The 127,266-nt window shown below is 37.9% G+C and overlaps 2 protein-coding genes and 2 pseudogenes across 3 annotated transcripts; 2 read left to right on the forward strand and 2 right to left on the reverse strand.

Moving 5' to 3' along the window:
* Positions 1 to 2,044: 2,044 nt before the first annotated feature.
* GPATCH11 (G-patch domain containing 11) lies at positions 2,045 to 13,389 on the reverse strand. 2 transcript variants are annotated; one of them, XM_007082421.3, is made up of 9 exons: positions 13,253 to 13,389; positions 8,979 to 9,050; positions 8,195 to 8,421; positions 7,354 to 7,395; positions 6,386 to 6,506; positions 6,167 to 6,257; positions 4,969 to 5,085; positions 3,976 to 4,057; positions 2,045 to 3,260 (listed from the first exon to the last, which is right to left on the reverse strand). In XM_007082421.3, the coding sequence occupies exons 2-9, from the start codon at positions 9,035 to 9,037 to the stop codon at positions 3,205 to 3,207; spliced, it is 795 nt and encodes a 264-aa protein (XP_007082483.1). In that variant the 5' UTR covers positions 9,038 to 9,050; positions 13,253 to 13,389; the 3' UTR covers positions 2,045 to 3,204. The 2 variants fall into 2 exon arrangements, with proteins under 2 accessions (XP_007082483.1, XP_007082484.1); XM_007082422.3 differs by having other exon boundaries at positions 13,316 to 13,381.
* Positions 13,390 to 13,480: 91 nt separating this feature from the next.
* Positions 13,481 to 111,835, forward strand: HEATR5B (HEAT repeat containing 5B). Its single transcript, XM_007082423.3, has 36 exons — positions 13,481 to 13,555; positions 14,527 to 14,674; positions 17,574 to 17,785; positions 20,159 to 20,267; positions 21,821 to 21,970; positions 27,139 to 27,310; positions 28,936 to 29,093; positions 30,018 to 30,267; positions 33,762 to 33,917; positions 34,411 to 34,661; positions 36,246 to 36,357; positions 37,500 to 37,652; positions 38,825 to 38,924; positions 39,237 to 39,346; positions 41,280 to 41,443; positions 41,964 to 42,139; positions 45,294 to 45,399; positions 48,191 to 48,381; positions 52,832 to 52,991; positions 54,648 to 54,837; positions 57,138 to 57,307; positions 64,401 to 64,545; positions 69,859 to 70,098; positions 70,607 to 70,858; positions 76,002 to 76,183; positions 78,675 to 78,743; positions 84,592 to 84,771; positions 89,420 to 89,657; positions 90,879 to 91,133; positions 93,041 to 93,168; positions 96,357 to 96,501; positions 97,677 to 97,943; positions 99,093 to 99,317; positions 105,276 to 105,427; positions 106,656 to 106,869; positions 111,059 to 111,835. Exons 2-36 carry the CDS (start codon positions 14,549 to 14,551, stop codon positions 111,361 to 111,363), a joined length of 6,213 nt encoding a protein of 2,070 aa, XP_007082485.1. The 5' UTR covers positions 13,481 to 13,555; positions 14,527 to 14,548; the 3' UTR covers positions 111,364 to 111,835.
* Positions 32,004 to 32,405, forward strand: LOC102952716 (annotated as a pseudogene).
* LOC107179652 lies at positions 49,938 to 50,646 on the reverse strand (annotated as a pseudogene).
* Positions 111,836 to 127,266: the final 15,431 nt, after the last annotated feature.

Here is a 127,266-nt window from a genome sequence, read left to right on the forward strand (position 1 = left end):
TATTGAAATGACACTCAGAATCAAATTCAGTGTGACTTCATCATGTTCCACTGTCCCCCACCCAGAATGGAACTGTTTCCTAGTTCTGCTCTTGTCCAGTGCCTCAGTATTATGCTTACCAATTTGCCTTGGGAGCTCAGTTTTTCTTGTGTGGCTCTTTCGATGAATTTAAAGCAGGGACAGGCTCTCTCATTTTTGTTTACCCCAAGGCAGTGAGCCTACTGACCTGCATAAAGCAGGAACTCTGTAAGTGCTTTTGAATCGGTGGGAAATAAAAGTATTAAGGATTTCATACGCTTGATCCTACAAAATGTGTCTAATACTAAATAATAATGTTCACTTTCAAATTTCAACAGTTAAATGGCAAATAACACTAAAAAAAGGTATTTAAGGGAAACAAATTTTGTATATTAAAGTCTATTCATTTTGAATTGTAGAAGCTCCAGTATTTTGGATTTATATTTTAGGAAAATGAAAGACTTTAGAAATTATAGATTGGACTTTGAAAATAAACAAAGCACTCAAAAAAAAAAAAAAAGGAAACAAAGCACAATATAAATAAAAGTAAATGACAACACGACATATTATGTTTCAAATTTTACATAAATTTCACTGAAGCAAATTCAAATTCCCTAAAGCAAATTTAAAAATTCTAATGTTTTGCTTATCTTGGTTTTCATTATTGTCTAGTTTTGAAATCAGTAAAGGCTTATGTTAATAAAAATAATTTTTTACTCATATTGGAAGCCTGTATTTTTTTTTAAGTTTATTATGTATTTTTGAGAGGAAAAGAAAGTACAAGCAGGGGAGGAACAGAGAGAGAGGGAGAGAGAATCCCAAGCAGGCTCTGTGATGTCAGTGCAGAGCCAGATGCAGGGCTCCATTTCATGATGACCTGAGCCAAAATCAATAGTTGGACGCTTAACTGACTGAGCCACGCAGGCGCCCTGGAAGCCTGTATTTTTAATTGTCAATGGATAAGAATAAGGAATGTTTCCCACTCTCCAAGGTAAGCCTAGTTTTAAGCCTTGACCTGGAAATGTGAACCACAAATCTGGTGGAGTCATGGATTCTATCAAAGTTATTCCCGTATTCTGAGCATGAACGTATTAAAAATATTCTTGGCCATTAGGCAGGTGGATGGTTGTCCCCACAGTAGTAGAAAAGGAAGCTGGTGACTAACTCCATTCCATCTGAAACAACCCACATGGCTTTGGGAATGACTGCATGGATGTCAGTATACTGGCTGAAATGACGGGAGAGTATCTGACTGTAATTCCCAGGAAAGATGAACTCCTTTGTTTCAGCTACTAATACAATTTTATTGTTAAGTGAAAAAGTAAATATTTAATACTATTATACAACAGTATAAGCTCTAGTATTTTATATGTGTGTTTATATTCATAAAAATAATGCTTCATTTTCTGGATGAAATGAAGAAGAACTGAGGCCCACCCAGAAGTTAACTAGTGTAGTGATTCTCAAGTTTTGCTGCATCTCAGAGTCAAAGGTGGTCACGCTCAGGCCACAGTGACCAATTACATCAGAACCTCTGCCGATGGGAAACTGTCATCGCAGAGCCTGATGTGGGGCTTCAACTCACGAAATTGTGATGATGAAGAGTCACTTAACCGACTGAGCCACCCAGGCACCCCTTGTATTATCATTTTTAAAGCTCCCCAAGCTAAACTTGACAACAAATGAATTAGGTTATATTAGGGCAAAGGCTGATACAAGTTGTGCTATTGATTATCTTAACTTAATGCAAATACAGGTTATGCTTTTGCTCTGTTCTTGTGTATACTGTTTCTAATAAAAGAGGCTGATCTCTTGCTCAGTGGTACTGAGAGAGAGGTTAGCTATAAAACTGGATCCCCAAGAATGTAACAGTGCTCTGTATTTAACCTGTAGCACTAGTCCTAACACACAGGTGCTTATCAGATGTATTCTTAGCACTTTATACAAATACAGATATCTAGAAACTACCCTAGACTAGCCGAATCAAAATCACTAGGGGTGGTACCTGAGCTTGTGAACTTTAAAAAAAGTTCATGATTTTTGATGCCCAATTTTGTCTGAAGATATCTAGAGGTGTGCTACATGGTATGTCCTTAGCTATATGTGGTGACATTATAGAGAAGCAGATTTTAGAAAAATAACTTTAAAAATCACTTATAGCTACCCAGCAATGGAACAATCCATTTTAAGGCAGTGAGCTCTCTGTGGCTGGAGAAATAAAGGCAGAGGTTAGATTGCAAACTGCTGGGAATGTTGTCCAAGGGCTCCCAAATTTAGGAAGTACTTGGATAACCTGATAGTTAAGATTACTTCCAATTCTAAAGTTTCTTTAGCTAAAATTTGCAATCTTCACTTATAGTGGATATACACACTGTCATGAAAACTCATGATTTTCCCACAAGTATCATAATTATTTTGTTTCTGAAATTGGCTAGAATGAAGTAGTGTTAATGGAACATTGCCTGACATCAGTCGTATTGAGGGGAATGCTTTTCCTTCCTCCTATCTGCATGGAGGGAAGGGACTTTTTCTTGCGCCTTGGGAGAGAGAAGTATGGGAGCAAGCTCTGTGAACCGTCGTTCATTCCCTCTCAACAGAGAAGTGTCTTATCTGAGATGTGATTTTGGGAGAAGGAACTTAGCATGTGTGGCCCCGCCCCTGGTGGGTCCTCTCTCCTTGAAAGCTAAATGCTCTCAGAAGGCAAAGGTAGGCTCCATCCCCGGCAAGGCAGAGGTCTGTAGTTGTGTCCAGTCAGGGAGATATTTTAGGGAGCCTAATAGGAGAACAAGTCAACCTTGCTCTCTATCTCAACGTCACTGATAATAAAGCTGACATGTTAATCTCTCTCTGACTCCCATGTCTTACTTCTCACTTTGTTCCAAAGTGAAGAGAGGAATGAGGGAGTTACCTGTTGGTGTCCTTGAGCCCCACAGCATCACAACAGAGTCACAAATTGTGTTTGCCCATGTCTATAACACTTGCGTTCTGAAACAGCATTGTTATTTTTTTTTTTTAAATCAATGAACAACTATAAAGTACAAAGTGCTTCTAAAATCACAAAAAGAACAAAACATATAAAAAGGCCCTCTTTCTTTAACTGGCATAATTTGGGAATTCTAACTGCTCAATTGTTTATTTTTAGAAAACAGTAACATTTTCCAAGTTTCTACTTTATTGAGAATAATCTTAGTCATGATCTGCAGAAGTTGGTCCTGGGCAATTTGAAGAGAGGTCTTCTTTATCTGTAATTTATGTGAGGAAAATAAAAGATTAATACTAGTATAGTAAACTACTCTAGAAAATTAGTTCAACATAACATGTTTTGTAGCTGTGTTTGCTACTTACTGAGCTAAACTGGGAAAAGATACAACCATAACCAACAATTCTTTACTGCCAAGTGTAAAGTCCTTAAATTCAAGTTAACAGGGCCAACTTGGGGAGAATGTGTTAGAAGGGAAAGTGCTTGACCCTATAAGGTATCTGGCAAATTTTAAACCCATTTCTTTCCTTATAATAAAAAAAAAAAAAAATGGAGTGGATTTCAGTATTCTGAAACAATATTCTATCTACATAAAAGCTAATTCTAAAAATCTGAAATATCTTGCAAGTTAATGCAGCTGAAGAAAGAATCTTTAAAAATAAAGCATGAAAAAAAATTCATCCTCAAGTAACTAAAAAATTCTTCCTTTTGAAATAGAGAACTGAAAAATTCCCTTCTGCACATTTAGTTTCTGAAAAGGCCTTGATTATTTCTATATGTACCACTGCTTTAAGACATTGACCCCACACTGCCATTTGGATGGAATAAGAAATTTCCATTGTCTATGGGAGATGTGACTTACACACATGTACACACGCCACACACACACACACACACACACACACACAAAATCAAAGTTAAAAAATCAAAGAGCATTTGTATTCAATATTTTTAAAAAGTGCAAAGTATCCTCTTACCTTCATAGGCTGTTCCACACCAAATGCAATACAGATGTTCTCCTCTTAAATAACCAGTCAATATTTGTAATTTTTCCAGTACCTACATGTAGGACACAGGCACATTAATAGTTCAAATTGAACATAATCTTGGTATTCTGGTCTCTTGGATCCTGCCAAATTAGCCCAAGGCTATAAATCTTCTGCTACTCTCTTAACCATGTAGGATAGGTATCAAGGGAAGAATATATTAGAACATGTCCCAGTTTACCAGCCACCCTGATATTTTCACATGTTTGACAGACACAAAGAGACCACTTGTTAACATTTGGAAAATACATTTGGGCTGGCTCTTATTTTAATCAGGATCCTTTAAAAACCTCCCTCTACTTCAAAGAACCTACCTCCCCAGATGGAATGAGAGTGAACACTGCCTCCCTTTGTCATTAAAGTTCTCATCAATGGTCTCCCAGTTAAGTGGAACACTGCTTTTTCAAATTGCAAATGCTTCCTATAAAATTCTTATACACAAAAAAACACAGAAATGGGATTCCTTTCTTGAATAATTTCCACTTCCTTTGAGCTGTGTTTTTTTGCTTTGTTTATGGGTGCAGGAGAGGGGTATTCATTAGAATCACTTCCTGAGGTTTAACAGGCAACAAAGTAGAAATTAAGATAATTTATATTTGTGGCTCATCTGTCATCCAAACTGAAGCTGAGAGTGTACACCGAAGCTAAAGGAAGAAATTATATAACGGTTTGGGGTCAATAAAATAACCCTATGATATAGTAGTTCTCAACTAGAGGTGATTTTTCCCCTCGGGGAAATTTAGCAATGTCTGGAGATATTTTTGGTTGTCACAAGGGGGAAGTGCAACAGGCACCTGGTGGGTGGAGGCCAGGGATGCTGTTAGAACAGTGTGCCCCAACAAATAATTAGCCGGCTCAAAATGTGAATGGTACCAAGGCATACACTTAAGACACCTTGCTCGAGGAACTGGTACCGAAACATACACTCAAGTCTTCACTCTTATATTCATCTTCATCGTGTTCTTTTTCTTCCTCTTCCTCTTCCTCGGTTTCCTCTTCAAGCCCCAACCAGTACCATGGTTCCCTAGGAACCTGAATATTCTGAAAATAAAGAATTATTCCCAATTAAACGCAGCTAACCAGAAGACTATCACAAGTACGTTCATATCGACATGGATTCTTTCTTTCAATGAAATATTTACTGATTGCTGCTTCAAGAGTAAAGCCCTGGGCTGTATGAACCATAGGGATGAAGACTCAGTTCAAGTATTGTCCCCCAGTGGCTGCCAGTCTATTAGGGAAATAAGCCATGGGTATACATATCTTAATGGGAATAAAATAACACACATAAGAGGGATGTAGGTGAGGGGATGGGCATGAAGGAGGGCACTTGTTGGGATGAGCACTGGGTGTCATATGTAAGAGATGAATCATTGGGTTCTACTCCTGAAGCCAAGACTACACTGTATGTTAATTAACTTGAATTAAAAAAAAAAAAAATCTCATGAGATTTGGTTTTAGATCTCGCGAGATTTACTTGTAGAGCACACACACACACACACAAAGTACACATCAGCTAGGAAAGTGTCATGACAGACGCAAAATAAAGTGCTATGGGAATACAGAAAAGTGAGAGATTGCTTCCAGAGATCTATTTACATACAAGGGAAATGTTTTAGAGACTTTAATTGAAGTCATTTTATTCTAATGGAAAGATCAAAATAAAAAAATTGAAAATGAAATAAAAATAAAACCAAAAACAGAATTTTAAAAACAGCCAAAATATATAGTAATCTACCATGACTTTGCTAGTTAGGGACACAAGAGGTACTGAAGATGGACTAAAAATAGGCTATTCATCAAATATTCTGGTGGACAGAATTTCCACACACACTAGCTCTGAGTCTCCAATATCCAAATAAGCAGAGAAAGATTAAATATAAAAATGTTATTTGAGCCTTATTGGGTGATTCAGACTACTCCGGTTCCTGCAGCGACCAAGTCATCGTCATGAGTGTCAACCATCAAAGATCAGCCCTGCATGTTAAATGAAAGCTTTAACAGGTAGCGGGCTAGATACCACAGGCCTGGAGTTTCTTTTCTTTCTTTTTTCCTAATTACATGGCAAATCACACTGGGCACCGAAAAACCTCTCCAAACGGAACACAGGTGAAAGGCTTGCCTTCTGAGTATCCAACTGCTGGCAGGCTCGCTGGCTTCTTCTAAGGTCCCCTTCCAGCTTCACTTCATCCTGCTTATGTTTCAATCGCAGTCTAATCGAAAGAAAACAATAGTCTACCGAGAGTCTGCCCTCCCTTTATCCATTTAAATGCCCAACTACCAGAAAACATCACAATAAACACGGGGTAAAACCCAAAATAGCTCAAATACCAAGTGTTACCGAAACTGCTCTGCGGCTTTTTCTTCGGCTTGGGTTTTCACGTGGATCTTTCTTCTATAGTTTTCTAGTTTTTCCTCTGCTTTCCGCTTCAGTAATGCCTCATGACCGATGCCACTTTTCCCTGTTCAAACAGCAAACTGCTTTAGAACCTGATGACTTCACACTTCAAAACATGACCTCTAACCAGGTGCAAATTACACACAATTCTGATTTGAGTACAATCACTCGAAATCATTTGACATGAAAACACTGGAGATTTTTTTTTTCCTAAACCCAAACACACAATTTGAGTTTTACAAAGATCATTAGTCTGATTTAATGAAATAGTCACACAATACAAAATTCCTTAAATTGGGAAAACAGTATCAACTATCATACTTCCATATAAATATAATAACCAAATAAAATATGTATTTTTCTCCTTAATTCATCCAAAGTCTTAAGAAAAACATTGAATGGATAAGTCTGTCTCAGAATACTTTCAGTACATTCCTTTTTTTTTTTTTTAAATGTTTATTTATTTAGAGACATAGCACAAGCAGGGAAGAGAGGGAGAGAGAAAGAATCCTAGGCAGACTCTGCACTGTTAGTGGGAAGCCTGACATGGGGCTCAAACTCACAACCTGTGAGATCATGACCTGAGTCGAAATCAAGACTCAAACGCTAAACTGACTGAGCCACCAAGGCACCCCTTAGCACATTTCAATGGGCAAAAAATAGCTTTGCATTTTTAATGGTTATGATTTCCCCCCATATTTTTAGGATTTAAATTTTATTTTATACTCAAACTGTTACTTTTAGTTTAAAATATTGAGAAGTTTAACTAAGAAATATTTTACTGGGGGCTTCCTAGGATAAGAACTGTAACAGTGCTACCACAAAAAAACCCATTTAGTATGCAAGTTTATGTGCTAGATCTAAGCATAAGTTATTATTACTGGTAAATATGCTCAGAAATAATTATATACCTGTTTTGACGTTGAGAGGAATTGGTTCAACAATACCACCTCCTAAGAAAAGAGAACAAAACACACACATGACTTTAGAACTTCTTCTTCAAACTACAGGTGAGCGTAGTACACAGCTTTGCAATGTTCTATACATATCCCTTCCAGTTTCGATGCCACTTGAAATTGAAATCTGAACATGAATACTCTATAATCAACCACCTCCCTTGCCTTCAAATATCTACTCCTCAGTAAGACTGACCCACAGCCTCCTATGCCATCTGAAGTTAGGGTTTCAGGAAGGGAAAACACTGATATATGTCCAAGAAAGTGGCAGCTTCCAGAGAAAGCAAAGCCTTGCTCAGTGAAGATCAAAGCAATTATAATAAGGAAGACAAGAAAAATGGCTTACAGAATCCACTATGAATATATGGCCTCTACAACTTCCTAAATAGGGAGGCGAGAATGGAGCTTCTCCAACCACGCGCTCACTGGGGTACCTGGCACAGGTACAGAGCGAGCAGGGCGGTGTCCTGCCATCATCCTCAATGTTGCTTCACTGTCCTTTGGCTGTTGTACTTCTCAACCCTTCTCTTATCACCATTGTTAGCTGCTGCCTCCGTTGTAAGCCTCGTCCATCCCCGCTGTTGGTGCCTTGAAGGCGAAGTGGGGCTGGTAAGTAGCTCTTGATGACACTTGTCTAAAGTGGTGTAGGAAGACACCGTTCTCTATATGCTTGTTTCACCTAGTAGCTATGTTGCTTTACTTTCTGTGTAGATGGATAAGGAGTCCTCTCTGGTACTCATCAATAGAGCACCATTTGGTGGTTAGGAACACCTGCTTATGTCCAGATGGAACTTACCACTTTTGCCAAGGGCCTGACCACTTTTATATCCCATCTTTTGGAGCAAAGCAAACCCTTTGTTTTCACAGCCTAGTGCATTCTTCAATCCAATGTCACGTCTTTCTTGTTCTTCTTCTTTTAAACTCTTCTGTCTGTTTTTCAAATTAGCTTCCTGTTGCTTTTCTTCTTTTCGACGAGCTTCTCGGATTTGCCTCAGCATTGGCAATCCTGGTCTGATGTCTTGTCTGAAGAATAATGGAGAAGGTTATTTTAGACGAGGACATGCAGTTTTCTCGTAACTTTGCTACTTACTTACCTGACGCTACTTAATATTTCAGCACCACCACGATGACCACCTTTGTTTTCATTGATCTTAGAACATAATCAGTGACCTCTGAGAGTGGCTATTTTAGTAAAAATAATGAAAGCTGGTGCCAGATTGTAGGAAGCTGAAGAAAATAGAGAGTTGAAGAAACAGTAATTTTAGACTAATTTTTCTAGGAGGTTGGAAATAATAAAGAGCAAAGCTGAATACGAGCTAGAAGAGACAGTAAGATGAAATAAAGCAAAAGTGTAAACTTGTTTGGAAGAGGAAAATAACAAGAATCAAGGGCAGAAGTCAAATGTTTAGCATTAAAAGGGAAGAAAAGGCTCCTGGTATCTTTGTACAGAAATGTAGGAGGTGTTTCCACAAAGCAACAAAACTGACTTTTCAACTCACATTTAAAATCAATGTCATCACTTACGAGTCTACATTAATGTCTTATATATATCACTACATGAGGTGTGCAAATTTACTTACTGGACATTAATGAAGGAATCAGACATATAGTCCTCTTCTTCCGCCATGTTCAACTTCATATGGCAAAAGTATCTACAAATCAAAGAGGATAAAGTAACAGCACCTTTTTTTGTTGTTGTTTGGTCGACAATGGAAATAAACCTTTCTCTGGAGCTCTACCACACATTCAAGTGCCTTCTGACATCTTTCTGTGGGAAGCTCTCCAACGACTCGTTCTCTTCCATTCCAAACCTCCATTATCCCCTAATTTTTTCAAATAAATGTCGCTACAATCTCCCCATTCCTGACCTCGTATAGCCCTCTGCCAATTCTTCCTCTACAATATCCTTCAAAAGCTTTTTTCCTATAGTTGTGACCATTGCTTCAGTTCAGGCATTTCTTTCTCACCCGAACTATTACAACAACTTCCTAATTAGTTTCATTGTGTGTGGCCTCTCCTCTTCCAGTGCATCCCCTACACCCTCTGCAGTGTTTTTTTGTTTTTTTTTTTTTTTTTTTTTTTTTTTTTTTTTAAGTTTATTTGGGGCTCCTGGGTGGCTCAGTTGGTTACTCATCCAATTTTGGCTCAGGTCATGATCTCATGGTTCCTGAGTTCTCCTTCAGATCCTCTGTCTCCCTCTCTCTGCCCCTCCCCAACTTGCGCGCTCTCTCTCTCTCTCAAAAATAAAATAAACATTAAAAAAAGTTTAAAGTTTATTTTTTTTTAGTAATCTTTACACCCAAAGTGGGGCTCAAACTCACAACCCTGAGATCAAGTGTTGCATGCTCTTCCTGTTGAGCCAGCCTCTCCAGAGTGGTTTTATAAAAAACATAAGTCAGGTCATTTAATCTGTCTATTTCAATCCCTCAATAAACTTTACTCTGCAGGCCCTGGAGGACTAGTCACTCTAGCACTGTAGCAGGAGGATCCTTCAAAATCTCACCCCTGACGCTCCTTTAGGGTTCCATATTCAAGTCACATGGGCTTCTCATTGTTCTCTGAACATACACAGACATTTCCTTCCTCCTTGGCCTAAGCTCCCCTCCTTCACGAAACCCATCCTAACCATTCCAGGCCTCTCTCTACAGCACTCCATGTTCAAGCTGTCCACTTGGAACTTGGTATACTTAACATCTCACTTATATGGAGACATTTTTGAGGAGAGTTTCCATCCAAAATAGTTAAAATCATGTAATTATTTTCTCTTACAGGGATAAAATAGTTATCCAAAAAAGCACACCTCAAACTTTATTATGTATATGAATTGCTTCAGGATCTTCTTAAAATCCAGCGTCTGATTCTGAGCTAGAGCTTGAAGTTTTGTATTTCTAATAGGCTCCCAGATGATATCAATGCTTCTGGTCCAGAAGCCAGTTACAGAGGGCAGTCATTTGCTGCAGTACACACAGGCTGTTTTGGCCCACCCACCATCCTTTTCTTTGGGAACCCAACCCTCCGCCCTCCACTGGGTTCTAGTGGAGGGTGGCAAGCTCTGTCTTCTATACTTCCCTGGGCACAAGATGGCCAATTATAGTTTACTATGTCCCAGCAACAGAGGAGGTGATGACTTAACCAGGTCAGATAAGCATGTCTTATGGGGGAAAAGAGATCTCTTCACTGGGGTTTCTGAACAGAGAGTATGTGAAGGTGGGCTCCAAAGGGCCATCTTCCTGGCCATATGAAGAGATCCCACTTGCAGAATGAAGCCAGATAGAAAAAATGGGCAAAGATAGGCCTGACACCTTGCTTAGCCACACCCCCACAGGACACAGCAGCGATAAAAATTAAGCCATGAATGAAAGTTCAGCTAAGCCATATTAAATTAGGGTTGGTAAATTTCATGCCAGCCACTGCGGTCATACAATTAACACGAATTAATAGACCCACAGCATAAAGCGTGTTATAGAGGAACCCCTCCCCACCCTGCGCTAAAGTTAAATTTTAACTCAGCTGTAAAAAGCTACAGTTAACATAAAAATATGGCACAAAAGTAACTTAACACCTCTGACCACACGATAGCTAAGACCCAAACTGGGATTAGATACCCCACTACGCTTAACCCTAAACTTAGATAGCTAACTAAACAAATCTGTCTGCCAGAGAACTAGCGACAGCTTAAAACTCAAAGGACTTTGCAGTGCTTTATTTTATATCCCTCTAGAGGAGCCTGTTCTATAATCGATGAATCCCAATATACCTCACCACCCCTTGCTAATCCAATACCGCCATCTTCAGCAAACCCTAAAAAGGAAGAAAAGTAAGCACAAGTATCTTAACATAAAAAAGTTAGGTCAAGCTGTAACCTATGAGGTGGGAAGTAATGGGCTACATTTTCTATCCTCGAACACTTTTCCACGAAAAGTCCTTATGAAATTAAGAACCAAAGGAGGATTTAGTAGTAAATTGAGAAGAGAGAGCTCAATTGAATTGGGCCACGAAGCACGCACACACTACCTGTCACCCTCCTCAAGTGACAAAACCCAAAGACAATCTATTCAAACTATAAAAAACACAAGAGGAGACAAGTCATAACAAGGTAAGCATACTGGAAAGTGTGCTTGGATAAAACGAGATGCAGCTTAAACAAAGCATCTGGCTTACACCCAGAAGATTTCATATCAAACTGGCCATCTTGAGCCAAAACTAGCCCAAATAACCATAAATTCAACTAACGTAAAACAATAAATCAAAACATTTAGTTAATTCTTAGAAGTATAGGACCACATAGCCCTAATTATTGTCGCAGTTCTTATCCAAACACCATGAAGCTATTTAGGAGCAACAGCCCTAATAATTGCCCACCGATTAACATCATCAATACTATTCTGTCTTGCAAACTCAAACTATGAACGAGTACAGAGCCAAACAATAATCCTAGCATGAGGTCTGCAAACACTCTTCCCCTTAATAGCCACCTGATGACTACTAGCCAGCCTTGCAAATCTAGCCCTACCCCCTACAATTAACCTAGTTGGAGAACTATCTGTAGTAATAGCCTCATTCTCATGATCCAATATTACTATTATCCTCGTAGGCACACACATTATTATTACAGCCCTATATTCCCTTTATATACTAATCACAACCCAACGGGGCAAATACACACACCATATCAGAAGCACTAAACCATCATTTACGTGAGAAAATGCCCTAATAACTCTCCACCTACTCCCGCTCCTACTTCTATCACTAAATTCCAAAATCGTTCTAGGTCCTATTTACTGTAAATATAGTTTAATAAAAACATTAGATTGTTAATCTAATAATAGAAGTTTGAATCTTCCTATTTACTGAAAAGGTATGCAAGAACTGCTAATTCATGTCTCCATGCATAAAAGCATGGCTTTTTCAACTTTTATAGGACAGAAGTAATCCATTGGTCTTAGGAATGGGGCGGGGGTGGGGGGTGCCTAAGGGGTTCCAGGTTCTTTTTAAAACCCCCCCTTTGTGGGTACGATACACTTCAGCATCATCCATTCGCATCAAGCATAAGGATAAACTTTGTAAAGCCACCATGACGGTGGCTTGGACCACCAGTGGAAGTGGACCACCGGCAGTAGAAGTGGTGAGAAGCGGTCGGATTCTGCGTATATTAAAAATTTTTTTTTAAGTTTGTTCATTTTCGAGAGAAAGAGACAGGCAAAGAGAGAGCAGGGCAGGGGCAGAGAGAGAGGGAGACACAGAATCTGAAGCAGGCTCCAGGCTTTGAGCTGTCAGCACAGAGCCCGACATGGGGCTCGAACCCACGAACCACGAGATCATGATCTGAGCTGAAGTCGGACGTTTAACCAACTGAGCCACCCAGGCGCCCCTGAGCGTATTTTAAAGGTAGAGCTAAGGAGACTGGCTGATGGATGGGAAGCGGTGTGTGAAAGAGCGATGTCAACGATTATGTTAAGGCTTTTGGCCTGAAAACCTGGAAGAATGGAGTTACCAGTTGAGAGTGGTTAGACTGTAGTAGGTTTGGTTCGGGTGACGTCTTTTGCTTGTTTTTTTTTTTGACATAGAGCAGGCAGAGGCAGTGGCAACAAGAACGCTGCTTCAGACACACGGAGAATCCCATTATACATCCAAGTGGAGAGAAGGGCTAATTAGCTGGACATACAGTAGAAAGGTAACCAAAAAGCTTCAGTCCCCAAACCCCCCCTTAGGGACGGCTGATTTCTCCCTTCTCGTGTCCCGCCCAGCTGCAAGCGTCACAGGCAGGAATGTGGGTGATGGTGTGATAGGTCAGTCACGACCAGCGCACAGACCACCGCCCTTTACATTCTATCAGGTGTCCCCATCCCCTTACCTGGTAGCTCTACTCTCCCCGGGTCGGCTTGTGAGAGCGCGCGCTGCGCATGCGCCCACCCACCTGCACAGGACTTCTGAGCCTCAGCTCCCACCCGAGCTTCTTAGCGAGCAATCGATTGGAAACCTGCGGCGGGAGGAGCCAGGAGGATGTAGTTAGTGCGCTTGCGCAACACGAGCCTTCCGCGCACGCGCTCTCCTCTCGTTTCCTGCTGGCAGGCGTGCGGGAGGCGGGGCATCCGGGTCGCTTGGCAGCTGCTTCTGGCCCCGGAACTCAGCTGTTCAGCCCCTGCCAGACTAGCAGGTGAGGCCATCCCCGTTGCGGCCAAAGCACGCACGGTGACACGCACACACACCCCTGTCCCCCCGTATGTTTTCAGAGGACTGGGGAGGAAAATCGAATTCGTAGGGAACATTTTTCTTTCTCAGGCTCCGGGCTTGGTTCCGAGTCACCGCCTCCTGTAGTTGACAGCCCTAAGTGGCTCCTGCGAGGCCTGCGGCGGCCTCTTAACATTTCCCCCCAGGCCGGGCGCTGCGCTACGGCGGTCCTCGGAGTAGCCGGGCTAACCCAGACCCGCAGCGCGCGCAGCCTTTGTGGGCTGCATTTCCCCGACCGCCCGGGGTTGTCACTAAATCTTCGGCCACGGGGATCTGGCCTTCCCCATCCCGTCACCGTAGGAAGACTCTTGTTGGAGACTTCCAGTGTGAGATCTTTATTCTGGGAGTTTTGACGTCGTCCTGGGCCAGGGGAGGGTAAGGGTGCTGTGCACTGAGCCGTGGGCGAGAAAAGAGGAGGGTGGATTGTCAGGCCCAACCGGTGTATGATCTTGGTGCCGTGGTTTTCCCATTCGTGGAATGGGTTAATGACATATGTTTTGCTAGGCATATTTCTTTTGGAATAACGTCTTCTTTGCAATATTTTTTTTAAAAAGCTATCTCTATGCCCAACGTGGCGTTCAAACCCAGGACCCCGAGTTCAACAGTCGCATGCTGTACTGGCTGAGCCAGGCAGACGCCCTGTTATTTGCAGTATTGATTTAAATTTTCCTTTTTTCATTCTTCTTCACCAAGCATGACTCATTTATGTTTGTTTTTGTTTTACCCTTGTTCTTTAGAATTAGGTTCTTGGGTTTTGCCTCAAAGAAGTAATGTAAATTTCCCGCAAATGAAATGAGAAGTAAAACCACACTTTACAATTCTTAGTGGTTGCATTCACTAAGCTTTGACTTTTAACATTAAAAAAAAATCCTTACAAGTATTTCTTGATTTGTTAAGGTGTGACTTTTAAACTTCAGTAATGGAGCTGGCCCACAGTTTATTGCTAAATGAAGAAGCTTTGGCTCAAATCACTGAAGCAAAGAGACCAGTTTTTATCTTTGAATGGTTGAGATTTCTTGATAAAGTATTGGTCGCTGCCAACAAGGTATAGTATTGCTTTTTTTCCCAGGTGGGTTTACATAATGAAGAGTATTATATGTTCATGCTTTGTAAGGGAGCACGCATTATGTTTTGGAAAGGTTGTGGGTCACTTATGGAATTGAGAATATAACACAGTAATAGAAATTTTTGTCTGGTCTTTTTCTATTTTGTGGCAAAACCAGAATCTCATTTGAACCTAGCTCTTTGCCTACTTCATGTCTCTACCCGAACAACTGAATGTGACTGGAGAAAAATATGGTTATATGACTTTTAAATTCACTCATCTCCACCTTGCAAATGGTCCCTCCACGCTGTCTAGCAATCCCAATATCTTCACTTATCTCTCTGAGGAGTTATAATGGGGTGGCTTTTTTTCTGTTTTCTTCTTCCTACGTAGTCTGTTTTAGCCTTCTTGCTTTTCATTATGTGTTTTGTTTTCTGTCTTTAAAATTAGATACTTTCCTCAAATATCTGATAATGTTTGGCTGTCTGCTCAAATTTAAGAATGAGTAGTACGTTTCCTGGGCAGGGTGAAGTTTGTTAACTGTGCTTCACTGTAGGCCAGTCCTGTGGTTTGAAGAACCCCTGGCATTGGCATCATAGATTTCCCTTGGCTAGTCATTCCCAGGAAGAGACTTTTCTACTCTAGTGTCCTAGGGCATATCACTAGCTGCCTAGATTCTAGGAATTTGGGGAGAAGGCTCCAGGCTTCAACATCCAGTATGAAAACTTCCGTTTAATCCCCTGTTTTCAGTACAGTTTTTCCAGCCCACAGCTGTGCTGGAGCTTCCTAAGTCCCGAATGGAGGAGAGAGGTATGAGAGTCTTACAACTTCTAGACTCTCAACCATTTCCTCCAGTTCCAGGCATAATTCACTCCCTCCTCCATAAGCACCTGGAGCTTCAAACAACAACAGCAAAACAGACATGAGCTTCATGGGATTCTGTGTTGTAAGTTGCGTCTCTTCTCAGCTTTGCCCATTGGGGGTACCTGGCTTCTGTATATTCTGTTGATTTTTTTCCTGTTTTCTTTGCTCTTGTGGATTTGTGCATTTGTGTGTGTGTGTGTGTGTGTGTGTGGTTGCCCTTTAATATAGTTTTACTAGTATTTCTGGAAAGACAAAGTTAATGCATGGATTCACTTATGGCCCTTAGCTAGAAGTCTCTATTTTCTCTTAAACCCCTTCCAACTGAGTATTTGCTGCATCCATTTCACTGAAATGGCTCTTGTCCAGTCATCAGTGATCTCACATTGTTCCAGCCAATGGTCAGTATTCCATCTTAGTTGACCATCAGCAGCTTTTGACATAGTTGATCTTCTCTCTTGAAACACTTAATAGGTATTTTATTTTGTTGTGAAGAGTATATACAAATATTTATTCCCGCAATGATATCATCTAATTTCATGATTTTTGCTACCATCTATACAGTAATGACTTGCAGATCTCCAACTACCTCTTTCTCTTTTAAATAGCATCCCAAAATTAACATATACGAAGTTAAATTCTTGATTTCTCCGTTCCAAACCTGTCCTTTCCTCAGTGGTCACCATCTCAGGAAACAACCATGTCTTCCTTCCAGTTGCTCAGGTCATAAACCTTAGAGTCATTCTTCTTTCTTTTGGAAATTTCGCATCATATTTATCAGCAAATCCTAAGGGTTCTATCCACTAAACGTGTCCAGAATTGAATTATTTGTTATCATTTCCATTGTTCCCACCCTCCTCTCTCATCTGGATCATTGCAACACCTTCTTAAATGCTCACTGTGCTTCTGACCATGGACCTTGTGGAGTATTTTTCACTCAGTAGTCAGAATGTGCCTGTTAAAACATTTTGATCATGTACCTCTTATGCTTCAGATTCTCAGGATGAAATAGAAAATTCTTACAATGGTGTATAAGGGGCTATACAATCTGGTCCTTTCTATTCTTCTGACTTCATCTCTCATTACTTCCTCTCTCTGACTCTCTGCCAGCCAGACTGGCCTTCTTGCTGTCCTCGCCCAAGCAAGTTCCCACCTCAAGGCCTTTGCCCTTGTTTCTCCTGCTTGGAATATTTTTCTCTCAATATCTGCATAGCTCACACCTTCGCTTCTTTTTAGAGAGGCCTTTTCTTACTAATCTGAACAAAACAGTAAGAACTCACACTATTCATTTGTTTATTCGGTAAACTTTGCCTCTCCCCACTAGAATATAAACTCACAAGGGCAGAGACTTTGTTGTGTTCACTGTTTCATCCCAGTGCCTAGAATAGTGCTTGGCATATAATAAGTGCACAATAAGCATTTCTTGAATGAATGAATGAATGAATGAACTCTCAGTATTGACTATGAGTCTATTTGAATATCTTTTTTTACTGCCTAGGGCTCCTAGAGTTTCTTTTGGTTTCCTTCGCGGACCTGTGTCTTATGAACTGCTGACTTGGCTTTTACAGGGCAGCCTAGCTAGGTTCTAAGATGTCAGTTGTCCACGTACCCAATATTTTACATCCTTTGACTGTTGGTTTCTTAGTAAGTTGGTGTGGAAACTTTTTCATCTAGAGCAGTCACTTGTATTAGCAGCTAAATTTTTGGTATTGGAGGGGAACGAAGGATAACATTTAGGAAAGAATGGTTCATTTATTCTTTTTAAGACTTTATTTTTAAGTAATGTCTATACCCAGTGTGGGGCTTGAACTTACAACCCCAAGATCAAGGGTTGCATGCCCAACGGACTAAGCCAGCCAGGTGCCCCAAGAATGGTTCATTTCTTACCAAACTTTTCCTTATCTTGAACATTTTCATTTATGGTTTTATGCCTAATGTAATATAGATTTTAACTTTTGAGTATTTTTTATTTTGATTGAAAGGTAATGAAAGCACACATAAGAAAAAAGCTGATAATGTTCTTTATTTTTTATAACAGACTGACGTAAAGGAAAAACAGAAAAAACTTGTTGAACAATTAACTGGATTAATAAGTAGTTCACCTGGACCACCTACACGAAAATTGTTAGCTAAAAATCTGGCAGCCCTTTATAGCATTGGGGATACTTTTACTGTTTTTCAAACACTTGATAAATGTAATGATATTATCAGAAATAAAGATGACACTGCAGCCTACTTACCAACAAAACTGTAAGTACTTAATTTGACGTTTTGGTTTTTTTAGAGTAACTTATCTTAATAAGGGACTACTGATCATAAAGACCCCAAGGTCAATGGAACCTGAGGCATGCTGCTTGACAATGAAAGCTCTAAGTAGGTCTGGGGAAGGGTTTCTTTTTCAATATGTGTTTCATCGCCCCTGGGACTTTTCAGTAAACTACAGAGAATTGGTGTGGTGTCCGCAATTTGCACAGAGATCTCTTGGTAAATTTGGATGGAGAGAATATTCTTGACTGAGATAGAAAAGTCAAGAATTTCTAAGTGATGGGATTAAGGCAGGAATGGGCAAACTAGCCCACAGGCCGAATCCAGCCTGCTGCCTATTTTGTAAATAAAGTTTTATTGGAATACAGACATATTCATTCGGGTGGTAGCTGCTCTCATGTTATAATGGCAGAATTGAGTAGCTGAGACAGAGACCATTTTGCCTGCAAATATGATGACCTCTAAATTAAGGGCTTACCCAACTCGTGGCTCGAACTTGTGGTTTGGGTCAAAGACAGACATTTTCAGAGCAAGACTTAAGAATAATGGCAATGGGGTACATCCTATGAAAGGGTCAAATAAGAAAATCAGCAGTTAGAGTACAGTGAGGAGTGTTGTCCAGGGTGGGGTGGGGAGGGGAAATGACACCTAAATAAGCTTAGCTGTGGTGTGAGCGGAGAGCAGTGTCAGGAAGGCTTCTCAACAAAGCATCGGCCAAAGAAGATCAACAACAGGGAAGGACACATGGAAATAGTCAAGTAAGTGGTTAGATGGGAAGAAGGGAAGGTGGATGTGATAGGCCAGGGATTGACAGACTTCATGAAAAAGAGCCAGGTAATAACTATTTTTGGCTTATAGGACCATATATACATTTCTGTTGCAACTACTCGCCTCTGCCCAAGACTGTATGTAAATAAATGAACATAGCTGTGTTCCATTGAAACTTTATTTACAAAACCAGGTGGCAGGCTGGATAATGGGTCAGATTCGGCCTGCAGGCAGTAGTTTGCCAACCTGTTTTCTAGGCAAAGGAAACCTCTCATTGGAAACAGAAGTAGGTTCTTTATACTTTACAGAGCTTTTCAGAAAGATGCAAAGTAGAGGAGGGAACAAGTCATGAGGGGAAGATGAGAAGTTCAGTTCTGGGTGTGCTGACTTGCAGGACAGGAGGCAATATCCAAGGGACAGTGTGTATAGTCGGTAGTTGGAAGTCGTGGTCTGGATATCAGAGCCCTGAGTTGAGAACGTAGCTTTTGGCAAGTAGAACTCTTTGGTATGGATAGTTACCTAGAAAGAGTTACTGTTTGAGAACACAGACTGGCCAGAGATACATCTCTAGAACACCATGCAAGGGGCCTGGGCCAGTTTAATAGCTTACAGAGGAAACGGGGACATTATTCTGAACCTGGACACTGATTTTTAAGTCTGTTTTCAACTGCATAGGTATGTTGTGATTAGATTCTGTGTTGTTTAGGATAGATGTAGATCTCAAAAGTTTTGGAAGAGATTAGAGAGCACCAGTGCTTTCCAGTTTAATTTGGAATTTGAAACTAAACTTTGATGGTTTAGTTCTCCACCACTTAGCAAATTCACACATGGTTTTCTAGTTCTGCTTAAGTAGAATTTATTACATATTGCATATTATTCGTATGTATTTCCAGTGGATTCATGGATTCTGTGTAGGAATTCCCTGAATATTCTGGCATGTGACCTCAGTCATTTTTAGTTTTGTTATCAGCCTGGAGAGTATTGAAAAATGCACAGGATTTAGAGTCAAACAGATGAAGGTTGATTCCATGATTCTGTTATTTATTACATATATAATAGTGAAGTGAGCATATTTAATGTTTCTGCCTCAGTAACTTGCTCAGGACCCATAGCTATTAGGTGGCGGGTCCTAGGATTTAGACATAGATCTGCCAGACTTCAAAGCTTATGCTTGTCACATAAATGGTCAAGTCACAACACAGTAAATAACATAATTTTGTGAAAATGAATAGTTGACATGGAGTGTTATATATAATGAGAGAAGAGAAGGAATCGTTGTGGATTGACATAATTTGGGAAGTTTTCATGAAAGGAAAACTTCGGTTTTTTTTCCAAAGGATGGGTAGGATTTCTTACATAAATATATTTCTTCTCTTGTATTCCTAACAGTACAGTTCGATTAATGGTAGTATTTGTTGTGATCGTAATGAATAGGTAGGTAAACAAGGTGTTTTTGAAAGCTGAAAATTAAGGATTTGTAGCCAAAAGTGTCCTGCACAAATACAAATTGATTTCTGAAAATGAGAAAGGTATCATGAAAATTGTTTTATTAACCTGAACAGTGACCAGTGAAAGCATCACTTCTTACAGGGCTGCAGTGGCTTGTGTTGGAGCATTTTATGAAAAAATGGGGAGAATGTTAGGAAGTGCATTTCCAGAAACAGTGAATAATCTTTTGAAATCTCTGAAAAGTGCAGAGGTAAGTTTTACAACGAATATTATTTAAATGTTTTGCTTTTGGCAGGAGTTAGATGTCAGTTAAAAATATGTTTGCCTTTTTTTCCTGTCACTGTGGTACTCCTAGTACTTAGCAAGAAGGTAATTTAAGATTATTACTTGCAAAAAAATACATCGCTTGCCCCTTCTTTAATGTATATTACCTTATATTTCAGTGCGAAGGAAAAGAATGCTTTTCCTTGGCACCTGGGCAAAAATAGGTTTACTTATTATTTTTTATTTAGCCCTATGGATATTTTTGCATTGCCATTTTATTTGTCATAATTAATGTATTAGGCTCCAAGAGTTGCCCAGGGTAATGAATGACCATGGGGACTTAAAACAACAGAAATTTGTTGTCTCACAGTTCTGGAAGCTAAGATCCCAAATCAATGTGTTTGGCAAGGCCATGCTTCTTCTGAAGACTTGTGAAGAATCCTTGCTTGCTTTCTTCCAGTGGTTGCTGGCAGTCCCTTGTTGTTCCTTGGTATTCCTTGATTTATAGACACATTTCTAATTTCTACTTCTGTTGTCACATAGTGTTCTCCCTCCGTACCTGTGTTCTGCATCCATATTCTTCTTTTCTTATGAGGATGCCAATTATTGGAGTAGGGCCACTTCAATAGAGTATGACCTTGTTTTTATTTCATCCGCAAAGTCCTTATTTCCACATCAAGTCGTCTGCACAGGTAATGGGGCTTAACACTTGAACTAATCTTTTCAGAGGACACTATTCAACCCACAGCAGCTGCTATTTAGTAAAAATAGTTCTATTTTGTGATGTCAATTTCGTGTTACTTCTGAAAGTTCCTTATCAACTTGGTGTTGACTAAAACTGGACCAAGCCCTGGACTCTCACAGTCTAATTCCTTCATCTCGGAAAAGTAAAGGTTTCTTGGACAACCCTTCTTCTGGGAATCATTTGTCCATTCATTTATTAAACAATGATTGAGGACATACTGTCAGGTAGTAAGCACATAAAGATGAACAAGATGTGGTCCCTGACGTCATCAAGTCTAGTGGAAGAGATCTGTGTTTGAATAAGTGTAAGAGTATGAAAACAGGAACAACAAAAAGGTGAAGGTTTAGCATATCTCTGTGACACATTTTTTAAATGTGTTGGATGGTTCTTCTCTTAGAATGCCTATATTACTTAACTACTGTTTTGCTTAACCATTCACATTCTGAGGTTTTGGATCCTTGAGATACACTTATAGTGAAGTTTTTGAATTTGTTTTCATGTTCTCATTAAGCTGCACTTCAACATATTGTGGAAACATTAGAATATGTTTTCTAGTTGTAACCTAATTTCTCAGAAAGGTATTACTTAATTGAAATTAATAACTACTCTTACCTTTCAGATACTTTCTAGGATACTTTATTTTATTTTGCTTTTCATTACTTACTGTTTACAATTTAAAGGTAAGACTATGAGACCAGGAAGCCCAGAAAACTGTTGTGTTTTGGTATGTTCTTGTTTAAACATGGAATTTGTTTTGCAACAAAGTTTTCAGTTTGATTTATGTTCACTTCTAGTCTCAAGGGCGAAGTGAAATCCTAATGAGTCTACAGAAAGTTCTGAACGGACTGGGAGGTGCGGCAGCTTCCTCTCATCGTGATATTTACAAGAATGCCAGATCCCTCTTGACTGACCGGTCAATGGCTGTTCGGTGTGCAGTTGCCAAGGTTAGTGCTTGGCCACTTTGTAATGCTGTTCCTTCTCCTGCTTGCTCTTTTTTTTTTTTTTTTTTTAAGTTTTAAAATATGATAGTATGCTTATTGTCCCCATGGGTTAGTTTCATTTTATAAAATTATGTATAAATGGAATCATGTGGTATGTGCGCTCTCTCTCTCTCTCTCTCTCTCTCTCTCTCTCTCTTTTTTTGGGGGGAGGGGTCTGCCTTCTTTCACTCAATGTAATTATTTTAAGATTCATCTATATTGTTACACATGTGTCAATAGTTCATTTTCTTTTCATTGCTGAGTAGTATTTCATTGTGTGGATGTACTACAGTTGGTTTATTCCTTTACCGGTTAGGGACATTTGAGTTGCTTCCAGTGTAGACTATTACAAAAAAAGCTATGAACATCTGTGTACAAATTTTTGTGTGGACATATGCATTCATTTTACCTGGGTAAATACCCAGGAGTAGAATAACTGGATCCTATGATAGATTTGTGTTTCATTTTTTAAAAAATTGCCAAACGATTTTCCAAAGTAATCATACCATTTTACATTTCCACCAGCAATGTATGAGATTTCTAATTCCTCCACATCCTCACCAACATTTGGTTAGTCATGCTTGTTCATTTTAGCCATTCTTGTATATATGTACACACATCTCATTGTGGCTTTAATTTCTATTTCCCTAATGACTAATGATGAGCATATTTTTTTATCATTTATTTATTTATTTATTTATTTTTACATGAAATTTATTGTCAAATTGGTTTCCATACAACACCCAGTGCTCATCCCAACAAGTGCCCTCCTCAACGCCCATCACCCACTTTCCCCTCTCTCCCACCCCCCCTCAACCCTCAGTTTATTCTCAGTTTTCAAGAGTCTCTTACGGTTTGGCTCCCTCCTCTCTAACTTTTTTTTTTCCTTCCCCTCCGCCATGGTCTTCTGTTAAGTTTCTCAGGATCCACATAAGAGTGAAAACATATGGTATCTGTCTTTCTCTGTATGACTTATTTCACTTAGCATAACACTCTCCAGTTCCATCCACGTTGCTACAAAAGGCCATATTTCATTCTTTCTCATTGCCAAGTAGCATTCCATTGTGTATGTAAACCACAATTTCTTTATCCATTCATCAGTTGATGGACATTTAGGCTTTTTCCATAATTTGGCTATTGTTGAGAGTGCTGCTATAAACATTGGAGTACAAGTGCCCCTATGCATCAGCACTCTTGCATCCCTTGGGTAAATTTCCTTTCCCCCTGAGATCAGGAACACGACAGGGATGGCCACTCTCACTGCTGTTGTTTAACATAGTGTTGGAAGTTCTAGCATCAGCAATCAGACAACAAGAGAAAAACAAAGGCATCAAAATTGGCAAAGATGAAGTCAAGCTTTCACTTTTTGCAGATGACATGATACCATACATGGAAGACCTGATAGACTTCACCAAAAGTCTGCTAGAACTGATACATGAATTCAGCAAAGTTGCAGGATACAAAATCAATGTACAGAAATCAGTTGCATTCTTATACACTAATAATGAAGCAACAGAAAGACAAATAAAGAAACTGATCCCATTCACAATTTCACCAAGAATCATAAAATACCTAGGAATAAACCTAACCAAAGATGTAAAAGATCTGTATGCTGAAAACTATAGAAAGCTTATGAAGGAAATTGAAGAAGATACAAAGAAATGGAAAAGCAATCCGTGCTCATGGATTGGAAGAAATATTGTTAAAATATCAATACTACCCAAAGCAATCTACACATTCAGTGCAATCCCAATCAAAATTGCACCAGCATTCTTCTCAAAGCTAGATCAAGCAATCCTAAAATTTGTATGGAACCACAAAAGACCCCGAATAGCCAAAGTAATATTGAAGAAGAAGACCAAAGTGGGAGGCATCACAATCCCAGACTTTAGCCTCTACTACAAAGCTGTAATCATCAAGACAGCATGGTATTGGCACAAAAACAGACACATATTTTGATGTGCTTATTGCCATCCATACCTTCTTTGGTGAAGAATCTCTTCAAATCCTTTGCCCATTGTTTTATGGAGTTTTCTTATTATTGAGTTTTGATAGTACTTTATCGTTTTTTTATGTATTCCTTTATCAGATACATGATTTGTAAATATTTTTTTCTCAGCTGTGGACTGTCTTTTCATTCTCTAAATAGTGCTTTTCTAAGAAGAGAAGTTTTGAATTTCGTCCAAGTCCAATTTACCAATTTTTCTTATATAGACCATACTGCTGGTTTTGTATCTTAAGAAAATTTCCTAACTGAAAGTTTCTCTTATGTTTCCTTCTAGAAGTTTAGTAGTTTTATACTTAGATATACACTCCATTTTGAGTTAATTTTTTAATATAGTGGAAGGTATGAATCGAAGTTCTTTCTTTTATGATCCATTTTGAGTTATTTTTTTAATATGGTACAAGGTATGAATCAAAGTTCTTTTTTTCATTTTTTTCTTTTTTGCACACGTATATTCACTTGTTCCACTACCATGTTGAAAACACTATGCTTTCTTCACCTAACTTGCATTTGAACCTTTGTTGAAAGTTGATTGTCCATATATGTATGGGTCTATTTTTGGGCTCTTATGTTCTATTGATCTATTTTGATGTCAATAACACTATCGTAATTACTGTACCTTCATAAGTCTTGAAACTAGGTAGTATTAACCTTCCAACTGTGTTCTTTTTCAAAATAGTATTCTAGGCTCTTTGCATTTCCATATGAATTTTAGAATTTATCAGTTTGTAGAAAAATAACATGCTAGGATTCTGATTCATGCTGGTATTTTGCAATGAATCTATAGATCAATTTAGGAAGAGTTGATATCTTTTTTCCTTTTTTTTTTTCGTTTTCACATTTTTATTTAAATTCTGGTTAGTTAACATATAGTGTAATATTGGTTTCAGGAGTAGAATTTAGTGATTCATCACTTATATATAACACCCAGTGCTCATCACAAGTACCCTCCTTAATACCCATTAGCCATTTAGTCCATTCCCCCCCCCACCTCCCTCCATCAACCCTGTTTGTTCTCTATCACTGAGTCTCTTATGGTTTGCTTCCCTCTCTCTCCCCCCCTTCCCCTTTGTTCATATGTTTTGTTTCTTAAATTCCACATATGAGTAAAATAATATGGTATTTGTCTTTCTTTGACTTATTTCACTTAGCATAATATGCTCTAGCTCTATCCATGTGATTGCAAATGACAAGATTTCATTTTTTTTGGCTGAGTAATATTCCACATATATATGTATATATGTATATGTATATGTATATGTATATGTATATATACACATATATATACATATGTGTATATAACCACATCTTCTTTATCCATGGAAGAGTTGACATCTTAACAATATTAAATCTTCTAACCCTTGAATATGATATATTTCTCCATTTATTTAGGTCTTTGTTTTCTCTTAACAACACTTTGTGGAGTCTAGGTGTAGGTCGTGTACATCTTTTGTCAGATTTATTCTTAAGCATTTTATATTTTTGATGCTATTTTAAATGGTATTAATTTTTAAAATTTTAATTTCTAATTGTTCATTGCTAACACAGAAATACAATTGGTTTTTGTATATTGACCTTGTATCTGTCAGTGTTGCTAAGTGACTTATAAGTTCTGTCAGCTCTTTTAATGGATTCTGTCAGATATTCTACATAGACAATCATGTTGTCTAAGAATAAAGGCAGTTTTATTTGTTTTCCAACATGGGTGTCTCTTGCTCTGGCTAGATCCTTCAGTACAATGTTGAATTAAAAACATGAGAGCAAAGGGGCGCCTGGATGGCTCAGTTGGTTAAGTGTCTGACTTTGGCTCGGGTCGTGATCTCATGGTTCGTGAGTTTGAGCCCCACGTTGGTCTCCGTGCTGACAGCTCAGAGCCTGGAGCCTGCTTAGGATTCTGTGTCTCCCTCAATCTCTGCCCCTCCCCTGCTCGCTCGCTCTCTCTCTCTCTCTCTGTCTCAAAAATAAATAAAACATTAAAAACAAAAACAAAAACATGAGAGCAAAGATCCATGTCTTATTCCAGATCCTTAAGGAGAAAATATTCAGTACTTTGCCATTTAGTGTTAAGTGTTGGTTTTTCTTGATGACTTTTACCAAATTGAGGAAGTGCCCCCATATTCCTAGCTTGCTAAGAGGTTTTAGCAGGAATGGATGTTGGATTTTGTCAAATGCCTTTTGTTTTATACTTGATTTCTTGTGTTGTTTTTGTTGTTGCTGTTTTTGAGTTAAACTTCTTACTTTAAGATAATTGTAGATTTACATGCAATTATAAGAAGTAATATAGAGAAGTCTTTATAAACTTTTAACCAGTTCCCTCCAATGGTAATATCTTGCAAAAATATAGTACAATATTACAACTAGTTTAATACAGTGTTGACATTGACACAATCCATTGATCTTGTTTAGTTTTCCCAGTTTTACTTGTATACAAATTCAATTTTAAAAACCAATATTGGGCTATTTAGGTTATATATTTCTTCTTCAGTGAGTTATCTATCTCATTTAAGTTGTCAAATTTATTGGCATCAAGTTGTTTATAATATTCTATTTGTTCTTTTAATATATATTGAATCTGTAATGATGTGACCTTTTTCATTCCTGATTCTGGTGATTTGTGTCTTCTCCCTTTTTCCTTCATTTGTCTGGCTAGAGATTTGTCAAATTGATTGGTCATCACAAATAAGCAGCTTTTGGTTTTATTTCTGTTTTTCTTTTCGGTTTTCTACTTTGGCTCCTTTATCTTTATTATTCTCTTTTTTTCCCTGCTTACTTTGTGCTAAATTTGCTCTGCATCATCTAGTTTCTTAAGGGGAAGCTGAGGCTATTGATTTAAGACTTTTCTTCTTTCTAATATAAGAGTTACTGTTAAATATGTTCTCCAAAGTACTGAAAACTCAAGGCAGTAAGCTGGGACAATTACAGGGTTAACTTTATTTTCCGTCTCCTAAGGCTCACTGTGCTTCATTGCCTGATGTCCAGTGTCTTGAAAACTATTGTTTCATATATTTTAATTTAATTTTTTTAGTTATTTCAGGAGAAAGAGTAAATCTGATTCTTATTATATTTATGGAAGTGGAAGTTCTAGGATGTACTTTATTTTTTTTTTCTCTTTTTTTTTTAATTCCAGTGTCTACTAGAACTACAGAATGAAGCTGTGTTCATGTGGACTGCTGAACTGGAAAATATTGCCACTCTCTGCTTTAAGGCTTTGGAAAACTCAAATTATGGGGTTCGAGTGGCAGTGTCTAAACTCTTAGGAACAGTCATGGCTACAGCATTGATGCCAAAACAGGCAACAGGTATTGTTTGCCAGCCCCTAATGTACATTATAACAGATACTTGAAGGTATATGGAATTCATCTGAGAGAGTTCTTTCTTAGGGGCAAGCCACTTTAAAGTTTTAAATTGTTGAGTATCTTTGTCTACTACCCAAATGGAATTTTTCTTAATATAGGCATTTTTTATGGTTTTAACATACAAGATAATATATATCAAGTATACTGGATATATAAGCAAGTAAGATTTATGAAATGGTATTGTGTAATCATCAAGGGACCAGAGTCTGGCACTTTATATGCTTTCTTTCAATCTCTGTGAGTAGACCCTTCTTATAGTACAGTATTTGGTTTTTTTTTTGTTTGTTTTTTTTGTTTTTGATGACTATTTTAAGCAGAATCAGAGGCATCATTGATTTGTCATGTGATTTGTGCTGTGCCTCACAGTTCCGCAGAGATGCCTCAGTGAGGGAGGGTTGTGAGTAGATGCTCTGAACCACCGTTTGCTACTGTCCCCACCCCTACTTCACCTCTATATAGTAGAAGGAGAATCAGATGTCATAGATTCAAGTCCAGGCTCTTATGTTAATTAGCCGTGAAGCCCTCTGAGCTGTAGTCTCTTTATCTTCAGTTATTTCAATCTGTGCAATTAGATGATGATGACAGGTAACATTTACCAAGCTCTCTGTGCCAGGCACTGAATTAAGCGTATAACAAAATTGTTTTATTTAATCCTCACAAAAGCTCTGTGAATTATAAGTACTATTATTTATTTATTTACTTTTAAATGTTTATTTTTGAGAGAGAGGGTGTGCGCACATGCGGGCACATGGGAGGGGTAGGGGAGGGGGACAGAGGATATGAAACGGTCTCTGTGCTGACAGCAGAGAGCCCGATGCGGAGCTCCAACTCATGAACCTTGAACTCATGAATTGTGAGATCATGACCTGAGCCAAAACCAAAGTCGGATGCAACCAACTGGGCCACCTAGGCAGCCCTATAAGTACTGTTATTTTATAAACAAGGAAGTCGAGCGATTGTATTAATTTATATTCTGTTAAGTGTCAGAACTGAAATTCAAACCCAGGCAGCCAAATTCCAAAGTTAACATACTTAATCATGAGCTTTATACCTCTCCTACAGACTTTTTGTGAGGATTATGTTTGTAGCTGTTTGTGAAAGGACTTTGTAAAATAAGAAGCTCTGTATAAGGGAGGGCAAGTCAGCGGCAGTCCAGTGACATTTTAATTTATTGCTAACCATTGTGTAAAGAGCATGTACTTGACAAAGTTCCTTTGAGTCCACCTCAGCTGGGAATGAGGGCTGTGATCAATGAGGGCTGTGGGTGTGCTTTGTCCTCGTGTTACATATATCAAGGTTAACAGTATTATTAAGCTATTTTTGACATCAATTTATTGAATTACCTTTAATATCTAGCTCATTCCGTTTCCTAGCATTTAGCTTCAAAGTTGAATTTATTTTTACAAGTACATTGTAAATGTAAAGACTGTAAGAGAACAAAAGGACCCTATCTCCTTTGTAGTAAAGAATCCTTGAAAATAATTCCTTGAATTTTAAGCTAGATTTGTAAGTGTTACTCAACTAATAGCAAGATATATTGCTTATGAATTTATTTTTCTTCCTGAAAGTAATGCGGCAGAATGTGAAGCGAGCGACATTTGATGAAGTCTTAGAACTCATGGCCACAGGATTTCTACGTGGAGGGTCAGGTTTTCTAAAGAGTGGTGGAGAAATGTTAAAAGTCGGAGGGTCTGTTAATCGTGAAGTGAGAGTTGGAGTCACACAGGTTTGTAATGTATACATATAAAAGAATTCTGTTTGCATCGCTTATGAAATCTCATGGAACATTCTTACTAAGTAACAGTACACCCAAGTTTTTAACCTTGTCTGGTTTCTTTCAAAACATTTATTTTACCAAATGAATGAATTACATTCAGATTCCAAATTACACACTTATATGGAAAGATAGATTCTTAATGATGTGTAAATAAGCCTTTGTCTACTATATTTATATAAGTATCCAATAACATTTTCCCAAATTTTACTTGGCAGAAAATCAGATGTAAAATAATTTAGTTTTATTTGAAATTATATTCAAATAGCTTTAGGCATTTAGATGTTAATGTACTCCAGCTACCCTGTAGCCAACCATATTGGTTAATACTTTGATTGGATTATCATTAATGATTAATCACCAGTGTAATTATGAAATGAATCCTGACTTGGAATTATAATTTCAAAATAATAATTAACCAAATAAGGTATTATGGGTAATGATCCAAGAATAATTAATACATTATAAGATAAAATGTTTCTTTGTGATCTTAGTCAAAATCACTCCAGCTATACATTGTTCCTAAAACAAGTGTAAAATAATAGTAAGCCATTTTTATCTTACTATCATAAGCAACTATTTTCCAGGTCCATGTTTGTTTAGGATGTGCAAGTTTTCTTAGTCCTATAACCTTTTACCTTCCTCAGTATTAGGGTGAATTCAGCTTTCCCTCCCCATTCTCTTTTTGTGTTTTTTCATGAAGCTATTATCTTAAGGACAGTTTTTAATCCACCAGGTCTCAAGTTTTCAATTTTCTCAACTTTCATCTCAAATATAAGTTATTTTGCGTGCTGTCATCATGTATTTCTGTGTTTGCTTTATCTGTAATTTCGGTTCATTTATATAATTTATCTGAAGTTGTATCTTTATTTATAGGCATATGTCGTTTTTGTGACTACGTTGGGTGGTCAGTGGTTGGAGCGTAGCTTTGCTACATTCTTGTCTCACGTACTTGATCTGGTCTCCCATCCTCGGGCAACACAAACTCACGTAGAGGCTGTGTACTCAAGACGATGTGTCTCCTTTATCCTAAGAGCTACCGTGGGCAGTTTGCTAGGTGAAAAAGCCCAGATTGCAGCTGCCAAAGAAATATGCCAAGCTATTGGGAAACAGATGAAAGCAGTAGGTAAGAATTGATATCTTGATGTGTCTGGTTGATTAGTCATTTAGTTTTGTATTATTATTCTTGATAAATATAATAGATCTGATTCATTTGTGTCACTTTCTGGACTGTGTTTAATAGTTTTATTGAGGACTCTTATTTTGTTATTCAAACAACATCATTACAGTGAAATAGAATTTTTACAGATTTTGGTAGCGTGTTTGAAAGGTTAGGTTTTCTGTTTTATTTCCAGTACCTATACTGGTGTTAGAACTCTCCTGGTAAGCTCTATTGTGCTTTGCTGTCTTTTTTTTTTTTTTTTTTTTTTTTTTTAAACATTTATTTATTTTTGAGACAGAGAGAGACAGAGCATGAATGGGGGAGGGGCAGAGAGAGAGGGAGACACAGAATCGGAAGCAGGCTCCAGGCTCTGAGCCATCAGCCCAGAGCCTGACGCGGGGCTCGAACTCACAGACCACGAGATCGTGACCTGAGCTGAAGTCGGACGCTCAACCGACTGAGCCACCCAGGTGCCCCTGTGCTTTGCTGTCTTTAAGGAACAGTCTATTGTAATTTTTCTGCTTGGACCCTTTTTTTTTTATAAACACAAGTTTGTTTGTTTGTTTTCCCTCCATTACTAGGCTTACTGTGAAGATGTGGTTATTAGCCCACCAGAGGATACACTGTGAAACCTCAGTAATTCATAATTAAAAGAAATCCTTTTCAAAGAAATGTCCATTTATAAAATTTTCAGTTAACAAATATTGAGTATCTGAGATTTGCAAAGCAGTAATTCAGGGTTTGAATAATGAGTGACATAAAAGTTTCTTGCAATCCAGTTGGCTTGCAATCCAGTTAGGGAACTATGTAAGGTAAAACATAAATTCTGGACAGTTCAGTTTTATTAATTCTAATCATGCAAATTATATTGCCTACTAGTGCTCTTTAGAAATAAGAATTTCATGAATAGAGAATACTCGGTAACTTACATTTAGAGAATATATATTAAACATTTTCTAAAATCCATAAAAGTAAATTCACAAATAGTTATAGTTTTGATTGTTTTTTTCTTTAAGTTTTTAAAAATATTTATTTTTTTAGGAAAAGAAAGAGACAGAGCATGAGTGAGGGAGGGGGAGAGAGAGAGAGGGAGAGAGAGAATCTGAAGCAGGCTTCAGGCTCTGAGCTGTCACCACAGAGCCCAATATGGGGCTCGAACTCACAGTCCCTGAGATCATGACACGAGCCGAAGTCGGACGCTTAACCAAATGAGCCACCCAGGCGCCCCTAGCTTTCATTGTTTATAATAGCTTACTTAGCAAACCATTTTTAAATGTATAGGGTTAACTAAAAGTTATGAATTGTGAATTAAAGGGTGTTTAAATGAATGAGGCATCATTCTTTAGTTATCTTAAAATAGTAGTCCTAGTTTCACAACTTGACAAATACTTGTACATTGATGTGTGGAAGAAATGTTTGAGTGCCAGAAACACTGCCAGGTTGTGGGAATAAAATAGCGAACCAGATATAGATAGTACCTGGTCAAGGGGCTTATGGTTTAGTAATCAAAAGGTGGAGTTAATGCATTTCCAAGTCCAGAAATAGGTAAAAATAAAGAGGTCCGTAATGAAAATTACAGTCTGTAGTGTATTAATCTATTCTCTTCCATAATTAGGTATTATATATTTTTATAGTCTGTCAATACACAATGAATGCAATAAAGGTAAGGAAGTTTTACAGTCACATAAGGGTCTTAATCTTAAGGCAACAGACTAGCCATTTGATTTTTTAAAAAATCTTACAAGGCGTGCAGATGGCGTCACTTGGAGCTTCAGTTGCTGCACAGGGTTATCGAAGACAATGGCCCAGAGCAAACTAAGAGGGCAAAGGTCCAGGAATGGATTTCATATAGCCAGCCAAAAAATTTTAAGACTAAAAACAAAGCAAAACCAGTTACCACTAATCTTAAGAAGATAAACATTGTGAATGATGGAAAAGTTAACAGAGTGAATAAAGCTTTTGTAGATATACAAAAGGAACTTGCATGTTTCTCCAAAGGACTTTCCCTTGAACCTCTGCAGAAATAGTTGATTCCTCAGCAGTGTCATGAAAACGAGCCAGTTAATGTTGATGAAGCGACAAGATTAGTGGCTCAGTTGTAAGACACTGGTGATACATCAAATACCCCAAAAAGACCAATAAATTAAATGTTTTATATACAGTTTTAGTTTAAAAATAAGTAAATAATAAATAAATAAATAAAAATTTAAACAATCTTAAAAGCAGAATTGAATGTAATGCTATATGTCTGGGATTTATGGGCCAGAATATATTCTCAATTAATTTGACAAAGAATCTTCAGTTGTCTTTATGTTAAATACATTTTAATTCTTTTTTTTTTTTTTTTTTTTTTTTAATTTATTTTTGGGACAGAGAGAGACAGAGCATGAACGGGGGAGGGGCAGAGAGAGAGGGAGACACAGAATCGGAAACAGGCTCCAGGCTCCGAGCCATCAGCCCAGAGCCTGACGCGGGGCTCGAACTCACAGACCGCGAGATCGTGACCTGGCTGAAGTCGGACGCTTAACCGACTGCGCCACCCAGGCGCCCCAATACATTTTAATTCTAATGAAGGGTCAGGGAAGGGGGCACCAAAGCTAAAGGAGCTTCGAGGAACATCTCAGTAAGAAGTTCTAAAGCCAGTTTCCTTATAGATCTACTTCCTTTCTAGTCAGAAATTTGACAGTGTTGCAGCACCTGAGATAGCAATAATAATAAAGTGACAGTAATGGCTGCTGACATTTGCTGAACATGTATTGCGGGCAGCATTGTGCTGTCTTCTTTAATCACCACAGTACCCGTTGAGATAGGCCCTTAACCCTCTCAGCAGATGAGGAATTTAAAACTCGGGTCAGCGGAGTATCTTGCCCAGAGTCACATAGCTGACGTGACTGGTGGAGATGGGACAGGAACCCAGGTTTCCTTTCTCCAGAGCCAGTGCTTTGTACAGTGTGATTTGCTACTGCTTACTAGAGCTAGGTGTATTCCTGAAAGCAGACAAGATATCCCAGTATGTATTGAAGTACTGTCATGATGTCATTAATCAGTGTTTTTAAGTCACTTCATCATTTAATTACACAAGTGTTCTGCTAAGAAATAATTACATACAGAGTTTTTAGCATGCAGACATCAACTGGCATAAATGTTGATATAAAAATACCAATTGTAGGGGGCGCCTGGGTGGCTCAGTCGGTTAAGCATCCGACTCTTGGTTTCGGCTCAGGTCACGATCTCAGAACTTCATGGGTTCAAGCCCCGCCTGGGCTCTGTGCTGGCAGTGCAGAACCCGCTTGGGATTCTCACTCTCTCCCTCTCTCTCTGCCCCTTCCCCACTCGCCCTATCTCTGTCTCTCTCAAAATAAATAAATAAACTTAAAATAAGTATCAGTTGTATAAATCAAAAACATTATGTCACAATTTAACTCACCCACATCAAACACGTGATTGTGTGTTTCCAGAAGCAGTCGTGAATGATACTAGTGCTGAAAACAAATCTGGAGCGGCAGACATTGCAGCAAGCCAGCATGTGATGGTCTGTGCCCTCCAGGAGCTCGGGAGCCTGGTGCAGAGCCTGAATGCTACCGCCTCTCCTCTTATTCAGGAAGCATCTATAGGTATGAGAATTCATTTACTTGCTGGGATTCTTTTCACTATTTAAAAAAGAAAGTCAGAAGTGTGACTGATACTTAACTCCTCATTAGTTGCTTGTCATCATAATTAGCAGTTTTTAGATCATTTAGATCAGTTGGGTTTTATTTAAGTTAAGATTCACTGTAATTGTAAATGTTGAATAAATAGTGAAAGAAAGTTTGGGGAGACAAAGACGTCATGGTAGTTTGCAATAATTGGCTAACGTTTGTTAAATATTCATTTAATTTTTACATCATTTGTATTTTATTAGATGTAATTATACTCTCTTTTGTAGAAAATGTCTCTTTGAAGTTCTCTGCTGTTTCTGAGATGATACGTGTTTTGTGGCAAAGTTCTGAATGTATGTGACTAAAACCATAATGATTATGATTTTAATCATTGTGTTACACGTAGTCTTCTAGTTCATGGAATCATTGGACTTCGTTAAAGAGTAATATTTTGAGTATTTCTTTTTAGGACTTTTGGAGACTGTGACTTCCGTGCTTCTTCATCCGAGTATGGCTGCTCGGCTTGCTGCCGCATGGTGTTTGCGCTGTGTGGCTGTGGCATTACCTTTCCAGTTGACACCCTTTCTAGACAGGTGTGCAGAACGGCTCAACAACTTGAAAACGTCACCGGAAGCCGTTAGTGGATACAGCTTTGCAATGGCTGCTCTGTTAGGTGGAGTTCATCAGTGTCCATTGGGCATTCCTCATGCCAAGGGAAAGGTACGACGGAATTATGAGTGCTGTCACGTGGGCTTTAGTCTTTATTGGAACACCTCCTATGTTTAATGCTGAGCTGGGTGATCAAACAATTTTACTGTAATAGTATAAAATATAGTGTTATGCTAATAGGGAGTTGACAGACCCTAATTCATATTTGATATTTAATTCTTTACTTCTGCTGTCTGGGTGTAGTATCATTTTATTTTAGAGAAAAAAAAAAAAAAAACCCAAACCCTTAACAGTTATTATGTAGAAATCAGAGCTATTCTTTCAGCTTTTAGAGATAAAAATTCACGTTGCTCTATTCAAAGATATCAGGAGAATATGCTATTGCATTTAGCATTTTGGTAATGATAATCAGTGGTTATTATGAGTCAGTTTTTTTCTTTTTCTTTCCACTATACCTACTAATACTATTATGGGTTTTTTTCTCAAGAATATTAAACATTTATGTAAATACTGTCTGCAACTTTACATATGTAGATTGGGGCTAGGTTTTTAACTTCTTACTCTTTCTGGGACATTAGGCCCAGATCCATTCACTCTTACGAGCTCCATAGCTACCACTCGAGTGTTGGCTTCCATCTCCCTTTGTCCTTCAACTGCCTCCTCTCTGATTATCCTGCCTGCAGTCTTTCTCCCGTCTCCCCACACCACTTGCATTTTTCACATTAGCTCCGAGACCCTTAGGGACTACCCAGTGCTCAGAGAGTAAATAGAATCCCCTCGGTCTGGTAAACCGGCACCTCCACAATTTGCTGTCATTCTACCCATTCATTCTGCGTTCCCACTGCTCTACTTAGACTAGTCGTCTTGCTCTCTTTCCATGCCTTTTGCAGCCTTCATGCCTGTGTTCACACAATAGCATCTCATCCCCCTTCTTGGTCACATGAACCAAACGTATCTGTTTGTTTAGAGGCCCAATTCAAGTTCCATCTCTTTTATGAAATTTCTTCAGAGCTACTCTGTCTGCGATAACCTTTGCCCTTGTGGACCACTACTACATCTGCTTACTCTTTTGTCATTCATGTGCTGCTTGTTACTTCCCATTTCCCTGTGACTTCTTGAAGACTGTAAGTGCTGTAAGATTATTTTAATGGCAGAAACATGTTAGGAGTTCAACAAATCATTTAATATAGGATAATGGTGCTACCAATAATAGCATTTATTAAGTGGTTTCATGGACCAGCAACTGTTCTGAGTGCTTTGCTGTATTAACTTATTTAATCCTTGCTGGAGTGAGGTTGGCATTCCTATTATTCCTATTTCCCCAGTGAGGGAACTGAGGCAGGGAGGTTAAGGTGTCCCAGATCAGAAAGCCGGGAAATGACAAAGCTGGGCTGTGAACCCAGGCAGTCTGGCTCTAGAGCTCTCTCTCAACCACTGTGCTGTTCAGAGTCTCCTCACAGACGACAGTGTGATCGAGATGAAGTAGGTCTTGATGTTGGATCTTTTAAAACATGTTAACAGGAACAACAAAAAAGAACAACTTCCTTTTTTAATAAGGCGCACTAGCTATGTATTTTCTTACTTGGTTTTTTTAACTTGTTTCAGTTAAAATCCAATTCTGAACTTCTCTTGCAGATGGTAGTTAGTATCGCTGAAGATCTCTTACGAACCGCTGCTCAAAATAGCAGGCTGTCTTTACAGCGCACCCAAGCTGGATGGCTTTTACTTGGAGCACTTATGACTTTAGGTATAGTTATATCTGAGTAGGATGTCGTCTTACTCTGTAAGTGTCAGTAGATTATAAATAAAGTGTAATTTAAAAGTATTAAACTTCACATTCTAGACTTTGAATGACATGGTAAAATGGTGAAGGTGTTTTTCCTCTCATTTGGGAGTAGATTTCTATTTCTGGTAACTTCTGCTTAAGTACATTTAAGGAGAAAATGGTTAACAAAGTTTCACCTTAAAAAATAACAAAGTGTCACCAGAATAGCCCTGGTCTAACTAACTGGCTTAGTGTTAACCAAATGAGATAAGAGTATGGGGCCCATTCCATCCCCAAAGTGACATGAGTGACATGATTTTAGTGGGGTGATAAAGTCACATTCCAGTGGTCTTGTTGGTGCGGCTTTTCTGGAGTTACCCTTCTCCCCTTCACTTTCCCAAGTGCTATGACAAACCTGACATGCAGGCAAAGTCTAGCACTGTACATAGAACAGAACTGTTGTCATGGTGATGGCGTGTGTCTTCTTTTTAGTTCACATGTCCAACTTCCAACTTTAGTAGTAGATATGTGTTTTACTTACTGAATAAGAAGCACTTTGAGTTAGGGAGGAAGTGGGGGAAGGTGATCAAAAAGTAGAGACTTGCAGTTCTGAGATGAGTAAATACCAGAGATGCGATGTCCAGCATGCAGATATACTGCTGTGTGACAGACAGGAAAGCTGTCAAGAGAGTAGTAAATCCTGAGGCTTCCCATCACAGGGAGAACATTTTTTTAATCTCTTTTTCTTTCCTTTTCTTTCCTTTCCTTTTCTTTTCTTTTCTTTTCTTTTCTTTTCTCTTCTCTTTTCTCTCTCTCTCTCTCTCTCTCTCTCTCTCTCTCTCTCTCTTTCATTTTATTGTATCTATATGAGATGATGAATGTTGGCCAGACCTGCTGTAGTGCTCATTTCACACTATTTGTAACCCAAACCTTCACCTGATACAGTGACATATGCCACTTATTTCTCAATCACACTGGAAAATAAAAGAAACATTTTGAAACTATTACTGTCACAGATGAAGGTAGAGTGAAATGATATTAAAGCTTGTGTGGGGCTCTTTGACTTTTGTTAGTAATGTTTGTTTTATGTATGTATGGTTTCGTGTTCTCCTTTTCTCCATTAGGACCATCTGTAGTTCGATACCATCTGCCCAAGATGTTGTTATTGTGGCGAAATGTTTTCCCTCGTTCTCTAAAAGAATTGGAGGCTGAGAAGGCCCGAGGCGATTCTTTTACCTGGCAGGTAACATTGGAAGGTCGTGCCGGAGCTTTATGTGGTAAGAACTGAAAGGGGTGTGCTCCCAGAATATAATTTTATTACGAAAATATTTGTGAGGTTAAGGAGAATCACTATTTCAGATTTTTGTGTTAATGTGTAGTGATGAACTCATAGACTTGTAGATTTAGAAAGAAACTTTGTAAACTAATTTATTTATTTTGGGGCGTGGGGAGAGAGAAAGAGAGCCTGCGTGCACGTGTGCATGAGTAGGGGAGGGACAGACAGAGAGGGAGGGAGAGAATCCTAAGAAGCCTCTGCCTGTCAGCACTGAGCTCAAACTCACAAACCGTGAGATTATGACCTGAGCCAAAACCAAGAGTCTGACGCTTAACTGACCGAGCCACCCAGGCATCCCATAAATAACCTAATTTTGAGATGGAAATGAAGCAGTGACTTGAAAGAGGAGGTTAGCATCAGTGGTCAGACAAGACTTAGAACCCAGGCCTCTTGAGTCCAGTTATTGCAGTCTTCTACCTGTCAAAGAGGCACTGTCACCACATAGAAAACCCAGTAGGTATTTAAAGGAAGAAGACACTCAGGATCTCCCAGGTCACTGAGTTGACAGTGAGTCTTTTCATGATGGACAAACAGCTGTTCCCTCCAGCGTTATCAAATCTGCAAATGTTGAGATGCATTTTTTTAGACATCCACGTTACAAAAATTATGAATAAAATTGTTTTTGTTTAGAAGTCAGCAACTTACAGGAAAGGCTCCAGTTTTGTTTCAACTGGGAACTAGAATTACCCTGGGTGACTCTGTTCTTTTTTGGTTGGAAAGTGCTTCTTTTTCCAAACCGTGGGAAACAGATATATGCTTAAAGCATAAGGGTGGCAGGGCAAGGTGTCAGTTTTGTTCCCAAACATCTGAGAGCTCTTTTTGTCTTAGTTCTATTGCTAAAGAGGCAACAAAGATATTCCTTCTCACTGAGCCACTTTGTCCACCCTTGGTTCTGTCTTGCTTTCTTTGAGGTTATCTGAATTCAGTGATGTTAACAGACCTTTGAATTCCCACTCACAGAAATCTCCCTAACAGATATCTTCCCTCCCTCCACCTTTCTTCTAGCCTTTTCTAATGATGTTTCTCTGTAGTTGCAGTTAGTTCTTCATTTGATTTGACCTGATTTCAGAACCTTATATTTCATAATAATTAAGAATTAAAAATTTTATCTAGCAATGAGGAGTTTTGTCGCACATTGCCCTGAGCTCCTGACTGAAGATGTGATTAGAAAATTGATGACCCCAATTGAATGTGCCATGACCATGATGTCACAGTAAGTAAGCGATTATAACAAGTTAATGTTCAGTTTTACATATTTATAAATAATCATGTTTTGCACTCCCCTCTAATGTTATACAGGAAACATGTAAAACTTTACTTTTTTAAAATGAACTTAAAAACTATAGTCATGGAATGAATTGAAATAAAATTGTATTTTATACTGTTCCAATAAAGGTCACAGTACAAACTAAGGTGAAAATATTATACTTGCCAATGTATTTTGACAATACATCGATACATTGCTGACGATGTCTATAACACTTATTCTACTAAGCTGACACCAACTGTACTTTTGATATTTTAGCATTCCGTCTGTAATTAAAGCCCATGGAGCTCATCTGAAAGCTAGTGCGGCAATGGTCCGTTTAAGACTTTATGATATCTTGGCTTTGTTACCTCCAAAGACTTATGAAGGTAAATGAAATTTGCATTATCTAATAAAAATTCTTCAGTGTATCTTTCTAGTTCTTCACAACATTACAGAGTTCTGACCAAGGCTGTCCCCTGACCGTACAAAGGAAGACAACCATTTTACTTTTATTCATGTAGAGTAGCTAACTCTCGTTGAGCACTTGCTGTGTTCCAGGTTTGTGCTAATCCCTTTACGTGTATTATCTCCTTGGACTCTAACCACAACTTTATGAGGTAATTCACCTATATTTTATAGATGAAGAACCTCCGGTACAGAGAGGTGATGTAACTTACCTAAGTCTGAGATCTAGTAAGTGGCAGAGCTTGGATTCAGACCCAGCTGGTTCAACTTCATAGTCTCTGCTTTGAGTGGCTAAAATGAACAAATCAGGAGACTACAGATGCTGGAGAGGATGTGGAGAAACGGGAACCCTCTTGCACTGTTGGTGGGAATGCAAACTGGTGTAGCCAACTCTGGAAAACAGTGTGGAGGTTCCTCAAAAATTTAAAAATAGACCTACCCTATGACCCAGCAATAGCACTGCTAGGAATTTACCCAAGGGATACAGGAGTGCTGATGCATAGGGGCACTTGTACTCCAATGTTTATAGCAGCACTTTCAACAATAGCCAAATTATGGAAAGAGCCTAAATGTCCATCAACTGAAGAATGGATAAAGAAATTGTGGTTTATATATACAACGGAATACTACTTGGCAATGAGAAAGAATGAAATATGGCCTTTTGTAGCAACATGAATGGAAGTGGAGAGTGTGATGCTAAGTGAAATAAGTCATACAGAGAAAGAACAGATACCATATGTTTTCACTCTTATGTGGATCCTGAGAAACTTAACAGAAGGCCACGGGGGAGGGGAAGGGGAAAAAAAAAGTTAGAGAGGAGGGAGCCAAACCATAAGAGACTCTTGAAAACTGAGAATAAACTGAGGGTTGATGGGGGGTGGGAGAGAGGGGAAAGTGGGTGATGGGCATTGAGGAGGGCACCTGTTGGGATGAGCACTGGGTGTTGTATGGAAACCAATTTGACAATAAATTTCATAGTAAAAAAAAAACAACAGAGGCGCCTGGGTGGCTCAGTCGGTTAAGCGTCCGACTTCGGCTCAGGTCATGATCTCACGGTTCGTGCATTCGAGCCCCGCGTCGGGCTCTGTGCTGACAGCTCGGAGCCCGGAGCCCGGAGCCCGCTTCAGATTCTGTGTCTCCCTCTCTCTCTGCTCCTCCCCCGCTCACGCTCTGTCTCTCTCTCTCAAGAATAAATAAACACTAAAAAACAACAACAACAACAAAGTCTCTGCTTTTAATTACTGTCTGAAACTGCTTCATATATATTATAATATAGCCAATAATTTAGGAATCTTGAAAGAGAATAATAATGTACTCTATAGATATCAAATATTATGTAAAATGTTAATATTAAAATAAGCCATTGATTTGTCTTCACTTCAGCCATGTCCAAGAATTCTGATGTGCTCGGCTTCAGTGTCTGCACATCACTGGGTAATTAATAATAAGTAATCGTGTCATATTTAGTATATTTAAATAAATATTTAAAGCATGAAAAATTTTAATATATTTAAATGTTTTCAATTTAAATAGGAAATGTAATAGTTATTGTAAATATTTTCTCTAAGTTTTTTGTTCCTTTAAATAACTTGGGCTAAAACGCATAATACAATAATAAAAAAGAAAGTACCATTATTGTATTTTAAAACAGCATTAAAGTATTTGATACAGATTTTTTAAAAAAGAGAACAGGGGGTACTTAATTATTTCACTTGATCTTAGCCAAGAGGCTGAGAAGCGATGGGACTTAATTATTTTATCCCTGTTGAACATGGTGCTTCTTTTTGTGGGCAATGATTGCAGTTTTCATAAAAGCTATTCTTTCATGTCTGATCTGAAGTTCTGTTTTTTTAGGATCTTTCAACGCACTTCTTAGAGAACTGGTAGCAGAATTCACTTTGACTGACAATTCAGCCAACACAACCACTTCCCTCCTCAGATCCCTCTGCCATTATGATGACAGTGTTCTTCTTGGTTCCTGGCTTCAAGAAACTGATCATAAATCAATTGAAGACCAGGTAGCAAACTACACAGGGAATGAAATACTACGTCATCAAAAGCAATGGGGCTATTACAGATTGTTATTTAAAAAGGAAATATTTCAGACTAAAGTTTAATTTTATTTTAGCTTTCTTAGACATTTAAAGATCGCTTCCTGGTGGTAGAAAAAAATAGTGAAAAATGGTGAATTTCTTACGTTCTTTTAAAAAAAGACTTACTAATGCCTCTTTTAGTGAGTTTTCGTGAGTTGAAGTTATTCCTGATATTGTTTTGCTTACACATTGTAAGGTGGTCAATATACAAATGTTAAAATGAATAAGTATTTTCTTAAAATTATACAAGGTGTTACTGATGGCTTTTTTTAGTGGCCAAATAATATTTTTATCTATTTAAAATTTTTCAGATTCAATCATTTTTGTTTTTTTCTTTTTTTTCAAATTCAATCATTCTTGGTTTTTCTGTTTTTCATGCCTAACTAATAATTAGTGAGTTTCTTAAAGTAGATTTTGAATGATTTTTATGTCCTTCTTTTTGTAGCTCCAGCCAAACAGTGCATCTGGAAGTGGGGCTCTGGAGCACGACCCATCCTCCATTTACTTACGAATCCCTGCTGGAGAAGCTGTGCCTGGTCCTCTCCCTCTTGGGGTTTCAGTCATTGATGCTTCCGTGGCTCTTTTTGGCGTAGTGTTTCCTCATGTTTCTTACAAACACCGGTTAGTATAAAATCAATCAAATAATTTTAGTTTAATATAAACTATACCAGAGAGGAGGTGGGTGGGGGGATGGTTTAAGTGGGTGATGGAGATTAAGGAGGGCTTTTATTGTGAGGAGCCCTGGGTATTGTATGGAAGTGTTGAATAACTATATTGCACACCTGAAACTAACGATTACACTATGGTAGCTAGCTGCAATTTAAATGAAAACTTTTTAAAAATAAAAATAAAAAAATAAAATAAAAAATAACACTTTTTAAGTATTTAACATAATAAAGCTGTCAGGAAAAACATATATATAAATTATATTTAAGCAATAGATTTTCCCATCTCAGTTACCTGCAATAAGGTAAACTACTACTTAAATAATAGGCTTATAAATTTAATAATGTAAGTGACACATACATGATGAAAAAAATTGCTTGAAAATTCCACATAATTGAAACGTTTTAAGATTTGGCTCTGTGAACTGGCCTCTGACATCCATTGTCTTGTGGACTGTCTTAAAACAGCAAGATTTTCATTTCAATAATTCGTTTGCGAGTTTTTAAGTAGGTTTTCCATATCTTTAATTAGAGACATCACTTTGCTAACTCTTTTTTTTTATTACTGAAGAAGTTAATGAATGTGAAGTCCATTCTCTAATAGTGTTTGTCTGTCATATGGTTTAGTCTGGGACTTAGGAAACTAAAGTAACAGGTTGTTTTTCTAATAGGAGCATTTTGGTTTGCTGTATTCTGTGTGCACAGACACTATCCCTAATTTTTGTAGGCATTTTATCTATTTATGGTGGTTTTCTCAAGAGGAAGAGTGAAAATGAATTAGTGTAAGACACTCATAGGTAACTTGTTTAACAAAATATGCTTTTAGGGGTGCCTGACTGGTTCATTCGGTGGAGCATGTGACTCTTGATCTCGGGCTTGTGAGTTCAAGCTCCACGTTGGATATAGAGACTACTTAAAAATAAAAAATCTTTTTAAACAATGCTTTTGAAACATTGTTAGGTTTGTGTATAAAGGTAACATAAATATAAAAAATAATGTAAATATTATCTTTAAAAAATGCATATGTTACTTGGTTAATTGCTTTTTAATTTGAGGAGAAAAATTTCCATGTAAAATTTCACTTTACCCAGGTATCTTTAAGAACATTTGGTTGTCACATAAGTGAAGAATATGAAAGGGGAAAGAATCTCATAAAGCATCTACTTTAATATCCTTGTTTTAAATCAGGAAATCCAGGTCTAAGAGTTTGTGGTTTGCCCAAAGTTACACAGCTAGTTATGAGAGCTGTAAGTAGAGTCCAGGGTTATTTTGACTATATTAACTCACTTTTGTAGAACAATTAAATAAATTACATTAACAATTAATAACTTAAATATCCAGTGATAGAGGAATGAGTCAATCAATTATGGAAGGTCAATAGGTTAGAATGTTTTTACATGGATAATGTTTTGATATGCTCCTTATACAATGTTAAATGATAAAAGTAAAATAAAAGGCAAGAAGTGATCCCAGTCCTGTATTTTAAAGAAAAGACCTGAGAGGAGCCTGGGTGGCTCAGTCGGGTAGGAGTCCGACTTTGGCTCAGGTTGTGATCTCACAGTTTGTGAGTTCGAGCCCTGCATTGGGCTCTCTGCTGTCAGCAAAGAGCCCACTTCAGATCCTCTGCCTCCTTCTCCCTCTGCCCCTCCCCCCCTCAAAAATAAATAAACATTAAAAATAATGATAAAAAAAAGACCTGAAAGAAAATGTATCTGAGGGTAAGAGTAGCTATTTCTGGATGTAATTTTTTGTTACTAATCTTCAAATTAAGTGAAACAAATATTTTATAAAAAAGAAAAAACATTTTTTAAAGTAAGGTTTTTAAAAAGGTTATGTATTTGAGATCAGTCATAGGTAAATCATGCTTCCGGTAGTGTCGGAGACCCTGTGTGTCTTCTTATGTGTATGCTTGAAAGCAATGCCCAGTTTCCTCATCCTTAGAAGATGTGGATCTATGTCAGAGCAAGTACTAAGTAGTCAATCTTAGCCCCCAGTAACTCTCAGTGGAGTTTTACTGAAGGATTAGATGATTTCTTCCTATGTGATATTTGAAGAATACTTTGACCTGAGACCTATGGCCTATTGTAAATTGAGCTTAAATCCTTATAGTGACCTTAGGGAGATCCTGATTTCCTACTTTAGATCGTAGTTATTTTGGTACTGAATCCAACATCCCGGGTTCCTTTGCCCATCTGATTTATTTTTAGAAGAATCTGAAATGATCTCATTCTCTTTTATCGGAATAGTCTCAAATGGCTGTGATTTTTTTTTTTTTTTTTTTTTTTTTTGCTGACTGTCTCATTTAAAAAATTTGAAATAAAAAAAAATTCACTTCTGATTTTTTACATTAAAAGAAAAAAATGACCAAAGCTAAATCCCTTCAAAAAACCTCCCAGTTGGGGCGCCTGGGTGGCTCAGTCGGTTGAGCGTCCGGCTTCATCTCAGGTCATGATCTCACGGTTCGTGAGTTCAAGCCCCGTGTCGGGCTCTGCGCTGACAGCTCAGAGCCTGGAGCCTGGAGCCTGTTTCAGATTCTGTCTCCCTCTCGCTCTGCCCTGACCCTGCTTTGCTCTGTCTCTCTGTCTCTAAAATAAACATTAAAAAAAAATTTTTTTTTAATAAAAATAAAAAAATAAAATAAAAACCTCCCAGTTAGCTTCTGAGAATAGGACATGAGGTACAGTTTTCTTCCATGTGAGTGTATTTTGAAAAGAAGAAAAAAATTATGCCTCATTTAAAAATTTCCAACTGAATCTTCTACACAGATGCAAAATTAATGATTGCTAATTCTGTTCAAGAAACCTTGAGCACCTACTGTATACCAGGCACTTTGTTAGATTCTGGCGTTAATGTTAACACTGAAATTATTACCTTTTTTTGTTCATTGAAACTTAATATTTAGTCTCTTGCCTTGTTCCACTTAAAAACCGCATGCCCCTATATCAATTCAGGAGGAGCTCGGGTTTGAACCAGCTGCAGGAATGAAATAAAAATGAGACAGCGTGGGGCATTATTTGTTACCAATTAGCTTATACTCTTTTTATGTATCTTTTTTGAGCCATATTTGAATAAAAAGTATTGCTAATGTGATCTTTATTCTATTATCATAGATTACAAATGTTGGACCACTTTGCTGAATGCGTTAAACAAGCCAAAGGCGTCCGTCAGCAGGCTGTGCAGCTTAATATTTTTACTGCTGTTCTTAGTGCACTAAAGGTATTTACTTCTAAAACATAAGTATTCTGGGGGCACCTGGGTGGCTCATTTGGCTGAGCATCTCTTAATTTTGGCTCAGGTCATGATCCCACCATTGTGGGAATAGCTCCGAGACGGGCTCTACACTGCATGTGGAGGCTGCTTAAGATTCACTCTCTTTCTGTCTCTGTCTCTCTGTCTCTCTCTCCCCACCCCCCCCTTCCCCCTCTCTTTCCCTCTCCCTTTCACCCTCTCTCTCCCTCTCCCTTTCACCCTCTCTCTCTCTCTCCCTTCGTTGGCCCCTCTCCCTCACTTGAGCACGTGTGTATGTTCTCTCTTTCAAATAAAATAAATAAAAATTTAAAAAAAAACATAAGTATTCTGAACTAAGATTTTAATTAATACCTTTAATAAGGCAGGTATATCTAGACCATTATGATGATTATATGTATATCACTTGAAAACTGTGTTTTTATATTAGTTTAACTAAATTATTAGAAACTATTTATTAGACTCATTGCAATTAAATAAGTGTTTTATAGTTTAATAATGTTAAAGTTCATTTTTTGATCTGATCTTTCAGATTTTATAAGTTCTAGTAAGTTCTCTTGGAATTTTCAAAGATGTCTGACTAATAAAATCTTGTATTCTACTTGAGGTTAACTAGATAAAGTTTGAGTTCCATTTGTGGTTTAGACCATAAATCAGGAGAGACTATGTTGTACAGCTGAAAAAAGGCTACATTTAGAGACTGTGTTCTGGTTTAGATCTCATAGGTTTGTCTTAGGCAGTTCCTTAACCTTTTGAACCTCGGTTTCTGTATGTTTGAAGTGAAATAACCAATATTTTGCCTATCTCTCAGAGTTCATGCACTGTTCTATGCAGCCTCTAGCCTCTCATGACATATTTGAAAACTTTTTTATATTATTCAGCACTAAGCTTGTTATAAGGTTTACCGTTAAAATGGCAGCAAATACAAGTGTTTAAATGGGCGTGAATTAAATTGTGTTTTGTAAACATCAGGGCAAAGGGACATAGGCATTGAATACAGAAATAGAAGTTTGTATCATTTATATAACTATTAGTATATGCCCTATTTAGAGACCATCAGCTAATACGAACATCTGAGTTTTTTAAAAAAGAATTGAGTAGTCAGTCTTCCTTAGTGGTTGGAAGGTGAATGAACCAACTGTAATATTGCTCTACAGTATACTTTTCTTCATAGATTTGCTTGCTAATGCCCCTGCTATGGCTAACATTTTCTCCAGGCACCATGAGTTGGATTTTTGGTCTCATGTGAGCTAAGTTCCATGTTCTAGGTGTACCTAGAACAGAGATACTAACATTTAATATGATGAACAAAGTGTATCGATATTCAGTTACTGATTATTTTTACCTTATTTTATCTTTTTATATATATTGAATGTACTCTTGATGACATAATTATCTTCTCTGGAATTTTTATAGAAACATGTCAAATTTTCATACTCCTCAGCCTTTTTCCTTACCTAAAGTTCTAATGGTAAATGTCAATTAGTTGAATACCAGTTGACTTAATAGTATAGCATCCTTTATACATAAAAGCAATACTTTTATATAAAAAGCATTAGTCTTTGGATAAAGACACGTCCAGGGATTGTTCATCTTAGGGCTGATTGACTATGACCTTGTTATATATCATGTTGTGAATCATGTTTAGGAAAGTGATTAGTTTAATGGGTATTGATTCTAGGCATAATATATGCATATGAAAGATGGCTGAAGAAGGGGAGCAGGTAGGTGAATGGGTAACATAGGTGAAGGGGACTAAGAGGTACAAACTTTCAGTTACAATTAGGTCATAGGAATACAGCATGGGAAATATAGTTAATAATATTGTAATAATATTGTACATTGACCGATGGTGACTACACTTATCATGATGAGCATAGCTTAATGCGTAGAATTGTCTAATCATGATGTTGTACAACTAAAACTAGGTTTGTACAGTATGTCAACTGTACTTCAATTAAAACAAAAAGATGGTTGATACATAATACCCCTATTTTATAGCAGCATTATTTACAATAGCCAAGATGGAAGCAGCCCAGGTGCCCATCAACTGGTGAATGGATAAAGAAGATGTGGTATATATACACAATGGAATGTTACTCAGCCATCAAAAATAATGAAGTCTTGTCATTTGCAGTGACATAGATGGAGCTAGAGAGTATAATGCTAAGTAAAATAAGTCAGAGAAAGACAAATACCATATGATTTCACTCATGTGGAATTTAAGAAACAAAACAAGCAAAGGGAAAAAGAGAGAGAGAAACTACTCTTAACTATAGAGAGCAAACTGGTTACCAGAGGGGAGGTGGGTGGGTGGATGGGTGAAATAGGTGATGGGGATTAAGGAGTGCACTTGTCATGGTGAGCACTGGGTGATTAAAGTAAAAACTTTAGGGGCGCCTGGGTGGCTCAGTCGGTTAAGCGTCCGACTTCGGCTCAGGTTATGATCTCACGGTCCGTGAGTTCGAGCCCCGCGTCGGGCTCTGTGCTGACAGCTCAGAGCCTGGAGCCTGTTTCAGTCTGTGTCTCCCTCTCTCTCTGACCCTCCCCCGTTCATGCTCTGTCTCTCCCTGTCTCAAAAATAAAATAAAATGTTAAAATAAAAACTTTAAAAAATTAAAAAATAAAAGATGGTTGAAAAAAAGTGGGTGGAAATACATGTATATTTACAAAGATTGCAGCACATCTTTTTCTTTTATGTACTGTGAATTTTGAATTTGCCCCCTTCCCCCACCTCCTTTTTTGTTTTTAACAACCATAGGGCCTGGCTGAAAACAAAAGTACTTTAGGACCTGAGGAAGTTCGTAAATCTGCTCTGACTCTGGTTATGGGCGCTCTTGACAACCCAAACCCCATCTTAAGATGTGCAGCAGGGGAAGCTCTTGGAAGAATGGCTCAGGTGGTTGGGGAAGCAACCTTCATTGCTAGAATGGCCCAGTATAGCTTTGACAAGTAAGTGGGTCTTTTTACTGACAAGTAAGTTTCTCATAGAGACAAAGATGTCTTTTTAGTAGTCAATAATTATATTAACTGGGTGATATGCTTTCCACATGGTATAGCATATGACAAAATTTTGTGTGTTTTTTTATAATGATTTTAATTTTCAATGCAGTAATTGTTTAAACTCCAGAACCTGGGAAAGTTGTAATATTATAGATACTTTTAAGGTGGTCAGGTTTCAGCCTTTGAATATTACATAATGGAATCAAGCAGATTGTTAATACGGCCTCTCTTAGTTAGTTATATGTACTCTGCTCTGAAGACGTGTTCTGGAAGTCCCTTTCTCTTATCTCTGCTCCTTACATTACTCTTTTTGTTAATTATTCATTTTTTGGAATAAGCCATTCTTTTTATAACTGCCAGCAAGTTTATCATCTTTTAAATTATCCCTGAAACGGGAAAAGTTGGTGTTAGGTTTTAAGGATTTCTTTTTATATTAATTAAAAAGAGTGATCTCAGAGTTCCAAATAAGTATGATTAAGATGATGCCCTTATTAGTGACTCTTGGTTGGTTGTTAATCAGGTACTTAAAGTAGACAAGTTGAAAATCAAGTGTGGTCAAGAACTGATACTTGAGTTATGTAAATTAACCACTGTATATTTTGAGTACTAATTATACCAAACTAGGCCATAATCTTTAACGAGAGAGGTGGGGGGGAAGCAATGGTTGTGAAGCAGTAGTTCTGAATAAAAAGTATTTTCTGAATTCTTGGTTATATGAGAATGGCTTTTCCCTGTCTTCAGACATGAGCAACAATTTGATTATAGGGTAATGCCCCAGTGTGTTGTTTGAATCACTAAGGATAATATGAGCAAGCAGAAGATAAAATAGTCCCTGACACTTGATCTTCTGTAGGATGACTTTTACCATTTTCTAACAATAGATCAGTTTTGCTTTTCCAAGTATGTCATTGATTCTGAAATCCAACTTCCACTAAAGATTTTTTAAAATATACAACCAGTCTTACCTGTTTAATGATTTATGCTCTGTTAATAATAGGTAAAATAGGAGTTTTACACATCCAATAACCTCAACAAACCCGAGGTGGAATAAAGACAAAAGAAAAGCATAGCATAATCAAATTTCATAAAGGCAATGATAAAGAGAATGTCATAAAAGCAGCCATTTGGGGGAAGACATCACGCAGAGGAACAAAGATAACAATTTCAGCAGGCTTCTGATTATAAACTATGCAAGCAAAAGGCAGTAGAGTGACCTAGAACTTTATAGCCAGTGAAAATACCTTTTTAAAACTGAAGTTTTAATAAAGACTTTCAGACTGTGAAAAGTTGGAAAATTCATTGCTTACACAGTGTACCATAAGACGTGTTAAAAGAAGCTTTTTGGAAAAAAAAAAAAAAAGATGATAGTAGATGAAACTTTGAATGTAACATACAGAAATGAAGAGGGCCAAGAGTGGTAGGTATGTAGATAAATATAAAGACTTACTCTTTATATGTCTGTTTTAAAATGACCTATTATTTTATTCTCATTTACTTTTTATTATATTTTACTTTTGGTTATCGTTTAGTTTTTATTTCATAATCATAAATTTAACTCTGCAATCCAGCTAAACTTGGAGGGGAATAAGGAAATTATGGAACCCACAGAACTGCAGCGAGATACAAAGATTACAGCGAGAGCAGACAAGGGCAAAGCAGTGCTCTCTTGAGCTACAGCAGGAGTGGTCTGGTAGTTAAGATAAAACACAAGTCAAATTTAATAGATTTGTCCACAGTCAGCAATGGTGATCTTCTTTCTAGTCTTGCCATTCCTGGACCCAAAGCGCTCTGTGGCTTCCACAATATTCATGTCCTCTTTCACTTGCCAGAGACCACATACTTGCCATCCAACCACTTACTCTTGGCAATGCGGATGAAAAAACTGTGAACTGTTGTGTTGGGTCCAGCATTTGCCATGGACAAGATTCCAGGACCCCTATGCTTCAGGATAAAATACTCATCATCAAATTTCTCCCCATTGATGGACTTGCCACCAGTGCCATTATGGTATGCCAAGTCACTGCCCTGACACATAAATCCCAGAATAATCCCATGAAAGCAGGAACTTGTATAACCAAATCTTTTCTCCCCAGTGCTCAGAGCATAAAAATTTTCTACTGTTTTTCAAACTTTGTCTGCAGACAGCTCCAAGATGACATAGGCCAGGGGCTTACCATCCATGGCGATGCTGAAGAACATGGTGGAGTTGACCATGGCTGAGTGGCACAGGCAGCTCCTGGGCAACAGAGTTCGCAAGCTATTTTTAGTCGCATTTTTTAAATGCCTTGGGAAGATAATTGACCCTTTCATGCAAAAATGATAATGTGTGGTAGGATTTTAATAGAGAGAGAAGTAAAAATACATGACAGCAGTGCAAAGAATGGGAAGAGGAAATGGTGGCATACTCTGTGTACAATATACATGAAAAAATATAATATTCTTTGAAGGTATATCATAATGGGTTAGAAATGTATAATGTAAACTCCAGAGATCCTACTAAAAAACAAAAATGTATAACTAATAAACCAATAGTGGAGATAAAATGGAATCATAAAAAATACTAAATCCAAAAGAAGATGGAAAGAAGGAAAAAGAAACAAACTGATGTGACAGAGCACGAATAGCAATATGGGAGACTTAAACCCAACCTGCTGATAATTACATTAAATATAAATGGTCTAAACATTACAAGTAAAAGTTAAAATTTGTCATATTGGATAAAAAGCAAAATCTAACTGAATGCTATCTACAAGAAACCCCTTTAACTCTAAAGAAAGAAATAGGTTAAAAGTAAAAGGATAGGGATAATATACCAGGAAAACACTAACTCAAAGGAAGCTAGAGTGGCTCTGTTATTATCAGAAAAAGTAGATTTTGTAACAAAAATTGTTACCAGAATAAATGAGTGCTTTCATAATGATAAGAGGACCAATTTCCCCCAAGAATACATAGCAATTCTCAATGTATATGTATCTTATGATATAGTTTTAAAATACATGGAACAAAACCTAATAGAAGTGAAAGTAAAATAGACAAGTCTAAAATTATATTTGGTGATCTCAGCATTCCTGTCTCAGTAACTAATAGAACAGACACTCCGATTATTAAAAATGTAGATTTTACCAACGCTGTCATCTAGCTTGGCCTACTGACATTTGTAGAATACTTTACAAAAGAAGCAATATACATTCTGCCTTTCTCTCTCTCTCTCTCTCTCTCTCTCTCTCTCTCTCTCTCTCCTTATTCTCCTTATTCTCATAATTCTTTTTAAAAAAATCAGGTTTGTATTTCATTGAGTTTTTCTATTGTCTTTCCATTTTCTCTTCCACTGATTTCTGCTTTATTTTTATAACTTGCTTCATTATGCTTACCTTCAGTTCAGTTTACTTTTCTCTTTCTAGATTCTGAAGGTGGAGGTTTAGATAATTCATTTAAAACCTTTCTTCTTTTCTAATACAAGGATTTTGATGCTATAAATTCACCTTGATACACACTTTAGCTGCATACCATAAATTCTGATACGTTTTATTTCCTTATTGGCTCAATTAATTATCTATCTTGGTAAATGTTCTATGGATACTTGAAAAGAATTACCATTGGTGAATTTTATTTTATATAAATATATCCCAATAAAGCTTATTTTTTAAGTAATCTGCAATATCTTCTTTTTATATTTTTTAATTCATTAGATATATTTCACAAAGAAAAAGACTGATGCATGTTAAAGAGGTTCAGATCGGGGCGCCTGGGTGGCTCAGTCGGTTAAGCGTCCAACTTCAGCTCAGGTCACGATCTCGCGGTCCATGAGTTCGAGCCCCGCGTCGGGCTCTGGGCTGATGGCTCAGAGCCTGGAGCCTGCTTCTGATTCTGTGTCTCCCTCTCTCTCTGCTCCTCCCCCGTTCATGCTCTGTCTCTCTCTGTCTCAAAAATAAATAAGCGTTAAAAAAAAAATTAAAAAAAAAAAAAAAAAAAAGAGGTTCAGATCATAATTATAGAGAATTTCTTCAGTTAACATTTTCTGTAATTTTGTAATTTCTGTAATCTAAATTTTTAGATTTTTAAAGCCAGTTATAAAAGCAATTCGTGTTTATTTAAAACACCAATAATAAAAATATGTTTCAAATGATTCTTAACTTTTCAAGGAATAATAAATGTTAAAAACTGAGAAGTGGTGATTCTTCTTTCAGATTTTCTCTAAAATTAAAATGAAATATGTGACTTTAGCCAACCATTTTAAATTAATCTCTGACTCTTGGTAGGGAGTGGAGAAAGAAGTAATCATGATTGTAGTCTTTTCTGATTTCCACAATAAATCCCGTTTATGGTGTGACTCATAAGCTTGTTATTGTCATAGGGAAATAGAAAGGCCAGTCCCTGAAGCATATAATTATTTTCCCAGGTTGAAATCAGCCCGAGATGTTGTATCCAGAACTGGGCACTCATTGGCTCTGGGTTGCTTGCATCGTTATGTTGGTGGTATCGGCTCAGGACAACATCTGAAAACCAGTGTCAGCATTTTATTGGCTTTAGCACAAGATGGAACATCCTCGGAAGTCCAGGTATAATGCTGATTTTGTTTTTATTTATGACATTTTTATGACATTTTTAAATAATATTTTTAGGACTGTCATTTGTTTTATAAAATAGTAATGATTCTTATAATTTGTTTGGAAAAATGTTACTAGGGTCTTTGTTTTATGAGTTCAATTTGTAAAACTGTAGAACAGGAATTTGTATTTTAACCTAGTCTTAAATCTGTCTTATTCTGGGAATTTAACCCATTCACATATATTTCTCAAAATATAGTTTCTTTTTATTAATTTACTATCTTTTGAACTTGTTTCCTCTTTTTTTGCATTTCCTTACATTTGCTAAGTTTTTGTTGTTGTTGTTGTTGTTGTTGTTGTTGTTGTTGTTGTTGTTGTTTTTGAGAGAGAGCAAGAGCAGGGGAAGGGCAGGGAGAGAGGGAGACACAGAATCCAAAGCAGGCTCCAGGCTCCAAGCTGTCAGCACAGAGCCCAACGCAGGGCTCGAACCCACAAACTGAGATCATGACCTGAAGTCAGACGCTTAACCAAATGAGCCACCCAGGCACTCCACATTTGCTGAGTTGATCAAGTTTGTTTTAATGGCTATCCTGTCTCTCTTCCCACTCAGACACCAGTCCAAGTCTGGGTTTTTTGGTTGAATTTTCAAGTGTTCTCCTGGAATTTTTGTTTGTTTATGCTCGAACATTTTATATACGAATAAATACAACCACAACGAAAAGCAAGAGCTTCACATGTCTGAAAACATACTACACTAAGGATTTGCCACCATGCACTGATGCACCTAAAAATATTAAGAGTATATGACTATAGTAGCATTCAGCTTGCCAGCTTCATACTGGGACTGTAAGTTGGGAGAAGAAACAATTCAGTTGCCATTACTACATACCATTAGTTTGTTGATAAATTAGTTCCTTCACAGTTAGACAAGAAGCAGTAAATTCAGCAGAGGCTTCCAGTCTACAGGCTTAGTTTGCCTTTGACTTCTTGGTAAAAGTTTCCAGCTGTGTAAAGCCCAAAATTCCCAAAAAGTTTAGAAACAAAAGTTAAGTAAGCTTATTACTTGTTAGGCGCTACACTTTTTTTTAAAAAAAAATTCTGTTTTCACAGTAGACTGCGAGATGAACTGCGAGATCATGACCTGAGCTGAAATCAAGAGGTGGAGGCTTAACCAGCTGAGCCATCCAGGCACCCCTACATGATTCTTTTTATATGAGAGGACATTTTACTATAATTTGTATCAATTGCATTCCCTCAGCACTACTGTATGTCTGCACAAGAAGACTACAGTAGATATTCTTAAGTTTTCCCTAATTTGTCTTCTGTTTTAAGAATCCTAACTCAAGGAGCATCTGCGTAGTTCAGTCAGTTAAATGTCCCAACTTTTGATTTTAGCTCAGGTCATAATCTTACAGTTCACAGGATTGAGCCCTGTGTTGGCCTCTGCACTGCACGGATCCTGCTTGAGACTCTCTCTCTCTCTCTCTCTCTCTCTCTCTCTCTCTCTCTCTCTGCCCCTACCCCATTTGCATGTGCACGCTCTCAAAACAAATAAATAAACTTTTAAAAAAGTAAGATGTTAGTAGTTACTAAAATTTAAGTTAAAAAAATCAGCTCAGTATACTGTAATTATTCCTTACAACTAAATGAAATTATATTTCATTCCAGACATGGTCTCTTCATTCACTTGCTCTTATAGTGGATTCTAGTGGCCCAATGTATCGTGGATACGTGGAGCCAACATTATCTCTAGTTCTTACCTTGCTGTTGACTGTTCCACCTTCACATACAGAAGTTCATCAATGTTTGGGTAGATGTTTGGGTGCCATAATAACTACGGTTGGCCCTGAGCTACAAGGTGAGTGAATTCATCTTAAATGAAAGGAACTGCACTTTGCTGTCTTTCAGTTTCCTGCATGTCACTATCATGTTGCTAAATGAAAACTTATAATAATAATAATAATAATTACTATGTACTGAATGCTTGTTATTTACCAAAGACCTATGACTCTTCTTTTTACATATGGTATTTAATCTAATGCGTACACCATACCTATAACTGACTGTTATTTGAAGTTTTGAGCAGAGACAGCCTTTCCAAATTATATTTTACCTGGATCCCCATGAAGACAAGATGAAAGTGGAGTCCCTGTGTCCCGGAGTGCCATCCACTTGTCTTCATGGACTTTTGCTTCACTGTTTTCTTTGAACTCTAAAGCTCAGGATCAAAGTTTGAAAACCCACTGCAATAAAGGGGATAATATTATGTAATTTCTCTGTGAGGAAGCAAACTCAGAGAAGATAGGTATGATCCTAAGGCCCGCATTCTAACCACACAATTCCACCGACATAACTTTACTAAAGGTTGAATGAAACATACAAGGCAGAAAATTACTGTGAATTTATCCTGAATGTACCAGCCATTTTCAAAATTTTCACTTTTTTCCCATCATTCAGTAAATGCTTTAAGTGGGTGAAGATGTTTATACACATTATCTCATTTAACTTTGACAACATCCTGAGATAGGTATATCACTCCATTCTATAGATGGAACTCTAAGGCTGGGAGAGGTTAAGAACTTTTCCAAGTTTTGTATAGCCAGCAAGTGGTTGGAGCCAGAGGTGAAGCCCAGATCAGTTTCCTTTGCATGCATTCTTAACCACTCTGCTGTCTGTGTTGCCTCCATCCAGACAGATATTTTAAAAAAAGAAGCCGTGGGGCGCCTGGGTGGCTCAGTCGGTTAAGCGGCCGACTTCGGCTCAGGTCATGATCTCGCGGTCCGTTGAGCCCCGCGTCGGGCTCTGTGCTGACGGCTCAGAGCCTGGAGCCTGTTTCAGATACTGTGTCTCCCTCTCTCTGACCCTCCCTCGTTCATGCCTTGTCTCTCTCTGTCTCAAAAATAAATAAACGTTAAAAAAAAAAAATAAAAAAAAAAATAAAAAAAAAAAAAAAAGAAGCCGAAATAAAAAGATCTTCATGAAGAATGCTAGAAAGTGGAAAATACGTGATTTAAACATGTCTTTTTTCTTGGACTCAGTGTCCTCTTTGAGAAAGTTGATAATTCTTTCTTTCAGTGTTATCATAAGGATATACACAGGATAAATATACAACTTTGATTAAACATAGGTGTTTACCAAATGCTTTCTAATGCAGTGATAAGGAGGCAATGTGTATTTCAAATTAGAAGTGACCCTATGATTTCCTTATGTCTATAAAATTATTTTTTATTTTACATTGGCAAAAGTTTGAAATCACTTATATTAGGCAATTAAGCCATTTTTTTTAAGGTTTATTCATTTTTTTTTTTTTTTTAAGAGACAGAGACAGAGATGGGGCGCCTGGGTGGCTCAGTCGGTTGGGCGTCCAACTTCGGCTCAGGTCATGATCTCGAGGTCCGTGAGTTCAAGCCCCACGTCGGGCCCTGGGCTGATGGCTCAGAGCCTGGAGCCTGCTTCCGATTCTGTGTCTCCCTCTCTCTCTGCCCCTCCCCCGTTCATGCTCTGTCTCTCTCTGTCTCAAAATAAATAAAACGTTAAAAAAAAAAAGAGAGACAGAGCACGAGTGGGGGAGGGGTAGAGAGAGAGGGAGACACAGAATCCGAAACAGGCTCCAGGTTCTGAGCTGTCAGCACAGAGCCCGATGTGGGGCTTGAACCATGAACTGTGAGATCATGACCTGAGCTGAAGTTGGACGCTCAACCAGCTGAGCCACCCAGGCGCCCCGGCAATTAAGCCATTTTTATACAGATAGTATATAATACTACAATTATTTTTCCTATCTCTGTAAAAATTTCCATTAATCTTCTTAGGAAAATACAATTTAAAGTTATTAAATACTGTCGTGATAATAATGGTTGAACAGAGAAACAGAATGAGGAATTTTCTGTCTCTTTCAAATAAAACAATGATGGATTTAAAAGACAACATAGTTTCCTAGGGAGTATATGTAAACCTAGCTAAACCTGGAGGGATATATTGTTGTCATCGATAGACAATCATGTTTTGAAATCATTTCTATGGACTTCGTAGACTTTTTGTCTTCAAAACTGTCTGTACAGTAATCAGAAAGAGAGGTTATTTAGAAGACAGTTATTTTCTAGGAATATTTTTGGTAATACTAATAATTGTGTTTTGCATTTTCTTGTATTTTTCGATTAGGGAACGGAGCAACAATTTCCACCATTCGTTCTTCTTGTTTGGTGGGTTGTGCCATAACCCAGGACCATTCAGATTCCCTTGTTCAGGCTGCTGCCATTTCTTGCCTTCAGCAGCTTCACATGTTTGCACCACGACATGTCAACCTATCTAGTCTTGTTCCTAGCCTGTGTGTAAGTATAAAGCTGCTTCGTTTATATATTTATTTATTTAATATTTTCAAAGTTTATTTATTTTGAGAGGGACAGAGACAGCACAAGCGGCTGGTGGGGGGAGGGGGTGCGGTTGGCAGAGAGAGAGAGAGACAGAGAGACAGAGAGAATCCCAAGCAGGCTGTCAGCACCAAGCCAAACGTGGAGCTCGAAATCCCAAACCGTGAGATCATGACCTGAGCCGAAACCAAGAGTCAGATGCTCAACTGAATGAGCCACCCAGGCACCCCTCATTCATGGATTTATTTAGAGAGCCCCAGATTTGTTTCCCAAAAGATTAAACTAGACCCAAAACAAAAAATGGAAGTTTCCTAGATTGTGAATCTTAGAGATTCAGCTTCAGTAGTCATTTTATGACTGTTCGTTTTATTTACTGGTTTCCTTTTTCACCTTTTAAGAAATATTTTGATGAGCTGTTTATGTCTTGGCTAAGGATGTATCATATTTTTAGCTTTTCCCATTCAGAATTTTGTCTCCTGAAGTTTGATTGATAACTTCTGAGGGGCAATTGCTGTCATCACAGTCATTAATCTGTTCACTTAATAAATACTTATTGAGAAACTGCCATATGTCATGTACTATGCAAAGTACTGGGAATACATTTTATAGATGAGACAAGATGAAGTTTCTGTCATATAAAATTTATGGTTTACAAGGGAACATGGCCAATAATAATTTACCAATATGACAATTGCTAGAAAGGGCTATAGGAAAACATGTAACAGGGAGCCTGTCAGAATCCAGGCATTCAGAAAAGATTTCCCTGAAAAAATGATATTCAAGGTGTGATAAATAAGAGTTAGTTTGAGAGAAAGCATGGTATTGGTATAGACAGCATTTATTTTTAGGGAGAGAGAAAAATGTGAAAGGCCCCAAGATGGGAAGGAGTGTGATACATTCAAGAAACTGTTTAGTCAGTGTGGTTAGGCTGAGAGAGAAGGGGTGGATAGGGCCCAGGCACAGGATGAAGCTGGACAGTTAGCCAGGTGAGAGATCATGCAGACTTTCTAGATGTAGTAAAACTTTGGACTTTTTTGGCTTTGAGAATTACGGTGGGGCGCCTGGTGGCTCAGTTGGTTAAGCGTCCAACTTCAGCTCCAGTCATGATCTCATGGTCCATGAGTTCCAGCCCCATGTCAAGCTCCGTGCTGATAGCTCGGAGCCTGGAGCCTGCTCTGAATTCTGTGTCTCCCTCTCTGTCTGCCACTTCCCCACTCACACTCTGTCCCCCTTTCAAAAATAAGTAAACGTTAAAAAAATTTTTTTTAAAAAGAGAGAGAAATACGGTGGTCTAGGAGAGAGATGGTAATGACTTGCTCCCTATTAGTAGCAATGAGAATGCAGAAAAATAAATGGATTTGAGTGATGTTTAAGAGAAAGAATCAGTGCAGTTCGTTGATTAATGGGCTGTAAGGAAAAAGGAGAAGGATATAATCCAAGTTCCTGACTCGCACATAGTAATGTAATTTTCTGAGATTGGTAACACCAGAATAGGAGAAGGTTGGGAAAGGTGGATGTATGAATTCAGTTTTAGACATTTAGTTAGTTTCATGAGCTAGAGCTCAGAAAAGAGAAGTCTGGTTGGAAAGGTAAATTTGGGAGGCATAAGCATTTAGATGGGCATTAAATACAGAAGTAGATAAGATCACCAGGGAGAGTGCTGCATGAGGAACCCAGCATATAACATTTAGGGAAAGAAAAAGAATCAGGAAAAATATGAAGCAATCTGAGTGGTTAAAGGAAAAATAGAGTTTGTAGTGTTCACGGAAGCCAAGTGGATTAGAGGAGTGGGCTGCTATAACATATTGTTTAGAGATAAGAATGAGAGCTATAATGTGTCCTTTGACTTTTGTCACATGATGGCTTTAGCAAGAGCTCATCTTGCAGAGTGGTACCAGTGGAAGCCCAAATACATTGGGCTAATGGTGGGATATGAATAGAAACTTCTTTCCAGAAGTTCACTTTGTAGGAGAGGACTGAGGACAGTAGGTCAAGGGGGAGATGGACTTTTTCTCCTATGGTAGTGAGATGTGAGGGTTTAAATGCTGAGGGGATGGAACCAGTAGGGTGGGAGAGTTTAAGGTGTGGGACGGAGAGTGGAGAGATAATTAATCACCCAAGGTTTCTAATGGGATAAACTTCTCAGGGCACAAGGAAGAGAATCTCTCTCCCGGTACAGCATGAAGAAAGGGGGAGAGGATGAGTGTACATACAGATGAGTTTATGGATTTGGTGGCTTGAAGTTGGGGGGTTATCATCCAATGACTTTTACTTTCACGTAAAAGGGAAGATAAGTTTTATGAACAAAAGAGCAAAGAAGAGGGCCAGAAATTTGACAGGAGTGGGATGTGGGAGATTGAACTAACTGGAGACATAGGAGTTTCTGTGGTAGGACTAAGGCTTCAGCGGAGAATAGTGACCCTTTTGGCTCCAGTGTGTGATTTGTAATGGTAGCAGTTCAGCTTGTAGGATTTTTCTCCAAAACCTGTAATCAACTGAGCGCAGGCACTGAGCAGCCAGATAGATGCTTTGGTACGTTCATGGTTGGACTTTGGCCAAGTAGGTTCAGTTAAATGACAGCAGGATGAAAGAAATAAGGATACTAACAAGATAGTGCTGAGATTATGAGCTCTCATTTCAGTAAAGGAGGAAGGAAAAGACAGTATGAGGCTGATATACAAGGAGAAAGAAAGGCGCTACAGATGTAACCGTGGGAGGATATTGCTGAGAAAAAGGGAGGAGGTTACCCAGAATGAGGTGAAGGGACTGAAAGGCCAACATATTAGTTGTTAGATCTGATGTGGTATATTTAACGGACGCAATAAGGTTTGCTCTTGTTTCACCATAGACCAGGGGAATGTGAACCCGTCCTAGACCATCCCAGAATCTGAGAGTGCTGCAGGGCAGAAACCAGATGCACATGAAATGTGTACAAAAAACATCCGCAAAGAAAATAGTCGATTAATAGTTCATGTCTGATTGCATTCTGCAACAAGATACGTAGCATCCTGCCAAAAACCATGGTTTAATGCCTAAGCTCCGAGGGCATTGATGGCATCTCTTGAGCAAGGTGACTCTGTTACGTGATACAGCTTAGGTTACTGACAAACGTAGGTTACTGACAAAACACAGACATGTATTCTTTAGGTTGTCTGATTCCTCTCTCCATTTTTTTCTCCTTAAATATAATTATACTATGGCATTGACCTTATGAAATAGAGCACATTTAAGAGGATCTGGTAAAGTAATAACATGAGTTTCTTTATCTCAGTGGAGGTTATCAATAAGCCACAGGCTGTGCAATGAGCCTCAAAACTGATTCCCTTGGCAGAACACCAAGGGTTTTATTACAAGGTGTGTTGGAGCACTTTCCTGAACCTCTTCCAAGAGGCTAAGTAGTGAGATTTCAGGTAGTTGGTTGGAAGGAGGTGGCTTGGCAGGTAGCGATGAGAAAAGGGGCCATGCAAGGGGTTGTCTTGTTTCCACATTGCCAAAAGCCCCTGTGCTGTCTCCATACCAGGTCTTTCAACACTGAAAATTAGTCCACACGTGGGTTCATCCAAATTAGTGAAATCGGTTCAGATTTTTACAAATTTCGTGTTTATTCCTACTCAATCATTGCCATCAGAAATGGCAATATTATGTGATACCATGTGTAATACCTCACACAAATGAAATGTGATTTATTTTTTCAGCAAATGTATTGAGAGGTGAGTTTCACCATAGTAATCTTTAAGTGACATAAAAGTGTTAAAATTTGTGTGATGTTAGAACTATTCAAAATGTGTCTTTGAAAGAACAACCACCTCTCTGAAGCATTGTTATTTCCCTCTTGGCAAGCAACTGCTTTTCTACCAGGCGACCACAGTTACTCATTCTCCCGTCCTGACAGAAGTATTCCACACATAGGCATTGATGTCATCTGGGGTAGTTGTAGGAAATGTCAGTGAGAAAAAGACTTGAACTGAATGCCCAAGGTCATCAGTGTCAGAGCAGGGACGTCCAGTTGTCCAGGATGTATATGCGGTGGGTGCAACAAGAGATAGCAAGATGATGTAAAGTATAAAATAACAGGCATTTTTATAGAAAGGTGGAGGTCTACTGTAGGAGTAAGCAACACAATGTTCCTGAAGTTTGTGAAATATAAGACAAAAAAGTTTCTTTGGAAAACAATTAGGCATAATCTAAACTAGTTTAATATATGCATATGCTATGACCCAGAAACTTCACTCTTTTTTTTATAGGCTTTTTTTTTTTTTTTTTTTTTTTTTACATTTATTTATTTTGAGAGAAAGAGAGTGTGTGAGCGGGAAGGGGCAGAGAGAGAGGGGGAGAGAGTATACCAAGCAGACTCTGTGCTGTCTACGCAGAGCCTGATGCGGTCTCAATCTCAGGAACTGTGAGATCATGACCTGAGCTAAAATCAAGAGTAGGCCGCTTGGGGCACCTGGGTGGCTCAGTCAGTTGAGTGTCTGACTTCAGCTCAGGTCATGATCTCACGGTTCTTGAGTTCTAGCCCCATATTGGGCTTGCTGCTGTCAACACAGAGCCTGCTTCAGATCCTCTGTCCCTCTCTCTGCCCCTGCTCCACTCATGCATGCGTGTGCGCCCTCTTGCTCTGTCTCTCTCTCAAAAATAAACATTAAAAAAAAAAAAGAGTAGACACTTAACCAACTGAGCCATCCAGGTGCCCCCAGCAACTTCAGTCTTAAGTAAATAGCTGAAAGAAGTACATGCAGATGTGTGCCAAAATACATGTGCAGGAATGTTCATTGATTGGTTATTCAAAATAGCCCAAACCCAGAAATGACCTATATGTCTACCAGTGAGCAGTGGATAAATAGTGATATAATATTCAACAGAACACTACACAGCAATAAAAACAAACTGAAATGTAGTTACTTGGATGAATCTCACAGATAAATTTCTGAGAAGTCAGACATAAGAGCACATTACATGGTTCCATTTATATAAAGTTCAAGAGCAGGCTAAATGAAACTATAATGATGGAAGTCACTATAGATTCTCATTATCTCTAAGGAGCTAGGGAGGGACATTAGGAAGCCACATATTTTTAGCAAATATTTATTCAAACAAATATGTCTTTATTTTACCTGATTTACAGTGACTGTAAGACACCATCGATTGTAATTTGCATCTCTAATACTAGAGATGTTAAAATGGAAAAAAATATATATGCCTCAGAATCACTAAAATGGAGTATTAAAAGTACTTTGAAAACAAAAGTGTTCTATTTTTTTCTCTTCAGCTCTCCCAATCAACATTTGTTGAATGTATTTTCTTAGCTACAATTCTTTTTTTTTTAATATTAAAAAAAATTTTTTTACGTAAACTCTGTGCCCAACATGGGGCTTGAACTCACGACCCCAAGATAAAGAGTTGCATGGTGTATAGACTGAGCCAGCAAGGCACCCCTCTTAGCTACAATTCTATTTAGTTGCAACTAAATTAAATTTTTATGATGTTTTGTTTATATATATTTAATCATATGATTCTTACCACAATCATGTAAGATAGGGTGGGTATTGTCCCCAATGTACACATGAAAAGGCAGAAACTCTGAGAGACTAAGTGACTTGTTCTTCGCATCTCATGTGACCATGCTTAAGCTTTCTAATTAGAGGATATTTGAAAGTTCCAAAATGTCTTAATTTTAAGGAAATGGAGTGAATAAAACATTTTATTGAAAAAAATCTGTCAGGTTTTCTCTCCTCAGTTATATATATATATGTATATATATATATATATATTTTAAATACTTGGTATAAGTTTCACGGGCTATGAATTTTATGCAAATATATCTGGAATTAAAAATGCTATATTGGTAGTATAAAAATATACTATCTAGCATTGTGAAGGGGTGGTGTATTCCATATAATTATTCCCCCTTTCGCTATTTCTGGATGAGATTTTTTTTTCTAACATATATTACTTACATTTCTTATCTCCTTGCTTAAGAAGTAGCTCATGGGACCTAATTTAATATTTTCTTGGTGAATCAGCTTTATAGTAATAATAACTAATCTGTATTGAGTAAGTATGTCAATCATTGTTCTAAGCAAAATACTTGCATTAACTTATTTTATTTTCACTATATTCCTGCAAAGAATTACTCTCCACATTTTGCATATGGACAAACAAGGCACAGAGAGGTTAAGTAACTAGTCGAAGGTCACACACAAGTAAATGACAACCAAGATTCAAACCCAATCTAGCAATCAGAGCACAAGCAATCAGAGCACAAGCTCTTAATCATCATGTTATGCTGTGTCTTATACTTCATGTATTAAAGTGTGCTGCATTGATTCTTTCAATGTCTTTCAGGATCTTTTGAGATGAAAAACAATTCTTTTCCAAAAGGACCCATTTTGGAATTTTTTCCAGGTGTAAATATTGGCTTGATTTTTTTAATTTTAATAAACAACCCTTCTTTGCTTTCATTCCTTGCTAACTTTTCATTGACTGCATATAATCTTTATGCACTTAACAATTTTTAAATTTTTTTATGTTTATTTATTTTTGAGACAGAGGGAGACAGAGCGTGAGTGGGGGAGGGGCATAGAGAGAGGGAGACTCAGAATCTGAAACAGGCTCTGGGCTCTGAGCTGTCAGCACAGAGCCCAATGCGGGGCTCGAACCCACGAGCCATGAGATCATGACCTGAGCCGAAGTCGGATGCTTAACCGACTGAGCTACTCAGGCACCCCTGCAGTTAAAAATTTTGGATGACAACATTTAGTAGGACCATGTGTAAAACAAGATGTGCAAGAGATCCATCTGGATTTTTATGTAAGTATATTGTATGGTCTTTAGTGATCAGGTCTTGGGACAGTTATTTTGGCCACTAAAATATTCCTTATGTGCTTTATTGGTATTATTATTTTTCCAAAAGGCCATTTATTTGGCTATATATTTAACAACTGATGTTGTTCAATGAAGAGCCTCTTCCCAAGTAAAGTGTTAATATATATTCATTAGGTAAATGAGATCACAGTGTTTTTAAAAAAATTGTCTAATATGTCATGGTTTACAGGTTCACTTATGTAGTTCCCATTTGCTGCTTCGACGCGCAGCCGTGGCTTGTCTCCGGCAGCTCGCCCAAAGAGAAGCTGCGGAAGTCTGTGAATATGCCATGAGCCTAGCCAAAAATGCAGGCGACAAGGAGAACAGTGGTACTAGTAAGTTACTTTATCGGTCATTATTCTTTTTGTTTAAATACTTAACCATTTCACAGGAGTATTGCTCTTTAAGTAACATTTTTGCTTTCAAGGATAGTCATTCTTCCTGTCCTTTTAAATAAAATAAAACCATTGTCACTTAGAAAACACCTCCAGTGTAGTTTTTAGAAAGATTTTTTTAATGCTTATTTATTTATTTATAATTTTTTAATGTTTTTATTTATTTTTTAGAGAGAGAGAGCAAGTGGGAGAGGGGCAGAGAGAGAGAGAGGGAGACATAGAATCTGAAGCAGGCTCCAGGCTCCGAGCTGTCAGCGCAGAGGCTGATGCAGGGCTCGAACCCATAAGCCGTGAGATCATGACCTGAGCCAAAGTCAGACGCTCAACTGACTGAGCCACCCAGGCGCCCCATAAATGTTTATTGATTTTTTTGAGAGAGAGAGAGAGAGAAAGAGAGAGAGAGAGAGAGAGAGACAGCATGAGCAGGGGAGGGGCAGAGAGAGAAGAGAGAGAATCCCAAGCAGGCTCCACGCTCAGCACTGAGCCTGACATGGGGCTTGATCCCACAACTCTGAGATCATGACCGAGCTGAAATCAAGAATCAGATGCTTAACTGACAGAGCCACCCACACGCCCCAAAAAATTCCAGTATGGTTTTCTTGGTAATTTTACACTTTTACCTTTTTTAAGGTTTGGAGCTGAACAGCATTTAATATCAAGATACTTGTGCCATGCCTTGAGGATGATTTAGCTATATATAAAGGATAACTAACTCTAAGGATGATGCTCAGTATCACTGATAGACTTCTGGAAAGAGCAGTGATCTATTTGGGGGGTACCTGAAAGCTTTGGTCCCTTTGGAAAAGTGATGCAACTTTTCCTCAAGAAGGTAAAGCTAGAACGACCAATAAAACAAGAAATGTCAGTACATGTTTGGGTAGCAAAGGTAGATCTTTGCTTTCTTCAATTCTTTCTGTTTTTTGGGGGGTTTTATGTATAACTTGAATTTCATACTTGGTCTTCTAGTCCCTAGGGATTGGTTGCTTGGGAACTTTTTCAGAGCTTAATTGACAGATATTTCCCTATTGTGAGAGAAAAATTTTTACTTACAAGAGCTTTCAAATGCATAGAAGTTGCTTGGGTACTAAGAAGCAAGATACTAAAATATCTTCAATTTTGGCATAGTGTAGGAGCTCTATTAACAAATATACTGTATTGTAGAAATGTAAAAGAAGCTATACAATAAACATTATTGCTTTTAAGAGAGAAAACATAGAACCAAAAGTAATTACAGAATATTCCTGAATAAGATATAAAATTTTATTTTAATTTTTTTATTTTTATCTTTTTTAAAAATTGAGGAGTTTATTAGAGAAATATGAGAGGCAAAGACACCTCAAATGACAGAAAGAAAATTCTGAAAATGTCCCTTCAAGCCAAGTGGGGGCCTGGCCTTGACCTCCCCAAAAGGACAAGAAACTGGTGGGTTACCAACAACATTCTCTGGTGGCCACCTTGCCAGGGCATAAGTGTTCTCAGCCAGCACCGCTCCTCTCCACCCCCCGCCCCTCCAAAGGTGGAAAGGAGACAAAGACTGTTTATAGAACCAATGCAGAGGCAATGGGAGCTATAAGGAAAGTCTGAGAGAGAGAGAGAGAAAAGGAGGTGGGGAGGACCTTAACAAAGAGTCCCGGGCGTTTGGCTCTGCACACCTCAAATACATTGACAAACAGTTCTACAAAATGGTTACTTAAAAGGTAAAATGCCTGGGGCGCCTGGGTGGCTCAGTCGGTTAAGCGGCTGACTTCGGCTCAGGTCATGATCTCGCGGTCCGTGAGTTCCAGCCCCACGTCGGGCTCTGTGCTGACAGCTCAGAGCCTGGAGCCTGTTTCAGATTCTGTGTCTCCCTCTCTCTGACCCTCCCCCGTTCATGCTCTGTCTCTCTCTGTCTCAAAAATAAATAAACGTTAAAAATAAATAAATAAATAAATAAAAGGTAAAATGCCTAATGTTGTTTCTGAGAGTGCCCCTGGACTTCTTCCCACACGCCACATCACACACCAATGTATGTGGCAGGGCCCAAAGGCCACGCTTTGGAAAAAAGTAAAACAAGAATAAGCCCTGTTGCTCTTTAAGGAGAGAGGAAGGAGCGGAGGCTGCTGGGGCCTTTCCCATGTACGCCTCCCAGCAGCAGCATGGCACGGTGCTAGGTCTCACCTTTTGTCACCTGTGCTTCAGTGTACTCTAGTCTCTGTTCAAAGGCTGTCAGTTTCTCGTTTAGTGTTGCAAGTCTTGACCAACAAGATGTATCGAATGAGTTGAGAAAGTCCACAATTTGTTGATGCTGCTGCTGATGACCTCAGTATACTCCCAGTTCGCTCAGTCCTGCTGAACCTCCCATAGTACCGACCCTCTTGACCCACCATGGCTGCCCAAGATATAAAATTTTAAAACGTTTACATTCAGCCACCATCATTGAAGTTGAAAGACAAACTAAGAGGGGGAAATATTTGCAAAATATATTTATTGCTTTATTTATTGAAGTGTGTATATTTATGTTTTAATATTTTTAATTTTTTTAATGTTTATTTTTGAGAGAGAGAGAGAGGCAGAGCATGAGCAGGGGAGGGGAAGAGAGAGGGAGACACAGAACAATAAGCAGGCTCCAGGCTCCTAGCTGTCAGCATAGAGTCCGACGCAGGGCTCGAACTCACGGACCGCGAGATCATGTCCTGGGCTGAAGCCAGACACTCAACCAACTGAGCCACCCAGGCACCCCTGTTTTAATATTTTTAAAGCTTAAAAGCTTAGTGTGTTGGGGGTCCTAAGACCACCCCACGTTTGATGATGCAGTAGGAGGACTTAGCATATAGTCATGCTTATGGCTATGGTTTATTACAGCAACTGGATACAAAGCAAAATTTGCAGAGGGAAAAGGTACTTGGGGTGAAGTCTGGAGCAAACCAGGCTCAGGTTTCCAAGCGCCCATGCCCCATGAAGTCACACAGGAGCTGCTTGACTCCCCAACAATCTGTTTTGACAACACACATGAAATGTCTACCAGGGAATCTTCTCAGAGACTCAGTCCCCAAGGTTTTTATTGGGCACTGGTTGACGGGGTATGTCTGCCTAGCATGTTTCAAAAGCCCAGATGTTCAAAAGTCAGGCGGATGTTTGGCATAAACCATACTGTTTGTACAAACAGGTTAGGCATAGTGAGCCACTTTTACCAGGAAATGGTGGGAACCCTCCTGAAACCCAGTTCTCTCAGATGCTAACGGAGGGCTAACCTGAATATCAGGCCTTACTAAGTATTCTCAGGCCTGCTATGTTAACTGTCTTTTGCATCTACAGAAATCATGAGAGCATAAGAAACATGTTTTATCAAAGAACAAGTATCAACATAGGAAATATTTTCAACCTCCAGTGATTAATAATTAAATTATAAGTCAGTGCAATAATAAGATAGCATTTTTCTTTTATGAAACTGACCAGATTAAAAATAATGATTATAACTAGCGTTGGGAGAGGTATGAATAGAAGACAAATGTCTTACACTGCAGATAGGAAGAAATGTAAAGTCATACACATTTTTTGGATTTGTCAGTATTTTTTGTCAGCTTACCCTTCGACCTAGCAATTCCCCTTTTAGGAATTCATCCTCAATAAGTTAATCAATGTTCTCTTAATTCAGTGGTTTGCTATGTAGCTATGAAAATTCATGTTACAGAAGTATAATTTCTGATATGGGAACATATTACCTGCTGCTAAGTGAAAATTAAGCTTCTGTGTCTAATTTCTCACTAATGTTCTCTTTCCTTGGAACCTTTTCTTTTGACTTTTCCTACTGTCTGAATTCCATTCATTGTGGCTGTTTTCTGCAGACACCCCTCATTTGTCTTTGGAGTGACTCAACTAAAAGAGTCACTTTTCAGTTTCCATCCATCTGTCTCACTCTCTTCAAGGTTCAGAGGACCTTGACTTCGGAGACTTTGGAGCTCGCAGTATTCATTATTATTATTTTTTTTAATGTTTATTTATTCTTGAGATAGAGACAGAGCATGAGCAGGGGAGGGGCAGAGAGAGAGGGAGACACAATCCCAAGCAGGCTCCAGGCTCCGAGCTGTGAGCACAGAGCCTGATGCAGGGCTTGAACTCACAGACCATGGCATCATGACCTGAGCCAAAGTCAGATGCTTAACCGACTGAGCCACCTGGGTACCCCCACGGTGTTCATTCTTAAGGCTACCTTTTGTACAAGTTTTGCTGTTTATAAGAACAAAAAGATTTTCAGATAAAGCAAGACATTTACTATCTTATAACAATATTGTTTTTTTTTTTTTTTAACATTTATTTATTTTTTTTGAGACAGAGAGAGACAGAGCATGAACGGGGGAAGGGCAGAGAGAGAGGGAGACACAGAATCAGAATCAGGCTCCAGGCTCTGAGCCATCAGCCCAGAGCCCGACGCGGGGCTCGAATTCACGGACCGTGAGATCGTGACCTGAGCTGAAGTCGAACGCTTAACCGACTGAGCCACCCAGGCGCCCCTCAATATTGCTTTTTTAGTTGAAGTATAAGTAACATACAATGTTATGTTAGTTTCAGGGATACAACATAGAGATCCACAATTCTGTACATGATGAAGTGCTCACGATGATAAGTGTAGTCGCCATCTGTCATCATACGACATTATTACAATATTGTTGACTGTATTCCTTATTTGTACTTTTCATCCCTGTGACTTACTTTATAGCTTGAAGTTTGTGCCTCCTAATCCCCTTCACCTATTTTATCCATCTCGTCATTCAGTATTACTTTTGGATTGTATGTTTCTTGGAAAGGACTTTCCCAGTTTTTAAGTGTTCGTGTAGTTTATAATCCATTTATGATTTGTGTTCTGGCTTTATAGATTTTTTAAAATCTGAACTATAAGACTGAATGAATTTCAATTTGTTCTTCCAACAAATATAGCAGTAATTATTTTTTAGGTCATTAAATTCAATCTACCTAGAAATATATCTCTTTCCCACACTTTTTCTTTTTTACAGTGAAATATATATCTATTTAGCATTCCCTGGAGATTTGTTTAAACTACCTCAGAATAATCAGTCTTAAAGATCAGATTTATTGTCAGATTAAATTCTAAACCTAAGGATATGTATGTAAACTGGAGAACATAAATTGTATGTGTAGCTAGCTTGTTTTGTTGTAATCCTGAATTTACATGTAAGCGTTGGTATTTAACGTAATTGTTACCTCTAGTGTACAACAAAATCCTGTACAAGTTCATTTATAAAACTTGCTTTTCAGATGTCAGTCCTTTTGCACCAGGAGTTAGTTCTCGAAGTGATATCCATTGCCGGCACCAAGGTGTTAATATAACAGAAACTGGTCTTGAAGGGCTTCTTTTTGGAATGCTAGACCGGGAGACAGATAGAAAATTATGTTCTGATATTCACGATACTTTGGGGCATATGCTGTCATCACTGGCTGTAGAGAAACTTTCGCATTGGCTAATGCTTTGTAAAGATGTCCTGGCAGCTTCTAGTGGTATGTATTCAATATATAAAATATGTTCTTAAAATAGTGAATATTTTCCCTCTCGTATACTTTTGTATATGTAAATATATGGATACAGATACATAAAAAGATATATAGATACATAGATTTAAATTTGAGCTTGCATTTAAAAATACTAATACATTTTAATCTGTAAATCCCTATATAAATGTTGAAGGTTAAATTACAGTACAAAGTAATATGCTTTCTTTGATTTGGGGGAAACAGCTAAATTCAAATTAAATTTTCATGTATGAAAACCCCCAGTTACTCCGTAGTTCAACATAATATGTAAAACTAGTGAAATATGTAAAAGGCTTTTATGTTACCCTTTGCTTGGTTTCTGATTTTTTTTTTTTTTATCTTACCAATTCTACTGTTTTCAAAGGAATGAGAATTTAGTCCTTTTTTATTAGCAATCTTCTAACATGAATGCAAGTTCTATAACATCATTTTTGCTATATGGAAATTTGTCATAATATGCTGTTTTTTGTTACAGATATGAGCACTGCAACTCCCTTAAGTAGTGGAAAAGATGAGGAATCTGAGAAGAAAGATGAAATGGATGATGATACCATGTTCACCACACTAGGCGAAGAAGATAAATCAAAGCCCTTCGTGGCACCTCGCTGGGCCACTCGGGTGTTCGCTGCCGATTGCCTGTGCCGAATCATCAATTTGTGTGAGAATGCAGACCAGGCCCACTTTGATCTTGCGATGGCACGTTCTGCTAAACTACGAAACCCTACAAGTAAATTTAAAATCAGTACTTCTTCTATAGGTTTGAGATATTTTGCTGCTAGGTAACATGCTTTAGATTCTGCCTTTCATTCATGTGCCTTTTACCTTTGTTTTCTGTCCCCTAAACATACTACCCATCTTCTGCTTTGTATTGGGAAGATAAGTTGAAGAAAGTGGTTCAAAGGTATATGTCTACCTATCTTAAGGTAGATGTATCTTAATCATGTCCCCTCAGGATAATAATGACAGTAACTTACATATCCTTTGTACTTTGTCCTAGTTTTAGCACTTCAATGTAAAAGATAGAGCAACGCTTTAAGGTGCATAAGCAAAGTGAATTTTGCAGTCCCCAGCCATGGAGAATGTCAGAATTCATGAATGCTATCATTCAATTCAACTCAAACTCTCAGATTTCAGAAATGCTGCTAGGTAGTTTGAAAAAAGTGAAAATTGTTGGTTACTGAAACCTGTCACTTTTTTATATTTTATGAGCTTTTTATATCCCATAATTCCCTGGATCCAGTATTATAGGGAGTTTGCAAAGAAATCATCGCATCCAATATCCTCATTTTACAAATGAGAATCAGAGAAGCCGAGGGCAGTAAGAGAGTAATAGACTCTGTCTCGTAATTTGTTGTCTCTTCATTGCCCTGTCATTTTCTTACATATGTAAAGACAAACTGTATATGTTAATAGTATTGAAGTCTGTACATTAAAATGCCTTCCAGTTTGTTTTGTTACTAAATGCCTTTCAGTTTACTAGAGCTCACAAATGGATTAAAAAACAAAAGGTAAAACAGTACTCCATGTATAGAATGTGAATCTGAAGGTACAGTTATCAGGAAAGCACAATTATCACGAGCACAGTGTCTTTATTCATGTCATTATTTATCAAATATTTACCAAATCCTGTTCTTTGCTACACATTGGGGATACAAAGAAAAAGAAAACAGAGTCCATATCCTTGGAATGGAATGGAATTTCTAGTCTAGAAGACAAAAAGGCTTGTCTCAAACAATTACATGTCCCATAGTGGTATGACGGAGTATTTGGGGAACATAAAAAAAGTAGTGTTCATTTCCTGAAGAGCCAGGGAAGATCTCACAGAAAAGGTGATTTTGAAACTGGATTTTAAAGACAGAGAAAAGATTTTGCAGGTAGAAGAAGCTGGTTGCATTAGTGTTCTATTGCTGCTGTAAGAAAAGACCGCAAATTCAGTGGCCCAGATTATTTTATCCTATAGGTCTGTAGGTCAGAAAGTCCAACATGAGTCTCCCTGGCCTAAAATCAAGGTCCCAGCAGGGCTGCATCCCTTTCTGGAAGCTCTAGAGGAGTCTATTTTCTTCATAGCTTCTGTCAGCTGCCTGTATTCCTCGACTGGTGGCCCCCTCTCTCTGTCTTCGAAGCCAACAACATTGACTCTCTCAGTGATCCACCTTTAGTTGTCACACTTCTCTCTGACTACAGCCAGAAGAGGTGCTCTGCTTTTAAGGCACATGTGATTAGATTGGGCCCACCTGTTAAATTTGGGATAATCTCCATGTACAAAGTCCCTTTAACATTCACAGGTTGTAGGGATTAGGGTGTAGAAATATTTGAGCACCATTATTCCGCCTACCGCACTGGTTTATTATAAGCAGAGAAAGTAAGAGAATTTGTAAAGGCACAGAAGTATGCATATTACATTTAAGGAAAGGTGAAGATCCTTAAGTTGGCTTTCCTTTCTTTGTGTTTAATTGTTTTTTCTCTCATTATTTGTATCTTGTCTTTTTCCCTGCATTCTCAGAGATCCTCACAAGGCTTCCCTTTATGTCATGGATATAATGTTTTACTGTTTTCTGCCCCCCATAGCGGATCTTAAGTCTTCTTTTATGTTTTTAGTTTTCGTTTAATTGTTTTGTCTTCTTCCTTCATCGTATCATATCATTTGGGCTCCTTATGATTTTTCTGTTCTTATTCTATAGCAACCGTGACTTTGTGCATCCTGTCGAGATGCCAAGTGATTTTCTGTATTTTATTCTGATTTTTATAGAACATTATTTTTTAGGTGCATTTTATTTATTTTGAGAGAAAGAGTCCGCACATGTGAACGTACATGAATGGGGGAGGGGCAGAGAGAATCTCAAGCAGGCTCTGCGCAATCAGCAGGGAGCCTGATGTGGGGCTTGATCTCACGAACCATGAGATGATGATCTGAGTCTAAATCAAGAGTTGGACACTTAAGCGACTGAGCCACCCAGGTGTCCCCAGAAAATTATTTTTGAGATTAGTTCTTTTGGAATCTTCATAATCTTTCTTTTGCCTGGGTGTATTTTTTTTTCCACAGGCTTATTTGTTTATATATCCTTGAAAGGGTAGAGTGCGTATTTGGAATTTGCTCACATTGTGTGTGGGTGGATTGCCCATATTCTCTGTCTTTGTTAACTGGATGCTTCACATTGGTAGCTGGATGGTGAGCTGATATAACAGCTCTCCAACCTAGATTTCAGTATCTGACATGCTTTGTTCTGCTGGACTGAAAGAGGATCCTTTCTAGTTCCCATTGCCTGCCGTCCTGAACAGTAATGTCAGTGTGTATGAAAAGTTACAGATCAAATAAATGTGCTATCCAGGCTCTTCCTGTATCATCCTTATCTCCCTTTGCATGCACTGTGCTTTTGTTGTACGGAACTACCAGTCCCAGAATATAATAAACCTCTAACTGTGACTTTGTGCATCCTGTTGAGATGCCAAGTGATTTTCTGTATTTTATTCTGATTTTTATAGAACATTATTTTTTAGGTGCATTTTATTTATTTTGAGAGAAAGAGTCCGCACATGTGAACGCACATGAATGGGGGAGGGGCAGAGAGAATCTCAAGCAGGCTCTGCGCTTGAGAGGCTCTAACAGTCCCCTAATTCCCCATTTTAGAATTTCTGCCCCATGTCCCTTCCCACTCCCCTGCTTTAGGAGTTCATCTCCTAGGATTTGGAAAAAAGAGGTCTTGATTTAAGAAAAGTTGGAGGTAGAGAATTGTGTAGAGAAGCGATAGCACTTTCATTTAGGAATTATTGTCTACTTTTTCGTTGTGAGAGTGCTGTCATTCTAGACCTTTTTAATTAGGTGGCAGAGAGTAACAGAGGAGTAATGGGCCTTTTAATTTACTTCTGGGTTGGCATAATATGAATAGGCCCATTTTAAGCGAGTTCCATCTACCTTGGAAATTTCCTCCCAACTTGTGGCAGCATTTCATTATTCCTGATTTTTATTGGTGGAATGTTTTTGTTTCCCTGAGGTGAGGAAGCACTGCGGGCTTCTGACTAAATGTTCTTTTTCTCTCTCCTCTGTTCCTCTTCCCCAAACCAATAGATATTCTTTTTTAAACTTAAGATTCTGAAATAAGAATTTTAGGTAGGCACAGGAAAAAATTAGAAGAACTTGTCTTACAACCTTCACAATAAGAATAACAGCAAAAACCTGTTTAAATAGGAGCTGTTTGGGAATCAGGCTGAAACACAGACTTGCCACTTCTTCAAAAGGACTTTGAGAGTCTTGCAGCAGCCTGAAGAACTTTAGAGTACTTGAGCTTGATAAATTATTTAGATAATTTTAGTTGCTATGTCTTTAAGATCACCAATCTTTTCCTCTTTGGCACTAATCCCTAATAATCTTATCCAATTTATCTTTCATTTCCAATATATATATTTTCTAATTTTTACAAGTCCCATTTGTGGTTTTCTCTTTTATTTCTGTCTTCATTATGCTTGGGCTTTCCTTTTCTTTCTTGAATATAGGCAACATGTTTATAATAAACTTGTTTTAGGCTGCCTGTCTGTTAATTTCATCATCCCTTTCATTTCTGAATCTGTTTCTATTCACTGAGTTTTTTCCCTTGTTATGAAATATATTTTCCTGCTTCTTTGCATCCCTGGTAATTTTTTTTATTACATGCCAGATATTGCAAATTTTATGGTAGTAGTGCTGGATTTTGTTGTATTCCTTTAAATAGTATTACACTTTGTTCTGGGATATAGTTAAATTACCTGCTATCTTTTGAATACTTTGAGACTTGCATTTAAGCTTTGTTTGGGCAGATCTGGAGCAGCCTTTATTCTAAAAGGAAAAAGTCTTCTCCTTCCTACGTCTTACCTTGCAAAAGTCTTTTCCATAAAGTAGAAGTTGAGAAACTACTGCCTACAGTCTAAATCCAGCCCATAACCTGTTTTTTTAAATGAAGTTTTATTGGAACACAGCACGCCCATTTATATACACATGGACTGTGACTACTTTCATTCTGCAACACCAGAGTTGAGTAGTTGTGTTAGAAATTATATGGCCATGGATGCTTGGGTGGCTCAGTAGGTTAAGCGTACGACTTCGGCTCAGGTCATGATCTCGCAGTTCGTGGGTTTGAGCCCCGCGTCAGGCTCTGTGCTGACAGCTCAGAGCCTGGAGCCTGCTTCGGATTCTGTATCTCCCTCTCTTTCTGTTCCTCCCCTGCTCACGCTCTGTCTCTCTCTCAAAAATAAATAAAGATTAAAAAAATAAAAAATAAAAAGAAATTATATGGCCAGGAAAGCCAAAACTATTTACTATCTAGTTCTTTACAGAAAAAAAAAAATCTGCCGACCCCATTCTAAAGAATTATAAACTCCTTTGGGGAAAGTTAGGATAATCAGTTACTTTGCTTCAAATGTTGTCGTATAATAATGTCATCTATTTTACCATACTGTGTAAAAGGTTTACCAATGTTCTTGAGAAATTATGATAGATAAGCTTTCTTGAAAGTGTATCTTTGTTATTTTTAAACACAGTGAAATGTATGGAATGTAAGTGCTTTTTTATTTTTTTATTTTTTATTTATTTTTTAATTTTTTAAACATTTATTTATTATTGAGAGACAGAGAGACACAGAGAATGAGCAGGGGAGGGGTAGAGAGAGGGGGAGACACAGAATCCGAAGCAGGCTCCAGGCTCTGAGCTGTCAGCACAGAGCCTGATGCGGGGCTCGAACTCACAGACTGTGAGATCATGACCTGAGTCGAAGTCGGTCACCCAACCGACTGAGCCACCCAGGCGCCCCCATAAGTGCTTTTTTAAAGAAGTTTATTTCATTTCATATTAAACCTATTTGGGCAGAAATTTTCCTTTTTGCCGTCTATTTTATTTTTAGATGACCTGTTGGTACTTCATCTCTCTGACCTGATTCGCATGGCCTTCATGGCTGCAACAGATCATAGTAACCAGCTGCGGATGGCTGGGCTCCAAGCACTTGAAGACATTATCAAGAAGTTTGCATCTGTGCCTGAGCCAGAATTTCCAGGCCAAGTGATTCTGGAGCAGTATCAAGCTAATGTGAGTGAGATACTCTGTTTACTTAAAAACTTAAAATTGATTCTTTGTGTGGTGAGTAAGGGGACAAGGATTCCCTGGAGAAATGTCTTTGGAGCTTCAACTATATGTCTTTATTCCCATTGTCTGTTGCATAGTTGAATCCCACAGTTGAAGAAACCATAGGATAAAACTATTTTTAAGTTATGATAGCATATTCATGATAAAACTAGAATAGAAATCGCAGGCTAGCTTTTCAGTCTTGTGTTTAGATGTTTAGCCATGCCATTTAAAAGATAAAAGGACATTCAGAGAGTGTTGTGGATTTGCTGACATTACTTTTATATGTCAAGGCTTGATAAGCATTTTTAAAAATACAAAGGGCAACTTTGTACGCTGAAGGATAACTTTTAATAATAGCAGTTAAAAATATTACTGAAAGAATTATATACCTTAAAAAATATTTTATTTTGTTCTAAACAGAGATACTTTTCTCTCCTGAGATTTATAACTTTGTTTTCTTCGCCTGAGGCACAATAGATATAATCCTGGTAATGATGGGTTATATGAAGACAAAGTTAGCAAGGAAAGAATACACATTTTTTTTTTTACTGTGATCAAAATCTTAGCTTCAGATACACAACACATTATCTAAAAGCTATACTCAAACATACATAAAATTAAAAAGTACGAATAATTTTTAATCCATTGTTTTTCCATCATAAGTACTGGTGAGGAAGTTATAGCTTCTAGCCCAGCTGGCTATAGAAAATCCATATTCAACTATTTACTCCAAAATACCCAACCTATCAAAATGAAGGTTTGTTGTTCTGTTTTGCTTTATTTTGACTTTTTATTTAGAAATAATTTTAAACGTACAGAAAAATTATAAGAATAGTACAAAAAACTGTCTTATGCCCTTTACTCATATTTACCAATGGTTATTTTTGCCTCATTTGCTTTAGCATTGATTTTATATTTCTCTCTCTTTATACACACATTTTTTTTTTCTAAACCATTTACAGATAAATTATTTAAATCATGTACCTTTACCTTTGAATACTTCAGTCTGTATTTCCAAAGGACAGGAACATTGTCTAACATAGCCACAGAACAGTTCTCAACTTCAGGAAATTCAACATTGATATATTACTTCTATATAGTCTGTCATATTCCACTTTTATCAGTCAAGCCGGTAATCTCTTTTATAGTATATTCTCTTCTACCTTCAGTACAGGATCCAGCACCAGCTCTGTGATTAGTTGATGATTGTACCACCAATACTGCAATTAGTTGCCATGTGTGTTTAGTCACAGAGAGGGACTCAATCCATTTCCAAATGGCTACTGATAATATCTTAGTGACTGACTCTTGTGTAAGGGAAGATGTCTCAAATTAGGAGTTGAATATATCTAATTCCTTGTTCAGTTCATGCACATTAAATTTAGTATATCTAAAAATCAATGACTGGGTTGGCTTATTAAAACTAAAGTTCATGGGGTACCCAGGTGGCTCAGTTGGTTAAGTGGCTGACTCTTGATTTCAGGTCAGGTCATAATCTCACAGTTGGTGAGTTTGAACCCCACGTTGGGCTCTGTGTTTATGCTTCAGATCCTGTCTCCCTCTCTCTGCCCCTCCCCTGCTCGTACTCACTCTCTCTCAAAAATAAATAAATGTAAAAAAAAAATATTTTTGAAAGCTAAAGCTAATATTCCTTTACTTATTACTGTAACAATGGTACACAAATGAATATTTCTTGAGAATCCTTCTCTGAAAGCACCTCTTTTTGAGGTAAAATGGCTTCTAAGGTCTTTAAATGACTATGTGAATTTTTAGTATTACTCAGTTATTTAAAGGAGTTGATCCAGTTATATGAGATTCACCCATGAGGTAAATACTGTTAGAAATACATTCAGGAGGGGCGCCTGGGTGGCTCAGTCGGTTGGGCGTCCAGCTTGGACTCAGGTCATGGATCTTACACTCACAGGTTCAAGCCCTGCATCAGGCTTTGTGCTGACAGCTCAGAGCCTGGAGCCTTGCTTCAGATTCAGTGTCTCCCTCTCTCTCTGCCCCTCCCCCACTCGCACTCTGTCTCTCTCTTTCTTTCAAAATAAATAAACATAATAAAAAAAAAATTTTTTAAAGAAATACATTCAGGAAAATATAGACAGAATAAAAAAGAATAGCAGTTTTCTGTTATCTCTAGGAGCCTGTGACTTTGTCAGAAAATCTTGTTTACTATTAAACAAAAACAAAGGAAAAAGAAACAAGATTAATTGCCTCTTTGGTATAGCATTCATACAGATTTGATAATGATTGTAACCTCCTGGAAAGCAAAAGAAAAACGGTATGTTTGAGTTTATTGTAACTGAGAAGAGAGATAAGGGAGATGTGATAAAAAGGAAAGTAACAATGATGTATTTTGTGTGTTTTCATCTCCAAGGACACAAGAGGCTTTATGTTTACCACGTATCTTTAAAACAAAACGCTCATATTCATTTTTTTTTTTTTTTAGGTGGGAGCTGCTCTAAGACCAGCCTTTTCACAAGATACCCCATCAGACATAATAGCAAAAGCTTGCCAGGTAAGAAGAAAAATAGGGTTTTCTATAGTTACCTTCTTTTTTTTTTAATTTTTTTAATTTTTTTATTTTTTTTTAACGTTTATTTATTTTTGAAACAGACAGACACAGCACGAACAGGGGAGGGTCAGAGAGAGGGAGACACAGAATCTGAAACAGGCTCCAGGCTCTGAGCTGTCAGCACAGAGCCCGACGCGGGGCTCAAACACACAGACCGCGAGATCATGACCTGAGCCGAAGTTGGACACGTAACTGACTGAACCACCCAGGCGCTCCTATAGTTACCTTCTTTAAGTTAATAGATGCCTTAGAATTTCACCTCCAAGAAAGAAGAGGGAAAAATCAAATAATATTTGTTTTTTATCTTGAAAACACAATAGTGACAGTTTCCTTTTTTATTCTGTATCAAATAATGAAGTAGTAACTTAGTCGCATCCCTTTTTTTGTCATAGCTGAGGAGATGACTTTGGGATACATAGCTTTTATATTATCCAGAAGTAAACAGAGGTATGAAAATCATAAAAACAACTAAAAACTAAAGTAAGATTACAAAATAATTAAATAATGTATTATTAATGATAATTAGGTAATAGAAAATTGTTGGGGGGCATCAGGGTGGCTCAGTCGGTTAGGCATCTGACTCTTGATTTCAGCTCAGGCCATGATATTATGGTTAAAGAGATTAGACCCCATGTTAGGCTCTGGGCTGAGAGTGGGCAGAGACTGATTGGGAGCCCCTCTCCTCTCTTCCCCTCCCCCATGCTCTATCTCAAAAATAAATAAACTTAAAAAATAAACATAAAAGAAGATTTTTTTTTAATTAAAAATTTTTTTTAATGTTTATTTTTAAGAGTGAGAGACCGAGCACAAGCTGGGGAGGGACAGAGAGAAAGCACGAACCCACAAACCGGGAGATCATGACCTGAGCTGAAGTCGGAAGCTTAACCGACTGAACCACCCAGGCACCCCCAAAAAAGACTTTTTTCATCACAAGTTTTGAAAAATGTACAAGTTTCTGGGAATCACTTATCCTAAAGAGAATTTAACAATATGGAAATTTAACTGTAAAATTAATTGCAGGGGAATTGTTCTAACATTATTACATTTGAAAAGAGTCACAAAAGCAAGCACTTATATTCCTACACTTTTAATAAATTCCTCTTTTTCATGCCTCATTCTGAAAAAGGATTCATGCATTAAACTCCCGTGTTTCAGGAAATCCAATTCTTTTTTTTTTTAATGTTTATTATTTCTTTTTGAGGGAGCCAGACCGACAGCCGAGTTGGGGAGGGGCAGAGAGAGAGGGAGACAGAATCCGAAGCAGGCTCCAGGCTCTGAGCTGTCAGCCCAGAGCCCAATATGGGACTCGAACCCACAAACTGTAAGATCATGACCTGAGCCGAAGTTGGATGCTCAACCAATTGAGCCACCCAGGAGCCCCCGGGAAATCAGAGTCTTTATCTGCTTTCCTAAAGATAGAAGAGAGGCAACCCTCTCCTTCCCAGTTTTCTGGAGTATGGGTTTGGGTCCATCATTATTGCTTAGAATCCATAATCAAGCTGTGACCTCTAAAAAGAGAATGTTCTGCTGTTTGCAATGGTAAGTGTGAAGTTCTTACTGTGTTCTCTCTGTGGCTGAATGGGTTTGCCTCTAGAGCCTGGAGCCTGCTTCAGATTCTGTGTCTTTCTGTCTCTCTGCCCCTCCCCTACTCACTCACTCTCTGCCTCTCAAAAAAAATGAATAAACATTAAAAAAATTTTAAAAAGAAAAGAGAAGTCTGTGGATCATGATACAAACCTCAGAGTTAGAGGAGGCCGTTTTGTTTGGGATACCAACAGACAATCAGAAATCATAGTTATGTATAAATAAATGTATCATGGTGATGTTTTAAAGCATAGTATTTAAGCAGAAGAATCATACAAAGCTCCTGTTCATAGAAAAGCAAAGGCTATTCAGATTTCATCTTGTGGATGAGTACTATGAAATTTCCTCTTACTGAATTTGCCTTCAACGTCTTATTCTTTATGTGGCTCTAGCTGCTTTTTCTATAAGAAGTTTCTCCTTATCTAGAGGCAGGCTTAAGTTTTGACCTCCTATCCGTCTGTTTCTTGAAGGAAACCTGGTTTTGAAACAAATGGAACAGTGGGTTGCAAATTCCTTTTCCTTAAAGAAAAGTAAGGAGTTGGCTTTGGACAGGTCATGAAACATTGCATCCCACCTTATTTACTGAATAGATGTTATGTTAAACCTGAAAATCAGGATAATTTTTAGATATTACAGGAAGACTCAAGTGGAACACACGTGTGGACAAGTAATCAATGGCTTAATAAAAAATCATTTAAATCAGCCTAGCAATCTTAAACATAATATATACTTTATCTTATTTCAGATTAAAATTTATAAATGTACATTCACGCACCCCTCCTTTGATGTAAGGCCAAGGTCTTTTCTCTGAAAATGATTTTGCTGATTCAGTGCTGCTCTGCCTTTCTTGATAAACCAAACCTATAATGCAGTACCTGCAATATCTAGTTTCATCTTCTTTAAAGTGGAAGAGATAATTAATGTTTTTACAAATTAAACTTTGTGCCAAATCCTCAGTGTTTAGTTTCCCCCAACTTTTAGTTGTATTTCTACCTCAAGAGAAATGTGTATCAGATCTCTTCAATATGTTGCTCAGTTTCCTAACGAATAGCAACTCTATTTTCATAATCATATTTAAAATCTTTCTACTTCAAGTTTCATTATATTTCCAACAATATTTTGACTGGCATTTTATTTTGCCATCAATATGTTCATAATTAATAACAATCAATTTTAAAATGTCCTTTTTAATTTTTATTAAACTTAGTTCTGAATTCTGGGAGGATAAGATTATAAGAGAATAAAATGATTTACATAAATATTTATTCTCAGCTTAAAAACATTTTAATTTTTTTTTTTTTAACGTTTTATTATTTATTTTTGAGACAGAGAGAGACAGAGCATGAATGGGGGAGGGTCAGAGAGAGAGGGAGACACAGAATCGGAAGCAGGCTCCAGGCTCTGAGCCATCAGCCCAGAGCCCGACGTGGGGCTCGAACTCACGGACCGTGAGATTGCGACCTGAGCCGAAGTCGGCCGCTTAACCGACTGAGCCACCCAGGCGCCCCTAAAAACATTTTAAATATAGAAACATAATCCATTAATTATGATTTAATATCCAAACGCTCTGAAAAACAAAAGCTTTTTCATTATTTATTTGCTGGTGAAACCTGAGCTGACTGTCCTCATTTGTCTTGATGTGAAGCTGAGTGGGGCTAGAGTATTGATCCGTCCCTCTTACTGTGATTCGTACTGCATTTCACGACAGAAGTGTCCTTCTGTTAATTGGGGGGGTGCTGCCACACGTCTTGCTTGACGTATTTCTTAGTGAGGTTCACTGGCCGTACTACCTTTCATCAAAAAGTTGTGAATTGTGACCCACATCTTGACCCAAAGATTTCAGATAATCAGAACGTGAGGACTTGTAATTGTGGAGTAAAGGTGGCACTACCAGGCCACCCCTTACTTCTTGACATTCTTCCCTTGGCTCCAGTGTCACCGCACTTGCCTGGTTTTTCTTTTGTTTTTCTGGAATTGTGTTTTCAATTTCTTTCATTGTTTATTCTTATTCCACTTGTCCCTTAAGTATAAATATTTGCCCTGTGTTCTGCCCTTAACACCTTTTTTTTGTACCTCAGTCCTTGAACAAATTTACCTGGTAACATTGCTATTATTACTAAATAATAACCAGTGTTAACTACAGTGTTATATTAGTTTCAGTGTACAATATTAGCGACTCAACAATTCTGTTGTTTACTCTGTGCTCATCGTATTAGCATACTCTTAATCTCCTTCACCCTAGCTCCACCCACCTCCCCTCTGGTAACTATCAGTTGTTGCTCTATAGTTAAGAGTCTATTTTTTGGTTTGTGTCTCTCTTTTTTTTCTTTTGTTCATTTATTTTGTTTCTTAAATTCCACATATGAATGAAATCATATTGTATTTGTCTTAGTCTTATTCATTTAGCATAAGCTTATTTCATTTAGCATAATACTCTCTAGATCTATCGATGTTGTTGCAAATGGCAAGATTTCATTCTTTTTATGGGTGAATAATATTCCATCATATATATATGTAATATATATAATGTATATATGTAATATATATAATGTGTATATATGTAACATATATAACATATATGATATGTGTGTATATATGTGTGTGTGTGTATACACACACATGCATATACACCACATCTTTATCCATTCATTTGTCAGTGGACACTTAGGTTGCTTCCATAATTTGGCTATTATAAATGATGCTGCAGTAAACCTAGGAGTGCATGTATCCCTTTGAATTGTTTTCGTATTCTTTGGGTAGATACCTAGTAGTGCAGTTACTGGATCATAAGTTATCTCTATTTTTAACTTTTTGAGGTACCTCCATACTGTTTTCCATAGTAGCTGCACCAGTTTGCATTCCCACCAACAGGGCAATAGGGTTCCTTTTTCTCCACATCCTCACCAACATCTGTTGTTTCTGGCGTTTTTTATTTTAGTCATTCTGACAGGTGTGAGGTGATATCTCATTGTGGTTTTGATTTGCACTTCCCTGATGGTGACTGATATTGAGCATCTACTTCGTTATTTTTTACCTTCCTCCTGAAATCCAGAACCAAGGTTCCACCTGTCTGCTGAATATCTTCCCACAGGTCCCCTACTAGTACTTTGAACTCAGCATGTTAAACTGTGCAAGGTTAAAAATGCTCACTAACTTCTCATCTCCCCCAACCTTTCCTTTTTTCTTTCTTGTCTCTTAAGCAGTGGCCTCACTTTCCTCACTTTCATCCAAGTTAGAAGCTTTGGCAATCTTTGAGTCCTCACACTTTTTCTAAGGCCCCGCCCCCTCCCCCTAAAAATATTTAATTGGTTTCCAGATCCTGTGATTTCTACCTCCAAATCTCTCTCAGATGACTCTCCCTTTTTATTCCATTCCCAGTTTCATCTATATTCTCTGTCCCACAATATTATAATAGTCACTTTACTGAACACATGGCTAACCATCTAAACACCCTCTTTGCTAGCATAAATGCCGGAGCAATCTTCCTAAAGCATAATTCTAATTGTAATCTCCCTGCCCAGAGGCCTTGGAAACTTATGATTGCCCATAGAACAAAGTCAGTATTCAGTTCTCCTGGAATTTAAATTGCACCATAATCTGATCCCACTTAACTTTGCTAATCTCATCACTTTTCCCTTGTAACTCCTCTGTATCTATACACACAGACCTTCCTGATCTCTAAACATTCCCATTTCTCCTCCTGGAAGTGATGTCTCCCTTCTCTGTTTTTAAGTGTAGTATTGCAATCCTAAAATGGTCGTGTGTGTTCACTCAATCTACGTTCTCTTCCTTGAGAACAGGGACCAGATTTTAACCCTTTATTTATTTTTTAATCTCTTCCATAGCGCTCAGAATAACGTTTTATCTGTGGTAAGCAGAAATGTTGTTGAATTGAAGGATTATTCACAACTGATTCTGAACTGATATAGGCAGAAAATTTTTTCTATGAAAATTTTTGTCAAATTAGAAAATGGAAGCATAAGTAAATCACCGTTCATTTTCCACATAAGAGTACAATAAATCCTACTCTTGCTATTGATTTCTGATTCAAAATAATACTGAAGCACAGCATTGGGGTTTTTTTGTTTTGTTTTCTTCATTGGTTTTATTTTATGTTTGTTCCCCAAGGAAAAAAATCATATTTATACTCTTATATGTTTTGTGTTAATTTTTTTATACAGCATTAACAATGTTTTCCTTTGGCCAGGTGTGTAGTACGTGGATCGGAAGTGGAGTTGTCAGTGATCTCAATGACCTCCGTCGAGTGCACAATCTGCTTGTTTCTTCTCTGGACAAAGTGCAGGCTGGAAAAGGATCTTCTAGCCAACTGTACCGAGAGAGTGCCACAACCATGGAAAAACTGGCTGTTCTCAAAGCGTGGGCAGAGGTAACCACAGCCTATTGTTTTTGAACCATTTCCCCATCCATGAGAAAATGTTCCCCTACTCCTCCTGTAGGTACAAAAAAATTTTATTTGGTTATTGTTCTTTTAAAACTGATCTTTGGTATGGAATGCTTTTTGAAAATCTATTATTTGCTCCTTCTCGCTGAAATACGTATATGTTTATGTCTCAAAAGAGCTCTTATGAAGCCTTTGAAAATTACAGTTTTTAATCAGTTTTTTCAAAATTTCGATATTGAGAAATTGATCCCTTAACTAATTATGTGGAAATTAGGCAGAGAAAACTACAAATATAAGTAATATAAAATATTTTATGCCAAGAATCTTTTATTTGACAGTTACCTGGCTGGCTCAGTTGGTGGAGCATGCGACTCTTGATCTTAGGGTTGTGAGTTCAAGCCCCACGTTGGGTGTAGAATTTACTTAAAAAAAAAAGTCTTTTATCTGATTAAATTTCAAGAGACTTGCCACTGCTCATTGATACCAAGATTGCAGTTTTCTGTTTGTGTGTTTTGTTTTGTTTTATTTTGTTTCTATAGCTGGCTTTACCTTTTTCATTCCACAGCCATTTTTTAAAAAATTGTGATATTGCTTTAAATTCACTTTTCCAAATTCCTTCTGCCATTTGCTTTCAAATTCTTATTATCTGACCTACAGTATTTCAAGTAACCCTCCCTCTGCCAACCAGTACCTGACTTCTCTATTTCTCTAGTATCAGTGGCTGATGACTACCCAGTAGACACTTGCTGACTCAGAGCATGCAGCATCCACGTGATATAGTTCAGATAAAGGACCTCTGAATTTTTGCTGTGCTTTTTTCCCCCACAAAAATAAAAATGGAAAAATATAGAGCTCAATAAGATATGGAAATTAGTTTTCTCTGATTTTTAGACTGTAGATCAAGCTATCCTTCAAGTAGATTATCCATGAAGGTTCCCTTATTTTTCCCTGCTGCCATTTTTGGCTTAGAAAGCAAAATAATATTTTTTGTTTGATTGATAAAATGATTGCTCTTATTGATAAAAATTTAGTTTTTTTTTCCAAATCAATGCAAACCTTTTTAGATGGAAAGTAGTATAAGAAAAAGTTACTATAATATGACTTATCTCTGTTTTCTCACTTTGAAAATGATAAAAATTCTTTTAATTTTCATGTATCTGAGTTTTTATCTAAAACTGCTACTTTTCTTGTCTGTAGAAATTACATTGCAGTTGATGTATTGATTTTTATCTGAAAATCCGCATTGTTCTGAACTCTCCAACCCCATTCACTCATTTCCCCAAATGTAGAGACCACTGTGGGGTCTGAAGTTCAGCACATTGGTTGCCAGTCAGCTAATTCTTTGCTGACCTGCATTAATATGCTTGATTCACCTACTAGGAAGCCTGGCATAGTTTAGTATAAAAAGCATTAAATATTGACTCAGAGGCCCTAGAACAAATTCTGTCTCTGGCATTTACCATCTTTGTGATTTTGGTCAAGTGATTCGACCTCTTAGAGCCTTTGTTTTTTCATTAGAACATGGAGATAATATCTTGTAAAGCAATGTATATAAAAGGACCAACCACTGGGACTGGGACTGAATGGAAGACACATCATTACTTTTAAAAAGTTAGATCAGAACCTCACATAATTTTTTTTAAATTTTTTTTTTAACGTTTATTTATTTTTGAGCCAGAGAGAGACAGAGCATGAATGGGGGAGGGGCAGAGAGAGAGGGAGACACAGAATCGGAAGCAGGCTCCAGGCTCCGAGCCATCAGCCCAGAGCCCGACACGGGGCTTGAACTCACGGACCGTGAGATTGTGACCTGAGTCGAAGTCGGACGCTTAACCGACTGAGACATCCAGGCGCCCCAGAACCTCACATAATTAAATTAACAATGTACATTTGTATTTGACACATTTTTCTTTTGGGGGTAACTTGTGCTATAATTTAATGATTTGCATCTCACGCCTCGGCCTTCAATGCTGTCTAGCAATTCTTTCCCTGCTTATCTTCCTTTCCTTTATCATTCTCTTCAAATGGCCAGCATATTCTAGATTTCTCTCCTCAAGACCTTTCTTTGGTTATACTTTTTCACTCAGAAAGCTGAGGATTTCCGTTGTCCGTCTCCTCAGATTGTTTCCTTGAAATCTTTAGATTTACATGGTTTCGGAACTTTCCCGTTAGGCATGAGTAGGAAGGGGAGACTGTTTCCAGCTCAGTGCCATCAGTCCTGCCCACCTGTGTATCTTCAGCCTCTCCCTCTACATGCTTGGTCTTCTTACCTGCTTTCCTCCCCAACTCCGCATTCTCTTTTACTCACTGCTTTCTGTCTCTCCTCATCACATCTCAGTTCACTGAAATTTTAGTATCTCCACTTCCTAAGCTCTTGGCCACCCACTTCTCAGTCCCCCACAATCTGGGGTCTTCACTGATGCAGGCTAGCTGGGTCCGAGGACCCCGAGGGGGCCCTACAGGACCAACCAGGAGGGTCTTTGGCTTTGCTCAGGATAGAAATCAAACATGAGCTGAGAGGAAGTGGGAGCAGAGTTTACTGAAGATATAGAGAAAGCAGATACAGATACCAAGTCTCTGGGAGACTTGGAAAGGAAAGGAGAGTGAGTCTCATCTTCGCTTGGGGTCTGGGGTTTTTACTGAGGACAGTGGTCTGGTGTACATGTATTCTCAGGCATCCACGGACTGGTCAAAACAAGAACAAGTGCTCAGACATGCTCCGTGAGTCACTTGTGCCCTGGAGCCTGAGGTCTCAGTGTCAAGGTGTCTGGAGTCAGTGGTCTTGGAAAACTGATGACCCTACCTGATCACTCCTTAGATATTATCTGTTGTGCTAGAAGAATCCAAGTATTGTTTAAAAGACTATGAATATGTATATACAACTTATCTGGAATGTTAACGATATTTTCTTATTTTCTTCATTTTATGCTTCTCATTTTTCTGTTTTTCTTGTGTGATATCTAATAAGAAAAATAAGCCAAAATTTGTTAAAAAAAATAATTCTAAAAAATATATTCTCCTGTATTGCAAGTAGCAATATAAATTATAGAACCCTTTTGGAAAGGTTTTGACAGTGTCTATTCACAGCCATAAAAAGATTTATAATCAGTAATGCAGTAATTCTGTTTCTGAGACTTTAGGGAAGAATATCCAAAGTGTAGGAAGGAAGTGTTTACAAAAAAGGTTTACTTGGAACATTATTTATAATGTGAAGAACTGAACACCTTTTGTCTTTGAAAACTATAAGTAGTCTTTTTTAAGATTCTGAAGGCTGACTAGAGAATCAGAAGTAAATATAAAATTTCAACGATGGGGAAATTGTTAGACCTATTATGGCTCACCCCCTGCAGCCATGAAGAGTTATGGTTATGAAGACTAGGATTCCATGGGAAAACCTTATGATATGTTAGAAGATAAAATTAAACCCAAAGTTCTCTGTACAACAGCATTCCAGCTTACAAAGACAGAATATGATAACCTGGAAATTGGAATTATAGTAATTTTAAAAACCCATTTCCAAGACTTTTTATAGTATAACTTTTTAAATAACATCAAAAGTTAAGGGAAGATACATAACATCTGGTCTATAAATCCTGTAGTGACCTCTTTTCTTCCCCACTGCATATAGAGTAAAACCTTCACCTACTTTTTGCCTCCTAGTCTCTGCTCGGTCTGTACCACTTGCCAAAGCCTAAATGCATGTACAAAAACAAACGTGTATAACTGTAACAAAGAAGAATCTTTAAAATTATGATTTAGGAGGGGCGCCTGGGTGGCTCAGTCAGTTAAGCATCCGACTTCAGCTCAGGTCATGATCTCACGGTTCATGAGTTTGAGCCCCGCGTCGGGCTCTGTGCTGACAGCTCAGAGCCTGGAGCCTGCTTTGGATTCCATGTCTCTCTCTATCTCTGTCTCTATCTCTATCTCTATCTCTATCTCTATCTCTATCTCCATCTCTATCTCTCTCTTCCCTCCCCTGCTCACGCTGTGTGTGTCTCTCTCAAAAATGAATAAACTTAAAACAATTTTTTTTAAATTATGATTTAGGAAGTTGCTATTATACATCCTTTTGGTTTACCAACTGGAGAAAAAGGATATGGATAATATATATGTAAGCAGTAAATTATATGCTCATCTCTCTGTTATAAAGACTAGATTGCTAACTATCACTTAAGGGGTTAGAAGGATATTTATGGAAATCCTTTCTGTGGCCCTTCCCCCATGCCCCAGCCTTTTTCTTTGAATGCTGTCCAATTGTGTCTAATAAGTCTGTGAAAGTAGAGACAGTAAACAGGAAGTTATACCCTATGACGAAAAGAAAAAGTTAAAAAAAGACACACATAAAAGGGGGCTTTGTAAAGTATAGCAAGAGAAACCAGAAGAAATTCAGAGAACCCTACTCAAAGAATATTTTATGAGAGGAATAGTCAGAAGTCAGAGCAATAAAAACAAGTTACCTCCAAAGCAGGTGGAGTTATTCTTTGGAGGCTCTCAGGAACTCATGAGGCTGTATCCTCTCCAGTGTCTGTACTCAGCTACTTTTGGTAATTCAATTGTATAATCATAGCAACTTAGATCATGTCATTTCTTAGTATTATGCCTTGTTATTTTCTCCTCCTGAATACCGCACTAGGTATATGTGGTTGCTATGAATATTAAGAAGGAAGCGGAGTCAAAACCAAAAAGAGCAATTAAAAGCACTGATGATGATGATGATGATTTTGGTACCATAGATGAACTACCGCCAGATAGTTTAATCACACTTGTGCAACCCGAGCTGCCAACACTCAGCCGCCTGTGGTTGGCGGCACTAAAAGACTACGCGCTTTTGACTTTACCAGCCGAATTTGCTAGTCAGCTCCCCGCAGATGGTAAGTACTGCGTTCAGAGTTTGGCCTTTATGGAGTTCAGAGTAGTAATGAAACAAAATGTAATGGGTGGAAGCTAGCGACAATCACTAATAATATTATGATATAACTTCTACATCTTAAATTTATAAAGATAGTATAACATCTTAAATTTAAATTTTTAATTACTGATAATTTAATAAAGTGATTTAAGATGTAGCAACAACATTTTCAATTTCTGTGGACTTAAACTTGGCATTCTCTCACTTGGAGCCTGTTCTCCATATTGAATTTCTGAATTCAAATACAGCCTTAAGCTTATTTGTTAACCCAAGCAAACATGTTCTCCCTGTTATGATAATAACTTTATGAGCTAACATACTCTAAATAATTATGCATAACAAGTCATTACGCATAACTATAATGAAGTTTATTGCTGTGCTGGTCAGTGAATGCAAGGACAGATGGGGGAAATCTTCAGTTTGGCAGTGTAAACAGGAGATGAGGGAGAATGGCAGGGGGGAGTTGAAAGAAAGAGAAACAAGGGACAGAGTTCCCTGTCTCTGCGACAGAGAGAAAGGCAGAAAGGCGACAGAAAGAGTGATGGAAAGCAAAGGCGACCAGGGCTTTAGGGAGTGTCTGGCAGCAGTGGAGAGGAAGCCTGTGGCCACAAGGTAGAGAAAGGTACTGGGTTCCCAGCAGCATCCACAGTTGCAGAGGAAAGACTGGAAACCCTAGCATTGGTGAGGAAAACACAGGCACTCCAGTTCAGCAGTGGCAGGAAAGATGTTAGTTTTGGTGGCTTGGTAATGAAGAGAATCTCAATTGGTCAGATTGCTCTTTTGTATGTGCTGTGTCTGAATTGTGTGTGTCCCCTCAGAATTCACGTGTTGAAACCTAATCCCCATGGTGATGGTATCAGAAAGTGAGGTCTTTGGGAAGTGCTTAGGTCATGAGACGGAGCCCTTCTGAATGGGATTGGTACCCTTGTAGAAGAGACCCCACATGGAGTCAGAGAGGTGGCCCTTAACCGAGCATGCTGGCACGTGATCTCAGACTTCCTGCCTCCAGAACTGTGAGAAATAAATTCTGTTGTTTATAAGCCACCCAGTCTGTGGTGTTTTGTTATAGCAGCCCAAATGGACTAACACAGTAAGTGATGAGTATTTTTAAGTTAGCTGTGGATAAATGGTTAAACACTTACAATAAAAAGTAATGGCTTTGATTGGCTTGATTATTTTACAGGCGGAGCATTTTATACTCCTGAGACTATTGATACAGCTAGACTTCACTACCGGAATTCCTGGGCCCCGATTCTCCACGCAGTGGCACTTTGGTTAAATAGCACAGGATTCACGTGTTCAGAGTCTGCAGAAGCAGCAGCGATACCTGGCTTACAAAAACGTTCTACACCCGTCAATTTAAACCAGGCATCAGGAGCAACACCTAGTGCTAAATCTTTGCCAGAAATTAACAAAGATAGAATGCATCTGATTTTAGGTAGGTGTGTCCTTTCTGAAAATTCATATCTGTAGGGAAGAAAAAAATCTCTTTTCTATCTTCTTAGGTTCTGTGGCTGGCCTAAGAATTAAATTGATATGAGACAGATTAACAAGAGAAGAGCACACAGATTTTTTTAATATTTTCAACCTGAAGTAGCCATTAGGCCCAAAAACTTACATGCCGTTCTGCACAAAGAACAGTAAATGATAGGAATGTGACAAGAAAGGGCTTTGGGCCAGGGGCAGTAAACTGTGGGACAGGGCTAGGAAATATGTGCGGGAAACTGGTTTTAGTAGGTTTGTTTGTACAGGTCTATTTCAGCATTGACTCCCAGTCTGGTCTTCCTGATACAGGGAGGGCACCTTTCTCATGAGAAATTTTATGACCTGCTTGTAGGTAGAAAGGGGTCTGCTGTTCATCAAGTACCTTCAGCTCAAAATAACCAATATGCCAGAGAGGCATATTTTGGTGTGGCATGTTCTGAACTCCTCCATCTTTCATTTTAATGCCATAGAAAAGTTTTATGTATCGCAGTTCAGAGAGGGAATAATAAAAGAATTTTTAAGTACATTTTCTAAATTACTAACTGAATTTTTAATATAAAAATTTAATTATTAAAAATATTCTGGGGCGCCAGGGTGGTTCAGTCGGCTAAGCATCTGACTCTTGATTTTGGCTCAGGTCATGATCCCAGGGTTGTGGGATTGAGCCCTGTGTTGAGCTCTGTGCTAAGTGTGGAGCCTGCTTGGGATTGTCTCTCTCTCTGTCTCTGTCTCTGTCTCTGTCTTTCTCTCTCTCTCTCTCTCTCCTCCTGCCCTTCTCCCCTGCTCACATGCTCTCTCTCTAAAAAAAAAACAAACAAAACTACTCTAAAAATTTTACCTGTCGTGTCTACTCACAGAGCAGTACTGAATAATTTTCAAGAAAAAAAAGCTACATTTTTCTTTTTCAACAACAGATTTTATTTTTAGTTGGCACTTAACAAATTGTCCCATGAGGAAATAACAAATGCAAAGTTAAAGCAAATTTGAATAAATTTCAATTTATAATTGCTTTATAGGTGTTCTTTTAACATTAAGATATTATAGATTCTAATGAGGCTCTTAAGTGGTCTTATCTTTTCCGGGAGGGGAAAGGAACACAGTGGTAAAATGAAATTATAGAACTCGTCAGTAAATCTTATACATGAAAATATGAGAGACTTCTAGAACTATGACCTTACCCTTATGCAAATTAAAAACAATTGTTACCTGGAGCTCCTTGGTGGTTCAGTCAGTTGGGTGACTCATTCTTGGTTTCAGCTCAGGTCACCATCTCACAGTTCATGAGTTCAGGCTCTGCGTTGGGCTCCACAGCTGGTAGTGTGGAGCCTGCTTGGGATTCTCTCTCTCTCTCTGCCTTTCTCTCTGCCCCTCTCCTGCTCATGCTGTCTCTCTCAAAATAAATAGATTAAAAAAAAAAAAAAATTGTTACCCAAGATATCCGTTGTGCATCTGTAGCTTGCCACTAAAAAAACTTTGTAGATATGAAAATTGTCTGGCAACCATTTAATGAGAGTTAATTGTATAACTTTCATAAGTTTATTTTTAAAAGTCCTAGAAAGAAAAAATTGAATATCTTCTTAATCAACTTGATGACTGTGGAACTGCCTCCCTCCCCCAACCTCCCATTTCATTGGAGGCTACAATCTGTAGTTACAAATCTGTATTCTAAAAAGCTAGAATCTGTATTCTAAAGTTTGGCTGCTGCTTTTAGTAACCATTTGGAAGTCTACTTCAAGGTAGCATTAAATATATGCTAAAGCATCTGACAAAGAAATAGGAAAAATAGAGAAAAAAAATTGATGCGGAAGCAACGAAGTATGTGATGGTGACAAATGTGTATCTTTATTATGTACATCGCAGGTGTGAGTATACAGTTCCTTTGTTCCCCTAGACCCGAGGAGCCTATTGAACATGTCACAGCATGTCTACAGGCCTTACACACCTTGTTAGATTCTCCTTATGCCCGAGTCCATATCGCAGAAGATCAGGTACAGTGTATTTCTATAACAGTTTCTATAAATCGTATGCTTTGTTTTCGTCATATTTATCTTAAGATAATTTTCTCCCTTATGAGATAAATCTTATGTAGTAACTATTCAGGATTTTGGCTTTATCTAAGACATTATACTGAATGTTGGATGACCAGGCACAGCCCGCGTAGAGATTGGTTAGTATATCTTCGGAGATGTGTTCATCGGCAGTCAAGTACAACTAAAAATTAAGGGATGCCTTCCATCCCAGTTAATGATTCTACTAAAAAGGGGCTGAAGTAATTTATAAGGCTATTAAGTAAATTATACCACTTTTAAATGTTTGATAAAGTTTTATCTCTCATTTAATGAGATTGTTTTTTGTACTGCTCAAGTACTCCTCTAAACAGTTTAATGAATTGCTTTTTCTAATTTCTGTGTGGATTATTTAGAGGCCTTTATTCATGTTCCAGAAGCAAGCTACCAGCGGATTTGTTACTCTTCTTTTTAATTCGAAATTCTTTCCCTGGGGGCACCTGGGTGGCTCAGTCGGTTAAGCGTCTGACTTCAGCTCAGGTCATGATCTCATGGTTGATAGGTTTGAGCCCCGCATCAGGCTCTGTGCTGACAACTGGAGCCTGGAGCCTGCCTCAGATTCTGTGTCTCCCTCTCTCTCTCTCTCTGTCCCTCCCCTGCTCGTGCTCTGTCTGTCTGTCTGTCTCTCTCTCTCTCAAAAATAAAATAAAAACATGAAAAAAATTTATGTTCTTTTCATAAGAAACATCTTTTTGGTTGCCATCACTACCATGTGGGGTAATTTTCTACAAACCACAAACTAACAGATAAAAAACAAAGTTGCTGTCATTTCATTATATATTCATTGCACCCCAGCCTTGCATCCTGAAGCTATTCCTCAGCTGTACTACAGATTACTGCAAGAAACTTCAGGGTTGTCTTCAAATAGTCACACATATAAAATTCAATCTGTGAATGAAAAGGGAATACTATATTTACACTCAGTAATTTGGGTGTTAACATAATTTGTCCCACACCTAACTACCTAGCTATTTTTTGCACATAATAGTGTTTTGTTTATGCAAGCACTGCTTTACACTTGGATGGGTTTTGTTTTTTTTTTCTCCTGAGTTGGTTCCTGTGATTTCAATATCATCAGAGTACATTGACTCAAAAATTGTATTCATTCACCCAACAACTTTTACTCTGTGCCTGTCCTGGCATCAGACACATTTTGAGGCTATGGGTATCAAAAATGGTTTCACTGCACCTGGATTAGGAGACCAGTACAATATGATAAGTGCTGAGCTAGCGGATGTAACGGTCTGATGAGGACAGAGGGGAGGAGTGCTGACATTATCAAGGAAAATAAAGATTGGGTTGTCAAAGGAGATGATGGTTGGATTACATCTTAAAAGAGTTATGAGTGAGGCAGCACAAGAGGAATGGGTTTTCCTCTCCAAGAGAGAAGCAGATACAAAGACAAGAAGGTATGAAGAACAGGACCAGTTCAAGGACACTACTATCATTTACTATGGCCAAGGCAAAAGGAGCATGTGGGCGTTGTTAGATGAGGCTGGACAATGGGGAAAAGGCCAGCTCATGAAGATTCCTTTATGGCATGTTAAAGCGTTTAAAATCTATCTTGAAAGTGGTAAGGAATCATTAAAAATGTTAAAATAGGGGCACCTGGGTGGCTCAATCGGTTAAGCATCCGACTTCAGCTCAGAGCATGATCTTGCAGTTCATGGGTTTGAGCCCCATGTTCGGCTCTGTGCTGACAGCTTGGAGGGAGCCTGCTTCAGATTCTGTGGCTTCCTCTCTCTCTCTGCCCCTCCTCTGTTCATGCTTGCTCTCCCCTCTCTATCTCTGTCTCTCTTTCAAAAATAAATATAAAAAAAAATTAATGTTAAAATAGAGGAATGACCTGATTAAACTTATATTTAAGAATATGGTAGATATAGATTTGATCACTTTAATCAATCTCGTAGAGATTGGTCTGTAAGAGATGATAAGGGAGGCAGGGTGACCAAATTAAGAGGCTCTTTTCATAATTCCAAAGAAGTGATGAATTACACTGGCCTAGGAAACTGAACAAAGGAAGAAGAAAAGAGGGCCAAGACTGGAGCCTGAGGGATAAATAGCAAATAAGGATGGAGATGAGGGAAGTAAGTCAACAGTGGAGATCACTAGAGTCGTAGGAGGAGAACTAAGAACAGAGTTACTAGGGCAAGAGAGAGTTTCAGAGATAGACAAGTCTCAGAAGAAACAGGATCCAGTATATAAGGACATAAGAGAGTCCCAAGGAGGTTACTGGTGACTTTGGGCAGAGCCAGACAGTGGAAGAGTGAGGAGTAAATGAGAGGGTGAAGGAAGTGGAAGCATCTATCTAGGCTGGGAACAGAGGAAGAGATAGAAAGGACATAGAGGCAAGAGAGAAGGATCTGACTGGGTTCGGGGGAGGAGGGCGAATTAGACAGGAAAGACTTGAGTGTTTTCCTTATACTGGGGAGAAGAGCCTAAGCAGAGAGAGAGAGGTTGATGATATATGAAGTACAATCAAGGTCCTTGAAGAACCCTTGGGAGGTCAAATAGGATAGGATAGGAAGCAAATGAGGAAAGATGAACCAGCCTTGGGTAGAGCCTGGATACTTAGTCTTAAGGAAAAAGGCAAAGGTGGCTTTGGTTATAGTTAAGTGTTTTTTTTCCCCTTTGAAATCTGAGGCAGGGTCATTGGATGGGTTTGATGTGGAAGATTGTAAGAAGCTTAAAATGAGTGGTGAAAGTTTGTAATAATTGCTGAGATGAATTGGACAGGGACTTACTAGAAGGGCTTAGAATCCCTGGTAGACAACTCCTGGTGCTCAGCTAGGATTGGAAATCATACATTTAGTGGCATTGTACTTTAGCAATGCCATTTAGTTCAAATGGAGGAAAGAAATAGGAGAATGATCATTTTTTAATATAAAAATTATTCAAACGCAAAAATAATTTGTTGACTGAAAAGGTGTTGGGGTACACTATGACCATTTCTCAAGATTGTTATAATTTTCTTATTTGTTACGTAGTCATAAATGTTAACTTTAGTTACCAACTTTATTTTTACACGCATATTTTCTTAGATTTTAATAACCTAAATTTATCCTTTGAAATTAAGATAAATTAAGTTTACCTGAATTAATTTATAATAGCTGATTGGCGTAGAGTTGCTGAGTGTTTTGCACCGCCTCCTGCTGACCTGGAACCCCCCATCTGTCCAACTGCTGGTTACTGGAGTTGTACAACAGATAGTAAGAGCTGCTCAGGATTATTTGCAAGAAAAAAGAAACACTCTAAGTAAGTACTAGAAATTATGCTAACTTTGAAATAGATCTTATTTGTACTCTGACATTTTAAGTATCAATGCCAGCAAGTTTTTAATAAAAATTTTATTCAAAAAATTTAACCATATATATAGAAGATTTGCAGTTGATTTTGCTTTAATTAGAAAGAGACAAATGAGGGGCACCTGAGTGGCTCACTCAGTTGAGCATCTGACTCTTGGTTTCAGCTCGGTTATGATCGCAGGGTTGTGGCATTGAGCCCTGTCGGGCTCCGTGCTGAGTGTGGAGCCTGTTTAAGAGTCTCTCTCTCCCGCTCCCTCTGCCCTGCTTGTGCTGTCTCTCTAAAAAAACTAAACAGGGGCGCCTGGGTGGCTCAGTCGGTTGGGCGTCTGACTTCGGCTCAGGTCATGATCTCGTGGTCTGTGAGTTCAAGCCCCACATCAGGCTCTGGGCTGACAGCTCAGAGCCTGGAGCCTGTTTCGGATTCTGTGTCTCCCTCTCTCTCTGACTCTCCCCTGCTCATGCTCTGACTCTCTCTGTCTCAAAAATAAATAAATGTTAAAAAAAATTGAAAAAAAATTAAAAAAACTAAACAAACAAAAAACCCAAAGGAAATTGCTGATAGCTATTTCTCACCTTCAAAAGTGTCAAGTTGATATGGTTCAATCTAACATGTGTGTTACTCGTAATATGAAATACATTCCAAATAAAAATACCTAATAAAAATTTTTGAAGTCAAAAATGAATTGTCCTTTACCTTTTGAAAAAAAATTTTTAACGTTTTTTTATTTATTTTTGAGACAGAGACAGACCATGAATGGGGGAGGGGCAGAGAGAGAGGGAGACACAGAATGGGAAGCAGGCTCCAGGCTCTGAGCCATCAGCCCAGAGCCCGACGCGGGGCTTGAACTCACGGACCGCGAGATCGTGACCTGAGCTGAAGTCGGACGCTTAACCGACTGAACCACCCAGGCACCCCTGAATTGTCCTTTACCTTTAAGGAGAGGTCAATAAACAGAATTCTAGGAAGGCAGAGAATTATTCTGAAAGACATGTGCTATCAGTTAGACATTCAGTTATAAATTCTTTTGAAAGAATTTCTCAAATATACTTATTGTGTAGTTTTATCTACTCTGTGCTATTTTTTTTTTTTTTTTGCTGGAAATTTTACCCATTTTTTCCCCCAAGATGAAGATGATATGGAAAAAGAACCCTGTCCTGTAGTAGGAGAAGGAGGTGACAGCGGTGGTCTTGTTCCTGGAAAATCTCTTGTGTTTGCAACTATGGAGCTGTTGATGTTCATTTTAGTGCGACATATGCCACATCTCAGTACCAAGATGTCCGACTCCCCCAGTCACGTAGCCACTAAAACTCGACTGTCAGAAGAAAGTGCTCGTCTGGTGGCAGCCACAGTTACCATACTCTCTGACTTACCGTCCCTTTGCTCGCCTGCTGGTACAGTATTGAACACTATTTGCAAATGCATTATATTGCAGTAGACAAAGATGAGCCTTCCTTTGTTTTTAAGTGCTGTTATGACTTGTTTTCCCTCTTAAATCTCAAGTATGAAAGAAGTCAGTCTTTTATGACATTTACCTTTTGGAGCCTATAAATGTTAAGGATTTAAAAAACCAAAAACTCAAGATGCTCTTCAGATATATTTCAGACAAACCAGCAAAGAGATAGAAGCACAGCTTGAAGCAAGACACTGAATGTTAGTGGATAGACATAAGGCGGGACGACTAAACCTGTTAGTTTCTGGTCTAGTTGCCACTTTTGAGTAACACTGACAAACTAATAAACATCAGATGACTGTGACAACCAACTGTAAGGAATAACTAGAGAAATTATAGCTGCACAGATTATAGCTGTCTGCAGATACCTGAAAAATACCAGATGGAAACTTAGACTTTCCCTCTACTTATCTAGGAGGAGAAATAAGAGAAATAGTATCAGGAGATATAAAGGCAAATTTCAGCTCAATGCAAGCCTGTGGATGTAAAAATAATGAATTCTCTATTGCTGGGGCTTTGCAGGCCAGCTACGATGGCTGCATGGAAACATGGTGAGGGGCATCTTCCCTGAGGTGGGGGTTTGAATTCAATGACCTTCGAGTTCTTTTAGCTAGAAATTCTGGAATTTTTTTCATTTCTTCTTTGCTTGCCCATATAGTCTTTTCATCATTTTTCCCAGCATGGTTAAGGCTGACTTGAATACACTGAAGATTGATTACATGTCTTAGAATTGTTACATGATTCAGTAAGTTACTCAGATGCTTCTCAAAGGATATGGTAGTGCTTCCCTCCTGGTTCTCTATCTTCCTTTCTCATTTTCATTTTGAAGGGCATGATTAGATGAAATACTGGAAATAATAAAAATAAGGCTAGCCAGAATAAGAAAGAAAATATTGTCTTCTTTGAACTAACTTGCCACTTTCTCATTTTCTTTTTTAACATTGAATTAAGTAATAGGAATGCAGTACATTTTGTAAAACAACAAGGAAAAAAAGTAATATTAAACCACAATCAAATGTGAAAACAATTGGAAGAACTGTAATATGAGAACTGAGTAGTTATGAGGTAATCTGATTTGTTTTCAATTCAGGATGTATGACAATCCTGCCCACAATTCTGTTTTTAATTGCAAGAATATTGAAAGACACAGCAATAAAATCGGCAGATAATCAGGTTCCTCCACCAGTCAGTGCAGCTCTTCAAGGGATTAAAAGCATCGTGACACTCTCGATGGCCAAGACGGAGGACACTCAGAAACAGTGGACAGCTCTAATTCGCAGCACTCTTGCATGCATCCTGGAATATTCTCAGCCAGGTAACCTAAACAGGCCTTAAAATCCATAATGTATTGGGATATCTGTATGCCAGTAAGTAGTTGAATGAGCTTATCAGAAAAGTGCTATAGAACACTGAAGCAACTCAGAGATGTCTTGTAGTCATGTTAGATAGGAATGTTAGTACCCCTTTCTGGATATTTGGATATTGACTGTAAATGTCCTTGTCGTAGCACTTAAATACATGTTGGAGGTTCCCCAGGCCAAAAAGGACAGAAAATTTCAGAAAACATACTCAGAATCAAATTGATATGTGTTAAAATATTTTTTTGCTTCCATTTTTTAAAATAAATATAATAAAATAGAGAAAGTTGAAGTATCTGTCACTCACCAAGCTTATCCTCAAATGAAACCACAGTCTTGATTTAGATATATTTCATTCCAGAAATATTTTTATATGTAAATAAATATACTTTTTGTATTAATAAATATATGTCCTTATTAATAAATAATAAAAATAAATGTATATATTAATAAATGTATACATGGGTTATATATAAAATGAGGTAAATAACCATGTGCAATATATAGTATTTTTGTGTTTTAAAAATTTTTTAATGTTTTTATTTATTTTTGAGATAGAGACAGAGCATGAGCAGGGGAGGGGCAGAGAGAGAGGGAGACACAGAATCTGAAGCAGGCTCCAGGCTCTGAGCTGTCAGCACAGAGCCCGACTCACGGGGTGTGAGATCATGACCTGAGCTGAAGTCGGACGCCCAACCGACTTAAGCCATCCAGGCGCCCCTCTTTTGTGTTTTTCAATCGACATAAGTAATGTCACGGCATATCATTCTGCCATTACGTTCTCACTCAAGAGTAAGGTTTTTTGGAGCTATTAATGTGTACATATAAAACTCTCATTTATTCCTTCTATATAACTTCTATATAGTTTCCATCACATGAATTTTTCAGTTATTATTCATTCCCTGTCAATTGATATTTCTGCTGTCTCAGATTTTTCCCCATTATAAAAATTGCTGCCATGAACATCTTTATAAATTGTTCACACACTTGTGCTATGCGATTTTCTGGGGTACACCGCTAGAGATGGAATTGATGACATATTTTAACTTTAATTTTATCAGACCTGGCCAAATTGCTCTCCAAAGTAACCATGTGAATTTAAACACCCACCAGCACTGGATGATAATCTCTGTTTCTCCATGTCCTCACCAAGACTTGGTATTTCAGACTTTTAAATTTTGCTCTCTGATGGGTAAAATGTACTGTCTCGTTGTTTTAATGTGCATTTCTCATTTTCCTAGTGAGTATAATAAGCATTCTTTTAATTTTGAGGGAAATGCTTATTTGCACTTTTGTTCATTTCTAGTCCGTGTTTGACTTTTTCTTTCATTTTATTTCTGTTGTAAAGACAGAAACAAAGACTGAAGACAAAGAATAATAAAGATTTGCCATGTCACGTTTCACCTATTAAAATTTGCCATGTCACCTTTCACATATTTCCACACTAAAACTGTGGAGCAGGCCCATGAATTAACAGACAGGACAACGAAACACACAAATTGCTTTAAAACAGACATTTATCCACATGAGAATATAATACATGATAAAGACCATTCATTATCCTTCAAATGGTTTGTGTCAGGTAGCTGTTTGAGATATCAGTTCCAGTTAGGCCCTCACCTTAGATCATGACTCAAAATAAATACCAGATAAATTAAAATGATAATATAACATTTTAAAAATAGTTACAGAAAATACATGTACAACTTTTATGTAAGGATGGCAACAGAGTGTGTAAGTGTAAGAACGGAAAATATCACAGAGGTAAATATCAACATACTAGGCTATAGAGTAATTAACTTCTACCTGTCAAAACCTCTTACATTAAAAGGTAGCTGAAAAAAAAGACAGCTGAAAAACTGACAACAATATTTATGTTAGTGTTAATATCATTAATATACAAAGAAGTCTTGTAAGATAAACATTTAACACCCAATAGAAGGGGAAAGAACACACATTAGTAAAAAGTAGAGATGACCACCAAGCATATAAAAAAAAAAATCAACCACATTAATAAGCAAAGAAATACGAACAAAAATGAAGTAATATCAAATTTTTCTTGTAAAGTTGATTTTTTTTTTAAATGTGATTGTACAGTTGGCATTGGTACCCGTAGAACATTTTCATACTTTGCTGAAGGGAGTTTAAAATGGTTTAAACTTTTAGGGAATCAATTCTATAGAATGTGCAAAGCGTTTTCAAGGATTCATTATGTTCAAGGTTATTTATCACAGTCTGTTTTACAATAGTGAAAATATGTGATAAATATAATTACCTGGCAGTGGGAAAAATTATAAAATACATGATTATATATTAATTTGGATTATATATCCATTATATCTATTAAAATCATATTTATAAATACATACAAAAAGAACACAGACCAGAAGGATTTAAAACAGTACCTAGAAATTAAACTGTCACTTGATGGTAGAATTACTTTTATTTCCTTCCCTAGATCATTTTTATATGTTAAACAATGACCTTGTGTTATTTTTATTATCTGAATTTTTAAAAATTTATTTGGAAAGGAAAACTTCAATTAGTTTTATTAGTGCTACTGGAACTATTTTAGCTGTATCCCGAGTGAATGTTTATAACCAACGAAAGAAATGTTAAATGCCATATTTATATATGTATGTGTATGTATATATGTGTAAGTACATAAATAGATATGAGTAACAAGATAAATAGTTAAGAATTTGTTTAAAAATCTAAATATTGTTTTAATTTTCACGGGGCAGTTCCGTAGTCAATAATCATGTTTTTTAAATTGTCAGTTATAAGGGAAGGTTTTGATATTTTATCAGTCTAGTAATATTAAATTAATTCAAAAGTATGATAAAAGAATGAACTTGCCTAAGATATTCTGTCCAGAACTGATCTTAGGAGATGGTCAATATGAAAATGGGATCAAGGCCGCAAGTACCATTGTGTATAATATATGCATAGTATATGTAAGCAAGGCAAGCAGAATCCCTTGCTTTACAAGAAAAGTTTTGTAATTGAGAATTTTTATTATGGAAATCATATTTCCTAGTATAAAATCTGAGACTTCCACTTAGAAAAAATGTACATATGTATGTATGTGAACACATACACCCACGAATAGAAATCTCCTTGGATGTAATGTATACTCTTAATATTGCTGCAGTTTTTTTTTTCATTTCTAAAAACTTCAATGTTGAATAGATTTCAAACTTTTTAAAAGTTACAAGAATAACATAGTTAACTACAGTATACTCTTCTCCTCAATTCACCAGCTGTTAACATTTTGCCACGTATCTTATTACTCTATAATCCACATGTTATTGTTAATATTATCGTTGTTAATTATGCTGAGCCATTTGAGAATACACTGAAGTCATCATGACTCTTTACTACTAAATGCTTTATGGCTATTCTAAGAACAAGAACATTTTCTTACATAACCACAGAAGAATTATCACATGTAAGCAATTTAACACTGATATAATGCTATTGTTATTCATATTCAAATTTACCAATTGTCCTAATAATGACTTGAATAGAAGTTTTTTCTTTTTCTTTTTGATACAGTCCAAGATCATGCATTGTACTTGTCTTAATGCTTTAGTCTTCTTTAATCTGAGGCAGTCTCTCTCAGCTTTTCTTTATCTTTCATGATATTGTCCTTTAAAAGTGCAGACCATCTATTTTATAGATTGTTTTTCAGTTTGGAATTTTGTGTGTGTGTGTGTGTGTGTGTTTTTCTTGTGCTTAGATTCAGGTTATGCTTTTTTGGCAGGAATACTGTATGATTTTGTTAGGTCTTTCTCAGTGCATCGTGTAAAGAGGCATATAATGGTGTTTCGTCTCATTATTAGGAGTCTTTTTTTTAATGTTTATTTTTGAGAGAGCGAGAGACAGAGAATGAGCATGAGTGGGGGAGACGCAGAGAGAGAAAGAGATGGAGACACAGAATCTGAAGCAGGCTTCAGGCGCTGAGCTGTCAGCACAGAGCCCCATGCAGGGCTTGAACTCACGAACCATGAGATCATGACCTGAGCCAAAGTCAGATGCTTAATTGACTGAGCCACCCAGGCACCGCCCCCCCCATTATTAGGAGTCCTAACTTTAATAACTTGATTAAGATGCTGTCTGCCATATTTCTCCACCATAAAGTTTACATTTTTCCCTTTTACAATTAGTAAGGAATTTGTAGGGAGATACTTTGAAACTATGTCAATTATCTGTTTCCCATCAAGATTTACCCAATGGTTTTTGTTTTTGTTTTTGTTTATTAAGTAAGCCCTACCCCCAGTGTGGACGTTGAATTCATGACCCTGAGATCAAGGGTCACATGCTCCACCAACCCAGCCAGCCAGGTGTGCCATACCCAGTCATTTTAATATCTGTTATACCTGAACCAGTTCTTACTGTGATGATGTCAAAATGATAATTTTCTAACTTCTTCATTAGTTTTCTTCCTTTTGCATTTATTAGCTGGCATTTCTCTGAAAGGAAGAGCTTTTTCTTTGCCTTCATTTGTTATTTTTTATATGGTTATTGTTTATTACTATCAGTACAGACTTATGATTCTTTTTTTAGTTCAGTGGGTCCATTAATGTCATTTTGACATATCTCCATTATTTCCTGAGCACATTTTTACTTTCTGGCACCAAGATGTGGCAGACTTACCTTATGTTTTCCCTATTACTGTTCTGGAATTAGTCACTTCTCTAAAAAAGCCCTGGTTTCTTTTAGTAGGAAATGGTATTTAGATAGCAGATCTTAAAGTCGCAATTTTAAAATAAAGTGTTAATTTTCCAACAAAAAATTGCTTGCAGTGTCACAAACTCTGAGTTAGAGATTGTTCAATAATATTCCTACTACAATAATACAGTAATATTCCTATGATGGAGTTCTCGGGTTTTTAACATCTGTGACTTAGGTTATTATAGATTGGCTAAATCCTTCAGATTTTACATCTCTTCCTTTTCTTCAAGTTAGTGGGCTTCTTCTCAACTATTTTTGTAGCACATTCTATTTTATGCTGGTACCCTAATTAGGAGATAGTGTTAGCATATTGAATATATTCATAATCCTGATAAATTACTGATTATAGAGTATTTGCAATTTCCAAATTAGTCCAAATTCATATGTAAAGAATGTTAGTAAGTTCAGCTGTGGAAGAAATGATAATAACAAAATAGTTGAGGTCTCTTCTTTTATGTTTTTTTTTTCTTATTTTATATGTTTAATAGTACTTTTCTTCAGAAAAAAATGTATATATTTCCTGTGTTTCTAATAACATACTGTATTTCCATTAGGTTAACGTCATATCTGTTCCCAAATAAATGGTTGCAATAGCAAGAAGTTCTTTAACATTATGAGAATACTGCCTTCAGGAAATTGTACGAGATTTTTTTGATTATGGTTGTGTAGAACTTACAGGTTTCATATTTACTGAATATAAAGGTGATATCACTAACAAAGAACACTCTGGATTTTTAAACTACTTAGAATATCTTATAATCTCCTGGCTTTGTTGAAGGAATAGCTGTATTTGGAAATTGTTGATCAGTCTAAACTACAAGGAAGTTACGTAACTTTTAAGTAATTTTACATTACAGTGTTATCTTTCCTATTCCAATTTGCTTTCCCTTGTAGAGTTCTTACTAGGATTTATGCCTGAATTTTTTTCAGTTAATATTGTATCATCCAGAAAAACAAGGAAAAAAACCTTAAATACAGGAAGTATCCCTGTTTCCTTAGTAGTAGATGAGTTCTATCCATAAAGTTGTTTATGGACTGCATTAGATTGAGGCACATGCTGCTGTAAATGTCTTTTAGGGGAGAGAAGGTTATTGTTCATGTTTGGAATTCCAAAGCATGTTGGAAACAAGACATTGCTTTCATTTTTCACGTATTTTAATATTATTCATATATTTCAGAAGATTCCATGCCTATGCCTGATGAAGTAAGCATGCTAACAGCGATTGCGCTCTTCCTGTGGTCTGCTAGTAGTGAAATAATAGGAGTCCAGTCATTACAGAATGGCTGCATGAACAGATTTAAGAATGCATTGAATTCATGTGACCCATGGGTAAGTTACACTTAAACATAGAGGTAAACATTCCCCTTTATCAATAATATTTCAGATTGGTTCACTAAAAGGGGTAATACATCAAATGAGAACCTAAATATTTGCTATGTGGTTTTTAAATAGAAAAGCTGGAAAAGATCACAGGGTTTAAGCACTAGGAGACACGTTATGTGTATGTTTATTCTCCAATGTCTAAAATATTTTATTAACTCTGACTTATATTGGTAGAAATTTTACATGAGTCTGCGATTATATTTTTCACTGTTTACTTAATGGCACCAAGAACATTAAAAAATAAATTTGTATTATTCCATGTTTTGATGAACCTATTGGAAACTAGTTTTTCTAGAAAATAAATTTTTTTGGCTTCACAGTGTCAAAGTCTGAACTAATGATTCTCAAACCTGCTTCGTATCAGAAAAAAAAAAAAAATCAGTTTAGTAACATGATTCCTAGAACTCTGCTACGGTCTTCCTGAATCATAAATCTGTATTTTAAAAATATTGCCCAAGTATTTATGTCCAGCAAGGTCTGGTAACTTCTTTTCTACCAAAGTGCTGAAACAGCTTTATTCCACTATTTGTCCCATATGGTGATGGACCTTCCTTTGATCCTTCCTTCCTTCCTTCCTTCCTTCCTTCCTTCCTTCCTTCCTTCCTTTTTTTTTTTTAAATGGTAATATGAAGTATTTCTAAGCTAAAGTGGAGTCAATGAGATTTTACTTTCTAGAGACCTAAAAACTTAAGTTGCCATAAGCAGTTATTTCCAGGGAATTCAAATGAATGTGAGGTGTCTTACCAGTGTATTTTTATAGCATTGTTTGACATCAGTTAGATATTCGCCTTCCTTACTAAATATGTTAGGTTAAAGTGGAAGGGACAATTGTCGAGTAAAGAAAAAATTAAAAACAAATTGGAATTCCTGGTTTCTAGCGTCTTCCACACTATCGAAATATACAAATTATATAGGCTTGGTAATTTGGCAGTTACCATATAAGGAATGTTTTTTTGATTAATTTCTTTTAAGTTAGTTTTTTTTTAGTTAGCTTATTGGCAATTTTGTTATTTTAGCTTCATTTCTATAAATAGAAAAGGGCATTAATTCATCCTGCATTTTAATTTTCATCCTACAGTGTCGTATCTTTTCTTCCTCTATTAAGTTGCAGTGTGAGTGTACACAAACAAGAACTATTGCACATGTTAATTAATGAAATTACTTTCTTCTATAGGTTCAAGCCAAGTGTTACCAGCTTCTCTTGTCAGTCTTCCAACATTCCAATCGTGCCCTTTCAACTCCTTACATCCATTCCTTAGCTCCAATAGTAGTTGAAAAGCTGAAAGCTGTTGAAAGAAACAGACCAGCCAGTAGCACAGAACTTTTAGCTGTTCAAGAAGGAATCAAAGTTCTTGAAACGTTAGTTGCTCTTGGGGAAGAACAGAACAGTAAGTATTTGTATAAAAATCCAAGTCTCAAATGAAGAACTGTATTTTATATATATATATACACATATATATGTGTGTGTGTGTGTGTGTGTGTGTGTGTATATATATATATATATATATATATATATATAAAATTTGATATTGGACACAGGCCATTGCAATAGTAAGTTTACTAGGAGTGGTTACTATCGGAAAGCTTAATATTTTTCTTGGGGTGCTAATAATATAGTGTATTGAGTTGATTTATATTCATTTTTTTATGAGCAAGAGGTTAAAATAAATTACTGATGGCATTATAACACATTGATGTTTTTTCCTAGGAATGTACTCTTTAAGAACTAGGGAAAAAAAAAAAAGAACTAGGAAAACTATGGATGTTTAATAGATTTATAAAAATAATTTATTGTTGTGTTTATAATAGAAGTACAAAAGCTTTATAACAAACATGATGAGATTAGTATTAATACCACACATCATTACTAAAATCCTTCCAGTTTTGAAATTTAAAAATTATTTTTATTTAATGAAAAGCTACCACATACATACATCAATTTAATCACAGACTTAGCTTAATACCTACTCTTTATTCCCTTGATTTCATCACAATCTAAAATTTGTCTTTAGAAATATGACTTTTAATTATTGCAGAAAGACTATACCTTTTAAACTAGTACCTTATGATTGAACATTAAGCTAGTTCCAATTTTTCAAAATCATAAATAATTGAGCTAAGTATCCTTGTACACATTTGGGATTCTTTGTATCTTTCTTTGGGATTCTAAGTATCTTTGTACAGATTTTTTATTCTGTTTCTCAGACAAATTCCTTAAAGTGAAATGACTGGGTTGAAGGAAATGTACATTTTTAAGGCTTTTAATATATATTGCTGGTTTATACTCCAGATAACAATTATATCCATTTTTTCCATCATAAGTTTTTTCTTCTTCCCTTGAAAAAAATTTTTACAGGAAATTGGGAAGATAGGAGAGATTTTGAAAAAGCTATTGTAATAGTTTCCCTGTAAAGTAATGATCCAGGGGTACCTGGAACCAGGGGCTCAGTCGGTTAAGCATCTGACTTCAGCTCAGGTCATGATCTCACACCCCGTGAGTCGGGCTCTGTGCTGACAGCTCAGAGCCTGGAGCCTGCTTCAGATTCTGTGTCTCCCTCTCTCTCTGACCCTCCCCCTCTCGCACTCTGTCTCTCTCTCTCTCTCAAAAATAAATAAACACTAAAAAATTTTTTTCTAAATAATAATCCAAAACTATGATAGTGAAAAAGGATAAACGTAAAGGTGATTATGAAGAAAAAGTTTTTTTTTTTTAATTTTATTTATTTATTTATTTTAAGAGACAGAGACTGAGTAAGTGGGGGAGGGGCAGAGAGAGAGAGAGAGAGAGAGAGAGAGAGAGAGAGAGAGAGAGAGAGAGAGAATCCCAAGCAGGCTCCAAATTGCCAGTGCAGAGCCCAGTTAGGGGCTCGAACTCACAAACTGTGAGATCATGACCTGAGTGGAAATCAAGAGTTGGATGCTTAACCGACTGAGCCACCCAGGTGCCTCTGAAAAAAGAAATTGATCTGACTTATACACCAGTCTTATTGTACGTCTTAAAAGTCTTGGTATAGGGGTGCCTGGATGGCTTGGTCAGTTAAGCATCTGACTTCAGCTCAGCTCATGATCTCACGGTTTGTGAGTTCGAGCTCAGAGCCTGGAGCCTACTTCAGATTTTGTGTCTCCCTCTTTCTCTCCCCCTTCCACCTCTCATGCTCTGTCTCTGTCTCTCTCTCTCTCAAAAATAAATAAACATTTAAAAAAAATTTTTTTAAGTCTTGATGTAGTACACAGCATCTGTTATCTGAGTGAAGCAATCTTAAAAAATGAAGAAACTATGATAATACTTATTGTTGATGATATTTCACTAATATTTAATATGAGAATATATAGCAATTTACATATATAATATATAGTATAAAGTTATACTTAATACTACAATACATAGTTATAGAAAATACAGTACTATAAAACCCAAAGTGTAAATTTTCAGCTTTTAAATTTGCTTTATCAGTGTTTTTCACATCAGTTCCAAATGCCAATTTTTGTTTTTAACTTGATAGTATCCATTACAGAAATAGACAATGAAGTTTTTTCACTCGACATGACCAGGGTTACAAGCTAAAGACATTGGATTTATATTTGAGTCTTAATTTTTATTCATCTTTATCCAATCTGTTACTCAAAACTTATCCTATCTTTTTTTGAAACTTCTCTAGGATTCAAGAGACTCTGACTTCCTATTCTTGTATCTAATCATCTCATAACTAGATAACTATAATAATTTCCTAAGAGTATTCCCCATCAATTTTACCTAGAACAATTTTACCTCTTCTTTGTTTAAGAACTGTGAGTAGTTTCCTCTTGCATTACTGCCTCAAGTCTGAATATCCTTGCTCAGTTCTCAAAACTTTATTCTACTCCCTAATGTGTACCCACTAACCTGGCCAGTCCAGTTTTCTCCTTCAGCTTATTTTAATCTCTATACAGTCTGCATTCTGTTTTCACTTTTCTTGGGTGTGTTTCTTCCCCCTCTTTCTCCTTATACAAACAGATTCGACCTATGTCAGATCTCATTTCTTTAGGGAAATGTTGCCCGATTACTCAGCCCTCTCTGACCTCTCCCTTCATACAATTTCTTTGGCAGTTATGATCAACCGTATTCTATGGCCCTGAGATTTTAAGATAATCACTAAAAGTATAAAATCCTAAAGTATTCCTCAGCTGTGTGAGTTTTTTGAGGAATTCTATCTCAGATGCCAACCACAGAGTTTTAGCACTTAGTTCTATAATTGTTTGGTGTACTGTATACTCATTTTTTTTTTAAGTTTATTTGTTTAATTTGAAAGCGGGGGTGAGTGCCAGCAGGGGAGGGACAGAAAGAGAGGAAGAGAGAATCCCAAGCAGGCTCCATGCTGTCAGCCCAGAGCCCTATGCAGGGCTCAAACTCAGGAACTGTGAGATCATGACCTGAACTAAAGTCCAGAATCAGACGCTCAACCGGCTGATCCACCCAGGCACCCTGTGCTGTATAGTCTTTTCAGCTAGGTAATAACAGTTTTAAGTATAGATGAATTATTACATATTTCCTAGAATGCTTAGCACATTTCTAGATACTTGATGGGTACTTAAATAATTTATAATAGATTTTTTCCAGTTAATTAAGTGTTAAAACCAAACCTTGCTTTTCAACGTAATGGTGGAAAGCTTTGTCTGCTCTAGTATGCACAGTGTACTGAAGATAATTTCATATTTATTTGATAATTTACTATTATATGTTCATTATGAAAGTTCTTATTAAACAGTAATGTTATAATTCTGTGTGAGGAACATTCAACTAACTACCTTATTTGAGGATTCTTGGGACTTTTAAAATATCAGCTTGTTGTCTTCTTTCTTCTGAAATTTTATCATGGAAAAATCCAATTGATAAGAACCTCTGAGTGGTTTTCAAGAGAAAGGGTGTTTATGTGTTTGCTCATGCATTCAACAAATAGTTACTGAATGCCTGCTATGCACCAGGTGTGTTCTAGTCATGAAGTAAACACACAAAGATCCTTGCTCTTTAGCCCTAAATTCTTGGTTTTTAACCCTAAATTCTATATATTCCATTATTTTTGTGAGATTCTTGTCCCTCACTTACTGTGCATTTGGGGAGATAATGAAATGGGAGAGAGTTCTATTTCCATTTTAAAAAGAAAGAAATACTTAGTTTTAGTTAAATGTTAGTAATTGGATGCTGTTCAGATATCTGTTTCCTACTCGAACCTCCCTATTCTGGAATACCCTTAAAGATGTCATAATCTTACTAGCCGAATACATTCCACCAGATGGCAGTTGTAAAATGCTTGTTCCTTTTTCACCTTTTTAGGCAGTAATTTTTTTAATAGAACAAATTAATATAAACCTAAGATTTACAGTGTAACATATCTGGTCTCAGCCAGATAGCTTAGCATTAAGTAAATATTTGATATTAATTATGAGTTATTGTTGAGTCTAAAACAGATTGTGTATGTGTATTTGCTTATGTTGTATTATGATTGAGACCACCATGGTAATTGCATAATTTTAAAATTAAAGTTTATTGTAATTGACAGACCCGGGATGATCTTCAGACTTTACCTTTGTTATTTACAGGAGTCCAGTTACTTGCCCTTTTAGTTCCCACTTTGATCTCCTACCTGCTGGATGAAAATTCCTTTGCCTCAGCAAGCACGGTTTCCAAAGATCTTCATGAGTTTGCACTCCAGAATTTAATGCATATTGGACCTCTGTATCCACATGCTTTCAAGACAGTAATGGGAGCAGCGCCTGAGTTGAAAGTGCGTTTGGAAACTGCTGTTCGGGCAAGCCAAGCCAGCAAAGCTAAAGCAGCTACCAGGCAGCCAGCCCCGACCGTACATTCTGCACCAACGATTAAGCTAAAAACAAGTTTTTTTTAACTTGATATTCCATTTGTTTTTATTTATACTACCTAGTGGCACCTAATTAGCGATAGCAGCTGTATCATTCCGAGCTATAGGTTCTGCGTCATTTGAATTGTATGCCTCAGATAAGCAGGACAAGTAAAATAACGCTCATGCCGCCACTTTCTGATTTTGAAGGAGTGATTGTTTTTATCCATGTGGTAGGTGTGCTTTCATTTTTCTCCTAATAATGTTTTGTTTTTGTTAATTAATTTATTTTTAAACACTGAGCCATAGGCTCTTAAATTTAAATGCTAAAAACAATTATATCATGTAGTTGGGCAGCCTATTGATATTGTCAGGAAAAAACAGGTGAGTATTCAGCATCTGTCATGAAAAAATTTAATTGAAAAACGTGCAGAATTTAAATTCTGAAGTAACCAGAATAACGGAAACTATCTGTTTTGCGGTGTATATATAATATGAATAAAATCCCATTTTCTTAGCATTTCTCAGAATGTCCTTACCTTTCTGATAGATCTTTTTACTTTCATATTAGATTACTAAATTATGCTTTGTGTGTAGTTTAATTGTTAACTGAATTAAAACTCGCATTTAAAGATCCATTAAAATGTTTCAAATGTGGAATAATGTTCTGTGTGGTTTTTTTTTTTTTTTTGATGGCTAAAACTTTGGCCTTGGTTGTGTTTTATAATTACAGTGGAGAGTCTTGAGCCCTGACTATGATGGTTACTCTTGTTCATCAAATATTTATTGAGTGCCTGCTGCATATAAGGCCTCAAGCTGAGTGCTGCAGGGCATACAAAAATGAATTAGTCATAATTATGATTATGCCAGTCTTTTGTGCAATGGGAATTTTACCACATCAAATAGATAATTGATGAAACGAACATTTGCACAGTGTTGAGCAAATATTAAACACCAAGTTTTACCAGACGGTGTTACGTAGACCACAGGTGTCAATAGACTGCAGGTGTCTCATGGACTGCAGGTGTTGCATAGACTGCAGGTGTCACATAGACTGCAGGTGTCACATAGATTGCAGGTGTCACATAGACTGCAGGTGTCACATAGACTGCAGGTGTCACATAGACTGCAGGTGTCTCATGGACTGCAGGTGTTGCATAGACTGCAGGTGTCACATAGACTGCAGTAGCAACAGCAAGTCACCTTTTTGAATATTCCAGATGCACACCTGTTTCTCATCGCCTGGCCTTCTATTGGCTTGCATACCCTCACCAGCTGGCAGCTCCCATCTCCTTGCTGGCTTTCCTTATTTAGTCTGTTAGGCCTCTCAGAGGGGGCTTTCATTTGCCCATTTCTTACTTTCTTTTATGGCTACAGGGTTGTTGTTTCATCTCAAACTTGCTTTTCCAAAGTTATTCTTGTTTCAGGGGAGATATTTTTGGTAACGGTTTTATTGAGATGTAATTCAGACACCATATAATTCACCATTTAAAAGGTATAATTGAGGCGCGCCTGGGTGGCTCAGTCGGTTAAAGCGTCTGACTTTGGCTCAGGTCATGATCTCACAGCTCTTAAGTTCGAGCCCAACGTTGGGCTCTGTGCTGACAGCTCGGAGCCTGGAACCTGCTTCAGATTCTGGGTCTCCCTCTCTGTCTACCCCTCCCCAACTCATGCTCATGCGCGCTCTCTCTCTCTCTCTCTCTCTCTCTCTCTCTCCTTCAAAAATAAATAAACTTTAGGGACGCCTGGGTGGCTCAGTCGGTTGAGTGTCCGACTTCGGCTCAGGAAATGATCTCGCGGTCCGTGAGTTCGAGCCCCGCGTCAGGCTCTGTGCCAACAGCTCAGAGCCTGAAGCCTGTTTCAGATTCTGTGTCTCCCTCTCTCTCTGACCCTCCCTCGTTCATGCTCTGTCTCTCTCTGTCTCAAAAATAAGTAAATGTTTAAAAAAAAACTTTAAATAAATAAACTTTAAAAAATAAAAATAAAAAATAAAAGGTATAATTCAATGGTGTTTAATATTTTCAGAGTAGTGCAACAACCATCCCTACAATCAATTATGAACATTTTCATTACTCCAAATAGAAGCCTCATGCCCTTTAGCAATCACCCTACAATCCTTCCATTTCTCCCTAGCCTGTCACTACAACAAATTTACTTTCAGTCTCCATCAATTCTCCTATTATGAACATCTCATATAAATGAAATCATAGAATGGGGTCTTTTGTGACTGGCTTCTTGACTTAATGGTTGTTTCTTTCTTTGTTGATTTTGGTGGGGGTTTATTAGCCTTCAAAAAACTTTACTGGGGGATAAGCCTAGCTCTAGTGGAAAAAGCCCACCTATGAAAGAAGACTGATTATTTAAGTTGGTCTGATGTACATCTATGAATTATACATTCATGGCTCAAAATAAAGACCCTCAGGGTGCCTGGGTGGCTCAGTTAAGCGTCTGACTCTTAGTTTTGGCTCAGGTCATGATCTCATGGTTCATGAGTTCAAGCCCCACATCGGACTCTGCGCTGACGGTACAGAGCCTGCTTGGGATTCTCTCTCTCTCTCTCTCTCTCTCTCTCTCTCTCTGCCCCTCCCCAGCTCACACTGCCTCTGTCACTCTCAAAATAAATAATCTTTTTTAAAAAGGGGGGCGCCTGGGTGCCTTAGTCGGTTAAGCATCCGACTTCTGTTCAAGTCATGATCTCATCTCAAGCCCCACATTGGGCTCTGTGCTGACAGCTCAGAGCCTGGAACCTGCTTTGGATTCTGTGGATTCTGTGTCTCCCTCTCTCTCTGCCCCTCCCCTGCTAATGCTCTGTCCCTCTCTCAACAGTAAACATTAAAAAAAAAAATTTTTTTTAGAAGGACCCTCAAATACAAATGATTCTAAAGCCATTACAACCCATGTGATTCACTTATATTGGCTCCTAAAATACGACCTATGTACAGAGAAGCTATACCTTCCTCACAATTAACTGAAGCACGGGGCCATTAAAGGGAGGGAGGGCAAAAATGACAAATAGAGTATTAGGTCCTCCTCTCTACACTAGCCAATAAACATATATCCAGAATGAGAATGAAATGGAATCAATGCCCAGGTGCCTCTCAAAGAGAGCAAGTCCTTGTGGCGCATGGGGTTTGGAACTTTTCTAGCATAATACATCCCAACTACTCTGGGTACACACAGTTTGCACCTAGCCCCTGTGAAAGGTGTAGCTCCACTATAGTTTTGATCACTTCCCTTAGGGAACAACCTTTATGCCTTATTAACACCAATCTGTGGCCCTCACTGACTCCGTGGTGCTTTTTTTGTTTGTTTTTTGGTTTTGTTTGTTTTTGTTTTTGTTTTTATAAAAACAACCAAAGAGGTGGCAAATGGTTGCAACAGACATCAGGTTACAGCAATTGCAAAAGCTGAAAAAGCTCTCCATCCACTGGTCCAATCTTCTCCCCTATTGTTACTAGTTTTGCCACCAAAGGGGGAAGGATGGTGGACAACTTCTTTGCAACCAGTCCTTGGCAAAAGTCCATAAATAAGAAAGCTTGTCAAAGGCAGAACCATTATATGGGCTACCTCCTCTAGCTGCAAATTTGGGGCTTGGGAAAAGAAGGAGCCAGGCGTGTGTGCAAGAAAGAGGTAAGAGTCCCTTTGTCAAGGGTTTGGTGACCCATCCCCAGATGCCCATCTTGGTGCCCACAGACCAGGGCCCACCAAAGCCCATTATTCAGATGGAAAAGGAAGCAAAACACACACACACACACACACACACAGTCCAGAAATTTGCACAAGTGATACTTGTTCCTAACAGTAAGGACTTGAATGAGAATCCGGAAACTTGAAGAACACACATTTGTCTTCAGGATTTAAAAAAATTTCTCCTGTACTGAAAGATTACTTCAGCGTGGGTCAGGTCCAACAGCGTTTGCTAGAACTCAGTTGTTAAGCACACCCAGCACTGGGAGGAAAACTTCATCTGAGCCAGTGGCTGGTGGACTGGCCAGAAGCCACTCTTTCATAGGTCCCCAAACCCTGTCCCCAATTGTGTCTCCCGCCTCCACCGTTCTGATCAGCAGCTCGCCTCATGCTAGCAGGGGGCACGCCAGATTCACACCCCTCCCCTCCTGTGGGCAGCGAGCGGTGCCAAGTGGGCGGGCTGATGGGACTCAGTTTGCCCACCAAGGGCATCGTGACAGTGGCGACGAACCAGTCCCAGTGCCCGACATCTTTGCCTTGGAGATGGCCAGGATGCGCAAAGCCGCCTGACTCCAGGTCCCAGGCCCCTCATGACATGGCCCCCTCTGCAACTGGCAGGTACGAGGACGCAGGGGCCGCAGCTAAGGAGCCGCAGGCGGAGATACCCAGATGTGGCGCCTCCCTTGACTTCATGTTTTTAAGCTTCCTCCACGTGGTAGCACACATCAGTTCTTCATCCCTCTTTATGGCTGGATAACACTCCGTTACACGTAGACCACATTTTGTTTATCCATTCGTCAGTTGATGGGCACTTGGGCTGTTGCCACCTTTTGCCTATTGTAAATAATACTGTTGTGAGCAACTGTGTGCAAGTTTTTGAGTGAACATATGTGTTTTCATTTCTCTTGGCTATATACCTAGAAGTGGAATTGGTAGCTCTTCAACTTTTTTTTTTTTTTTTTTTTTAATGTTTGTTTATTTTTGAGACAGAGAGAGACAGAGCATGAACAGGGGAGGGTCAGAGAGAGAGGGAGACACAGAATCCGAAGCAGGCTCCAGGTTCCGAGCTGTCAGCACAGAGCCGGATGTGGGGCTTGAACTCATGGACCAAGAGATCATGACCTGAGTTGAAGTCCAACGCTCAACCGACTGAGCCACCCAGGCGCCTCGCTCTTCAACTTTTTAAGGAACTGCCAGACTGTTCTTCAATCCCTTGTTTGTGGCGCATATAACCCCTTTTCACTCACCTATGTGTAGAGAATAAAGTTTATTTCAGCCTTGGCTGTTTTCTTCTGTTCTTGGTACCTCCCAGACTTTTCCCATCATTTCCTACTTTGAGGTAGGCTGCATCATGCATTGGCAATGATTCTTTTTTCCCTCCCTCTCTCCCTCAGTATCTTCCTTCCTTCCCCCTCTCCCCAGTTCTTCTTTAATACTTTCCCTAAACTCTTCTGAGCCACTTACAACCTAACGTCTAGGTTTCTGTGATAATATTTATAAAAGAAGCTCTGTTTGGTTTGAAGAATTATATTTATTAATTTGTTTCACTGCCCAATCCATGAGCTTCTTCTCAACCTGAATAATTGTATCTATTTGCTTACAAACATCCAGTATCAAGAAGCTAAAAGGAGAAGCATCGTGGTAGCCAATGGATTCTTTCTGAAGCGTAGTTTGAGCACTGTTAACATTAAAAGAAATAAAGTATTTTCTATTTCCTTTCCAGGTTCTTGTTAATATTGTCCATTTGGATTCTGAATCTAATGAGAGAGAACAAAACTTTGAAGTCAGGTTTCCCTTTTCCAAATAGGTTCTGCCATCAACTAGGGATAGAACTTTGGACAACCCAACCTCTTGGGGGCTTCAAGTCCCCTCCTCTAGAAAATGAGAGGAAAATTTACTGGGTATTCTCTGTATGATCTTTTGCACATCTAAAAAGTACGTATATCTGTATATTTATCCTGCTTATTTTTATCAAGAGAGGGAATCTTTGGCTGATCCTTTAATATTAGCGCATAATATTGTTTCATCTGATAAGTAGTTGTTAAGTGGATATAAAATAGCTATCATGGTAAGACAGTATAAAATACATTAAATCCAGAGAGCAGTTAAATATTGTAGATTATCACTATCGAGAAGAGTTGCCATTCCCATTGTGTGCCAGGCACGGTGCTAGGCACTTTTATATCCATTATTTCCTTCTACGCAAACAATGCTGAATGAGGTATGCAATTAGCACAATTTTCAAAAACACCTTTACTTGTATGAATCACTATACCTCACATTTTCTTCCTTCTTAATTGGAATTTTTAGGTCCATGCCAGAAATGGCTAGAGTCCAGCTATAAATAAATGTCTTGCCTTAATGCTTTCCATCACATGGATTATTTCAAAAACCTAATTTAATCATCATGAATCTATTTCTACTTGTAAAAACGTATGAAATTATTATTCACAGACTTCACAAAATTTTACCTAAAAATTTCATGTCTTAATCACAATTTAGAAAAATTATCCTGAGCTAAGTTCTTGGTGCTGTCACTAAACAAACATGTGAGGACCATGCATGCACAAGTAACAGTACAGCTGTTTTTTCTTTTGTTTCCAGAGCATTTGTTTACAGCCTTGGGCCCCTATTCACAACTCCCTGTCTCTTTTTACCATTAGAAGTCAGGGTTTCCATTTCAGGCATCGTTTTTCTCATACCCATATGCCCTGTTTGCCCTTCCCCCCCCCCACCCCCCCAACTTTCAATGCAAGTCAAAATAATACATGAAGGGGCACCTGGGGGGCTCAGTCAGTTGAGCGGCCCACCAGCTCTTGATTTGGTTCAGGTCGGGATCTCATGGTTGGTGGGATCAAGCCCTGCCTCCGGCTCTGCGTTGACAATGTGGAGCCAGCTTGGGATTCTCTCTCCCTCTCTCTCTCTCTCTCTCTCTCTCTGTCCCTCCCCAGCTAGTGCATGTGCGTGCACTCCTTTCTCAAAATAAATAAATCAACATTAAAAAAAAGAATACATGAAAATTTAAGTGAGTTTGTTTGGCTTTTCCAACTTCTAACTTTGATTATTCATTCTTTCTTTAAACCTCTTCCTTCTTTCCAACTTATTTCCATTTGTATAGGAAAATACCTCTCTTATTTGTGAAGAAAATGGAGGGGGGAGGTGGGTGGGACTTTAACCTTGTCTAATGAGCATAAAAGTAGACTCAAGAAGAAAAAGGAAAATAATTTTATATGTTATTCTAAATTGATTTTAATTTAAAAATGTGCATTCATTAAATTTTGGGGAAAACTTATCACAATTCACCACACAGAGACAATACTGTTGATATTTTAATCTATTTCCTTCTACATTTGTAATCATCCTGAAGTGGAATGCTGTATCCTGCTTTTGCCAACTTATTTTATAAGCATTTCCCCTTGGAATCACTCTAATAATAAAATGAGATAGATTTACTTAATGGTGGCTGTACCACTACTGACCTATGCTGGGTACTAGTTTTTACATTTTTATAAATAATGCTGCATTTGACTTTTAAAAAATGTAACTACATAGATTATTTCCTTGGGATAGATTGCTTTTTAAACGGGTTATAAAAAGATGACAGATTTTAAGTTTTGATACACATTGCTGAATCTTAGAAAGTGATGCTTTTTGAAATAACAGATGTGAAAATGAAACTGGGCCATTTTTTCCAAAGTCAAGAATATACCTGGGAGTATCATTAAATCACAAATATTTGGTTATACCTAAACATTTTTTAAAATGTTTACTTTATTTGTTTTGAGAGAGAGGGAGGGGGAGAGGGGCAGAGAGAGAAGGAGAGAGAATCCCAAGCTCAGTTGACAGCACAGAGCCTGACTTGGGGCTCGATCCCACAAACTTCAAGGTCGTGACCTGAGCCATAAGCCCAAATCAAGAGTCAGATGCTCAACCAACTGAACCACCCAGTTGCCTCCCTAGACATTGTTTAAAAATGGCATTCTAGTTGACTGTAAATCATTATGAAGCTAGCAGAAACACTTAATAGAGTTTGGCTGTTTTTAGTCAAAATATGCTAGCTGAAACAAGAAAGGTGACAGTCCTCCTCTATACCCTGAAGGACCCAGCGTGTATGTGTGAGGCCTGGGCTTGGGGTTAGAGGATCAGCTTCAGATGCCACGTATCAAGAGCAATGACAGACTAAGGTGTCTCCAAGCCACGTGATAAAGAGGAACTGAGAATAAAATGGGCAATTTGGTCATTAGTCTTCAGATAGCAGGACCAGATAGTGGATTGCACCAACAGGTCAATGTTTCAAATAAGTGTGTGCAATTGAATATAAAATGAGAATTTCTGAAGAGAGCCGTTAAAAATGATTGCCTTATCATAGTGTGTTCCTTGACACTGGACATGTACAAGGAGAACTTGAATTCCTGTTGGTCAAAGATTTTGTGATATGGTTGTCTGATGCTGTCTCATTCGCTCATTGGGCAATTATTTATGGCACACCTATATTCCAGGCATTGGGAAGAAAATAGCGAAGAGTCAAGCAAAGAATCTGCCATGATATGTTTACATGAGGGATATGAAATCGTCACAGGTTGTGAGAAGTAGTTGGAGGGAATGGTATGGAGTATGGTTTGAGAAAGAACAGGCAGGGATTTCTATGTAGAATTGTTCAGAACTCCAGACTCTCATCTACTCTTCATACCTTAAATGTGACTACCCACCCTTGGTTGTCTCAGAGATTCCTCAAACCCAATTAATTTTAAATTGAATTCTTCACCTGTATCTAAAACCAACTTCTGCACTCGTGATCTCCCAGTAAATAATACAATTATTATGCCCTGTCGTGTAAAATATAGATTGTGATGTCATCCCTGACACTTTCCACCTTCTCCCTCACTATGCTTAGTTCATCAAGTTTCCTAAATATCTTGTCAAATCCCTTCACATGTCTTTATTGCCATTATTGCGTCTTAATCCCAAACACAACATCTGGTTGCAGTATACCAAAGTGGCTAGTGTGGACTGTAGCGTCAGCTTTCCTGGGTTGGAATCTGGCTCTATTATTCACAAACTGTGCAACCAGGGGTAAGTCACTTGTTCTGTCCGTGCCTCAGTTTCCACTTTTGCAAAATGAAAATAACAATACCCATTTTATAGAGCAGCTGTGGATTAAATGAGTTAAGACTTGCAAATGTCCTGAAAACAGTGCCTGACTCTTAGAAAACAATTTAGAAGTGCTAACTAATACTATGTGTTCCACAGAGAAACTGAAATGATCTTTATAAATTCAAATCTGATACCTTGCTGAAAAGTCTCCAGTTGCTTACCTTAGCTAAAGACCAATTCTTTAAGGGGACTCGAGTAATCTGGCCCCTGCCTACTTCACCTACTCATTTCATCCTGGTCTTACGGCCATATAGTAGTGTCCCTATCTGTTAAGTGAAAATGATGTTAGTACTTACCCGTTAAGGACATTGTAAGGATCAAGTTAATGCATAGAAAACGCATAATTTTTTTTTTTTTTTTTAGTAAGCGGTGAATAAAAGTAATAATTGTTATTACTTTCCTCTTGCTCTTTATGTCAGGTATATCGGACTTCTTTCAAATGCACGATGTACTTTTCTTCCTCAGGTGTTTGAATTTGGCCGAAAAAGCTCCATTCCACCCCGAGCTAGCTAATTTATACTCTTCCTTCATGTTTTAATCTGGTGTATTCTCATAAAAATGTTGCAGCATTAATTTGATTATTGCAATATCCTAAAAATGGTATTTTTAAATGATCTTTTTCTCCTCTAATGAAAATGTATGTGTTGGCTCCTTCAGCTTGAATACAATCAGCTCACAGGCGGTAATGATGCACATTATGATTTCGTGTGAAAGTGTGTTTGAGCTGGTTCAAACCCCTCCTCCTCTCGTTACTTCATGTCCTGCAGCTGGGGGGAAATCTGGGCAAGGAGATAACATAGATAATGGGTAGAATTTTCCATTACAGAGAACAACTCCAAGTGCTAAAATTAATACCGACTGGATAGCAGTAGCGAATTGAGGGCCTGCAGGGGAGAGGGAGGGAGACACACTCCGTGTATCTTGTTTGGAAAAAGTTAAGAAAACAGGGGTCTTCAAACCCTAAAACAAAAACGTATCAGACTTTAACCTCACTCATTTTTCTTATTTTTCTGGCACAATATCCAGATTTCCCATCACGTTTACAAATAATAATACTGATGACGCACCACATTTAAATTCTTTTGAGAACTGACTTAGTTTATATTTAAGGACTATCAGATAGGAGTTTGGGGAAGCTGCTGTTCTGAGCAATTCAAATCTAAATGAAGGTTGGGTGTCTTCTTCTGAGCAAAGGCTCCACCTGGAAATCAGTATATCTCTGTTTCATGGCTGGCAAGGAGAGTCAGCTTATAAAAAGGTCCTCTCCCCACCTCAAGCCTCACAACGGTTATTTTTACGTAACGAAGTTATGTGAATTGTAACGAAGTTCTGTGAATTGTTTAAAGTTCAATTCCTGCTTTAGAAATAGGGGCGCCATAGTTATTAAGGAGAAAAAGAGGAGGAAGGCAAGAACCAGTTGAGTAGAGCTTTCTTTCACTGGAAATATTAAAAGAGACAAGGATAGAGAAGCAAGGCATGGAGTTGATGGAGAGGATGAAAAAGAATGTTCAAAAACCAGTTGATCTTTGCTGAGAGGAACAGAATCTTAAGTTGGTCACCACTGATATTCTGAGAGAAGTCTTGCTACAGCTTCAGAGCTGTATTATCATTTTAGCCTCCTGCAGTGTTAGCTATTTAGATCAGTGAAAGCAATCCTGATTTTAGGTTTTAAGTATCTATTCCTCCATATATCAGCCACTACAAAATTAAAATTAATTTTAATTTCAAAATGAAATTTTATTTAATAGTTGAATTTACTAAAATGTGTTAGTAACATAAAATTTCTTAAAAAAAATTTTTTTTTAATGTTTATTTATTCCTGAGAGAGACAGGGTGAGCTGGAGAGGGGCAGACAGAGAGGGAGACAGAATCTGAAGCAGGCTCCAGGCTCCAAGCTGTCAGCACAGAGCCTGACGTGGGGCTCAAACTCACCAACTGTGAGATCATGACCTGAGCCGAAGTTGGATGCTCAACCAACTGAGCCATCCAGGCGCCCCGGCAACTCTCTAATTTCAACCACACTCTTCCAAAAGAAAATAATAGTAGTAATAATAAATAATAGTAGAGGCGATTTTCCCCATCCTATCATGTGACTGTGAGGTAGATTTAATTCTTGGACTCCAAGAACATTTTCAAATAACGGAGTTCCTTTACTACCCAATTTTTTATTGGCTGTTCTCCCAACCCAGTCATTTTCAGACTTCCAATCTAAGAGGGAGCTTGGAAGCTGAGGAAAGGTAGAAGCAGGGTAGGCAGAAAGGAGAGGTGAGGGAAATTAGGTAGTGGCCAGATAGTACAGAGGCTGGCAAACAGTGAGCTATTGAACATGTCTGTTCCCCAAAGTTCTCTTCATGCTAGTGGAAGCCTATCTCTACTCAAGTGGTCCACTCTATTCTCTGCCCAGAATCCTGAAAAAGCCATGAAGCTCAATTTGAAGACTCTTCTTGGAGCAGTTAAAAAATCAGAGACCCAAGTGACTTATCATTTATTTATTTATTTTATTAAAAAAATTTTTTTGAGTAAACTCTACACTCAACATGGGACTCAAACTCACAACCCCTGAGATCAAGAGTCACATGTTCTACCACGGAAGCAGTCAGTCTCCTGCACAGTTTTTTAAAATACCCACTCATTTTAATGAAAAATACAAAAAAAAAAAAAAAAGAGCAGATGACTTATTCGTTGTTTTGTGTTCCTATAATCCCCTATCCCATATAACATACACATTGAAATAAAAAAAGCCAACACTCTAATTATCTAAATAAACATTTAGCATTTCACAATTTTTCACTTTATACTGGTTATACTGATGCATGAAACAACATTTTGACAGCTCTCTCTGTGCTTGGAAATGAGACTTTATTTTTTGTGTCATAGGTTTTATCAGTTATAAAATGAAATGATCAGGTAATCAGTACCACCTTAAGGTCTGAGGCTTAAGGGTAAGGCATAGACATTAATATTTTTTAAAGATTATTTTAACTCTGCTGAATTGAATTTCTATATAGGGGATTAGAAAGAAAAAAGAACAATTATTTTCCCCCCAGTATTTATCGTCTTTATATGTTACTCAGTCTTGTGAACTCTGTTATAATAATAGCTATCATTATTTGGTATATGCTATTGGTCAAGCACTATGCTAGGGGCTTTACATTTTTTCTCTTGTCTAATCTTTGTGGTAACTTAAAAGCTGAATATTATTCTCATATTAAAAGTGACAGAATAGTGAATCAAAAAAGTTAAACCATTTGTCCAAGATTTCCAGATTTAGATAATTGTAGAGTGAGGAATAAAATTGAGGTTCTTCTTTCTCAAGATTGCTTTGGCTATTTGGGGTCTTTTATTGTTCCATACAAATTTTAGGATTATTTGTTCTATTTCTGGGAAGAGTGCCTTTAGAATTTTGATAAGGATTGCATTGAATCTGTAGATTGCTTTGAGTAGTATGGAGATTTAACAAATATTAATTCTTCCAATCCATAAGCATGGAATATCTTCCCATTTTTTTATGTCTTCTTCAACTTCCTAATATCTGGTAGTTTTCAGTATACAGGTTTTTCACCTCATTGGTCAAGTTTATTCCTAGGTATTTTATTTTTTTGGATGCACTTATAAATGAGATCTTGTTCATAATTTCTCTTTCTGTTAGTTCATTGTTAGTGTGTAGAAATGCAACATGTCTTAGTGTATTGACTGTATTCTGCAACTTTACTGGATTCATTTATTCTAACAGTTTTTTGATGGAGTATTTAGGGTTTTCTATATATAATGTCATGTATATAGTGACAGTTTTACCTCTTCCTTTCCAATTTGGATGACTTTTATTTCTCTTTCTTGCCTAATTGCTCTGTTTAGGGCTTCCAGTGCTGGGTTGAATACAGGTGTTGAGAGTAGACATCCTTGTCTGTTCCTGATCCTAGAGGAAAAGCTTTCATTTTTTAAAAAAACTTTTTAAGTGTTTATTTATTTTTGAAAGCAAGAGAGACAGAGCATGAGCGGGGGAGGAGCAGAGAGAGAGGGAGACACAGAATCCGAAGCAGGCTCCAGGCTCCAAGCTATCAGCACAGAGCTGGATGCAGGGCTTGAACTCACAAACCACGAGATCATGACCTGAGCTGAAGCCAGACGCTCAACCGACTGAGCCACCTAAGCACCCAAAGCTTTCATCTTTTCATCATTGAGTATATGATGTTAGCTGTGGGTTTGTCATAGGTAACCTTTATTATGTAGAGGTACACTCCCTCTATACCTGCCTTGTTGAGTGTTAACATGATGTATCACACTTATTGATTTGCAGATATTGAACTATCCTTGCATCCCTAGCATAAATGTCACTTGACCATGGTGTATGATCCTTTTAATGTCTTGTTAAATTTGGTTTGCTAATATTTTGTCAATGATTTTTGCATCTATGCTCATCAGGGATATTGGCCTATAATTTCTTTTATTAAGAATTGTTTTAATGCTTATTTATTCTTGAGAGAGAGAGAGAGAGAGAGAGAGAGACAGAGACAGGCAGAGCGTGAGCAGAGGAGGGGCATAGAGAGAGGGAGAGACAGAATCTGAAGCAGGCTTCAGGCTCCAAGCTGTCAGCACAGAGCCTTACATGGGGCTCGAACCCACAAACCACGAGATCATGACCTGAGCCGTAGTCAGGCACTTAACTGACTGAGCCACCCAAGTGCCCCTATAATTTTCTCTTTTTTTCGTGGCATACTTGTGTGGTTTTGGTATCAGGGTAACTCTGGCCCCATAAAACGAGTTTGGGAAAATTCTCCCCTTTTCTGTTTTGTTTTTGTTTTTTTTTTGGAAGAGTTTGAAGATTGGTATTAATCTTTCTTTGAATGTTTGATAGAAATCACCAGTGCAGCCATCTGGTCCTAGACTTTTGTTTGTTGGAATGTTTTTGATTACTGCTTCCCCTTACTGTAATCAGTCTATTCAGACTTTCTGTTTTTTCACAATTCAGTCTTGATAGGTTGTAGTTTTCTAGGAATCTATTCATTTCTTCTAGGTTATAGAATTGTTTATAGCAGTCTCCTATGACCCTTTGTATTTCTTTTTTTTTCTTTTTTTTTTTTTAACGTTTATTTATTTTTGAGACAGAGAGAGAGCATGAACAGGGGAGGGCCAGAGAGAGAGGGAGACACAGAATCTGAAACAGGCTCCAGGCTCTGAGCTGTCAGCACAGAACCCGACGCGGGGCTCGAACTCACAGACCGTGAGATCATGACCTGAGCCGAAGTCAGACGCTTAACCGACCAAGCCACCCAGGCACCCCTGACCCTTTGTATTTCTATGGTATCAGTTGTAATATCTCCTCTTTCATTTCTGACTTTATTTATTTGAGTCCTCTCCCTTTTTCTTGATAGTCTAGCTAAAGGACTTATGGGTTCTTAAACAGCTACCATTAAATGTAATTGTTTTATAGTGTGTTATGAATTTATTTCAGGGAATTGTCAGCCATGTCTTCTATTAGAGAAAAAAAAAACCACTTTCTAACATTTTAAACTTGTAAGAGTACTTAAATCTTCCAGATGAGAAAATATGCCATAGTGGCATTATTGTCCCTTCCACATTCTGGTAGGTCTGATAAGAGAGGAGGCAACGTGTTAATGGAAAGATCAATGAACTAGCAGTCAGGAATTCTAGTTTCTCATTTGGACTGTGCCACTCACTCAAAGCCTCATTGTGGACAAGTTTCAACTTCTTTGGACTTAAGTTTCTTGAGCTGTAAAATGAGAGGATTGGGCAGTGTCTCAAAGGACACTTAACAGCCAAACTAATTTATGACACAGGGAATTTGGCCAAGCCTGGATCACACTTTTATTATAATAAAGAATGAATTCATGAAGCAGAAACATCCAATAAATGAGAAAAGAGAGCTTGCCATCTTTATTTGCAACCAGGGCAGATACAGTGTGTTTCCTGTCTTTTCCACAAGCAGCCATGGGAAGGGAAGGGTTGGGGGAGGACAGGAACAGGATGTCCTTCCCTGACATGTCACCAGGCAGCTTAAATCTTTACATTTTTTTTCATGGCCATCAGGTCTGATATCCCAGAAATCCATCCCACAAAAGAAAAGAATTACAGATAACTTGTTATGGGGACAAGATAAGTGCTTCATTTCATTTTCATTTGTTAAATTTTTTTCAGGCGCCTTCCTTTCATTATTGTTGTAGTGTGACTTTATAGTGACATATTTTCAGGGACTTCGGAGGATAAGATTTGGAGAAACACTTGAGAGGACTTTGATGTGCTCTTGAAGGCTAATTACTGCTGCGGGTTTGCAGGTGAACCGTGGAAGAAACTGGGACCGGGACAAGTGAAAAGGGAGAAGTGCCTGGATACCTAAGACAGTTCTAGGGAAGAGAAAGGGACTTTGTTCCTTCGGGTGGTGTTGATTTAAGGCACTGTGAGAATTGATTATATACTTGCCAATCTCCCTTTGATGACAGGAACTGTGTCATTTATCTTTATGTCCCCAGCGACAGAAATAACTGACAATCAAATATTTGTTGAGTTGAACTGAGTAAAAACTGCGCGGGAAAAGGTAGAAAAAAGGGACACCGAAATAACACCCTTGGATATCTGAAACGTCTACAGGACTTACTTCTGCAAGATTTACTGCAGGAGAAAGGGACTTCAGCGGAGCAGTGTTTCAGATGAAGTGCCAACAATCCAGAATGTAGAAGCTGAAAAGGGCTGGTCCAGGAGAGAGAGGTGATTAGAGTTCCTTATAAGTGAAAACTGATCAGGCAACAGGTTTGAATCCGTAAGAGAGAGAGAAAAAAAAAAAAAAAAAAGGGAGGAGCGATAGCGATAAGCAGATTGCCAGAACTTGAGAGGAGTGTCTGGGGCCAGAGAAACACTTAAGTTGGAGCCAAAGGGAGAGGGTTAGATCCAACTAGCTGGAGCCGTCCAGGAGCCGGACCTCCGAACCTCGCTTTGAGCTTGTTTCTTAGCACAACCACCAGGAAGCCCTGAAAGATGTGCTGCTCGGACTGGTATCTTGGCGCGATAACTTCCGTGTGTGTGTATGTGTGTGTGTATGCAACAGGGCGCGCCGCCCGAGAACTTCCGCGTGCGAGGGGTGCACTGGCGCGCAGC

The sequence above is a fragment of the Panthera tigris genome, chromosome A3 (assembly GCF_018350195.1).
Source record: "Panthera tigris isolate Pti1 chromosome A3, P.tigris_Pti1_mat1.1, whole genome shotgun sequence".
Lineage (NCBI taxonomy): Eukaryota > Metazoa > Chordata > Mammalia > Carnivora > Felidae > Panthera > Panthera tigris.

Bases quoted from the DNA above. Each gene is read 5' to 3' on its own strand.
- GPATCH11 (XM_007082421.3), bottom strand. From the start codon at position 9,037: ATGAAGTTGAACATGGCGGAAGAAGAGGACTATATGTCTGATTCCTTC. The intron at 5,086-6,166 runs GCAAGCCTTTCA...CTTTATTTTCAG, and splicing joins AGCAGTTGGATACTCAGAAG to AATATTCAGGTTCCTAGGGA. The intron at 3,261-3,975 runs GTAAGAGGATAC...CATAAATTACAG, and splicing joins GTGTGGAACAGCCTATGAAG to ATAAAGAAGACCTCTCTTCA.
- HEATR5B (XM_007082423.3), top strand. From the start codon at position 14,549: ATGGAGCTGGCCCACAGTTTATTGCTAAATGAAGAAGCTTTGGCTCAA. The intron at 27,311-28,935 runs GTATTGTTTGCC...TCTTCCTGAAAG, and splicing joins GATGCCAAAACAGGCAACAG to TAATGCGGCAGAATGTGAAG. The intron at 37,653-38,824 runs GTAAGAACTGAA...AATTTTATCTAG, and splicing joins TCGTGCCGGAGCTTTATGTG to CAATGAGGAGTTTTGTCGCA.